The 140,474-nt window shown below is 41.4% G+C and overlaps 1 protein-coding gene and 1 pseudogene across 4 annotated transcripts; one reads left to right on the top strand and one right to left on the bottom strand.

Annotated features, from left to right (window-relative positions):
- Positions 1–43,009: 43,009 nt before the first annotated feature.
- NRCAM (neuronal cell adhesion molecule) lies at positions 43,010–131,902 on the top strand. Of its 4 annotated transcripts, XM_024742257.1 has the most exons (28): positions 43,010–43,118; positions 45,320–45,337; positions 48,184–48,289; positions 50,179–50,375; positions 58,269–58,391; positions 63,051–63,221; positions 63,740–63,796; positions 65,607–65,718; positions 67,760–67,944; positions 70,076–70,207; positions 80,395–80,538; positions 81,709–81,820; positions 83,153–83,319; positions 83,723–83,870; positions 85,230–85,354; positions 85,798–85,827; positions 87,579–87,680; positions 94,069–94,266; positions 94,364–94,434; positions 95,431–95,656; positions 96,052–96,167; positions 97,506–97,710; positions 103,332–103,454; positions 104,716–104,892; positions 105,893–105,928; positions 118,040–118,171; positions 119,345–119,423; positions 129,497–131,902. In XM_024742257.1, the coding sequence occupies exons 1-28, from the start codon at positions 43,010–43,012 to the stop codon at positions 129,732–129,734; spliced, it is 3,639 nt and encodes a 1,212-aa protein (XP_024598025.1). In that variant the 3' UTR covers positions 129,735–131,902. The 4 variants fall into 4 exon arrangements, with proteins under 4 accessions (XP_024598025.1, XP_024598027.1, XP_024598026.1 ...); XM_024742259.1 differs by lacking the exon at positions 63,740–63,796; XM_024742258.1 differs by lacking the exons at positions 63,740–63,796; positions 105,893–105,928.
- On the bottom strand, positions 76,123–76,241 carry LOC112397936 (uncharacterized; annotated as a pseudogene).
- Positions 131,903–140,474: the final 8,572 nt, after the last annotated feature.

Raw genomic sequence — 140,474 nt, 5'->3', positions numbered from 1 at the left:
TGATCAGCTCAAGCACAATTCTGTGATTGACTGACGGTGAGGTAACAGAGTGATTCACAGGGGTCAGCATTATCAATCCTCAGGCTCCAGCCGGTCTGGGGAGGCTACAGGCTTATGGCCATCATGTAGTCAACTTCTTCTACTTGGTGGGGGGTTTTAAGTATCTGCAAAACAACTCAAGGATATGGCTCCTCGAGATGTTATCTGTGGCCCTTGAGGAGGAAATAAAGGTCCTTGACTTTGTTTTATGGCTAAACGATTATTCATTCGTCTTGCCTGACTGTTTTCCTTTGTTTCTGCATGCTCTCACTTCTCTGATTACATTTACTCTTTAGAATTCAGGGAAGGCCTAGGAAGCTAAAGCTTTTCTACAAACAAAAGGCAGGGGCCACGGAGGTGGAGGTGTCGCTCCCCAGGAAGGCCCTGCAGGGTCCTGCCACATTTCGTTCCAAGCAGGCTGATCTGCACCACCTCCCATCATGCCTCCACCCCAGACAGAAATGGAGAAAAGTCATTACAAGCAATAACAGAGACCCAAGATCTGAATCATAACCCTTTCCTCCCAAAGAAGGCAAGTTATACCTGCCTCCGAGTCAGTAGTGATGGCCCATATGGTTAGTTACGTGGTGTCTTTTTTGGTGAAGGAAAACACTCTCCCAGCTGTTCTTGGAAAGAGTAATGGAGAACTCCCCCCAGCTCCAGCTAATGGCTATTTTACCCTGAGAAGCGGTGGTAGCAGTGTGGACAGGTTCTAGTGTAATTTAAACGGCTCACCAACCTGATAAAGGCTTCATGTCTCCAATAAATTATACTCTTAAGCAAAGATAAGGGAATACAATAAATGTTTGAATCCAGGTAAAGTGAGACAAAAGTAAACATTTCTTATTGAATCTAAACTCATTGGCATATAGAGACACATTTCTATTAGTTTATTTATGGTTCTCAAAATACTATACTGATGTACATTTTCCATGTGCCATTGAGTAACCATTGCTAATACATGCATCTTAAGGTGAGAAAAATGTACTTAGTAAAGGTTTTGAATTAAAAATACCTCTTTTATGTGGCTACAGAAATTTCCTATTTAGGATTTCTGAAGATTTAAAAACCGTGTACTGGAACCTCACTAAATAAGTTGTGCTTAAAAATAATAAAAATGACAGCTCTGGTTGTCTAGATACCACAGTGGAGTGGAAAGAGTGTGGGTCGTGGAGGGACATAGACCTGACTTTGAATTGCAGTCCTGCCACTGAATGGCTGTTTGTAAAAAGGGAGTAATGCCTACTTCACAGGATTTGGGAGGATTAAATAAAATAAAGCACATAAAGTCTTTAGAAGAACGTTTGATATATACTCATCACTTAAGAAGTGCTTTCTCTTCCACCTCCTTTCTTTTGTTTTTTTCCTCCATTTCCTGCTCCTCTTTTTCTTTCTTTCCTTTTTCCTCCACTTCTCCCTCCTCCTCGGCCCCCTCCTCCTTTACTCTTCTTGTTTTATCCCTATTGCTTTTGTCTCAGTGAGTACTGTCCTGCTCAGAGGAACTACCTCATTGAATCTCTAGCATCCTTTTCACCTACTGAGGTTGAATTTGATCTCTGAAATGGTCCAGTGTCATTCAGAACCGACATTGTACCTGTGGGTAAGGCTGGTGAGCGTTGCTCTAAAGCAGTGGTCTGTAACTACTGCTGCTGCAAATCCAGCCCTCTGTCTGTTTTGTATGGCCTGCGTGTTTAAAGGCGTTTTTACATTTTTAAATGTTTGGAGAAGATCAAAAGAAGGATGAAATTTCATGACATGTGAAAATTACATGAAATTCAAATTTCAGGGTCCATGAGAAATAACATTTTGTTGGCTCTCAGCCACCCCCATTTGTTGAGTATCATCTGTAGCTGCTTTTACACAGTTAGGCCAGGGTTGAGTTGTTGCAACAGAGAGGGTGTGGCCACAAAACCTAAAATATTTATCTGACCCCTTTACAGAAGAAGTTTGCAGACCCCTGTTCTAAAGGAACAGAACAGGTGTGGATTTTAATTTGGTTCTGAAGCCAGTTCTGAAAGGGGAGCTTCGTGGGAGGAGCCGCTGTAGCAGGATTAGAATGAGTATCGAGCTTCCTAAGGTGGCTGTGTGGAGAGCATTCCGGGAGATGGATGATGGAGTTTCTGGTAGAATTCCTACACACACAGACAAAAATCCATCTCTCTGCTCTTCTCACGATACCACTAACTCCTGACAAAATTTAGTGAGTGATGACCATATACAAAGGAGTTTGGTTATCAGCTCCCCTGATCTTTCAGACAGTTTTATCTGTGAAGCATCCAGGGCGCTGGTCTGGGGGAGACCAGGACAATAAGGTTTCACTCAAACAATCTCTATGAACAGTTTAGACCTGCATTTCAGAAGATATCTAATAACAATGTAAACTCCTCCCCTTCTCCCAATTACTCTGTTATCCCTGGGAAATCCGTTGTCTTTTCTGAGCAAGCTGAGAATCCATTGTATCTCTTTTGGAGAAGAACTGACCAGATCAAATATCCACCTTGAAACCCATTATAAAGCCTGTTTTAGAAACAGATTGAAAGTGATCACATATTCCTTGATAGTCCCCCCTGATGGAGTCAGTCCTGGCATTTGTGAATAACTGCCTATTGGTTTTCAATTCAATGCAAACAGCTCTTCCTGGGAGGATTAGTGATAGAGTGTGTTGCTTTAAAGGAACAAATGACCTGACTAGGAAGGGGTGGGATGTGGGTGGTGTTCTGCAGCCATGTGGAAGGCACCATGTAACCTGGTCTCCAGTGACTGAACCGAGGCAGGAGACAGAGGAACAGAGCCATTAGGTGGACTTAAAGCTCGGATGGTCAAGCCAGACAAGCCCACGAATTTAATAGGTTAATGAACACCATCTGTCAGTTGCATCGGCACTCCTGACTCTTCCTAGGAGCACCTATTTCTCTCTTCTCTCAAAGTCTCACCCCAGCCGCCTGTTCACATCGCTGCTTCAGCCACTCATTGAACAGATGAATGAGCCCTTCTACCACACGACCCTGATTAGCCACTCACTTATTCAGCTGAGTGCTAATTATGTGCCAGGCGCCGTGCTGAGTGCGTGAGACACAAAGCAGAAAAAGAAGTGTTTCCTGCCCTCCCCTGGGAGGTGCTAACAGGCTCCCAATGGAGACAGACTTGGAAACGAGTGTCATGGAGTCCGGTGGCCTTCTAATAGATGCCCGTCTGTGCAAGTGAAAAGCTTCTGCTGGGGACAGACCAGGAAACTAACCGTTGCAGTTCCGTATAAACCATGAGTTGGCTGAGCTAGTGTGGGATCCTAAGGGCTATATGTGCTAAGTGGAGAGTCTGAACATGACTCTGAGGTCCCCAGGCACCTGGGCAGGGGAGTCACGTGACCAGGATTTTGGAATGATGCTCTGGAAGCCATGTGGGGAACGGATTGGAGGGTCCTGACGCCAGAGGCAGGAAGCGACATTAGAGCTCTTCGGGTACCCGGGCAGGTGGTACCACCTAGAGAAGGTGAAAATTAGAGAGAGGCGGGAGAGAGATTGAGCTGAACCTGATGACTTCTTAAGGCGGTGGGGGAAAGGAGAGAGAAGAGCAGATGGCATCCAGCATCCAGCAATCAGCTTGGAGTCCAAGCACATGAAGATCATTCAAACACTGCACTTTTGTAGGATGAGAAGGGTGGAGGAGAATTCTGGGACAAGAGATCTTTAAGAAACGTGGTAGAATTTGGGGAATGAGAGACATATATAGGATGAATGGAGGAAGAGAAGTCTAAAGGGGGCTGGGAAAGCTAGAAAGTGAAGGACCCTGTGGATGCCGAGGCAGGGGAGCACAGAAAGGGGAGCGGTGAGTGGACAACAGCGCCACACACTGCGGAAAGGTCAAGTGAGACCATGGTAGAAACTGTCATTCCAGATACCAAGGACTTCAAGCTTAGACCTGCAGGATCCTCCCAGAAGTGGCCCCAACCTCCTTTTCCAAATGCATTGCCTTTTTTTCTTTTTACCTCTGCCAAATCGAGCTATTCTGTTTCCTGTGTGTAGCCCTCAGTTTCCACTTCCTGCTCCTTTTCCTTCCTGGAGGGAATGCTGTAAAGTCCACATCAAATACCACCTTGCATTTTGACTGAACTGGCATTGATCTCTCGCTTCTCTCTGCAATCCCAGCACTTTATCTGTACCTCTCTGGGTCACTAGTCACCTTCTCCCAAATTGTATTCGCGTAATACCTAGGGTTTCAAGTATTGGTCATATTAAAGACACGTAATCGTCTTTTACTGATGATTTAAAGAATGCTAACGCCAACCTCCTCCACCACTAAAGTTTAGCTCTTAACGGAAATGTAATGATTTGTAATATGAAATTATGAAAGCTGACTTCCTTAGAATATTCTCCCGTTCTGTGTTCATTTTCCACAGACAATTTTAAATTTGATTACAAAAGACCAGTCTATACTTAGAGAGTCGAGAACAGATGAGCATTTTAGAACACTGGTTCTCAAACTTGGCTGCACGGGTGGAATCACATGGGGAGTTTTTAAGACACTGACTCTGTTGCCAGATTCCACCCCCAGAGCTTCTGCCGTAATTGGTTAGGAGTGTGGCCTGGGCATTGGGAGGCTTCAGATCATCTCAGGTGGCTCCAATGAGCAGCGGAGTTCGAGAACCACTGTTTTTCACACTGATTTGCGTTGAAGATCGCATCTGTTCCTGGGGATGACCTATTGTTCCTACATTGGAATCTGTGTAGTTACGAAGCAGAAATTTGTCTTTACCTGTAATATATTCTCTCCCTCTCTTTCTTCTCCACTCCAAGGGAACAATCTTCAAAGGTTTTGACTGACAGAGCTGTTATCTCTGGCAGAAGAAATATACCCGTCTCTTTCCTAAATGTCCTGCTTTGGCCAGTTACCAACAAACAACAAAACCTTGAGTATAGAAAAATTTCCATGTGTGACTTGATAGAAATACATTTGATTTCATACTGAAGTTTGGAGATGCAGTAATGCCATTCATGGTATGAAGGCCCCAGAGTAGCTTTGTTCTTAATAAGTTCCAGCTAAACAAAAATTCCTAACGAAAATAGGTTGGTTACTATCTAGGTAACCAACTATCTGATTTTTTCTAGTAATCATGTCTCCAGAAATAAATGTATAAAAAAGGTTTCTTTCTTTAAAGAGAAAGGAAAGAGAATAAGAGAGAAGCACGCAGGTATCAATCCGTTCATCCCAGACATTAGTAAGGTCCTCTGGCTTGTGCTCCATGGAACAAATTACTTCCTTCTCTGTTAAAACTCTTAATTTTGGTCATTTCCTTAGAAACAGTATAGTAATATCTTTTGTTCTTGTTATACTACTGAGTTGGTACATATCCACTCTTTAGAAAAAGCTAGGTGTACTCAAAAGTACTAAGTAAATCATCACACAGGGCTGCTTGTTATTTAAGATACTTATTATCTAACAGTTCTGTCGAAGAAGCAGGACTGCAGTGACATCACAACTTTGGTTTTTCCCACGGTGGCCCTGGTACTCCCTGCTCTGTAGGGCCAGTTCTCCAGCTCCTGGAAGAAATCTCCAGATTTGTCCCCTTACTGGTGTTTCATTGCACAGGGAGATCAGCTCGGTGCTTTGTGACCGCCTGGAGGGGTGGGATAGGGAGGGAGACGCAAGAGGGAAGAGATATGGGAACATATGTATATGTATAACTGATTCACTTTGTTATAAAGCAGGAACTAACACAGCATTGTAAAGCCATTATACTCCAATAAAGATGTAAAAAAAAAAAAACAAAAAAAAACAAGTGTCTTCCAGACACTTGAATCCCTGAAACTCTCAGTTCTGTCATTATCATGTCAAGGTTAGTTTATTCATCAAAACTGCCAACTTTATCAAAGCAATAGCTGGTGTGGGCAGAGCAGCCCTCAAGCTGGGCAGCCACTCCCGACTGATCTTTCGCAAGTGCCCTAGAGATACCCTCTCTCTCACCTCACTTTTGCCACAGGGGCTCTTTCACCTGCATTTTCTGATGGGCAGATAATAAGCCCTCCCTTAGCCCCTGGGCAGCCAGCTGGAACCCCCAGCATCCTTCTAAATCCTTGCCGAGATCCAATTCAAATATCTCTTACCCCAGAATCTTTTCTTATTCATAATCCCAAGATAACTGGCTTTTCTCTGAACTCTCATGGCATGCTGTGCCATTCCTGGACCACTGATTTATTTATGGTACAGTCTCCAGTCTTATCTCGCCTGCTATACTCACAGCTCTGTAAGAACTCTCATTGTTCTTTTTTTTTTATTGCTCACGATGTACAGGATAAAAAAATGGTGAAAATATTTTTTAAAAATCAAGGCATTTATAAAATGTGTAGTTATGTTAATATCCCATGTACTGTATACATAAACGCATTGTCATTGAAGACAGGGAAATTGCTCAAGTGTTTGTTTGATTTTGTTGATTTCATCAGGTTAAGGGGAAAATGTAGATTGGTGTTTTTATAGTTTTTCACATATTTTTAAATGGAAATACGCAGTCACTTAAAGCAGTTTATCAAAAATAATTTAAGTAGTTCCATGAAGTTATTATCATATCTATTGTGTTATACCAAAGAGCAGGCAGCAAATTACTTATTCCCTTCAGCAAGGAACCCATTTCTAAAGACTGTTGGGATTTTAGAAGGACACGTTTTTTATCATTTAATTTTTAAGTATATTTAATTCTTCCATTTTAAGAGCTTTTAGCATAATAGGCCCATTGCTTCCCTGTCTTCCCAAGGAAGCTAATTCATTATTTTATTATCTTTGTTTGACCTAGAGTTAGCAGACAGACCACACTAAAACACAGCTTATTAAATATTTCAGAAATCATATTAAGGTGGCATTTGTGTCTTCTCTATAATAGGGGCTAGCTGTATCACTAGATCCTTTATTTCATTACATAAAATACATAGACATTGTTATCGCCATCAATAAAAAAAAAAAAAAAAAAAAAAAAAAAAAAAAAAAGGGTAAGGGTCAAACTATTTCCAGGAGCACCATAGGGACTAAGTGTAGGAGTTCTAGATTAACCTCTTCGTGATTTTTGAGACAGTTCAATAGAAAAGATTACATTGAGACACAGAGTTGTGTGCATTCATTATTGTTCTGTGAGAGAGCTCTTTTCCAACTCTTACCATTCTGAGATTTCAATTCGTCTTTTTATCTATTTATTATTTCTTTTCCATTATGGTTTATCAGAGGATATTGAATATAGTTCCCTGTGCTGTACAGTGGGACCTTGTTGTTTATCCATTCTATATATGCTAGTTTGCATCTGCTGATCCCAGCCTCCCACTCCATCCCTCCCCCACCTCCCCTCTCCCTTGGCAACCACAAGTCTGTTCTCTATGTCTGTGAGCCTATGTTTCGTAGATAGGTTCATTTGTGCATGTTTTAGATTCCACATATAAGTGGTATCTTACGGTATTTGTCTTTCTCTTTCTGACTTACTTTGCTTAGTATGATAATCTCTAGGTCCATCTGTGTTGCTGCAAATGGCATTACTTCATTCTTTTTAATGGCCGAGTAATGTTCCGTTGTATATATGTGCCACATCTTCTTTATCCATTCCTCTGTCGATGGACATTTAGGTTGTTTCCATGTCTTGGCTATTGCAAACAGTGCTGCTGTGAGCACAGGGGTGCACGTATCTTTTTAAATTATAGTTTTGTCAGGATATATGCCCAGGAGTGGGATTGCTGGATCATATGACAACTCTTCAATAGTTCTTTTTAAAAGGAAGTCGCATTTCTCTAATGATTAGTGATGTTGACAGATGAATGGATAAAGAAGACGTGGTACATATATACAATGGAATATTACTCAGCCATAAAAAGAAACGAAATTGAGTTATTTGTAGTGAGGCGGATGGACCTAGAGTCTGTCATACAGAGTGAAGTAAGTCAGAAAGAGAAAAACAAATGCCGTATGCTAACACCTATATATGGAATCTAAAAAATAGGGTTCTGAAGCACCTAGGGGCAGGACAGGAATAAAGATGCAGACATAGAGAATGGACTTGAGGACACGGGGAGGGGGAAGGGTAAGCTGGGACGAAGTGAGAGAGTGGCATGGACATATATACACTACCAGATGTAAAATAGATAGCTAGTGGGAAGCAGCCACATAGCACAGGGAGATCAGCTGGGTGCTTTGCGACCACCTAGAGGGGTGAGATAGGGAGGGTGGGAGGCAGACGCAAGAGGGAGGAGACATGGGGATATATGTATATGTATAGCTGATGCACTTTGGTAAAAAGAAGGAAGTTGCGGCACAACTGAATAGGATGGGCTGACAGGATACACTCAGGTGGTGGCTCATGGGCATCCCACTAATTCTTCTCGGCAAAAAAGAGAGGCTTTTACACCACACACTAAATGTCTCATTTCTCCCCCACGTCTGAAGTCCTGGCCTCTTCCTGCCTTTTGCAGACTGGCCTTCATTCCGGTGAAAGGAGCCAGAACTGCTGTAGTAGCTTCAGGCTCCAACAGGAAGAATCAGTTTATTTGGGGGTTACCAAAGGAAGGATGACGCTTGACTCTACTGCAGTGGAGAGGATGCCAGCCCGCACATAGCCCAGAGGGTGCCATTGACGTCTTTTCATTCTGGTCTTAATTTTATCGTATTTACTATTAAGTCGCATAGATATAAAAATTACCTGACGACACCTAAGACTTTTGTTTTTGATAGTAAGTGTTGGCGCTCTCGCTCCTGAAGCCGACAGAGCATGCAGGATCACGTGAACTGCCCGTGTTCTCTTCCGCATCGGGGCTCAAATGACCTGACTTTAAAACACCCTCTGCCCATACTGATCCTGCTGCTAAATTACAAATAAAACTCATCTCCTTTAGGAAGCATAAAAATGGTGGTGCATCAGTCTCCCTGTAGGGGAGGACACAAATCTCCCACACCCCAAATTCCCGGAAAAATATTTTATATATTTACATACATATACACAGATGTATTTTATATTTGAAGAATATAAGTGTTTCAAAGCATATGAAACAAACTGCAACAATTGTGAAACCTAAGCCAGTTTGATGTGTGAGCATGGAAAACTTTCATATTTTTTCATGAAGATAGGAACTAAAAACAAAGAAAAGAAAATTGATTAAAAACTATGATCACGAGGAAAATCCATTGCCACACCCAAATAGTGTGTCCAACTTTTTAAGCCATACTATACTTATGCCAGGAAGCCCACCCAGAAGAACACCAAATATCTAATCTCTTTACCTTACATTCTTTATTCAGATGGTTATTTCCCTGTAGTCGGTATAATGGAAAGCACAGCACACAGCCGTTATAAGCCCACACTCTCTTTCATGGCCTCTGCCTCTTACTCACCGTATGACCTTGGCAAGATAACTGCCACGCTCTGAGCCTCAGTTTCTTCATCTGTTGAACTGAGAATGCAATTTCATGATTCCTTTTCTGGAATCTTGGGGCCAGATGAGTTTTAGAATTCAGGATTGGTAAAGGATATTTATTTTAGAAAGATAACAGTGCATATACAAGTGTTACATAAAAGCGCCAGCAGCGTCTGGAGCAGCATTCTATAATCAAACATTAGTAATTCTGCAGTAAAACGTGCACAGTCACGCTTATGGGATGAAGCGTATAAGCATGTCAGATTTGTTACTAGAACTTGGCGTTTTTCAGAACTTTTGGGTAAATGAACCTGCGCCAGCCCCTACTTTGAGGATGTCTTTGTTCAGGAACTAACAATTGCTCCAATAATGGTAGCTGTTGTTTTGATTTCAATCAATGGCAGATAATGTAGACTTCATCTCTTATACAAATTGGAATGTGAATAAAGGAATCCTATTCAACATACCCCTCTGATTCCCATTGGAGTTTTTTAAAAGGCCACCACCATACGGTGATGAACTTCCCTCTTCAAGATGATATTCACAAGAGGGCAGCAGTGCCTTCTCAAGTAATTTTAGACCCTCATATGTTACTCTGCTCAGAGATGATGGATAATTTAGAATTACAGATTCAGAGCAGTAAATGAGTTTTCCATTACCTACAGTTAAAATTAGTACCAAGAAATTTTTAGCTTTCTCTCTTTTTTTTTTTTTTTGCCTTAATTCTTACTTGAGGGGATAAAAATCAATCACTTTACTAGTTCAGCTACTGTCTGAATGCTCTAAAGGGATTGATGGGGTGTGTGCTAAATTTTGCTTGCTAGCTTATGCTGGATGGGACCTGAGTCCAGGAGTTTTCAGCTCACTGGTGTGCCAGGGTCCGTGTGAGGTGTCTCACAAGCAGTTTTATCCGTAATAAAGTACCAGAATTTGTAAATCACTTAAAAAATAAATGGGTGATTATTTCAGGGTACCCGCAGATAATATCCCTCTCACTTTCTTAGGTTCTAATATACTTTCTTAAATAGAAGAGAAAGGGAGGGAGTTGTGCAGGAGTGTGTCTTGAATGATTAAGTATGTGTTTTATGTTACATTTGAAAGAGTAATTTTTTTAAAATTTCTTTTCTTGAAGTACGGTTGATTTACAATATTGTGTTCATTTCTGCTGTACAGCAGAGTGACTCAGTTATACATATATATATTATTTTTCATATTCTTTTCCATCGTGGTTTATCACAGGATATTGAGTGTAGATCCCTGTGCTATACAGTAGAAACTTATTGATTGTCCCTTCTATATATAATAGATCGCATCTGCTAATTCCAAACTCCCAATCCTTCCCTCCCCCACCCCCCTCTCCCCCTTGGCAACCACAGGTCAGTTCTCTATGTCTGTGAGTCTGTTTCTGTTTCTGTATCATATCTTAGATTCCACATATAAGTGATATCATACGGTATTTGTCTTTCTCTTTCTGACTTACTTCACTTAGTGTTTATATAATAGTCTCAGGGTCCATCCATGTTGCTGCAGACGACATTATTTCATTCTTTTTTATGGCTGAGTAATATTCCAATGTGTGTATGTATGTGTGTGTATATATATATATACACCACATCTTTAACCATTCATCTGTCGATGGACGTTTAGGTTGTTTCCATGTCTTGGCTAGTGTAAATAGCGCTGCTATGTACATTGGGGTGCATGTAGTTTTTTGCATTATAGTTTTGCCTGGATACATGCCCAGGAGTGAGATTGCTGGATCATATGGCAACTCTATTTTTAGTTTTTTGAGGAACCTCCATACTGTTTTCCATAGTGGCTGTGCCAGTTTACATTCCCACCAACAGTGTGGAAGGGTTCCCTTTGAAAGAGTAACTTTAAAAAATTCTTACTGCCAATTGCTTCATCTTTTTGTGGTAAAATAGACATAGCATTACATTTACCATTTTAACCTTTTTTAAGTGTATAGTTTTGTGGCATAAGTACCTTCACGTTGTGGTACAGTCACCGTCACCATCCATCACCAGAACTTTTGCAGCTTTCCCAGCTGAAACTCTGTGCGCCTCAAACACTTAGCTCCCCATTCCCCACTCTCTCCAGCTCCTAGAAACCACCATTCTACTTTCTGTCTCTAAGAATTTGACTCTTCTCAGTACCTCACGTGAGTGGAATTGTGCAGCATTTGTTCTTTCGTGACTGGCGTACTTCACTTAGCAGAATGTCTTCAAGATGCAGCCACTTTGTAGCGTCTGTCAGGATTTCCTTCCTTTTTTTTTTTTTCCTTCCTTTTTAAGACTGAATAATTCTCCATGGTATGTATATATATACCCATGTTGTTTATCCATTCATCCATCGATGGACACTTGCTTTACTTCCCCTTCTGGCTGTTGTGAGTGGTGTCTGGGCATGGGTGGAGATAATTGTCTTGAACTAGTATATTTATTACCTGTGTGTTCAGAGATGCTCATATCATCTTTAAAATATGCCTGTTAAAATGCTAACTTGGCTATTTAAAATCTCAGTATCAGAAATTCGGCATAAATGGCAATTTTAAATTTAAGATTTAACTGTGAAACCCTGATATTTAACCTGTTGCCTACCTGTGAATTATCAAGGTGCCAACCTCTGTATGAATAGGGCTTTGGAAAGGGGGTGCTTGGGCTTTTCTAACTAAGGACCAAACAAGAGCATCACCAGATAGTTTTCTCATGTCAGGGCCTGAAGTCCAGTTCTAACCTCAGAATCTAGGACGTACTAGAAAGGAAAATGGTTGGTTTTCCTGTTGAATTATTTTTGAGTCTCAGAGTGTCGTTCTTCTTATCTTGCTGCCTTTTCCCATATGACAGTCCCTCAAGTAACCACCAAATCGTCTCCTTCCAAAATGGGAATAATGAAGATTTACAAAATAGGGAAGACTGTTATTTGCCAAGCTCGTGATACGTTGTGAAAGTAAGAGAGGCTGTGTCTGCTAAAACGTTTTGAATCCTGACAAACACAGAGTGAAGAACCAATGTCTCTTTCAGTTGTAAAATCAGAGAATGCAGCAAGTAGAGTATGGTTGATTGCTATGCTGGGAAACTTGCTAAGATTTCTAGCACATTCAAACCCTTTTATATGGCTACAAAATTTTATTTATTCCTTCCTAATCCTAAAGTGCTGTGGTGATAAAGGCTGGATCTTGTAGCTATGGGATGAAATAGCATCAGGGTCATATTTTCAATTTTGGTACAAATTCGAATTTGCTTTCAGCCCAGTTTCTTTTATCTTTCGCTCAATTTCTTTTATGATTTGGGCATATAGGCCTTTGATTATTTACCTAATGAAGTGTATTATTACTCATTACACTTTTGTCTAGCTTTGCATTCATTATCCTTTCAGATACGTAACTGTGTCATGTTTGAGTGTATAACCTGTAGGAGGCATGTCCCATCCTTCTTATGGCATCCAGACCACCTCCCCCATCACACACTCCTACCCTCCCCATCAGATCCCTCCTTCAGCCTGTCTGGAATAAAACAGTGACCCAAGACAGACAAGCCCCTGCTCTCAGAGAGTTTACCGCCTTCTAAAGGGCAGAGGGACATTAGCAAAATAAGCACACTACATTCGTACAATTACAAACTGAAATCAGAGCTGTGAAGAAAAGAGAGATGTTTCAAAAGGAGGTTGTAGACCATAGTCATTATAAACACAGACTCTAAAGCAAAGCCATGGCCGGTCCATATTGGAGGCTGAAGCAAAAAGGAGAAAATCAGTAATACTGTCTTGTCTTTATTTAAACTTTTGATATTTCTTCAAATGGGTGTTTTGCATTAATTAGTTTTTCAACTACTGCTTTAAGATATGATTTATCTTGATTACTGAGTTTTTTGGTGCCCCCTGAAATTTTGTACCTAAGGCCAGTGCCTTACCTCACCCTCGTCCTTCACAGCCCTGCTCTAAAGCCAAACTACCTGAGTTCAAGTCCTGGTTTTTCCACTTACTGGCTGTGTGACATTGGGCAAGTTGCTTATACTGTGTGCCTTAGTTTCCTCATCTGTAAATGGGGATAATAACAGTACTTCATAGGGTCATTAGGAGGATTAAAATAAGTTAATATTTGTAAAGCAATAGAGCAGTTCCTGGCACAAAGTGTATTTAAGAAGTGTAGTAGGGGGGCCTCCCTGGTGGCGCAGTGGTTGAGAGTCCGCCTGCCGATGCAGGAGACGCGGGTTCGTGCCCCGGTCTGGGAAGATCCCACATGCCATGCAGCGGCTGGGCCCCGTGAGCCATGGCTCAGGCGCCTCCAGAGCCTGTGCTCCGCAACGGGAGAGGCCACAACAGTGAGAGGCCCGCGTACCGACAAAAAAAAAAAAAAAAAAAAAAAAAAGTGTAGTAAAAGAAGATGCCTCTAGACTGTTTCAGATACTGAACGAGTGATGATGAACTGGATCCCATATGTCTGCGTTCACCAGGCAGGTTCCCCCTGCCACCCCCATTTTTGCTAAATTTACTCATACGCTCAGGACAGTCTCATAGCTAATGTGGTTATATGTTTTAAAAATGAAGGACTTACTCATTGCATTTCCTCTTTGCCCCTCTTATTATTTTTTACTCTAAAATAAGCAGGGAGATGGTGGGAATTCTGGTCCACCATCACCCACAGGCAACTGCCTCTTTTGGACCCTTTCAGAGACATGGAACACTTCCTGGACTTGTGTTTTTTTCTCCCACTGAGGCAATTTCAGCCATCTCTGCATGATTGCAGTGTTGGTTTATGGGCTGCTGACAAGCCCAACGTTCGATTCTTACCCTTGCTTACTCACAAATTTTTTGGGTAGTCTTTGCAGAGCACTGCACGCAGATAAACAAGCCCCATTTATAAATAAACACAAATAAAAGGGGGGCGGGTGATTGGGAGGGAAGGACTGGGAGTTTGGGATTAGCAGATGCAAACTAGTGTATATAGGATGGATAAAGAACAGGTCCTACTGTACAGCACAGGGAACTATATTCAATATCCTGTGATAAACCATAATGGAAAAGAATATGAAAAAGAATATATATATATGTATAACTGAATCACTCTGCTGTACATCAGGAATTAACACAACATTGTAAATCAACCCTACTTCAATAAAATTTAAATAGATAAACAGACCAGCCTCTTTTTTTAAAATTATTATTATTTTAAAATTTTTCTGTGATGTCCATCTGTTTGTATCATCTTTAATTTCTTTCATCAGTGTCTTATAATTTTCTGCATACAGGTCTTTTGTCTCCTTAGGTAGGTTTATTCCTAGATATTTTATTCTTTTTGTTGCAGTGGTAAATGGGAGTGTTTTCTTAATTTCACTCTCGTATTTTTCATCATTAATGTATAGGAATGCCAGAGATTTCTGTGCATTAATTTTGTATCCTGCTACTTTACCAAATTCATTGATTAGCTCTACTAGTTTTCTAGTAGCATCTTTAGGATCCTCTATGTATAGTATCATGACATCTGCAAACAGTGACAGCTTTACTCTTCCAATTTGGATTGCTTTTATTTCTTTTTCTTCTCTGATTGCTGTGGCTAAAATGGCACTAAAAATAAATGCTAGCAGAAAGCCATGAGTTTCCCCAAAGACAGGAGAAGAAGCAGTAGATTTAGCCACAACAATCCACTGCTTCTTTCCATGTCTTTGGGGAAACTCATGGCTTTCTGCTAGCATTTATTTTTAGTGCCGTTTTACATTCCACTCATGGTGATTCTACAAAGACTAATGTGCTTCTTTTTTTATTCATGCAAAAGCACTTTTTTGAAGACAGTATCATCCCCTTTTCTTTTATGGCAAGGCTGTTGTGTTTATACTTTAGTAGTACAAAAAGTAAATGGAAAAAAATTCCTAATTTAAAAAGTGGAGAAACGTAGTGTAAATTAATTTTACTTCTTCAAAATATTAATGTGAAAGTGGCTATATATAGTTTTAATTTTTAAAAAATTCTGATGTGCACTAATTTATTCCATAAGACTGGGGGCAACTATAAGCAGGAATTTAATGATCTGTACAGATTTCTGGCTAACTAGGTTATATTTTTGCTACAGTAGATTCTGTATAATAACTGCCCTAAGGAAAATAATGTTATACCATTGATGAAACGAACTTTATCTCATAGTGAATAAATGGGTTCTTTCCTATTTTACTCTCAAGCTTTTAATTAACAGTTTCTAGCTAGAGGGCCACTGGAATGGAATTAATATTCCCCATTGATGAGCTCTATTCATAATCTGTCTCAGATTATATGTAAAGCTCTTTCTGTCACATATATAAAGAACCCAAATAAGCTAAACTTTAAATGCATTGTTCCAACTGAAATAATAAAGCATTAAAAATGAAAATGTTTCCCTTTAAGGATATATGTTTAGTGGTCCCACTTATTAAAATGTAGTTAAACTTAGAGTATTTGTAATGAAACCCTCAATAATTAAAAAAACTTTTTTTTAATTGAACATTGTTTTACAATGTTGTGTTAGTTTCTGGTGTAGGGCAAAGTGATTCAGTTATATATATATGCACACACACACATATATGTATATATTCTTTTTCATATTCTTTTCCATTGGTTTTTTACAGGATATTGAATCTAGTTCCCTGTGCTATACAGTAGGTCCTTATTGTTTATTTTATATACAGTATTTTGTGTCTGCTAATCCCAGACACCTAATTTCTCCCTCCCCCACCCCCTTTCCCTTTTGGTAACAGTAAATTTGTTTTCTATGTCTGTGAATCTGTTTTTGTAAATAAGTTCATTTATATTATATTTTAGATTCCACATATAACTGGTATCATATGGTATTTGACCTAAATAACCTTTTATGATTATTTAAAGAATACCTTTGGGCTTCCCTGGTGGCGCAGTGGTTGAGAGTCCGCCTGCCGATGCAGGGGACACGGGTTCGTGCCCCGGTCCGGGAAGATCCCACATGCCGCGGAGCGGCTAGGCCCGTGAGCCATGGCCGCTGAGCCTGCACGACCGTAACCTGCGTCCACAACGGGAGAGGCCACAACAGTGAGAGGCCCGCGTACCGCAAAAAAAAAAAAGAATACCTTTATACGAACAAATGTAATAAAAAGTCCTTATTTACATCTACATTCTCTTTGGAAGCTGTGGGATTCTCAGGCCCCAGGGCCAGTAGCCTTGACTGAAAGCGTGTGGTTGCCAGTTGGAAGAGAACTGCTGTGGCTATACAGTGTGCCTCTCTGCCACAGCAAAATTAAAGGATTGCTGGGAGAAAATTCTCCATAGGTCTCTTGCACATCTTGGAAGCAGAGGCACTGGTTACCCTTTGTTCCAGACTCTCTTTTCTGGTGATGTTTGTATATGAACCCCCTGAAGAGACAGAGAAAGTGTTTTCCTTTAGAGCAAAGAGCAGGCTCGCTTACAGCCCATTATAAAAGATTCAGGTTCCCTAAGCTCGGAGTTCCTCTCCTGTAATGAACCTGCTGAGTGTACAAGTGTCACCTGGCCCCGTACATATCACCCTGTAGTAACTGGATCCTTGGGAGCCAGGGCAAGAAATGCCGATACCCTGGATACTCTGGCTGTTACAATTGCTGAACCTAATAAAGTCTTGGTTTTTGACCCAGGAGTCTCGTGTCCTTTATGGGCATCTCAGAACTGTAACAGGCTAACTTGTTAGCTTGTGAATGAGGGAAAATCTCAGCTCCTTTGCACTTATTGGCAGGAATGTCCGTTCAAAAACAGATAAAGATAATCACCAATTTTTTTCTCTGTACGGGATCCCAAGGGGATGATGGTGGGTTTAGGGATAACACGGCCTGGAGTACAGTGTATGAATATGCATGGGATGACAGGACATCAATTCTCAATATATAAGGTGGTGTGAGTTGCAGACAATAATTGGTATTTCTCAACAGGTGAAGGAGGTTGCCTTTTCATGAAGACTTTGTGCACCCAGGGACAAAGAGGTTGCTGGATGATTTGGAATTTTTCTCTTTTGGCTCAGATTCGCAAGAAAAACATTATCTAAATGTATGTAGAGCAATGACTGATTTAGCACGTGCAATGACGGGCTTACTATTAGAGATGGTGGATAATCGTAATAATCCTGTAACAGCTCATTTTAACCATCATACCCAAGCCTTACCATTTCACAGCACCCAAGTCTACATCTATGAGTGATATGGTAGCAGCACTTCTTTGTGTCTACCTCCCTAGCATGGACACACCTTTAAGAAATGGACCTACCCAAAACTATAATTTGAAAAGATACATGCACCCCTGTGTTCATAACGGCATTATTCACAATAGCCAAGACATGGAGACAACCTAAATGTCCATCGACAGATGAATAGGTAAAGAAGATGTGGTGTATATATATATATAATGGAATATTACTCAGCCATAAAAAAGAATGAAATAATGCCATTTGCAGCAACATGGATGGACCTAGAGATGATCATACTAAGTGAAGTAAGTCAGACAGAGAAAGACAAATAGCATATGATATCACTTATATGTGGGATCTAAAATGTGACACAAATGAACTTATCTATGAAACAGAAAAAGACTCACAGAGAACGAGTTGTGGTTGCCAAAGGGGAGGGAGTAGGGGAGGGAAGGATTGGGAGTTTGGGATTAGCAGATGCAAACGATTATATATATATTATTATATATACTATTATTATATAGAAGATGGATAAACAACAAGGTACTACTGTATAGCACAGGGAACTATATTCAATATCCTGTAATAAACCTAGTAGAAAATAGTATGAAAAAGAATATATATATGTATGACCAAATCATTTTGCTGTACAGCAGAAATTAACACAACATTGTAAATCAACTATACTTCAATAAAATAAATTTTTAAAATAAAAAAAAAAAGAAATGGTCCTACCAGACTAGGAGGAAACGTCTTATACTTCACGCCAAATGGTTAAGTTGAGGCCATGCCATCCTGAATAGGGGAGCCAGTGTGCAGCCTTTCTGTGACCTGTTATTTCACCAGAAAGAACACTGCAGGATTTTTATATGCCATTCCCTAGGTGAAGGCCCAAGTGGTCAATTTCTGTGTGTTTTGGCATAACACATGATGGAAGAGATAAAAGGACTTCACCTAAGAGAGATATTAATAATAAATATATACAGGGACTTCCCTGGTGGCACAGTGGTTAAGAATCCACCTGCCGATGTAAGGGACACGGGTTTGATCCCTGGTCCAGGAAGATCCCACATGCCGTGGAGCACCTAAGCCCGTGAGCCACAACTACTGAGCCCACAAGCTGCAACTACTGAAGCCCAGGCGCTAGAGGGCCCGAGTGCCACAACTATTGAGCCTGCGTGCTGCAGCTACTGAAGCCTTCACACCTAGAGCCCATGCTCCACAAGAGAAGACACCGCAAATGAGAAGCCTGCGCCCCGCAACAAAGAGTAGCCCCTGCTCGCCGCAACTAGGGAAAGCCCGCACACAGCAACAAAGACCCAACGCAGTCAAAAAAATTAAAATAAATAAGTTAATTAACTAATAAATTTTTTAAAATATACTGGAGTCTTCATGATTTTCTTCTTCACAAGCAGCTAAAGAGATTTTTCTTTGTTGAGATTGGCCAACATGAGGTTGACCAACTTGTGCTGCCCCTCCCCCCATCCATGCCCATGGCGGCCATAGCAGATCAGTCCTGGCCTTGTAACGCCAGATTGCAGCCTCTGACTCCTCCCACAGTCCACCATGAGGCCATTGCCAGTTGATTCAGGATGGCCTAGGAGTCTAAACCTATTTGCTCCCTCTCTGTAAACGTTTATGATGGTTCCTTAGGTTTGAGAATCATTAAGCCCCATTGAAAACAACAATGTGAGGAAACTTTATAACGAACACTCTGGCACTTCTTATACATAAGAGAATAGACTTGTGGTTGCCAAGTACAATGTTGTGTTAGTTTCAGGTGTACAGCACAGTGATTCAGTTTCCATATATGTATGTATGTGTGTGTACACACACACACACACACACACATATGCATATACAGAGAGAGAGAGAATATATATATTCTTTTTCAGATTATTTTCCCTTATAGGTTATTACAAAATACTGAGTATAGTTTCCTGAGCTATACAATAGGTCCTTGTTGTTTATCTATTTTATATATAGTAGTGTGTATATGTTAATCCCAACCTCTTAATTTATCCCTCCCTTCTACCTTTCCCCTTTGGTCACCATAAGTTTGTTTTCTAAGTCTGTGAGTCTGTTTCTGTTTTGTAAATTAGATTCCACCTATAGTGATGTCGTGATATTTGTCTTTCTCTGTCTGACTTGCCTCACTTACTATGATCAACTCTAGGTCCATCCATGTTGCTGCAAATAGCATTAAGTAAATATTGGCTATTATTATACAAAAGGAACAGTTTAAAACCTGACCATTTTGAACATGAGGAATTTCAGGAAGGAAGCCAAATTCTGCTGTGTAATTTGGAAAGTGTAAAACAGAGGTCATTTGTGAACCTGTTTCCTAAGAGGTGATGGGGAGCGATTAGGGGACTCCATCTAGTTGCTAAACCAGGTCAAACTGGGGCTAGGTCTCCACCAAGCTGTGCCGTGGAATCATCCATGTCTCACGGAGGGACAGTGAGATCCAGCTACAAGGTGACCTGCCCTCACCACTGCATCAAGGGTGAGGGCACTGGTGAGACCTTCCACCAGGTTCAGGGCTATTCCATTAGCCTGTATCCCAAAGCTCCAAGGTTTCCTGCAGGATCCAGGAGAACTGGGGAAAGGAACAGGGTTCTACAGGTGATAAGGGAAGGGACTGTTGGGAGTGTGCCCTGAGCATTGTCACATAGGTTTACCTTCTATACACAGCTGAATCCCCTGGAGCCCTGGGTGGGCCTTGGCTACAGCCCATTCAGGTCTGAGCATCTTTCAGGAGGTGGGGCTGAGATGAGCAGTCGGTGGTCGGAGGTTACACAGGTGCCACCGTGGCCCCTGGGAGCACCTGATGGAGCTTCCAGCCTGGATATCTCAGCACTTCTTGAGCAAATGTAAGGTCAACATTCATTACCTGTCTGGTACTGTTCCTTATACTGTTTGCTTTTGGAGGGAGGAGAGGTGTTGAGTTCGCTGCTTTTTCATGATGCCTTGCCTGGGGACAGAGAATAACTCTTTCTTTCCCTAAAGACCCTTAGAATTAGAAAGCTAGAGGCTGAATGAGGGCTTAATCCAATGAATCAGACTGGAAACAGACTCTGATTTCTGATTAAACATGACAACCCAGGGAAAGAGAATTGTGTGTGTTTGTTACAGGAACAGAGAAATGGTCTTTATTTTTAGCCCTAACTCTGGAGACAGTAAGAAGCAATGGGTTACCAAGGAGACTAATAAAGATGGCTCCTGTCTGAACAACTGGTACCAGTTACAGTGAAGCCCTGTATCGTTCAGTGTGGAGCGTGGATATGTCTCTGAAACATCAGTTTGTGACAGCGGTTGGACCATTTTTGGAAAGACCATTTCAAGTAAAGGTAGAATCATTCTGGTTTGGGTGACAGCTAGTGACCTGAAGTTCATTGTGATTTCCCCGAGTCCTAGTTGTGTGTGATCTTTTTAATTAAACCAAAAAAACCCAAAAAAAACCCAAAACAAAAAAAACACATAATTTAGTTTGTGTAGAATTTCGGCATAATTAGAAATAAAATAATGCAGCATCAAATATATCTTCCTAGGTAAATGAAAAGAGAGCTTTACACAGGAAGTAGAAAAGAAGATGCTAGGCCATATCATATTTTCACAGACATAGCATTAAACTTAGTGGTAACATCAGGGTATGTTTTGGAAACAGCACGTGATGCAATGTGGAGAGACTGCACAGGGGAACGCCTGAGTGTATTGTAAGGCGAATAATGTTCAGGAGCTCTTTAGGCTGCCAGGCCGCTATGAAGCCTGGCTCAGGTCACTTTCAGCTGCCTAACATGTGTTCCTGGTGGATGGCATCCACCCAACACGAGGATGAGCGTTTCTGATTAAGTCATCCTGTAGGTCTGCGAGCCCAGCTCTGCGGAGTGAGTCATCCGTGGAGATGAATGACTTCTCATGTCCTAAGTGGTTTCCGTGTGACAGTTGTGCTCGTGGCGGGGGTAAGGGCTTCAGAGAAACACCCCCTGATTTGAGGCAATTACCCAGCGAGGTGCATGGCTGGGAAACGCCAGCACCTGCCAGATGGTGCTAGCAGGAAGCGGGAGCCGGGCGGTGCCTGCTGGGGAAGCTCAGAGTCAGGGCAACGGACTGCTATTGGCTCCACGGCCACTTTGCACCTGTTAGGAAAGGGGCCAGACCGCTGTGTCGTTCACACGCAGAGGATTTCTTTCTTTGTCACCTTTGGAGTTAGTGTTATTCTCATCCTCACACTTGGGGAGAAAGGACATCAATTCTCATTCCCACCAAAAAAAAAAAAAAAGAGGCAAAGAAAGTCATGAAATTCTTTTCTGTGAAGACGGTGAATAAACAGAGTGAAATGAGGCAAAACAGACAAAATAATATGATTTGATTATTCCTCCTGGAGTCTGGAGTCAGGAAATTTGGGGGTCGCTGCCCCAGGGCATCAAGGTGCTCCCCGAGGGGGCCATAGAAAAGAGCCAATTGCCCTGAGCGCCTTGGAAGATGAGTTGTTTCGGGGTCCCCATGGGCTGTGTTATGTTCACCTTCCTTCCAGTGTGTGCCCCCAAGTCAAGCTGGGAGCCAAGCTTGAGAAGCTGAAGATGTCGGAGAAATGCGTCTTCAGCTGTGCCTTGGAGAAGGAATTTGCACCAAGGGAGTTCGCAGTTATGTTTCCAGTGAGAGAAAGGAGAATCAAGAGCTAAGCCACGGGGCTTCACGGTGAAAGAATGTGACCCAGAGAAAGAGCAAAGGGAAAACAGTTCTAGGCAATGAAGCAGAAATATTTCCACCCCATGCGGGTCAGGATAAGCCACTCCCTGAGGTGATGGAGGACAAGCAAACGCAGAGTCTCCGGGAGACATGACCCAGCAAAAGAGTGAAGCTGCGCATCTAGAGATGTGTGTCTTGTATAAAGCTCGTCCTGTAGGTCTTCAGGGAATAAATAGGGAAGAAAAAGGATGCCCAAGACTTGTAGTCATAAGGAATTGTCCACTGTGAGCTGCCATAGGAAGATTATGGGCTTTGAACCCACAGGACTGGGTTCAAATCCTAGTTTGAACTCTCACTGTGAGATCACGGATGAGTCATTTGGCCTCTCTGAACCTGTTCCCTCACTGCATAAAGAGGATAATGTGAACGCTGAAACAAGGCAGGCCGTAGCAGTGCCCAGGGCAGAGGTGTTCCTGTTTCCCCTGTTGGCCTTTGGAATAGGAGACACAAAGGAGCCCTAGAGTAGGGGTGGTGGGGACCCCAAGGGGCCAGTTGTCCTCCTGGAGCACGAATCTAGGGTGTGAGGCTTTGTACCTCCAATCTAAGGCCACCACCCACTTGTCTTAGCCTAGGGTCCCCTAGAAGCTGAGGCAGAGACCAAAACTTGTTTGTTTGGAAATGTCGTCTCAGGGAGTAGAAATGCAGAAGAGGGGAGGTGAAGCAGAGAAATGGGAAAAGCCAACACAAGGATGCATGATTATATTGACTGTTGGACCCCCCAGGGACCTGTGAGGGGGTTTACAAGATGCCCGTCAGAACTGGCCGCTGGGGGATGAAAGGGGGATGCGTTTACTCACCGGCTGCAGATTCCCATTGCTCAGAGGGGCGGCCCACAGCACTAAGTCTCTGGCCCTGCTGGGTCATGCGTCTTGAATGCAGGGTGGATTCCTGGGACTGTTGAGCCAGAGATGCCCAAGGCAGGCAGCAGGGGGTCCCTTACGAGGGACAGGGTGAGGCCGCTGTCCAGGTGCACCTGTGCAGAGCTGCTCCAGGCCTGCAGGGAAAGTAGACCCCAAACAGCTGGGGCTGAAATTTGAGGAGCCATTGAGAGGGTTTCAGAGCCCTGCAGAAGATGGGTGAATATACCCACTCTCACAGGAATGTCTTTTTTGTCCTTCTACCTAGAAAGAAGGGGCATGAATAAATAAACAAACAAAAAAGCCCGCCCGCCCTTGGGCCTTTCAGCTCTATGAGTCCCAAAGATAAAAACCAAAACTTACTGAAAATGACTTGGTTAGTAAAATGTGAATGAACAGAGCAAATCAGAGCAGTGGCATTTATCGTGTAGACAAGATACGAAGCAGAAGAGAGCTACAGCCAGTGTGTACTTAGAGAACAGCAGACCCAGCGTAGGCAGTTGTGATCAACCCAGAAAGCAGAGGCATCGGTGTTTGGGCTACAAGGAAAAGCTGGTGAGAAGCGAAGTTTGTTGATCCTTAGTACCATGACCATGAGCTGGGCCTTAAGTGGTTTTTGTAATGATATAGGAAATCTTATTCAAGATGAAACTTTGGAAGGGATGCCAGAATGGTTTTCTTAGTCTGAGATTTAGAACCAAAAGAGGACATGGGGTGTCTTTCAAAGAGACTTAGCTCCAGGCAAAATTGTAAAGTAGATCAGGTTGGTTTGTTTTCAGCCCTTCTCTGCTGAAGGGCTAACACCCCGACACCCACTTGGCCTGCATCACATTCACTCTTTGGGAACCTAGCATCCTCACTGGACTCTCAGATGCCTCTACACTGTCTCGCAGGCTCAGCGGCCATGGCTCACGGGCCCAGCCGCTCCGTGGCATGTGGGATCTTCCCAGACGGGGGAACGAACCTGCGTCCCCTGCATCGGCAGGCGGACTCTCAACCACTGCGCCACCAGGGAAGCCCAACCAGTCAGTTTTTAATTGTTGCTTACCATGGAGCAAGAACCTTGCCAGGAGGAATCAAGTGTGACAACACCCCACATTGTAAGTCTTCCCCGATGTCATTCTCTGGTACCCAAGTCCTGCCCGTGATGGCTAGACCATTTGCAAGATTAACTTATACACATCGTGCCAGACATCTTTCATGCTCCCCTTCAGAGCCTCTCAGCCTCTCCATCCCTTGTTCCAGCTCTGCGTGGCCTCTGAGCAACTTGACACCAGGCTACGTCTCATCTCCCACCCAAGGTTCCTGTGTCAGTACCACTGCAGGACCCACTAGGTGTCCATGCCTGGGAACGCACAACCCAGAACGCTGGGGGCGAACCTTTGGGTGGAGCCTGGGGTAACTTCCTCCTTTCCCCACTCCGTCCTAGGGCAGGTTCTGAACTGCAGTTTATACGGCTTCTTGGAGGTGTGGTCTGTGAATTGAAAGCAAGTCATGCTCTGCGGCTCAGTAAACTCCACACTGCCTCTCCTTCCTTCTCAGCATCTCTCCCCTTGGATCTCATTCCTCTCCAAGAGTGTATTCCCCGATAAAAGAAAAGCTCATTCACTCCTTCCACAAATATTTGTAAGGTACATACTATGTGCCAGACACTGCCTAAGGCACTGTGAATACAGAGATATTTTATACACGGTACTTATCTGCCATCAGGTATTTTCCCAGGAGCCATATCATTTAATTCCCTTTCTTGGAGGCCAAGAAATCCTGGCCACATGGCCTAGAGCTGGGCTTGCCTGTATGGGTTAGGAACGCAGAGGGGCCAGAAAGAAATGTCATCCCACAAAAGAACAACAGAGAGGCAAAGGAGGGAGGGAAGCAAGCCAGAGCCCATCTGGGGAGACACACGTGGGAAGAGGCAAGAGGTCAGAAGTCAAGGAGGTCAGGAACTGAATTAAGAAGGATAGGACTGGATTGAGAAGTGGAGTAGGGGGGCAAAACAAGTCAAAACCATTCAGGACTGTCTCCGGAAAGCAGGGATATCAGGAGTTCCTTCCTTGTGGGTCTGGGGCCTCCAGAAAACGAACCCATTTAGCAAACTCTTACTGATGGGGCGGTAGTTCAGAAAGCTCACAGCTCACAGAGAAAAACAAGTAATTGACAATCAAAACATGAAGCCGGGGCTTCCCTGGTGGCGCAGTGGTTGGGAGTCCGCCTGCCGATGCAGGGGACGCGGGTTCGTGCCCCGGTCCGGGAAGATCCCACATGCCGCGGAGCGGCTGGGCCCGTGAGCCATGGCCGCTGAGCCTGCGCGTCCGGAGCCTGTGCTCCGCAATGGGAGAGGCCACAACAGTGAGAGGCCCGTGTACCGCAAAAAAAAAAACCAAAACATGAAGCCATGAATACTCTTGAAAACGTACGCATGGGTTCTTTGGGAAAAGGTTAGCAGAGACGTTTTCCTCTAGAGCTGCTCTGTCCAACAGAACTGTCTGTGATGATGAAAATGTTCTCTTCTGCTCTAGGCAGCCACAGGTAGCTGTGGGTCAGTTGAAATGCGGTTAGTGTGACTGAGGAATTGACTTTTTAATTGGAGCTCATTTTAATTAATTTAAATCTAAGTAGCCTCATGTGGTCAGTGGCTACTGTTGAGGGTTAGGGTTTAGGATTAGGGGTTAGAGTTAGGGTTTGGGTTTAAGGTTAGGGTTTAGGGTTAGGGATAGCACAGTTCAAGAAGATGGCATCTTTACTGAGTGTCCAGGGGAGAGGAGGTGTTATCTAGGCCAGGAGGAGGGTAGGTATCAAGTAGAGAGTGGGAAAAGTGTTCCAGCCAGAAGGAACAGTCAGGGCAAAGCATGGAGATCAGTGTGTCTGTTCGTTAGCTTGTGATAGAACAAGGGGCAAGAAAGGGGGCTAGAAAGGGACGCATGGGCTGTGTGTGACAGGCCTTGTCACGTTGACGAAGTCCCCTTTTACTCAGGGTGTGTTAAGCTCTGCGTATGTTGCTGTGAAAATTCCACATTCATCTCACGTATCCTCTCTGCAGCCCTGGAGCCAACTGACTTCATTTTACAGGGAGGAAGCTAAGGCACAGAGTTGATTTACCATAACCAATGCAACGTAGCTTCTAAGTGGCAAAGTCAGGGTTGAAGGAGGGTCTGACTCATAGCCCATCTTCTTTCCGCTTTATCACTTTTCCCCACTCGGTTTTTGTTTTTCAGATTCTTTTCCCTTATAGTTTATTATAAGATACTGAATATAGTTCCCTGTGCTCTACAGTAGGACCTTGGGGTTTATCTCTTTTATATGTAGTAGCTTGTATCTGCTAATCCCAAACTCCTAATTTATCTCTCCTTCCCCCCTTCCCGCTTTGGTAACCATGAGTTTGTTTTCTATGTCTGTGAGTCTGTTTCTGTTTTGTAAATAAGTTCATTTGTGTCATATTTTAGATTCCACATATAAGTGATATCATGGTATTTGTCTTTCTCTTTCTGACTTACTTCATGTAGAATGATAGTCTCTAAGTCCATCCATGTTGCTGCAACTGGCATTATTTTATTCTTTTTGTGGCTGAGTAATATTCTATTGTATATGTATATGACGTCTTCTTTATCCATTCATCTGTCGATGGACATTTAGGTTGTTTCTATGTCTTGTCTATTGTGAACAGTGCTGCTATGAACATAGGAGTGCATGTATCTTTTTGAATTATAGTTTTGTCTGGATATATGCCCAGGAGTGGGATTGCTGGATCATATGACAACTCTATTTTCAGTTTTTTGAGGAACCTCCATACTGTTTTCCATAGTGGCTGCACTAATTTATATTCCCACCAACAGTGTAGGAAAGTTTCCTTTTCTCCACACCCTCTCCAGCATTGATTATTTGTAGACTTTTTAATTATGACCATTCTGACCAATGTGAGGAAACAATAAAGAATTTACTGTATAGCACAAGGAACTATATTCAATATCTTGTAATAACCTATAATGGAAAAGAATCTGAAAAAGAATGTGTATATCTGAATCACTTTGCTGTACACCTGAAACTAACACAATATGGTAAATCAACTATACTTCAATTTTAAAAAGAAAAGAAATCAATTCATTATATGATATAAAAACACAATAATAGTATTACGTCCTTTCTTATAGTTGCGAAAATAAAACTCTAGGATGATAAATTTTTAAAAAGAAATAGATATATTTAACTTATACTGGAACTAGAATGAGTATTATATGTGAGAGCACGTACCAGGGGAAATAAAGCCATGAGTGTGTCCTCTGAAGTGTATCTTGATTTGCAAAACACGGGGTATTCAAGTTATTTTTCTTTTTTATAGCTTTATTGAGGTAGAGTTTACATACCACCAAATTTACCCATTTTAAGTGTAGTTTGATGAGTTTTAGTAAGTTTATACCGTTATGCTAGCTTCACTCAAATCTGGTTTTAGAACACTACCATCACCCCAAAATTCCTTCCTGCCTGTTTCCAGTCGATCTCATTTCCCACCCCCAGCAGGCACTAATCTAGTTCTGATTTTATAGTTTTATCAGGTGAATGGAATCATAGAGTCTTTTATGTCTGGTTTCTTTCACTTAGCATAATTTTGAGCTTTTACCCATGTTGCTGCACACATCAGTAGTTCATTCTTTGTTACTGCAGAATAGTTTTCCATTATATGACTATCCCTCATTTTGTTTATCTTTTCACCAATTGATGGACATTTGGATTATTTCCTATTTTTGTTTATTATCAAAAATGCTGCTGGGACCTTTGCATACAAGTCTTTTTGACGACATATGTTTTCATTACTCTTATGTGAATACCTAGGAGTGGAATTGCCGGGTTTATAACAAGTATGTTTTAACTTTTAAGAAATTGACAAACTCTTCCCAAGTGGTTACCTTTTTTACATTTTCAGAGCAACGTAGGAGAATTCCAGTTTCTGCACATGCTCACCAACACTTGCTATGATCAGTCTTTTTAAAAATAGCTATTCAAATGGGTGTGCTGGTATCTAAGTTGCATTTCCCTAATGATAAATTATACTGAACATCTTTTCATGTGTTATTAGCCATTTGTACATTTTCTTTGGGAAAGTATCTATCCAAATCTTTTGCCTATTTTTTTTTTATTGTTTGTCTTACTTTTGAGTTGTAAGAGTTTTTCTATATGTTGTGCATACAAGTCCTTTATTAGTTTTATGATTTGTAAATATTTTTCTCCTAGTCTGTGGTTTATTTTCGCATTTCCTTATTGGTGTCTTTTGGAGCACACGTTTTTAATTTTGATAATGTTCAATCTATCATTTTTTATCTATCATTTTTTTCCTTTTACGGATTATACTTTTAGTATCATATCTAAGAAATCTAATCCAAGGTCACAAAGCTGTTCTCTTATTTGTATTAAAATTATTGAATTTCATTCCTTTATAAAGTATCAAGAATCATCTGGGGACTTCCCCTGGCAGTCCAGTGGTTAAGACTCTGCGCTTCGCCTGCAGGGGGCTCGGGTTCAATCCCTGGTAGGGAAACTAAGTTCCCCGCGCAACTTGGCCAAAAATTAAAAAAAAAAAGAACCATCTGGATACCACAACAGTGCCTTGGCCGTCTCTGTTTGTTAGTTTTATGCCTTAGTGGTTGGGCTGATGATAGGGATCAAGAGGCCAGGTATACTGTTGTCATTTTAAATAATTATAACTTGGCCCCCGAAGCCTTATGTTTTCCACTCTGCTGAGCACAGCCCTCAAAAGGCTCCTTCCTGCCCGTTTGCCATCCATCTCCTCTGACCACCCCAGCGTCAGGCAGCCATTGAGCTGGACATAACTGATTCTCAGATTATTGAGTTAAACTTAATTGAATCCTCTAAAATTTCCTGCACATTTTATTCTTTGCATGAGAAGATGGCACTCTTTTTTTAAACATTTATTTTATTGAATTTATTTTATTTTATTTACAATGTTGTGTTCGTTTCTGGTGTACAGCAGAGTGATTCAGTTATACATATATATATATTTCATATTCTTTACCGTTATGGTTCATTACAGGACAATGAACATAGTCCCCTGTGATGTACAGTAGGACCTTGTTTATCCATTCTGTATATGATAGTTTGCATCTACTAATCCCAAACTTGCAATCCATCCCTACCCCATCCACCTCCTTGGCAACCACAGGTCTGTTCTGCATGTCTCTGGGTCTGTTTCTGTTTCATGAATAAGTTCATTTGTGTCACGTTTTACATTCCACATGTAAGTGATATCGTATGATATTTGTCTTTCTCTTTCTGACTTACTTCACTTAGTATGATCATTTCTGGGTCCATCCATGTTGCTGCAAATGGCATTATTTCATTCTTTTTTATGGCCGAGTAGTATTCCATTGTGTGTGTGTGTGTGTGTGTGTGTGTGTGTGTATATATATATATATATATACACACCACATCTTCTTTATCCATTCATCTGTCAGTGGACATTTAGGTTGTTTCTGTGTCTTTGCTATTGTGAATAGTGCTACTGTGGATATAGAGGTGCATGTATTTTTTCTGAATTAGAGTTTCCGTCTTTTCCAGATATATGCCCAGGAGTGGGATTGCAGGATCATATGCAAGCTCTATTTTTAGTTTTTTGAGGAACCTCCATACTGTTTTCCATAGTGGCGATACCAGCTTACATTCCCACCAACAGCATAGAAGGTTCCCTTCTCTGCCTGGAGCATTCTTGTTATTCTTCCAAGGCAGAGTTCAGCTCTTCATACTGAAGTCTTTCTTCTTCCCTCTTGAGCAGAATTGGTTGCATCCTGCTTCCTGCTGCTAGTGAAGAACATACCACGTTGTTTTACATTTGGTTACGTTCTCCTAAAGCAACCTTCCCTCTCCCAAGCCCGGATCTGAGCACATCAACGACATGAATTATGTCGAATTTGCTTTTGAATTGCCCCCCGCCCAGAGTATCTGAAACTTAATAGGTATGCAATGAATTTTTTTCTTTTTTCTTAAATTGTATTAAAACAGACATAAGATAGAAGGTACCATCTTAACCATTTGTAAATGTACAGTTCAGTGGAATTAAGTGCATTCACATTGTTATGCAACCATTATCACCATCCATCTCCAGAACTTTTTTCATCTTGCACAACTGAACCTCCGTGCCCATTAAACAATCACTCCCCGTTCCCCTCTTCCCCCACCCTTTAGCATACTCAGCAATGCATACAGGATCACTTGTCTCCATTCAAACCCTCCCTCTCAATGGAAACCAAAAATACACCTTTCAAACATGGCTATTGTTTTCTGGTTCTTATTTGTCTGTCGGACAGCTTAATCCAGTTTGCCAAGTCTGTACATAAGAACTAGGTCTCTTGAACTAGTTAAATGTAGGGACAGAGAAAAAAATGCGAATATATATGTCCTGCGCTTCTAACCAACTTGGATAAAACTCAGAAGTTACCCCGGAGCTGCTATTGAGTACTGACAGATCTGCTGGAGCAATTTCTAGAAGGGTAGTTAGGCCTTCTGAAAACAAAAACAAAATCTTTTTTTCCTCTACAAAACTTAGCAGAGATGTTGGAGGCCAACAATTAAAGTTTTGTACTCCAGCAAAGGCCTAGAACACCCTTTTCAGAAATTCTTGAAGTAGACAGAAACCTAAACTTTGAAAGCGTTCCTCAGACAGGCTAATTGGACATATTTAAGGTGCTGCCCTTGGCCTAGTGAGGTTGGGCAAGGTGGGGGGCCGATGTTTACCAACTTAATCCTGAGCCCGCTGAGCCGGCAGGGAGAGAAAGGACTTTTAAGTTTCTTCTGCCCATGACTGGGTAGCCCCTACACTCACACCCAATACCCAATGAAAGCCATATCCAGCTATTCTCTTCTGCTCTGGGAATGTCTCTGGGGTCCCTTGGTCTCCAGCCTTATTCTTGGTGGTCTCCCTTGGTATCCTGTCTGTTACCTCTTTCCTGATTTCATCCTTTACCCAGCCCTTTCACTCCTACAGTCTGTCGGCCGCTCTGCCAGCCTTTTGAACTCCCTTCTCCAAAAGATGTTCAGCTTGGCTCCCCTGGACACAGGGATCCAGCCAGTGACGCCCAGACCCAGAAGCCACTGCCCAGCATCAGCCGAGGGCCCCCAAGCCCACTCCTCTCTGAGAAAGCACTGGGCACAGACGTACCTTACCTGCTTCCGTCCTACTGCCCTTTGTTTGAGAGAGTACTCATTTCTGCATTCCTGCCTTGCCTACCTTTATCAGATCCAATAACCAGCAGCCTTGTGGAATCTGACGCTTAGCTCTCTTTTTTTCCCTGTTTTTTTTTTTTTCCTTCTGCTGTGGTATCTCAGTGGCTGTACTGCTGGTGGCTACTTTATTAGATTCCACTTACATTATAGCAGGTGCAGCTCTCGTAATTCCGAGTAGGGCTGAAAGAGACCTTAGAGGTAGTCAAAGCATGAGCCCTTGAAGAGGGGCTTCTGTGTAAATATTTTCCTTAAAATAGTCATGATTCCTTACATGTGCTTAAAACTTTTATTTTTCATAGGTATTTTTCTGACCACCTTCTTTATGAATTACCACAATTTCCAAGCAAAAAAGTGACGATAATAATAATGTAACTTGGAAATTTCTAACAGCTGCAGCATTTCTTCTTTCACTGCTATGTCTTCGTCCTCCTGTCTCAATTTTTCTTCTTACTTCCCAACTCTTTCTGGAAAGCCACAAATATTTGTCTTTAGGAACTCAGTTGACCCACAAAAATTTTGTTCATGAATTACTCAACTGAAGAGCTGCAAAGAGGCTGTAATTCTAGGTTTAATGTTCCTATTAACCAACTTTGATGAAAACCAGAGGCTTTTCTCTTCTGATTCTTCCAGGGAGCTGGAAACTTGGACCAAGAATGCTTTCCTCTGGTTGATGCTTCTAACCCGCTCTTTGAGTTGTTATTTCTTGCATATCATAGCAATGAAATTCCATATTTCTTCTATGAAGTCCCTTTAGGGAGTGATAGAAATAGAATATGACCTTTTTATAGAAAAGGTGGTTCCTGAGAAGGCACACAAACAGAATATTCTAGAGCTTTGACTGTTGGCTTGATTGAATCTCACATTGCAGAGAACAGTGTTTCTAACATGAGCGCTTTTGTGTGCTTTGCTTCTGTGGAGAATATGGACTCCTGAGGAGCTAATATTTAACTTCCTGGAGACTGAATTCTATTCTAAATGCCAGGAGGAAGATATGCTCTTTGAAGTAAATCTGACAAATTCTCTTCGAAGCAAATGATCACTTCCTGATTTTTTTTATAAATGCAGATTTTCACGTAGCCTGTTTAAAGAAAATTAAATGTTCCAGGAATTAAATATGAATTACTCCCCTGTTTGGCTGGTAAATCCTTTGTAGTAGAAAATGCATATCAGCAAGTGACTGGGATTTGTTCTTTATATAAAATAGCCTCTAGCCGGAATGAAGGATTTCCAGCTATTTAGTTTATGATAATACACCTTCCCCAGCACTGATAACAAGTGGAAAACACAATTCTTCATGTCATGTCAGACTCCATTTCTCATTTTCACAGTCCCGTTGTGATTATACAGAGCCTGGATACCTTAGCAAAATGCATCTTGAAATGTTACTGTGAAGATTATAGTCATTTGTGACGTGGCAGGAGGGACAGCCTTTGGATTTGATCAATCTGGGCATTCTGCCTGCTCGCCCCCATGCCCAGGCCCATGTCTGGGGGAAACCCAAGTTACAGGAAAGAGTGGTTCAGAAATGCAGCTGAACGGAAGGCAGAGGAGATGGTTGCAGCCAGCCAGCACCCACACAGCCCTTGCACACCACCATCATCCCGCCCCCTGGCTGATCACTGAGAGGAAACAGTACAATGGCCCTCCTGTAGCATGTGACTTCTGAAACTCTTTCCAGAAAGGCACCTTCAGATTTACTGTGAACCAAGCATGCCCTCTGTGGCAGAGATAGTGGTGCCCCAGAGATATTCACAGGCACTGGACATTTCCCAGAATCCCTTGTGGTTGGAGTCATTGACTCCCTCCGGTCCATGGGTGGTGAGCAAAAGATGTGACGTCACCTCTGGGTGGCAGCAGTTAAGAGCAGGAGAACACGGGGACTCTGGAAGCCACGTATTGAGATGGCAGCCTCACAAAATGGTGGAGCCTCCGTCAGCCTAGAGCAGAGCCTCTTGCCCACCCACACTGGACATTTGCAAGAGTGACGTATATAAACTGTACTGTGCTGAGACCTCGGGGTTGATTTCTGCCAGCGGTTTAGGCTAATTCTCTCTCCAGCTCTTTCTTCTCCCCATCCCCCCAACTCAGACCATTGAGATCTTGACCCCTGCCATGCATCTCCACTCTGAATGGCTCATACCATTTCGCAAGAATAACAGTTTGTAAATGCTGGCTTCTTATCTTTGACATATGACATAATGTTTTTAGAGTGACTAGCCTGCCAGGGCATTCCAGAATGCTGTTATCTACTATTAACTGGCTGCCATGTTGCCATGTGTTGTTTACTTGACAAGTAGGTAAGGTAGAGCCCATGGAGAATATTAATATCCTGCATGGCCTTTTCTGCTGGAGGTTTTAATAAAGTGTTTCTGATCCTTGCATCTTTTCGGTGATATTTATAGAAATCTCCATTTACAAGAAGATAAGTAGAGCCAGAGCTTGTTTCGGTGACTTGACAAATGTTTCTGAATATATAACGATCGAGGCTCATATTCAGAATTAAATTTCCATTTCTCAGACTTCACCTTTAGAGCAGTTCCCTACTTTCCATTTTTAAAAATTGGAACTTTGTTTCTGTTTCGTAATCTGAAGGAAATCACCTGGGAAGCGGACCTTGTGATAAAGTAAGAGACCTGTCTCTAAGGCCTGCCTTTCCCCTTCTCCTTCCCTTTTTCTTCAACTCCCTGTTTAGTAGGTGAGTGCGTAGGTGCAAGTAGAAGCCAAGATTGAGTAGTGGCAAATCCTGGTCTGATTCATGAAGATGGGAAGGTAGAGCTACACAGGGCTCCCTCTCACCCTGTCCTCTAGCTTAGTTTTTGCTTTTCTGCGTTAGAAATAGATTGATATAATCCCTAAGACTCTAAATTAGACATGATCCACAATTATTTCAGTGTAAAAAGTTTTCTTGGATGTCAGTAGTAACTATTTTCTGTTTATTGAGTACAAGTTTTGTATGAGAAATATAACTTAAGTCTGTGTCCTTTGGCTGGACCAACATATATACAAGGAAGTATATCTAGGAAGAAACAAAGTGATAGATCATTTTAGAGGGAAAACCGACATCACCAGACTATTCATTTAGGATTGCTGTGGTTCCAGCCATGATCTTGTAAGAAGATCTGTACATCTAAATCATCAGAACTTTTTTTTTGCGGGGGGGGTAGGAGTTTATTAATTAATTAATTTATTTTTGCTGTGTTGGGTCTTCGTTTCTGTGCGAGGGCTTTCCTAGTTGTGGCAAGTGGGGGCCACTCTTCATCGTGGTGCACGGGCCTCTCACTATCGCGGCCTCTCTTGTTGCGGAGCACAGGCTCCAGACGCGCAGGCTCAGTAGTTGTGGCTCACGGGCATAGTTGCTCCGCGGCATGTGGGATCCTCCCAGACCAGGGCTCGAACCCCGTGTCCCCTGCATTAGCAGGCAGATTGTCAACTACTGTGCCACCAGGGAAGCCCCATCAGAACTCTTAAAATGGGCAAATTAGCATCTTTCTGGTTGCAAGAAATAGCCGATCTGAGTTTATCTTAATTAATTGTTTCAGGTATCTGTGGCTACATAACAAATCACCTCCAAATTTTGTGGCTTGAAACAATTGATTATTTTTTGTAATTCTGAGGGTTTGTTAGCCCTCAGATGACTGGCATCTGGTTTTTCTGTTCTCAGATGGTTCTTCCGTCACGTATAGTTCAACAAGTCACTTACTCAGCTGATTTTAGCTGGGAGCTCAGTAGGGCCCAAAAAGTCCAAGATGATCTTTCATCTCCCCGAGGTCTCTTTCTACTCTTTCCTCTCACCGTACATAGTCTAGCTAAGCTTCCCAGAGGGAACATAACAAGAGGAAAGCCCAGTGTGCAAACGCTCATCACACCTCTGCTCGCATAATCCTTGCTAAAATCCCATTGGCCAAAGCATGTCCCATGGCCAAGCCCGGAGTCATAGTGAGAAGGGACTACACAAAGGGACACGTGCTGGAGGAGTGCTTCCTGTGGACCACAGTCTACCTACCATGTTAGCGAAGGCTCATTTTAGAGTTCACATGCTGGAAAAAAGACAGGAAGCCCTTTCAACCGCAAGCACTATTCTGGCGGCCCTCATAGAGAATTGGAACGTTGTTTGGGATGCCAAGAGTTTGAGAGACCTGGTGATCACAGTGCAAATGGAGCAAGTCCTTGTCATCACCTGCCAGGCATTCCACCAATGCCGTGGGCACTCGGTGACTGTCTGCTTCTCCTGACCCTGTTCCTGCCCACTGCCGCATTCTGCTCGGGACACCTCCCATGCCCTGCTTACTCATGGTTTCTCATGCTGCCTTGCCTCTGTGTCATCTTTGGCCTTTGTTCCTGTTCCAAACTGTTGACTCATTCTCTCTTTCCGCCTCATATTCACGCTCCCCACGAGAAAGGAATTTACTACCACTTCGCTGGTCACTCTCCAGCCCTCTAAAATAGCCAAGTCATCTCACAGGCTCTACATGGCCTTTGGTCAGACACCCACGCCTGATTCTTCTAGCCCCGGTCAGGACGATGGCGTCAGTGCAGAAAGACAGACTGTGAACATGGCAAGCGCTGAGGGAATAGTCTCCTCTCTGATCTGTTTAGCTAATTGTGATTGGATTCAGAAGTGGGGGTGAGGAAGGCTTCCTTTGAGAGGCCCTAGTCCCTTTCTCTCTTACTCCTCTCCCAGCCTTCCTTTTCTCTTCAGCTCTCTCACCCCTGAAGCCGATCCTGACAGCTGTCATCAGATAATTGGCTGGACAAGTGTGGGACAGGTGCCACCCTTGGTCATGGTCGCCATTAGCCTCACCCATATGCACTTTTCATTAAGCATGCTTTATCCTTTGTTTCGGATCTCTCAGTTAATCATCCTTTACTGTTTCCTTTCTTGTAATTGCTGTGTTAAATTAAGGAGGTGTGAAAAAGCCGTATCCAAATAATCTCGTGTGTTGCAAATAACTAGATTTTATTGAAAGACTTGGCTGTTTTTGATGATCTAACTTCAATGGCAAAAGGGCTTTAAAATTGTTTTCTATATCCAAGCGGTCCTTAAAATACTGTGTAATGTGTGTTTTTAGACCTCTTCATGCATGAAATATCCCTAGAATAATTCACAAAACTTGGTGTTAGTAGCCCTTGCAGGGGAGAAACTGGGTTGTTGTACTGCCGCCTTTGAATTATATGGTCTTTTGTACCTTATGAATGTTGTACCATGTGCATGTATATTGCCTACTTTCTTTGAGGCATTTTAAATATTTTTAGCTTTAGTTTTTAGTTTTAAAATTTTTTGTGGTTCCCTTTTTGCTTTAAATTGATGAATAGTTGATTTACAATGTTTCAGGTATACAGCAAAGTGATTCAGATAAATATAGATGTATATTCTTTTTCAGATTCTTTTCCATTATACGTTATTATAAGATATTGAATATAGTTCCCTATGCTATACAGTAGGTCCTTATTAGTTATCTATTTTATATATAGTTGTGTTTACCTGTCAATCACAAATTCCCAATTTATCCCTCCTCCCCTTTCCCCTTTGGTAGCCGTAAGTTTGTTTTCTATGTCTGTGAGTCATTTTCTGTTTTGTAAATAAGTCCATTTGTACCATTTTTTTAAGATTCCACAGAGAAGTGATATCATATGATATTTGTCTGTTTCTGTCTGACTTACTTCACTTAGTATGATAATCTCTAGTCCATCCATGTTGCTGCAAATGGCATAATTTCATTCTTTTTTATGGCTGAGTAATATTCCCTTGTGTATATGTACCACATCTTCTTTATCCATTAGTCTTTCAGTGGACATTTAGGTTGCTTCAATGTCTTGGCTACTGTGAATAGTTCTGCTGTGAACATTGGGGTACATGTATCTTTTCGAATTACAGTTTTTGTCTTTTCCAAATACATGCCCAGGAGTAGGATTGCTGGATCATATGATGACTCTATTTTTATTGTTTTAAGAAACCTCCGTATTGTTCTCCATAACTACATTGCCTGCTTTTAAAATTAACTTTCTGAAAGTGTGTCTTGCCTACAGTGTCCTAGCTTGTGGTTCCTTTCAAAGGCCAGGGTCAACATGTGGTACAGTTCCAGCAGGCCCTGTTCACATGCCATCCAGTGTGAAGGGGCCCCTGAAGTTGTCTCTGGGCCACACGGGGAAGGTCTTCTGTAGATATTCACAAACCATTAGCACTTTGTTTTTTAACATCAGTGACTAAACTTGGTAATTCTGTTTGCTTATTGGCTAAATGCAAAATAAGAGGATATGAGAAGAGGGGCAATGTGACAGGCTGAAAGCTCTAGAACTTTTCAGAAGAACTGGAGCTCTGGGTCTGTCATTTCACATACCTTATGTGTGTCCTTAAGGAAATGACTTTACCATCCTGCATCTCAGGTTCCTTACCAGTAAACTGGGAAATGAAATAGAGTTTCCCTTTCGGGGTTATTGGCAAGATGAGATAAATTAATACATGGAACAAACTCAGTGATTCCTGGCACATAGAGGGTCTCAGTGAATAATGGCCACCATGATTGGTTTTTTCCTCATCTGTTTAATGGGTATAATACCTGCTTTCCTATTTTCTGTGATTTTTATGAATACCAAGTAACATAATCAGTTAGAGTGCTCTGAGGAATGGCGATTTGAGCTATTATCAAGATGTATTCTGTCATCTATTACTTGGTTAAAAAACATCTATTAATTATTCACCTTTCCTTCAGTACTATTCCAGGTTCTAGCTACCAGATTCCTTGTAGAATCTCTTATCATGGGACATCCCTCTGGTCTGGGAGGGAATTAGAAACGTGTTCCTCTGCTTCACAAAGTTTGCCTTGTTATTTGAAGAGATCGTTACAATCTCTAGAGTCACATAATCCCAAACTCCTTTTTTCTAAGGCGCATTCCTGGTGGAGTGGAGTTGTGTAGATTTGTGTGACTTTGTTCATGTGTTAATTATACGAAGTGTTTGTCCATTTCTCTCTAATCTTCCTTCCATAGTCGTAGACTCAAAACCAGTGATTGACCAGCACAAGCACGGGCTAGGAATGGGCATTACTGTGCTTATTCCTTTTGGTAAACGTTTAACAAAATATAAAAAGTAACCATCCCAATACTACTCAGCCGTAAAAAAGAGTGAAATAATGCCATTTGCAGCAACATGGATGGACCCAGAGACTGTCATACTGAGAGAAGTTAGTCAGACAGAGAAAGACAAATATATAATATCACTTATATGTGGAATCTAAAATATGACACAAATGAACTTATTTACAAAACAGAGACAGATTCATAGACATAGAGAACAGACTTGCGGTTACCAAAGGGGAAAGGGGTTGGGGGAGGGATAAATTAGGAGTTTGGGATTAGCAGATACAAACTACTATGTATAAAATAGATAAATAACAGGGTCCTACTCTATAGCACAGGGAACTATATTTAACGTCCTGTAATAAACCATAATGGAAAAGAATATATATATACACACATACATGTATATTGATATATAACAATCAGTTTGCTGTACGTCAGAAACTAACACAACATTGTAAATCAACTATACCTCAATTAAAAAAACAAGTAACCATCCCGAGTTGATTGCTGAAAAACGCCTTTCACAGTCAAGATGATGCCACTTCCAGTTAGCTATCCACTCAGTGAGGCCAGCCGCTGAGGGCTCACCAGAGCGATAATTAGTGTGCCAAAGGGCATCCAGTCACATAAGCATCTTTGTTTACTGGCTTAGAGAGTAGATTATGTTACACTGTGCAATCAGCATTGAACCACCCATGTTGGGAAGCTGAAAAGTACAGACAGGCTAGAATGAGGTGGTAAGTAATGCACGGCCTTCTGGTTCTAGTGGAGAGCTGCTATTTTTTTTTTTCAAATAATTTCAGTTTTCACTTGAGAAAAACAAAGATTTTCTTTGCTTTCTTAATGACAGGACTTCTTAAGCAACAAGAGAGCTATGTTTCTTGGGCTTAATATGAATCCTTTGTCAAAACCTTAGGTTTTTCTTTTAAAATATATGGTAAAAATGTGAGGCAACGTGTGCTGTATGGTTTAATATGAATTTTAGGCAAAAGAAGTAAGGAAATCTTGAATTGCGTTTCTTTCCTAATGATAGAAAGTTTAATGAAAGAGGGAGATTTTTTTTCCTTCGGTTAAGAGATTCTGTAGGTAATACATGAAAAGTTGCTTTGAACGGAGTGAAATGAAGTGAAATAGTAAAAGGCTTTCCTGTTTATCATTACTCCGGGTTGTTTTAACAATATATGTGGTTTTAAATATCAAGATGATTTATATTGTGAAGATGAACCTATCATTTGCCTCATTCAAGCATGCTTTAAATTGTCTGTGGCAAATATTTTTTGAAAATGATAAGCTATATTGTGCTAACATGCCCTCTAGCCTTGACTAAACAAGTCGCTGCTCTTTCAAATGGGGGTTTCATTCATGTTAATGTAATTGCATTAACCATTTAGTTTTAGTTCACGATTCTCATGTAAGAGAGAATGACCATCCTTTTTCCAAGGTAAAGTAAACGACAGGTGGGCTCCTGGCAGGGCAGGGTGCTGACATCGGTACTCCGAGGGCAGAAGCAGTGGTTTTTCTTTGTGAGACTTGCAAAGCCCATCACTCTTCAAGAGAGAAAGCTCAGTTTTCTGTAGCTGTATTTGATTTTCACTGTGACTGAGTGCCGGGGACCTGATGCTGTCCTTGGGTGTTGGGTTATTCACCTGTGATGGCATTCATAGGAGAAGTCGGTGATTTTCCATGGGCAGCATTTGGAGGGTGGGCTGGGCCATTGCTTTGTCCTCCCCAAACAGAATCTACACTGGAGATGATTTTGTGGCTGTTGGTTTAAATGAACTTACAGCTTCTGAAGAGAGACCACATCTTCATTCCCTGTAGTTCACGAGCTCCTCTCACTGTGAAGATTTACTCATGTCTCTTTAAGTAAGTGTTGTTTCAGTTTCTCTTAAGATTTTTTCTTTATATAACACTGTGATTTAATGTGGAATATTTTCTTCCATCTATATTCTGAAAAGGCAAGGCAGGTTGAATGATACTTTCTTTTAGACGACGTTGTGTCATTGTCTTCTCTGTCCTGAAGGATGAGTAGTTAAGGCATCCAAGCAAAATAAGTAATGAATGAAGAACTTGGAAATTGTATGTAGTTGCTTACGATCTTATGGGCATTACAATTTCTTAGTACATCTTTTAGAAAGTGTTTTAGTTCTCTGGCATCTCTTCAGAAAGCTAGGCACTTAAATTGAATAAACTCAGTTAGCTTGACACACAAATCAGAAAGGTATGCTTTTTGTTTTCTTGGTGCTTGGTTCTGTCGTTTTCTCTCAGTATGTGTAGTATGTACCATTGACTTGTTTTAGTGCCATTTGTGCCGTTTATGTTAATTTTCCTTGAAGCTTATGTGTAAATTCACAATTAGCGTTTCAACCAAAAAAAAATCATGAGAGACCTAAGTAAATTCGATTAAATGGTATAGATCTGCTTTGCACGCACAGAAAGACGGTCTGGTTTATATTTTGGTTAGAAATGGTTGGGCGAGCTTTTCTACCGGCCTCTCGATGTTTAATGCTCATGATTGTTTATATATTATAATATGGGAAGACAAATTTCCTGGATCTTAAATGAAACCACACAGTATGGATGTTTCATTCACAAAATAATATTTATATATGTATAATGTCTGTGTTTAGAATATTTTTTTGTATTTGTTTAGCAAGAAATGTCCAACTATAATTATAATCCGGTTCAAATCAGAGCTCAGCTGCTAGCAAAACACATGTTGTCAGCATTGTTTCATTTTTCTTTTATACATTTAAGGTCTCTTCCATACACAGACATGATATGCCAACTGATTTGACCATATTGACAAGAGTTTGGTTTTTAAACCAAGTAGTATAAATATAAACATAGCCACAGGCAGACTGTGGTCAGAGTGCCTATCTGAATACAACCTCACCTTTCCCCTTTCCCCCCTTCACTTTTTTTCTACCAATATTTATTTACTCCCTACCACGTGCCAGGCACGGTGATGAGCTCTGGGGACACAATGGGGAACAGGAAAGATGTTGTCCCTACCCTTCGAGGCTTTCAGTTCAGTGGGAAAGATGGACATTTTAAAAATACACGATTACACCAGTAATTAAGCCATAAGAACAATCTTAGTTTATAATAATGACACCCCTACCTTCGCAAGAGAGCCATTGGTCACTGACACTTCTCTTTATTGATGAGAAGGTGTGATTAAACCCGTCATTCCAGGTAGAGGTCTGTTGTAGGACAGAGGTCTGTATTCTGTGTGCTCATGTTCTCTTGGTACTTTCATGTGCAAGGCATACTATCTTAGGTGATAGGAGAGGAATACAAAGATGGGAGAGGCTCAACCTTTGCCTGAAGGAGTAGGAGAGAGAGTATGCATACCCCAAAAAAAGTCTATCACTGTATCTACCTGTATACTATATGTGATGAATAAAACGTAATTTCAGAGATTCTCAGAGAGTGAAATGCCTTCTAGTTTGAGTGATCAGCTCATGTTGGATTGGCCAAAAAGTTCGTTCAGGTTTTTCCATAAGATGTTACAAACGAACTTTTTGGCCAACCCAATAAACGCTCTATAAAGAAACCCATTGGACATTGTTGAGGAAATAGGGTGGAGAGGGCATTCCAGGTAAAAGGAATAGAATAAACCGAGGCAAGAAGTCAGGACAATTCAAAGCGTACTGAAGGATTGACCCAAGAAAGCAAAGCAGAATCAGACAATCAGGCAAAAAAGAATACTTACATGACAATAGAGGGAAATGAGGTTGGTAGGATAAATTGAGACCAGGTCATTCAAGTTTTTGTATTACTTATTTAAGGATCTATTGAACTTTAATTGGGTAGGTCCCATGGGGCTACTCCCAGTATTTAACCAAAGACCCTTAGGAGAAATAATCAACACTGTTTAGGAGGGTAACTGCAGTGAGGAAGACCTGGAACTCAGAGCCCAGGCATAGCTGTTGCCACGGTCTAGGTAGGAGATGGAGAAGGCCAGAATTCTTGGTGGTTCAACCGGTAAATCAGTGTTTGGGGTTTGAAGCAAATTGGCAACCATGCCCTGAACTTTCCCAGCGGTAATCTCTAGAAAGGAGAAGCCATTAGGCCTCCCCTTCAAAGGCACACCTTCTAACCGATTTATAAGCCAAGTTTTCCTGATCTATTAGGAACATGGTAGCCTCTAGTATAAAGCAGATATTTAAAACGGGAAAACCAGAAGGGTGGCAAAGTTGACAGATTTTGCTTGACAGCCCTACAAATATTTCTGACCTAATTTTAGCTGATTTATGAATAAATGAGTCTCTCAGTCTTCAGAGTGAAATATTTAAAAGTTAGAGTTCCATTTAGAGTTCATGTATAATACAGAACTGATTTTCTGTGCTGCCAACTTCCTCTCTTCATTTCCTCCTTTTTTCAAAAGTGCGCTATAATTCTTCTCCTATCCTTTTTCAGTTTCCTGCATGAGACTTATTTAAACGTTGCACACACATCTTTTGTGAAAGAAGAAAAGGAAATTCAGCTCGTGGGGCTCAGCGGGAGTTCAGCTAATGCAGCTTAAAATAATGATGCCGAAAAAGAAGCACTTATCTGCAGGCAGAGCACCCCTGATACTCTTCCTGTGCCAGATGATTAGTGCCCTGGAAGTCCCTCTTGATCGTAAGTATTAACGTTGGAAAGCTCTTAGGCCCGGGAGTCAGACCCTCCCCGGCATTTACCATCCCTCTGAACCATGTGGATGGAGGAGATGTCCGTGTGATCCTGAAAAGTGAAATCAAAACTAATCTGGCTTTTACCTTCAGCACCCTGTGTCTATAAAGAATCAGACCCTAGAAATGGCCATTGAATTGCAGACATATTGTCCCTTCCCTGTCATTATCTTTCCCTCCCCTCAGGTGCTTTTGGTGTACCATGGAGGGGCTGACCAGAGAAGGAGTGAATTGTGAGCTACCCTGATCCTCCTAGCAGGCAACTCTTTATAGAAGCAGTCCCGCAAGAAAACTATAGGAATCGCTTTAAAATGATCACAGAGACACCCCCCCACACCCCGTTTATCCTGTCCCCACATCTCCACCTTCTTTCTTCATATGCTGAGGGTGACAAGATCATCTCTCAGCCAACCCCACGCCCCTCTGTATCCCCAAACTACCCACGGCTCGTTTCTCCGCATTCAGACAAGGCAAAATTCACCTTTGAGTTTTGGATCTTAAATATGAGTTTAGAGCTAGGAAATATATCTTATCGAAAGCCTAGTGAGAGGTCTTTGTTTTTAAAATGGTGATAAAAAACCCAGATGTCAATGTTGAGAATGAAACAAGTCTTCGGCAAAATTACTATTTAAAATGGAGCAAGTAACAGCTACTATAGGAGCCCACCCTTTCCTGAATAAAGTACTGTATATACTGCACTCTCCCTGGGCTGGGTGGCCTGTTTGTAAGAAATAAAGATAATGCTAGGAGCCAACGGGTCACTTTTCCTGCAAGGGAAAGCAGAATTTGAAATCTGGACGATTACTGTACTTCAGAATTGGTTTATTCTTCATCCCTAATCAGCGTGACCTCTTTAAATCCATTAGCTTCTTGAATAGAACATCTGTTTGGCGAGCTTTCCAAGGTACAAGGAAGGTACACTTTCCCCGGGGCGATTCTATTGTTGGGATGTCAGTTGTTTTTTTTTTTTTTTTTTGCCTATGAGGGAGACAATTAAGTGTCCAGTGGGGAGTGCCAGTGGGGAGACAATTAAGAAGAGATGTGATTGGCCCCATACTTTGTTGACTCCCTTTTCTGTGCATCTTTAGTCTAAAGTGTAAGAAAATGCAACATTCTCCTTCTTTTCAAAAGATATTCATTCAGTGACCTTAATTTCAGTTAAAAAAAAAAAAAAAGATATGACTGGTTAAGCCCATTGGAGTTGGAATGCCTAAGTAAGCATTTGCCCTAATGGATGTGTAGAAGAAAGAGCATTTGAGAGAAATGCTTTTGTTCTCTCTTCTGTTAAATATGTTCCCCTTTAATCTGACTGCTCAGTCTTACAATCAGAGGGAAACAGTCACCTAAGGCTAACTCAATTATCGCTGCTAATGGAGAACAGCAGAACCATGATGAAAAGAAAGTCACAGGCAACCCAGGTGCTCCTGCATTAACCTTTGCAAGTGGTAATGACAGGCAGCACAGCAGAATCATGTGAACTGCATGCTAATGTCATTTCTTCCCTGCCCCTCTTCCTTATCCCCCCTTTCCATGAGCCGCTCCTTGGGGCGGGTACTAGCAAACCCTGGGTGACTGAGGAATTCTGAAGCAGAAACATGCTAACAGTCTGAAAAGTGCAATTACCTACTTGGCGATTAACCGTAGAAATCTAAAAACCTCAGATCAGTGTTGGATTTGGCTTGGATGGAGCGCTGTCATTGTAGCAATGTCCCATTGTTAGGTATTTTAACCATGTGCATAGTGATGTCTGGGGTAATAGGATCAGACACAACACAGTATGTGACAACTCAGATTAATTGTAGATTTCAGCTGTTTTTCAAATTGAATGTAATTACTTGTCCAGCACAACACGTAGGGAATGGAATTAGCCATTCCTATTCCTGGCAGAATCATTTTTTGGCCTACAGCATCCCTTTTGTTCTTCCATATATGGATGTAGAAAGGTCTGCTTCAGGAATAAACAAAACCTTTAATGGGAGTCTCTTTCTCTTGCTACTTCACAACCTCCGCCTTTGCTCTACTGGTTTTTTAGGTCAAATAAAATAGGCAAATGCCCCTTTTATCTTCAGGGTGCTAACGTTCTTATTACTAACACCTGGTTTTCTTTAATCTTGTTTGCCCACTCACCTGCTGATATTGCTGGGGAAAAAGCAAAACTTCTTGAAGACTGTAAGTGTCTTTCCGTCATTACCAGGCAGTGTGAAAATTTGACTGTGTCTTTGTTTTTGAATGAATGCTGTGAATTAAAACGCACGATTTTGTTTTCGTGACTAACGTCTTTTTAAGCGTGTGTGTTTACTGTGGCTAATCATTGCATTTAAATTCCAAGAAGCAGGTTTAATCTATTCCTTGCATGAATTCTGAAGGCTCAGGTATTACTGTCTTTCTTTTACCAGTATTCTGGGCTACTAACTTCTGAGCTTTGTTCACATCTGATGTAACTCAGTGAGAAAATTCGCAAAATTTGAAGAGAATGTCTGGTTCTAAACGCTGTTAAAGGCTTGCTGGAATAAAAACATGTCTTTGGGTATATATAGGAGGTGGGTGCATGAAAATGCTTCACCCGAGTTCGCTGTCAAACTTCTTCAACCTGTAGGACTGGGTAGACTGGTGTTTCTAAGTGTCATCAGTATAATGGCCTAGAGAATTTGAGAATTGTTTTGATGTGTGCAAAAGACAGCACCCCCATTCACATCATCTCTGAGTGGCGTGCTCTAATCTATAACTGCTGCCTCTGACAGTAGGGCAACGTCTGTCATCTACCTAAAAAAGTCGTTCTCAGGCATTTGAAAAATTCTTTGATATTAGATTAGCCAGGAAAATTATATAAAACCACCTTTTCCCCTTACTACTTCAAAGCCCTTGTTAGTTGCCAGTTGACCTAAGCACGCTTCAAAGAGGTACATCTAGGTGGTAAACTCTTAGCAGTTATGCGTGGCAACTAAGCCAGCTCTGTTACAGACACATGAATAGAAGTTCTGGGTCTGCAACCATTACCCTTGCACCTCTGTCACTTACAGAAAAGCACAAAGAATTGGACTGAGTCACTCCTAAAAATCCCCCTACGCCCACCAGTCCCTGAGTGGGAAATTCTAGGCTTCTTTCCATCATCCCAAACTCTCTACTCCCAAAGCCTGAAGGATCACTCCAAAGTGAAGCTGGTCTAATTAAAAATGTTTATAGCTAACATCACTGAACCATTATAGGACTGGAATGTACTAAGAATTTTACACAAATTATTTTATTTAATTTTCCCAGCAACCCCAAGAGGTAGATACTACTTTTAAACCCTGTTCTTCCTCTATGGAAACGAGGGCTTACAGAAGTTAAGAAACGTGCTTGAAGTCTCACAGCTGGTAAGAAATAGACTCGTTCTTAACCGCTAGCCCAAACTGTTAACCAGCTTTGGTAACTGCCGGCTAGAAGAATGAGTGTCCTGTGAACAGTGCTAGAGGCTGGGAAGAGCAGCTGGCTAAGGAGGACGAGGAAGGGATGGATCTTGCTAAAGGAGTTGAAATTGACGCTGTGCAGTATCCCGCAGTTAATAGGTGCACAATAAACGATGGCAGTTATGAGTTTCATTTTTTATCTGTATTTTAGGTGTTATTTGGATGTTTAGTAAGAGACGTCTGGTGAACAGCCCCGAGACTGCAGACAAAGCAAGAGGAGAGATCCATGTTTACAGATTTATAAGGCATTGAACATGGAAATGATCAATTTAGGCCTGGCAACAATTCACCACAGGAAAGAAAGACAAAAGCTGAGGACGATTATTAAGCTTTGGGAAATACTTGATTGACAGGTGGAAGAAGTTTCACAAAGGAAGCACAGAGCATAGGTGGAGAGGAAAGGGACGATCCAGAATATGAAAAATGATCCAGATAAGTCTGTACATGTTAAAGATGTCCTGTACATTGTAAGATGTTTAGCAGCATCCCTGGCCTCTACCCAACAGATGCCAGGACCACCCCCATCCCAGTGGTGACAACCAAAATGGACTCTGGATGTGGCCAGATGTCCCCCAAGGGCTGGGGACAAATGGCCCCTGGTTGAGAACCACTGGTCTGTGTAAACAGCTCTCCTTCGAGTTGTGCAAGGCAGTGGCTTCCACCAGGAGAGTTCGCTTCTCTCCTGTGCTTTGTGCCTTCCTAGTCGAGCTATTTTGCTGCTCTGAGCAACAAAAGAAGTTGAAATGGATGATTTCTCCAGTCCCTTCCTGTTCTACACTCTGTGATTCTGATTTCACAAGAAGGAAGACGTGGTAATCTTAGAGTGACCTGAACATCAAATGTCCACGTACCAGCTTTTTTCAGATTCAGTTGCTCCAGATCAGAACAGTTTCTCCCTACAATTTGATAATCAACGATCAGATAACACTTTGAAGAGTGAAATGAGAATATTGTTTCCTAAAACAGAGAGCTTCCCAATTCAATTTCTCTTCTAAAGAAGTTTGTTTTATCTTTGCTCCTAGTAGCCACCTACCTCCTGGCTCTAATAAGACATGTCAAGTCTCTAATTTTAACCATCTTTTTCACGTTAGCTTCTCAAATATATTCGTTACCAATGTATTAATTTACACGAGCCCAGTAATGAACTACAAGTCAGTAACTCTTTCCCAAGAAAGATGCAAATTTACCTCATAACTTAAATTTCATTGAAAGGCATCATTTGAATCAAAGCTATCAGAGAAATTTCTCATTGTTACATCAGAAATGAAACTATCTTAATATAAGCTTATATTGGTAATTATTTTCCCATACTTTCAGAGTGGGGAAATGGGCTTTATGAGCACATACAAAGTTACCAAAAGGGAGTTATGCCTTGACTCCAAAATTTTAGGAGTCTTTTAGCTAGCTGAAAATCTGCTGAGGGGGTGTGTCACCACAGTGGAAATTACTAAAAACATTTGGAGCATATTTAGTCTAGGGTAAGTGATTTTGATATAGAAAAAAGTGATTGCTATTATGATATTAAATGATTTATTTCTTTACATTGTTCTTCTTTCTACCATTAAGTGGTACAACCTCCAACCATTACTCAACAGTCTCCAAAAGATTACATTATTGACCCACGGGAGAATATTGTAATCCAGTGTGAGGCCAAAGGGAAACCTCCTCCAAGGTGGGTGTGCTTTGTGCTGTTATAATACTGATAATAAGCATTGATAACTCATGTTGAAGTTAATTTCAGGTCCTGCATATTATTAAAGTATCATTTGTAGGTTCATTGTTTTGTCTCTCTGCTTAATTAAATTCTGTTGGTTCTTCTTAAAAACCCAGGTGGTTGCATTTCCATACTGATACCTTTCTGTGATATGCTAAAAAATTGTGGGAAGATGTGGAAAGAGCCTTCTGATGGCTTTATGACATGGGCAAATTCCTTCTCTATGGGCCTCAGTTTACAGATAAATGTAAAATAAAGAAGTTGAACTTGACAACTTCGAAGATCTCTCCTAGCTCTCTACAAGTCTATAAAATAGCCCCGAGTGGTTTTCCAAACATGGCAGTGTTCAGCACTCAGGATTCTCCATATGCACCTTGGCATGCACACTGCACAGCCTTTTAGAGTTGGGGGAGACATTAGACATTATCTGGTCCAACCAGTGTATCTTATAGATGGGGAACTGATGCCCAGTAATGCTAGGTTAACCTATCCAAGGTCCCACAGCTCCTTAGTGGGTGATCTGTAGTATATGGAAATTCTGGAGAGTTAGATCATTATTTTTGAGAGATAATGTGTATTTTTTTAAGTTATAAAGAAGGGAAATTTTCTCAATATTTTATTGCCAAGTTTGTCTATGACGAGCCTTATTAATCTATCACAGACTGGCACCGGAGAAAAAAATTACCAAAGTATACCAAAAACTTCCATTCAAGTATGGCTTCAAAACAATCTCTTCTGTCATATTATTAGAAACCCTTGAGCACTCAGGCCCTAATGTGATGTCCTTTGATGACACCCCTTTTAGTTTAACATTTAATTAGTACCTCCTGTAACTGTTAGGCAGGAGTTCTCCATCTCAGCTCTGTTGATATTTTGGGCTGGGCAACTTTTTTGCTGTGGAGACAAGAGCTCTCCTGTGCATTGTGGGATACTTTGCAGCATCCCTGGCCTCTACCTACAATAAGCCAGCAGCAGCCAACACCCCTGTCCCCTACCCCAGGAGTTGTGACAACTCCTGCTATAAGGATAAGCAGTGGGAAGGGAAATCCAGGAGGGCTTGGAAATCATGGGAAAGTTTAGAGATTCATGCTTTTGTTAAGAGCATGGCCATTGTTGATTTGTGACCAGTTATCAAGTATTTGATTACTTGGGCACTGGGACTTTTATATAAGGCAGTCTTTTACATAAATAAAACTGAAAAAGAAGACTTTCAGTTGACGATTTGAAATACTTCCTAAGAAATTTACAAAAATCATCTCTAGAATTAAAAATTTTCAAAATATATTTGATATACAATGATCACATTTAATAACCGACACTTAAAACACCATTGAACTCATGTTGCCTCTCCTCCCAACTCATACTTTGCATTTTGGTAACTTGACACTGGTCTGATCACTTTTAAACACACACATATGTTAGTACTTGTGAAGGCCTTTCTTCTTACACTTCAGCCCAGAGCAAATCTTTATAGGCAGGTTATCAATTCTATGAACAATGGAGTTTACAATTAAAATGCTAATAAAGCTCTAAGAGAGTGTGCCTCGGAGACCTACTTCCTATGTTTTCTTTGAAAGATGACAGGCAGTTTGTATGCATGATTTCTTTATTGAGTCAGATTTTGGTTAGTTCTAATGAAGACATGTACCTTGGTATGTATGGCTGGCACTTTTTTCTAAGTCATAATTCAATGAAACATTTTAGGTGTGGAGCCTATTGTTGTTTTACTGAATACTAAAATCTAATCGTTATTTAGAAATCCATAAAATTGCTAGGAATTTGTTAGAGAGGAAATAATCCTGTTTTTCTGGGCTGTAAACAAGCTTAATCCTTTATGCGTTGGGCAGTTTCTCCTGGACCCGAAATGGGACTCATTTCGACATAGATAAAGACCCTCTTGTCACCATGAAGTCTGGCTCGGGAACCCTCACAGTCAAGATCATGAGCGAGGGGAAAGCAGAGACCTATGAAGGAGTTTATCAGTGTACAGCCAGGAACGAACGCGGGGCTGCAATTTCTAATAACATTGTCATCCGTCCATCCAGTAAGTCGGACCTGTTCACCAAACAGGACCCTTTTTAAAGTATAGCTCCAACCCCAGCATCTGTTACACCATCTGAATGCCATTACAAGAAAGCAATGGCATTGATTCCAATACTCTGAAAATCATCACCCCTTTCCACTTGACCTCAATTCCTCAGCGTAATGCTTTGCCAATCCAATGTGTCTTTTGTACAAGTCCAGAATAAAACACCAGGGGTAAGAAAAGTGTATTTTTCCTCAAATTGATCTAATCATTAATTTCTCATGAATCTAAGCATACTCCGAACAGCCAGATGGAAATAAATTAGGTATGAAATGGGTAATTGAGGTCTAAGTGTTATTTCTTTAAATGTTTTTTTAATTGAAGTATGGTTGATATACAATATTATAAAAGTTACAGGTGTACAATTTTTAAATGTTATACTCCATTCATAGATATTGTAAAATATTGGCTATATCCCCCATGTTGTACAATATATCCCTGTAGCTTATTATTTTTTAACATCTTTATTGGAGTATAATTGCTTTACAATGGTCTGTTAGTTTCTGCTTTGTAACAAACTGAATCAACTATACATATACATATATCCCCATATCTCCTCCCTCTTGCGTGTCCGTCCCACCCTCCTTATCCCACCCCTCTAGGTGGTGACAAAGCACCGAGCTGATCTCCCTGTGCTATGCGACTGCTTCCCACTAGCTATCTATTATACATTTGGTAGTGTATATATGTCCGTATATACACTACACTACCACTCTCTCACTTCATCCCAGCTTACCCTTCCCCCTCCCCGTGTCCTCAAGTCCATTCTCTAGTAGGTCTGCATCTCTATTCCCATCTTGCCCCTAGGTTCTTCATGACCTTTTTTTTTTTTTTAGATTCCATATATATGTGTCAGCATACGGTATTTGTTTTTCTCTTTCTGACTTACTTCACTCTGTAGGACAGACTCTAGGTCCATCCACCTCACTACAAATAACTCAATTTCATTTCCATTTATGACTGAGTAATATTCCATTGTATATATGTGCCACATCTTCTTTACCCATTCATCTGTCGATGGACACTTAGGTTGCTTCCGTGTCCTGGCTATTGTAAATAGTGCTGCACTGAACGTTATGGTACATGACTCTTTTTGAATTATGGTTTTCTCAGGGTATATACCCCGTAGTGGGATTGCTGGGTCATATGGTAGTTCTATTTTTAGTTTTTTAAGGAACCTCAATACCGTTCTCCATAGTGGCTGTATCAATTTACATTCCCACCAACAGTGCAAGAGGGTTCCCTTTTCTGCACACCCTCTCCAGCATTTGTTGTTTGTAGATATTTTGATGATACCCATTCTGACTGGTGTAAGGTGATACCTCATTATAGTTTTGATTTACATATCTCTAATGATTAGTGATGTTGAGCATCCTTTCATGTGTTTGTTGGCAATCTGTTTATCTTCTTTGGAGAAATGTCTACTTAGGTCTTCTGGCCATTTTTTAAAAATTTATTTATTATTTACTTATTATTTATTTTTGGCTGTGTTGGGTCTTCGTTTCTGTGCGAGGGCTTTCTCCAGTTGCGGCGAGCGGGGACCACTCCTCATCGCGATGCGCGGGCCTCTCACTATCGCGGCCTCTCTTGTTGCGGAGCACAGGCTCCAGATGCACAGGCTCAGTAGTTGTGGCTCACGGGCCCAGTTGCTCTGCGGCATGTGGTATCTTCCGAGACCAGGGCTCCAACCCGTGTCCCCTGCATTGGCAGGCAGATTCTCAACCACTGCGCCACCAGGGAAGCCCTTCTGGCCATTTTTAGATTGGGTTGTTTGTTTTTTTAATACGGAGCTGCATAAATTTTGGAGATTAATCCTTTGTCAGTTGCTTCATTTGCAAATATTTTCTCCCATTCTGAGGGTTGTCTTTTCATCTTGTTTATGATTTCCTTTGCTGTGCAAAAGCTTTTAAGTTTCATTAGGTCCCATTTGTTTCTTTTTGTTTTTATTTCCATTTCTCTAGGAGGTGGGTCAAAAAGGATCTTGCTGTGATTTATGTCATAGAGTGTTCTGCCTATGTTTTCCTCTAAGAGTTTGATAGTGTCTGGCCTTACATTTAGGTCTGTAATCCATTTTGATTTTATTTTTATTTATGGTGTTAGGGAGTGTTCTAATTTCATTCTTTTACATGTAGCTGTACAGTTTTCCAGGACCACTTATTGAAGAGGCTGTCTTTTCTCCATTGTATATTCTTGCCTCCTTTATCAAAAATGAGGTGACCATATGTCCATGGCTTTATCTCTGGGCTTTGTGTCCTGTTCCATTGATCTATATTTCTGTTTTTGTGCCAGTACCATACTGTTTGGATTACTGTAGCTTTGTAGTATAGTCTGAAGTCAGGTAGCCTGATTCCACCAGCTCCATTTTTCTTTCTCAAATTGCTTTGGCTATTCGGGGTCTTTCCATACAAATTGTGAGATTTTTTTTTTTTGTTCTAGTTCTGTGGAAAATGCCATTGGTAGTTTGATAGGGATTGCACTGAATCTGTAGATTGCTTTGGGTAGTAGAGTCATTTTCATAATATTGATTCTTCCAATCCAAGGACATGGTCTATCTCTCCATCTGTTTGTGTCATCTTTGATTTCTTTCATCAGTGTCTTATAGTTTTCTGAGTATAGGTCTTTTACCTCCTTAGGTAGGTTTATTCCTAGGTATTTTATTCTTTTTGTTGCAGTGGTAAATGGGAGTGTTTCCTTAATTTCTCTTTCAGATTTTTCATCATTAGTTTGTAGGAATGCAAGAGATTTCTGTATGTTAACTTCGTATCCAGCTACTTTACCAAATTCATTGATTAGCTCTAGTAGTTTTCTGGTAGCCTCTTTAGAATTCTCTGTGTATAGAATCATGTCATCTACAAACAGTGACAGCTTTACTTCTTCTTTTCTGATCTGGATTCCTTTTATTTCTTTTTCTTCTCTGATTGTTGTGGCTAAAAGTTCCAAAACGTTGAATAATAGTGGTGAGAGCGGACAAAATTGTCTTGTTCCTGATCTTAGAGGAAATGGTTTCAGTTTTTCATCATTGAGAATGATGCTGGCTGTGGGTTTGTCGTATATGGCCTTTATTATGTTGAGGTAAGTTCCCTCTATGCCTACTTACTGGAGGGTTTTTTATAATACACGGGTGATGAAATTTGTCAAAAGCTTTTTCTGCATCTATTGAGATGATCATATGGGTTTTCTCCTTCAATTTGTTAATATGGTTTATTACATTGATTTGCATATATTGAAGAATCCTTGCATTCCTGGGATAAACTCCACTTGACCATGGTGTATGATCCTTTTAATGTGCTGTTGGATTCTGTTTGCTAGTATTTTGTTGAGGATCTTTGCATCTATGTTCATCAGTGATATTGGCCTTTAGTTTTCTTTTTTTGTAGTTTCTTTTCTGGCTTTGGTATCAGGGTGATGGTGGCCTCGTAGAATGAGTTTGGGAGTGTTCCTCCCTCTGCTATATTTTGGAGGAGTTTGAGAAGGATAGGTGTTAGCTCTTCTCTAAATGTTTGATAGTATTCGCCTGTGAAGCCATCTGGTCCTGGGCTTTTGTTTGTTAGAAGATTTTTAATCACAGTGTCAATTTCAGTGCGTGTGATTCCTCTGTTTATATTTTCTGTTTCTTCCTGGTTCAGTCCTGGAAGGTTGTGCTTTTCTAAGAATTTGTCCATTTCTTCCAGGTTGTCCATTTTATTGGCATAGAGTTGTTTATAGTAATCTCTCATGATCTTTTGTATTTCTGCAGTGTCAGTTGTTACTTCTCCTTTTTCATTTCTAATTCTATTGATTTGAGTCTTCTCCCTTTTTTTCTTGATGAGTCTGGCTAATGGTTTATCAATTTTGTTTATCTTCTCAAACAACCAGCTTTTAGTTTTATTGATCTTTGCTATCATTTCCTTCATTTCTTTTTCATTTATTTCTGATCTGACCTTTATGATTTCTTTCCTTCTGCTAACTTTGGGGTATTTTTGTTCTTCTTTCTCTAATTGCTTTAGGTGTAAGGTTAGGTTGTTTATTTGAGATGCTTCTTGTTTCTTGAGGTAGGATTGTATTGCTCTAAACTTCCCTCTTAGAACTGCGTTTGCTGCATCCCATAGATTTTGGGTTGTCATGTTTTCATTGTCATTTGTTTCTGGGTATTTTTCGATTTCCTCTTTGATTTCTTCAGTGATCTCTTGGTTATTAAGTAGTGTATTGTTTAGCCTCCATGTGTTCGTATTTTTTACAGATTTTTTTTCCTGTAGTTGATATCTAGTCTCATAGCATTGTGGTCAGAAAAGGTAGTTGGTATGATTTCAATTTTCTTAAATTTACCAAGACTTGATTTGTGACTTAAGATATGATCTATCCTGGAGAATGTTCCATGACCACTTGAGAAGAAAGTGCATTCTGTTGTTTTTGGATGGAATGTCCTATAAATATCAATTAAGTCCATCTTGTTTAATGTATCATTTAAAGCTTGTGTTTCCTTATTTATTTTCATTTTGGATGATCTGTCCAAGGTGAAAGTGGGTTGTTAAAGTCCCCTACTATGATTGTATTACTGTCCATTTCCCCTTTTATGGCTGTTAGCATTTCCCTTATGTATTGAGGTGCTCCTTTGTTGGGTACATAAATATTTACAATTGTTGCATCTTCTTGGATTGATCCCATGATCATTATGTAGTGTCATTCTTTGTCTCTTGTAATAGTCTTTATTTTTAAGTCTAGTTTGTCTGATACAAGAATTGCTGCTCCAGCTTCCTTTTGATTTCCATTTGCCTGGAATATCTTTTTCCATCCCCTCACTTTCAGTCTGTATGTGTCCCTAGGTCTGAAGTGGGTCTCTTGTAGACAGCATATATGTGGGTCTTGTTTTTGTATCCATTCAGCTAGTCTGTGTCTTTTGGTTGGAGCATTTAATCCATTTACATTTAAGGTAATTATCGATATGTATGTTCCTATTACCATTTTGCTAATTGTTTGGGGTTTGTTATTGTAGGTCTCTTCCTTCTCTTGTTTTTCCTGCCTAGAGAAGTTCCTTTAGCATTTGTTGTAAAGCTGGTTTGGTGGCGCTGAATTCTCTCAGCTTTTGCTTGTCTGTAAAGTTTTAATTTCTCCATCGAATCTGAATGAGATCCTTGCTGGGTAGGGTAATCTTGGTTGTAGTTTTTTCCCTTCCATCACTTTAAATATGTCTTGCCACTCCCTTCTGGCTTAAAGAGTTTCTGCTGAAAGATCAGCTGTTAACCTTATCGGGCTTCCCTTGTATGTTATTAGTTGTTTTTCCCTTGCTGCTTTTAATATTTTTTCTTTGTATTTAATTTTTGAGAGTTTGATTAACATGTGCCTTGGCGTGTTTCTTCTTGGATTTATCCTGTATGGGACTCTGCACTTCCTAGACCTGATTGACTATTTCCTTTCCCATATTAGGGAAGTTTTCAACTTTAATCTCTTCAAATATTTTCTCAGTCCCTTTCTTTTTCTCTTCTTCTTCTTGGACCCCTATAATTCGAATGTTGCTGGGTTTAATGTTGTCCCAGAGGTCTCTAAGACTGTCCTCAATTCTTATCATTCTTTTCCCTTTATTTTGCTCTGCAGTGGTTATTTCCACTATTTTATCTTGCAGGTCACTTATCTGTTCTTCTGCCTCAGTTTTTCTGCTATTGAACCCATCTAGAGAATTTTTAGTTTCATTTATTGTGTTGTTCATCATTGTTTGTTGCTCTTTAGTTTTTGTAGGTCCTCGTTAAACATTTCTTGTATTTTCTCTATTCTGTTTCCAAGATTTTGGATCATCTTTACTGTCATTACTCTGAATTCTTTTTCAGGTTGACTGCCTATTTCCTCTTCATTTGTTTGGTCTGGTTGGTTTCTATCTTGCTTCTTCATCTGCTGTGTGTTTCTGTCTTCTCATTTTGCTTAACTTAGTGTATTTGGGGTCTCCTTTTCACGGGCTGCAGGTTCGTAGTTCCTGTTGTTTTTGGTGTCTGCCCCCAGTGGCTAAGGTTGTTTCAGTGGGTTGTGTGGGCTTCCTGGTGGAGGGGACTAGTGCCGGTGTTCTGGTGGATGAGGCTGGATATTGTCTTTCTGTCGGGCACGACTGCATCCAGTGGTGTGTTTTAGGGTGTCTGTGACCTTATGATTTTAGGCAGCCTCTCTCCTAATGGGTGGGGTTGTATTCCGGTCTTGCTAGTTGTTTGGCATAGGGTGTCCAGCACTGTAGCTTGCCAGTTGTTGAGTGAAGCTGGGTGTTGGTGTTGAGATGGAGAGCTCCGGGAGAGCTTTCGCCATTTGATATTACGTGGAGCCGGGAAGTCTCTGGTGGACTAATGTCCTGAACTCGGCTCTCCCACCTCAGAGGCACAGGCCTGACACCCTGCTGGAGCACCAAGATCCTGTCAGCCACACAGCTTCTCCGGAGAGTCTCTGAAGACCCAGTGGGCTCAGGAGGCAGCTAGCGGCCCCTGCGATGTCCTCCACGAGGTCTCCCTTGTCTCCAGCATCTGCTGGACCCTGAAGTAAGCGGTGACTAGAGAACGGGCAGACTGAGAGCCCCGGCAGCTGGCTGGGCCTGGGTGACTGCATGGAGGCTGCCACAGGAGACAAGTGGGGGCCTGTGGGCATGTGTGGCCTGGGCCACCGCCAAGGTCTCCTACGGCAGCAACCGCGAGATGGATGGCACGGAAGCCACACTGGGGCCTATCCTTGTAGCTTATTTTATACATAAGAGTTTGTAGTTCGTAACTCCCTACCCCTATACTGCCCCTCCCCCTATCCCTCTCCCCACTGGTAACTACTGGTATCTGTGAGTCTGCTTCTTTTTTGTTATATTCACTAGTTTGTTGTATTTTTTAGATTCCACATATAAGTGATATCGTACAGTATTTGTCTTTCTCTGTACAGAGACTTATTTCACTTATCATATGCCCTCCAAGTCCATCCATGTTGCTGCAAATGGCAAAATTTCATTCTTTTTTATGGCTGGGTAATGTTTTCCATTGTATGTATGTACCACATCTTCTTTATCCATGCATCTGCCCGATGGACACTTAGGTTGTTGTTTCTATGTCTTGGCTATTGTAAATAATGCTGCTATGAACATTGGGATGCATGTATTTCTTTAAACATTTTTATTTCAAAATTTCACTGGAAATAGGGTGACCTCACTATCTTGATATTATTTTGGCTCTTTTTGCAATAGTCAGTACCCACATGCTCTCAACAACCCAAGAGCATGTATTTAAAGAACAGCTACCATTTGAAGTTCTTGTCATTTTTTAAAACGTTTATTATGTGTATAATATGTGTGCATTATAGAATAAATCAATTACAAATGAACAAAAAAGAAAGTTCAGAATTACTCACAAATCCTTTCATTCAAGGAAATTACTATTCTTTCTATTTTTACCTAGGCAGATATGTATGTACGTGTCAAAAACAAGCTCGTCCTGAAAGACTATTTTATAACCGTTTCTGCCTTATCTAGATATCATGTATATTTTATATTAATCTTATAAATAAGTATACAATGTCTAACACTGTATGATATTCAAAGGTGTACACGTACAGTTATTTGTTTAACAAATCTTTTGCCATAGAAATGTTTTTCATTCTTTCATGAAGGGCACGCTTGTAGAAAAATTAGTTTGTATCTTCTTAAGGATTTATTTAATATAAATTCTTAGACATGGAATTGCTGACTCAGAATTTATACTACTAATGTCATTTTTTAACACTGTATTAAAAATTTTTTTTGTCGTTAATGTATATAAATTTCGAGTTACTATTTCTCCAAAAGTTTGGTTTATATTTCTTTCTAGTGCTCTTTTTATTTTCCAATGCAAAAATAACTTAGAAGTTATTGTTTTATTTCATTAGGGTCACCGTTGTGGACCAAAGAAAAACTTGAACGAATAACACTTAGAAATGGCCAGTCTTTGGTACTGCCCTGCAGACCCCCAGTTGGGTTACCACCACCTATAATATTCTGGATGGATAACTGTAAGTTTTAAAAATAAGAACTTTCTTTCTTCAAGAGTCTTATGATTATTGGCTGTCCCAATCAATTATTACCTCTTGTGATTCATAAGATGTTTATAAAATGTCTTAGAGATTCTCAGGAAAATAAATCACATATCCTTTCATTCAGTCACTTTATTTTATTGAGCACCTACTGTGTACCAGGCACCTCTCTAAATAAACCAAACAAAGGTCCTGCTGTCACTGAATTTATATTCTATGCAATGGGAATAAAAGCGGGGAGAGAAGGAAGCAGAGAATAAATGCATTTAGAAAATATGTGTCAGTTGGCAGTAAGTGCTGTGAAGAAAAATAAGCAGAGTTTTGAGCAGAAACTTACAGGAGTGAAAGAGAAACAGGCCCTTAAATATCTGGGTGGAAAGAGAAAAACCAGTTTAAGCCCCAAGGGCAGGAGCATCCCTGGCGTGTGTAAAATCAGCAGGGCGGCCAGTGTGCTCGGGCTGACTGACCCAAGGGCGACAGTGAGAGAAAAGGTCAAGAAAGTCCAGGAGCTCCGGGGTGAAGGGCTTTGGCTTTTGCTTTCAGTGAAGTAGGGAGACATTGAAGGAGTGGCTTCACCTGAATCAAAACAAATAGTAAGAACCTCACTTTGGTTCATGTGTGGAGAACAGAGAGGACGAAAGGGAGAGAAGGGCGTTCTGTTAGGAGCCCAGTGCTGTGATCTGGGCAAGAGTTGACGGGGACTTGGACTTGGGTAGTGGCAGTCAAGTAAGTAAGAAATGGTCAGATTCCAGGGACTTCCCTGGTGGTCCAGTGGTTAAGATTGCACGCTTCCAACGCAGGGGGCGTGAGTTTGACCTCTGGTCAGGGAACGAAGATCCCACGTGCCACGAGGCCGAAAAAAAAAAAAGAAAGGAAGGAAGGGAGGCAGGGAGGGAGGAAGGAAGAAATGGTCAGATTCCAGATATAATTTGAAGGTAGATCCTCCAGGATTTATTGGGGTCAGGGTGGAGGCATGAGAGAGAGGAATCAAAGGTAACCCCAAAGTCTAATCAAAGGTAACCCCAAAGTCTAAGACTGAACAACTAGTAAAATGGAATGGCCATTTCCTGAAACACCAGAAGCCCATCAAGGGAAGGAAATCAAGCTGTTCAGGATGTGTTATGTCTCTTCTTTCAGTTTCGTTCTTTTATCCCCAACAACAGCTAATTTTCTTTTAATTTAATTTTTTACTTTATATTGGGGTACAGTTGATTCACAGTGCTGTGTTAGTTTCAGGTGTACAGCAAAGTGAATCAGTTATACACATACATATATCCATTCTTTTTCAGATTCTTTTCCCATATAGGTTATTACAGAGTATTGAGCACAGTTCCCTGCACCATACAGTAGATGCTTATTGATTATCTATTTTATATATAGTAGTAACAACAGCTAATATTGATTGGGCATTTACTAAGTGCCTGTCCCTTTGCTAAAGACTTTACGTAAGTTATCTCATCCATTTTCTACAGCAGTCCCAGGAAGCATCTCGGATGACTCTTACCACTTTTTTTTTTACTCGTGTCCCCTGCATCGGCAGGTGGACTCTCAACCACTGTGCCACCAGGGAAGCCTAGACTCTTACCACTTTTTAAATGAGAAAACCGAGGCACAGAGAATTGAAGTCATTCATTAGGCAGTTTAACATCTGTTCACCCCATCCCTATCCTTAGGGAATTGTTTGTTGCTCTGCTCTCCCATCCTTCCACACCTCCCCTTAGCATGTTACGTTGGAGACCAGGAACCAGGGTTTGGGATGTGAGAGGCTTGTGAGGCATCCTTGTGGAGGTTCTGCCGGGAGACTAGGAACCAGGGTTTGGGATGAGAGGCTTGTGAGGCATCCTTGTGGAGGTTCTGCCGGGAGACTAGGAACCAGGGTTTGGGATGTGAGAGGCTTGTGAGGCATCCTTGTGGCGGTTCTGCCGGGAGACTAGGAACCAGGGTTTGGGATGAGAGGCTTGTGAGGCATCCTTGTGGAGGTTCTGCCGGGAGACTAGGAACCAGGGTTTGGGATGTGAGAGGCTTGTGAGGCATCCTTGTGGAGGTCTCCAGCAGGAATCAGAGCTACAGCTACATGAATCCAAGGAAGATTCAGGGCTCTTGCTGACAATGTGTGAATGTTAGTGCTGTAGAGATGCTCTGTAGAGCCGGGGACTGGAGGGGAGGACGAAGGGAGGGAGTGCAGGTGGTGAAGAGCAAAGCCTGGGGACTGAGACCAGGAGCCTCCAGGGGCCAGGAACTTAGGGAGCAAAGGAAAGTAGATGAGAAGAAGCAGTCACTTAGGTAAGAAGAAAACAAAAAGAGAGGGTGTCCCCGGGACGAGGGGAAGAAAAAGTGTCAGGAAGACAGAATATCAGCCGGTTCAAATACTGCGGAGAGATCAATTTCCAATCTGACTGAGAAATGAGTATTACATTTGGCAACACGGTGGTCGCTGTTGACCTTGACAAGGATCCTTTGGGTAGAATGGTGGGAATGGTTGCAAAATATGTGTAGGGAATACATTCTGTTCTCAGTGACATGACTTCCTTTGAAATCACCAGCTGTGCACATTACTGAAGATAAAGTTCAGCTCTCACATTTCATTTCCAGTTTTGACTGTTCTGTATCAAAGCACTCAGAGAAAGTATCACAAAGAAATGGAAAATCAATATATAAATGAATAAATGGGCGAAGATATTTTTCCTATGATCACGTAACAGCTTTTACAGATTTTGAAAGAATAAGTAACAAATCAAATGGAAATGAGTGGGTTATGTGGTCGAGGATAACAGTATCCAAATGTACTGCCAAAATGAGACCCAGTATTTGGTTATTGGTTCTTACTCAGAATTGATGACTTTTCCGCTTAATAGAGAGGCATATACATGTAGAGTCTCAGAATCTTCTAAATATGTAACTTATTTTTTTCACATTGCGCTGCTGGCCATGTCATTTACATACATTTTAGGCTGTAGGCAAAGCATCTGGACCTTTCAAGTGAAATTTCATCTGGATATGAGAAAAAATTCAGATCTGTGTAGCATTCTTCTGGCAAGATGACCTTATCACGGTATTCCTATCTGCATACATTTTTGTCCCCAGCGTAATGCCAAGGAACTCCTTGGGCGAAGTGCCACCATCCTCATAAAATGGCATTCCCTTTCATTTGATCTCCCAACACCGGTCCATAATAAAATACAGCAGGAGAAATGGAAGAGAATAAGTGTGTCCCTATCTGTAGCTCTTTGTATTCATGAAATAAATGTACATTCTTTTTCGGGGTTATTTTTTAAAACAACCCTTTCCCTGGTTCATGGCTTCAAACCATGAATTTACAACCGCCAACCAAACCCCCATCTTGACCTAGAACTTGACTAACATGGCTGACCAGCATCCTTTCAAGGTCTGGCTCCACATTTCCCTACCTTTTCCTGCCCAAGGGAGCGGCAGGCTTTTCCCCATGTTTTTGCATTTCATGACATTTTAGATAGGGCACCTGCTGCTGTAGGAGCATATCTGCTTGACTCAGACTCGAGAAATCCTCTGGGAGACATGACACCTGGCCCCAGGCAACTAGGAGGTACAATTTTTCCTGGTTCTCTCAATTCAGAGCTGAAGAGCTCTCCCAGTGAACTGAGTCAGATGCTTCCTGAGTCCTGCTAGCTAGCCAAGTGTCAGTTCACACATAGATCATTGGTCCCATCTCCCTGAGTTCCTCATCGCCTTAGAAAATCCCCCCTCCACGCCTGAGGCTAGACTGTTCCTTGGGCCTGAGGAGAAGTCAGTTGTTAAATGTGAAACTGGAAAAGTCAGAATGCTGATGGTTATTCATTTCATTTTGGAGCTTCTGTGAGGGGCCAGGTGCATTTTTAGGGCTACAACAGTAGACAAAGCAGATGACGGTCTCCGTCCTTCTGGAACTTAAATTCTAGTGCGGGGAGACGGGCTATAAGCCATATACATGACAGGTAAAGTACATTGTCTGTTAGAAGGTGATAGGTAACACAGAAAAGAAAAAGTAGAGGAGGTGAGGGAGGTTGGGTGTGGGGGGCCTCTAAGCGGCACGTCTGCAGCATTACACCCTGTTGTTAATTGCCTGTTTGCTGCCTGATTCTCCAGTTAGATCCCAAGCTCAGGGCAGGGAACCGGGTCCACCTGACACCTTGCCCAGGCCCTAGTTCATCACAGTTAGGTGCTGTCACAGTATAAGGTGTCTGTCTGTGTATGTACTGCAATAGATGCAACCCGTGTTAACACCCTTACAAGCTTCCGTAATGCACTTTCTGAGATACGTGTGTATCTGTGATTAACAATTAGGGATTAACTTAAACGTTAGGAAAAGTCATGCAAACTCTTTCTTTAAAACATTTTTTGGTTTCTGCTTGCTTCATGAAACCCTTCACTGGACAACTCTAATCTCACCTCTACCCCGACTCCAGAGAAATGAGGGTCTGGCAGGTACAATTGGAGTTTTAATACATGTCTTTTTTTTTTTTTTTACAGTTATTTGCTTTTACTCAAAGATCTTTATAGAGAAAAAAAAACATTCAAGTGAAGTTCACAGAACTAGTTATTAGTAGATACATTTATCTCACTAATTTGGCAAGTGGCTACTTTGTGATGGAATGATCTAGATGTCTCTCCGCCTTTCTCCAGCCTTTCAAAGACTTCCACAGAGTGAGAGAGTTTCCCAGGGTCTGAATGGAGACCTTTATTTTTCCAATGTGCTCCCAGAGGATACCCGGGAAGACTACATCTGTTACGCACGATTTAATCACACTCAAACCATACAGCAGAAGCAACCTATTTCTGTGAAGGTGATTGCAGGTAAGAGTTCAGTTTCCAGAAACTCTCTTGCCACGATGTTTACAAATGTGTGCAAATGTATGAATTACTAAATCCTACTAGCTTTGAAGTAAACAGGTTCACTGATCAGGAAAGTACCTGTGAATAGTCGCTAAAGCGTTGGCATATGTATCAATATTATAAGGAGCTTGCCTACCTTAAATACTGTATTTTACAGTTTTTGCTGTCATACCATTACTGTTGCCATGGTAACTTCCTGAATCTACTTAGTGTTCTGAGCATTTGTGAGTGCTTTATGCTCCACGATGCCTTTAATTGGGAGTCCTGCTGCTTCAGTTATATATTCACATGTTACTGGTTGGGGGGTGGCTGAGTGAATTAATGAAATAGTTCTATACAATGTAAAGCACTGTTTTTACTTGGTAGGGATGGTACTCGGTCAGCATAGGTATATATGTTTGCTTTTGTTGCCCAATACTTTTTTTACAATCCCCTGCCCCCTACTTTTTGCATTCTTCATAATATTCTGTTTATTTCAGTGGATGAATTGAATGACACTATAGCTGCTAATTTGAGTGACACTGAGTTTTATGGTGGTGAGTTATGGTGATTGTAACTAATATGTCTCCTTCATTGTAGAATTTAGTTCACTAACTTCACCTCCATGGCTGTTTAACCTTATTTCTTTATGAAATTCCTAGTTCCATGTTTAATACCACTAAAATCAATGTATGTTTCATATGAAGTTTAGCTCTGAGCTTTCAAACATGTCACTAAAACGTGTTCCATGTTGTATGTATAATAATGAAAGTTACTATAACTGTTTTCATGTAAAGAACCATTCTACAAGATTTGGAAAAAAATCTTTCATGTATGTTCAGAATTACATTTTTCATTTTTTTGTCTGGCTCATAAGCTTTTCTCATGAATTAAATAAGAGTTGGCAAGGTGCGTTAACCTGCTAAAATACTAACGTCAAAGTCTTAGTAAACTTTTTGCAATTAATATGAAGTGGATTTTGATAGTAAATCATCGTATTTCCATCTGTTTTCACATGACCTTATCAACGTCATATAATTAGCAATAGTATTTCTCTTAGTTTTGTTTAAAATCGAGTGACTGTCTTCAGTGGAAGTAATCTTTTTAAAAATAGAGGATTTAACTTCATTCTTTTAAAAAGAAAAGAATTTGATTTCCTTAACGGAAATATGGCTCTCAGATATAGAGTCTATACCTGAAAATTATGGGTTCTGGATATGGGGTCCTCTTAATTATCTATAAGGCAGAATTTCTGCTGTATTAATTTTTTACCTTTGAGATATGAAGTAAAAAACATTAAGGTACTATCAATGACCAGAGTAAACAGATCACAACTCCTGCCTTATTTTATTTTATCTTACCTTATTTCATTTTATCTTATTTTATTTTATGTTAAAATCCTCCTGAAAGATATGGGTCTCAAAATCATGCCCAAAGTGATTTCAGAGCGGTAAAATCTAAGGAAAACTCTAATTTATCTCCAGTAATACCTTCTCTGGTGTTCAGTCTTTTCTTCTGAGAAATGAGAAGAATTCATATGTTACCTTTTCAGTTTTTATGAGCATCAAGTAGATAATACATTAAAGTGTTGAACACCGTAAAGGGCTCTTAGAACCTCAAGACGGTATGATTTCGACTTTAAGTTTTTCTGAGAGGCCATCAGGAGATAAGGCCACATTTAGGCAAGGACTACATAAAACATGAAGGTAGTCTGTAGGTATCTTCCTGAGATTTCTGACTTGAGCCCTTCTTTACGTTTTTGTCGAGGAAACCCATTTCAGTTGCTTTAAGTCCACCCTTAATTTATGGCACACGATTTGCCATACCTCTGCAGTCACTTTCTAGTTGTGTTTTGTTTTGTTTTCCATAAACTTTGCAGTTTTGATATGTTAGCTGTCCATCACGATTTATCTTCACGATTGGTCAATGGAATTGACTATAATGTTGTCCCTAGGGTAAAGCAAAATCCCCCTTCCATCATCTTATCTTCCAGACAGCTCATTTTCCATTTGACGTTTGCACTCATCTTAAGAGATGGATAGTTTGATAACATGATTTTCCTCTCTGTGTCCACATTTTGAAAATTTGCCAACTCACCAGAAATTCATAGGACCCTAACCCAAATTAGGGAAATGTACAAGAGGAAAAAAGTTCTTATTATTAGTGCTTGTGGTGCAACCAAAATACTTTCTGCTTCCGGCTGAGTGAGTGATGGCTATTTGCAAGGCAAAGAGTGTGTCTGTTTACCAAATTTCACAATCAAATGCTAAATGGATTTGCAAAGGGATTAGATTCTTAGACAGTGAACTGGGCTTCTAGAGATCCGTGTTCATAACTCTGAATGCATATTGATTTTCTTGTTTGCAGCTAAATCACATAGAGAGAGGCCACCAACATTTTTAACTCCAGAAGGCAATGCAAGCCGCAAAGAGGAATTACGAGGAAATGTCCTTTCACTTGAGTGCATTGCAGAAGGGCTGTGAGTTAACTCTGTCTGTCTTGATGTCCACTTCTTATGTAAACATAGTAGATTGGTAGAGAGGCGTTAATATCATAACAAGAGTCGTTGTCTTATGTTGATTCCATTAAGCATCAAGAAAAATGTGATAATTCCTTCCAAAACAGGCCATATAAATTTCATTTTATTAAAATATTTTGTTAATAGTGTTCCTTTTGAGATAAGTATCAGTAATCACCTTCTCACTGCTCTGGTTATGTAATTCAGGTTATTATTTTGCTACTGTTGTCTAATAAAGCATCTCAAAAATTAGCAGCTTAAAACCAATAGCTGTTTATCACTGATCGTTTGTCTGCAGGTCTGCAGGGCAGTTGTGCTGTAACAGGCTAGATCTGACTGATTTCAGTTGACCCTGTTTGTGCATCTGCTGGGCGGCTCGACTCTGGGTTCACAGCTCTGGGTCTGCTGGCTATGAGCAGGGCAACGGAGCTCTTGACCATGAGCTTCTCACATCCGTCTAGCAATCTCGCCCTGGCTTGTTCTCCTAATAGCAGAGGCAAACATGGCCTCACAGGACCTAACCTCCTACCTGGCACACTGTCCCAACCCCTGCTTCCTAGTGACCAGTCACCAGCCCAGCTTCTTTGCAGATGTCTCATCTGTGCAGACCTCAAAACTGACGCCACCCCCAGAACGCATGTGCCCTTGACAGGAGTCCCATATTAGGAAAACGTTCAAGGCAAGCTTCTCTATGTAGTTCCCTCTTGTGCCGGACACAGAGCAAGTACTACTGATAAGGCACATTTGCTGAAAACATTGATTGGAATCTCGGAAACATGTTGTGATCACGTGTTATGGTCTGTGCTGTCCTTGGCCTGGTGACTCAAAGTCCACATTCCTTCCTAGAATCCCAGAATTGGCCTCCAGGAATAATTTTACCTCCGGAGGCACATGGAGGCCTCTGCTGGCCGTGTCAGGAAATCACACTACTCACAATTCAGTTCCTCAAATACATCTGTTCAATTATTTTTATTCAACCAAACAAATGAAAACAATTCTACAGTCCGTTAATCCCACTTGCATTTCTAATGATAAATACATTGTGATCTTCCTGAGGGCGTGGACCATTCTGTTTTTTATCTTTATCTTCCCAACGCACAACTCAGTGCTTGGTCTATAATTTAGTCTCAGTAAATGTATCGAATGGATTTTTATTTCACCCTCGTGAAAACCTTCTCAAGTCACCAGATCAGAACAAGCATCATTAAGCACATGAAGGCAACAGAGAAACCTGAGGCCCAGAAGGGTCAGAGATCCAAGATCAGAGAGCAATTTAGGGATAAGGTTGGGATTTTGAAGCAGACCTTTTAGCTCTAAGCCTATGTCTGGCTTTTCATCTGCCTCTATAGTTCATGATTTAATAAGAGACATAGGTGAGAAATGGTGTGAGTAACATACCATTCACAATCGTGTAAATGCACGATTCCTCTAATCACTTCATTCAGATCATCAGTTAGCCTGTTATAAGACAGGGAGGTGCTTCCATCTGATGTGGAAATGTGTGAAAAGTTCATGGGCACAAATATGTCTATCAGCTCTTTCTCTGGCATTTTTAACTCTAGCCGATAAAAAAATGATAACTCGGTGTCATTAATTTCATGGGCATTCTTTTGATTGACATAGTCCCTTCATGCAGAATTTTCCAAGAGTGCCTCTAGTCCCTTCATGCAGAATTTTCCAAGAGTGCCTCACTGATCAGAACTTTGAAGAAAATACTTAGGTCCCTTCAGTCAAGTAAGTCTTGCTGCCATTCTCACCAGATCCCTGAAGTCCAAGTTCACAGTGTGCCATAAATTAGGACAGTCCTGCTTGTGTGAAAATGGTAACTTACAGACTGAAATGTAAGGTTTTGAGCATGACTCAGAAAAGTGTGGTGCCAGGTAAGATCTCTGTATATTCCTCACGATCTTTATGTTTGTGACAAGCTCGCATGAAAATCACCCTCAAAAGCAGCTAGGTGAACTTCTTTTCTTGTAATGTTATTGTTTATTCATCTTATCAGGCCTACCCCAGTTATTTACTGGATAAAAGAAGATGGATCACTCCCCATCAACCGGACATTTTATAGGAACTTTAAGAAAACTCTGCAGATTGTCCAGGTTACAGAAGCAGACTCTGGGAATTACCAGTGTATAGCCAAAAATGCACTAGGAGCCATCCATCATACCATTTCTGTCACAGTTAAAGGTATATCGTTGTCTAAAATACATGGCTCTTGCCTCCATTGAGAATCCCTGAGTCTTCAATCAAAATGTCTTTGATTATATTCAATAATAACGTAATTTATATCAACATACAAGGCACCTTGAATCTCTTCTCATTGCTTTTATAGTGCATCTAAATCAGGTTAAAAATTCACTCCCTCGGATCTTCCTTGCAGAGGATTCCAATTAGTAAGTGTAGAAAGAATGAAGGAAATAGGAAATCACAGTTAGAATCCCACAGTTATAACTGCTGTAGGCAAGAGCTAGCGATGAATGCTAAAATTACGGGATGGAACTTTAAGGAGAAACAGGATATTTGCATAGCCTCAAAGTGTTTCTTCTCCCCTCACCCCCCAAAACTTAATTACTGAGGCAGGTTTAATATATGTCCACAAATTCTTTACTCCTCGTGCCTAAAGGAGATGGAGCTTAATTGTCCTCCCCTTGAGTGAGGGCTGGACTTGCTTGCTTCTAACGAATAGAACATGGAAAGCAGGAAAATAATAACTTTACAGTGGAGAAACCTGGCAGACATCACTCTAACCAAGTGATCAAGGTTAATATAACCACTAATAAGCCATGTCAATATCATGTACTCCCAGATATGATGGACGTCTACAACAGCGGTTACCAGTGGGGAGAGGCAGTAAAAGGATAGAGGGTTAAGAGGTACAAACTATGATGTTTAAAATAAGCTACAAGGATCTATTGTACAACACGGGAGATATAGCCAATATTTGATAATAACTGTAAATGGAGTATGACCTTTTTTTTATGAAAAGAAGTAATTAGATGATACTGATGGCGGTGGTTGGATGGTGATTATAATCTAAAAATTCAGGAGTTCTTCACTCAGAAATCACTAAATTTGACCTTAGATGGAAGAGCTTTTGTTCACTTAAAACCTTCCCATTGATCTGTAGGAGAATTCAGTAGTCACTGGTAGAAACATTCTCTAGGAATGAGTGCATGTTGAAAATGTTTCACAAAATATTTTAGTTACAGATAAGAAGTAGATAACATACCTTAGGAGAAATACAAAGATTAATCAATTTAGTAAGCTTGATTTATCCCTGAAAGAATTCAGTTGACTAGTTCTCCTTTGTAAGTCTGGAAGGATGTTCAAGGAAGAAACTCTTCATGAAAAAAAAGAGATGATGGAGAACTTACAGTGTTGGGCTAGTAATTAACATTGATATGTAACACTTATGACTAACACTGACATATATTCACTTTTCTCCATTTCTGTCCTGATAATGCTGAAAAGAGGATGTTCCTTATTACAAAAAACAACCAAAAAGCTCTTGATTGTTTAGAGAGAGAAAAAAAAAAAAGATGTTCTACAAAATAACTGACTAGTTGTCTTTAAAAGTCTCAGGTTCATGAAAAACAAGGAAAGAGCAAGAAACTTCCAGATCGGAGGAAACTAAGAAGATGTGACAATTAAACGCAATGTGGTGTCCAGGACGGGGTCCTGAGACAGAAATAAGACATTAGGGGAAAAATTGGGGAAATCCTCATACAGTGTGTAGTTGAGCTGATGGTATCCAATGTTAATTTCTTGTTTTGGTATCTGTTCCATGGTTTTGTAAGAGAAAGCTGATGAAGGGCTTATAAGAACACGCTATGCTAACTTGGCAGCTTTCCAAAAATGCCAAGCTTTAAAAACTGCTTCCCAATTTTATAATTGTATGTATTCTACAGGGCTCAGATTTATAATTGTGTGTATTCTACAGGGCTCAGATTTATAATTGTATGTATTCTACAGGGCTCAGATTTTAAATTCACGTTTCTTAGCCCTATCTGTACCTGTAAATTCCTCTACAACGTTAGAGAAATCTGTTACCTCTTCGATGTCTGATTAACGTAATGTAAAACAAGATGACGATATTTGAATCAAAAGGCTCTAGAAATAATACATAGATGTCACTGAGTCTTCTTAAACATTCTTCTGAAAATCTGAAGTGTTCTTTGAAGCATAAATCTATTCACTCTAAAAAAAATGAAACTAACAAATGTTTTGCAAAATACTTATTTTTATTAAGATAGTTCAGTTTGCTAGAATAACTTATTTGATTCAATTTTTTGTGGGTTTTTTCCCTTTCCTCACAAAGCGGCTCCATACTGGATCATAGCACCTCAAAATCTTGTGCTGTCCCCAGGAGAGGATGGAACCCTGATCTGCAGAGCTAATGGCAACCCCAAACCCAGAATTAGCTGGTTATTCAATGGAGTCCCGATAGAAAGTAAGTTTCCTTGAGTGGCTTCAATTGCAGTATATTTTCAGAGCGTAGTGACATCTCCACAGGGTACAAGTGGTGATAAAATAACTTGGCTTAAGGAAGGAAGCCATATATAAGTTAAACAGAGGCACGAAATTACCTTTAGATTTTAATTTTACTACCTTAAGATATAATTTATCATGACCGAATCGTTTATGCTATTATTTTCTTTTTTGGCTGCGTTGGGTCTTCATTGCTGCGCGCAGCCTTTCTCTAGTTGTGGCAAGCGGCGGCTTCTCTTTGTTATGAGGCACGGGCTCTAGGCATGTGGGCTTCAGTAGTTGTGGCACGTGGGCTAAGTAGTTGTGGCGCACAGGCTTAGTTGCTCTGCGGCATATGGGATCTTCCCGGACCAGGGCTCAAACCCGTGTCCCCTGCATTGGCAGGCGGATTCTTAACCACTGCGCCACCAGGGAAGTCCCATTTATGCTATGAACATAACGGTATGTGCTTGTTGGAACTTGGCAGTATTTCCTCTGGCTTTTACATGGATCATGGGAAGAATGACAGGGTGAGAAATAAACATCACTGAAAAGTTCAGATCATCTTCTTTGTTCAAAATGTCAAGTGATTTGTGGAAACATCACAGGAGTCGGAGGGGATGGGTGGGGAGGCTAGGAATAGAGACAGTGGATATGACAAGAATAAGAAATACAACTGTCTTAATTTAAAGAGGTTTTCATTCTTAAGTAGAGCCCAGATGTTCCCACGTTCTCCAGTCTTGAAAGGTCACCATCCCATTTAATACCCAAAGAAGAACACATCCTCTGACCCCAGTCCTCCGCTGGGTGCTCCATCTTTGACCAGTTTTCCCTCCCTCCGTATTGCTGAGATCATCCTTGAGCGATACCTATATGGTCCTAGCTGCCAAGTGTCACCTCTTCTGCCACCTTCCCTGGACCACTCCAGCTGTCTCTCAGCCAGCTTGTCCAGGCTGCCCCCCTGCTGCCAGGAACGGTTCCCCAAAGTGTGACCACAGGCTTTCCATCAATCTTCTAAATCACAACAAAGACCAGTTTTACAAAACTTGGTTAAAGGCTTGAGCATAATATAAGGGAATTATAGCAAAGAAAACTTAAAACGGATAATGCGTCTTCCTGCTCCCGGATTCCTAGGCCCGTGGCCATTCACAGGGAGCCTACTGCCTTTCCTTTTTCTTGACCCTGCTTACCACCAGCTGCTACTGAGAGGTGAATTTTTGGACATTTTCCCCTTCTTGAAGTTCAGACCGTCTCTTAGACCCAGAGAGAGAGAGAGAGAGAGAGAGAGAGAGAGAGAGAGAGAGAGAACCTTATGACGCAGAGCAGCTTAGCTCCACATTTTGCCTCCAAGCCAGAATCAAAAATTGGTTCCACTCTTACATACCCACAAGGTCCATTAAACTGGCTTTCCTGCAAGTCTTCACCCTAAGATGGACCTGAAAGCTGCTGGCAGATTTTAAATGAGACACGTCCCTTCTTCTCACCATCAAGGTCTTACCACTGCAGGTCTAGAGGGGGTGAGAGACCCGTTTCCATGAGTGTTTATTAGGAGTTCGTGTCACACAACACAGTCCTTATCGGATCCTCAGAAACAGACAGCCTGTGTTTACTGTAAAAGGAAGTGTGTTCCCGGGATAACACCGACACTAAGGAGGCCAGCAAATCGGGTTTGGCTATTTCCATTCCCAATTTTAACTAGGATGAGGATCACGAAAAACTGCAGAGGGTATTTTGGGGCTGTGCATTGGGAAGCTGTTGCCACTCTCAGAGACAAATAGGTGAAAACTGAGAAAAAGTGGAAGAAAGCCCAGAACTGAAAAATAAGTTTTTTGGTAGAGTATCTGATTTTCTTAGGAATGTGTTCAGAATGGCAATAAAGGCTGGAGCGTGCTCAGCACGTTGGCACTGTGTTTTGCATCTCAGAGGCTCTGTGCCAATTTATGGAAGGTTAAATGTGCCCCTGAGGTCAGGGAAACTGACAGGTGGGAGGGGACATCCATCATTTCTGAGCAGGAAAGCCAGGGAGCCAGGGAACGTTGGAAAGATAAATCCTCAAGCTCCACAGCCAGCATGCAATCATAAGCAGGGGAAAATGGAGATGTAGGTGGGTCAGTGACACAAGGACGAGGGGAGATAAAATAAGGAAGCTGATCTTTCCTCCTGATTGGCTCAGCTTGTGAGCCTTCCAGACTGGGCACAGGTGGTGCCTCTCAGGGAACCCTGTAACTGCAGCTGTAATGAGTTTTGAACTTCTAGGTGTAAAATAAGATTCAAGGGTGTAATGTTCAGCACAGGTACTATAGCCAGTATTTTATAACTTTATATGGAATATCGAATCACCGTGTTCTACACCTGAAACTAATATCATATTGTAAGTCAACTAGACTTTAAAAAGTCAGCTTTGAAATTATACTCATAGACACTCCCCTTTAAATGAAATATCGGGGGGGAGGACCAAAAGTGAAAAGCCTACATTTTGGGGGCGGGGGGGGTGCAGGACAGCGGTCCCTGGAGACAAGTGGAAGCTGTCTGCTGTAACCCCGAATCATCTGATTGGGTCCAGAACAAAATCTTTCAAATCAGGTTCCAAATCAGTTCGTTTCTTCCATCCCCAAAGTATGTGTTAAGTCCACGCTGGAAGGAAAACAGGAGGCTCAGCAGAGTAAGATCAGAGTTCCACGGTGCCTACAGATCCAGGGCCCCTTGGCCTCTGGCGTGCCTCACAGCAGTCATTCTGGTGGACGAGCAACAAGAGAAACACCGTGCGGCCTGGCAGCAAAGCCAGGGGCCGTGGCCGCCAGGCTGCCCCACAGTGCTGGGAGCAGGTGCTGTGTATTTATACCGAGGTGATGAGAAGTGTCCCTGGAAGGTGTCTTTCTCCACATCTGGTAGCCAAGCTAAAAGTGCATGGATTACTGTTTGGAATCTCAGAACTGAAAGGTGACATTGGGCTTGAGGCGCCTGGCGGGGACCCTCACAGCTGTCTGCACGATGGTACCGCAGGGCCACCGCTGTTACCCATCCCCACCCTCAGCCACTATAGTCCACCTACAGCTTCTGATGAATGACTTCTTGGCTAGACACTGTCTTTTTTTTTTTAATTTTTAATGAAAAATTTTTGTAATGTTTAATATAAAAAAGTTTTAAATTGTATTCAAGTATAGTTGATTTACCATGTTGTGGTAATTTCTTTTTTTAAAAATATTTTTTACTTTTGGCTGCGCTGGGTCTTCGTTGCTGCGCGCGGGCTTTCTCTAGTTGCGGCAAGCGGGGGCTACTCTTCGTTGCGGTGCGCAGGCTTCTCATTGCGGCGGCTTCTCTTGTTGTGGAGCACCGGCTCTAGGCACGTGGGCTTCAGTAGCTGTGGTGCGTGGGCTCAGTAGTTGTGGCTCGTGGGCTCTGAGTGCAGGCTCAATAGTTGTGGTGCATGGGCTTAGTTGCTCCGTGGCATGTGGGATCTTCTTGGACCAGGGCTCAAACCCATGTCCTCTGCATTGGCAGGCAGATTCTTAACCACTGCGCCACCAGGGAAGTCTCTTTGTTGTGTTAATTTCTGTTGTACAGCAAAGTGATTCAGTTGTACATATACATTCTTTCTCATATTCTTTTCCATTATGGTTTATCATAGGATGTTGAATATAGTTCCCTTTGTTATACAGCAGGACCTTGTTGTCTATCCATTCACTATATAATAGTTTGCATCTGCTAATCACAAACTCCCAATCCCTCCCTCCCGCACACCTCCGTCTCCCTTGGCAACCACAAGTCTGTTTTCTATGTCTGTGAGTCTGTTTCATAGATAAGTTCATTTGTAGATACTAAGTCTTAAACAGCTACGTTCCAAGTGAACGCTACCTGTCCCACCCTGTGTGTACCTCTCCTGATCCAGGAAAAGGAGTAAATGAAGAAGAAAACTGTTCCCAAGTAGGTAGAATTCGAAGAGCCTCGTGCTTCTCCCCTGTCCACCCTGCCCATGAATTCGGATGCCTCTGAACAGAACTGCCTTTGAGGTTTGGGTACCATTCTGGAAACGAGACTGGGGCTTGTTTTTCATCTGCAGTTTGCTGAGTTTGCAGCCCACAGATGCATTCAGCAATGACAGGGCAAGGAGGAAGGATGGCAGAGAGGCAGGGGTAGCAGGAAAGAGCAAAATTTACCATAGTATATAGTGGCACAGAATTGGCATGGTGAGGATTCAAGGGGAGACTAGAGTAGACCCCAGAAGTTAGCTGGGAGCATGGGCTGGCTTGCTGACACTGTCTACTTAAGCGGCTGCGGAAACCTTGGGTGGACCAGTTGCCAAGGGGCAGGAACAGGGAATAGCTGTGCTTCTGCCGTATCATCGTGCAGCATCCCCACCAGGTGCCTGACATCACCGCCAGCTTCAACACAACAGAGACATTATCAGGGCACCACAGTACCAGATACACAGCCTCCCCACGCCTGACTTGTGGGCAATCACCTAAGGACATTGCCACTCTCTCCTCCCACCTCTGCGGGCTCTGGCTGCCAAGAGCGCATAAGGACTGTAAAAGGAGAAGCTAGATCAGGAGGGGGAGGGGTCAGACTTGGGTTCTGTTAGCAAAATACAGTGGTTTTTTTCCATATGTATTTTATTTATTTATTTTGGCTGTGCTGGGCCTTAGTTGCGGCATGCGGGATCTTTTTGTTTTTTTTAAATCTTCATTAACTAGATTCACACCAAACCTCCAGATTCCTTGCATGCGGTAGCACATTCTCAGATCTTCAAAATTCAGTTTTTTTTCAGTAGTTGATGGTTCTTTTTATTTATTTATTTATTTATTAACATCTTTATTGGAGTATAATTGCTTTACCATGGTGTGTTAGTTTCTGCTTTATAACAAAGTGAATCAGTTATACATATACACATATTCCCATATCTCTTCCCTCCTGCATCTCCCTCCCTCCTACCCTCCCTGTCTCACCCCTCTAGGTGGTCACAAACCACCGAGCTGATCTCCCTGTGCTATGCGGCTGCTTCCCACTAGCTATCCACTTTACACTTGGTAGTGTGTATATGTCCGTGCCACTCTCTCACCTTGTCACAGCCTCCCCCTCCCCCTCCCCCTCCCCATATCCTCAAGTCCATGCTCTAGTAGGTCTGTGTCTTTAGTTATGGCATGCATGCGAGGTCTAGTTCCCTGAACAGGGATTGAAACCCGGCCCCCTGCATTGGGAGTGCAGAGTCTACCCACTGGACCACCAGGGAAGTGCCAGCAAAATACAGTGTTACTGATTTGTGACTGTGTGTTTCAGACCTGGCACCTACTGTTTTACACAGCCGGAAGAATTCATTCAAAAAGAGCCTGGGACCTAATCTCAGTATCTTCCAAAGCTCTGTCTCTCCAGGACTGGCCAGGTTACTTTTAACTTTCCTTGAAGCATTCACCGGCCATGGCTTACGGGCCCAGCCACTCCGCGGCGTGTGGGATCTTCCCGGACCAGGGCAGGAACCCGCTCCACAACAAGAGAAGCCACCGCAGTGAGAAGCCCCGTGCTGCAACGAAGAGTAGCCCCCGCTCGCCGCAACTAGAGAAAGCCTGTGCACAGCAACCAAGACCTGATGTAGCCAAAAATAAATAAATTAATTAATAATTTTTTTTTAAAGGAAAGGGCTCAGTGACATCGCTTATAAGGGATAGAATGCCTAGATGGAGAAGAAAAGTCATCTCTTCCCCAGAGATTTGTTCTGCATTATGCTCAGACGTTCAGATTTCAGGAGATGTTTATAAAGGAGACTAACTCAGAAAATCTGAGCAGTAATTGTGCATTGAACAAACCATTAAGTCTGTAGTTTCTCATCTCCGAGGTGCATATACTACTATCTACTTAATATGTTTCACAAATTTATTTTTATTTTATTTTATTTTATTTTTATGTCTACAGCACCCAATATTCCCAGGCAGTCTCTCATCCAAGTACTAACCAGGCCTGACCTTGCTTAGCTTCCGAGATCAGGCGAGATTCGGTGCATTCAGGGTAGCATGGCCGTAGACCACAAGGCTCTTTTTAAAATCAAATTATGCAATAGATATAAAAAATATTTTAAAACTTGATAATACTCTTTACATGTAAGGTGGCGCTCACTGTTACTGTTCTCACTTTCTAAATGTTGGAAGCAATCATGGTTTTGGCCAGCTGTGTCAGGAGAGGTAGAATAAAAGAAACCATTGTTGGGAGACTATCACCCCAGTTCTGAACCTTACCTTTGGGGCTTTAAGTTGTATGGTGGTAATTCTATGCTCTTCAGTTTCTTTCCCCAGTGTGCATTTATGGCAATAGAAGTTGAATATTCCCAGAATTAGTTCTTATTCCTTTGGGTAATTTGGGTTTGGATCCTGGAGAGTTACTCCCACCCAGTAGCCAGGACACAGAGTCCAAAGTCTTCAAGTCTCTCTGCACTAGCAATTGGATTCTTTGTGCAATACCCATTGAGCTTCCATATGTCACTGTGAGAGTTCCTGGGTTTGCTTGTGTTTCTTTAGTAAGCGCTTAAGGAGAATGGAGACCAAACCCCCATGGAGAAGTATCTGCTTTTCCACTCTTATTACTCTCACCTTCAGGGTTTATTTAAATTCTAAATACCTCACCAAAAATAAATATTTGGAGGCTGCACCATTTAGCAGAAATAAGGCAGATACACTCAGATGCCTCTCAAGCAAAGAGTAACATTGGAAAGAATTGATAGCAAAAAAAAAAAAAAAAAAATGCAACCGTGGGCTACATAAAATCTCTTTTAAATGGTGTATATTGTGCTTGATGAATCCCTACTAGGGGAAGATCGTCCTACTGGCTTTGTGAATTGAACTAGTCTTCCGTGTTCATGGTGAGGTAACTTTTTATTGTGGTTAAAAAAACACATAACAGGTCCTACTGTGTAGCACAGGGAACTATATCCAATCTCCTCGGATAAACGATAATGGAATGTAAAATAGCTAGTGGGAAGCAGCCGCATAGCACAGGGAGATCGGCTTGGTGCTTTGTGATGACTTAGGGGGTGGGATAGGGAGGGTGGGAGGGAGGCTCGAGAGGGAGGGGATACGGGGACATATGTATGCATATGGCTGATTCACTTTGGTGTACAACAGAAACTAACACACACACAAAAACAGATTATTGAAAAAAGAATGTCTGTATGTGTAAAGCTGAGTCACTTTGCTGTACAGCAGAGACTGGCGCGACGCTGTTAGTCAACTCTACTTCAGTGTAATCACGCATAACAGAAAATTTACCATCGTAACCATTTTGAAGCATATAGTTCAGTAGTGTTATAGTACATTCACACTATTATGAAATAGATCTCCAGAACTTTGTCATCTTGCAAAACTAGAACTCTATACCCATTAAACACATGGTGATATAATTTTTTTGTTTGTTTGTTTGCTTTGTTTTGTTTTTTTTGTGGTACACGGTCCTCTCACTGCTGTGGCCTCTCCCATTGCGGAGCACAGGCTCCAGACGCGCAGGCTCAGCAGCCATGGCTCACGGGCCCAGCTGCTCCGCGGCATGTGGGATCTTCCCGGACCGGGGCACAAACCCGTGTCCCCTGCATCGGCAGGCGCACTCTCAACCACTGTGCCACAAGGGAAGCCCTGGTGATGTTATTTTTAAGAGCTTAGTATATTCAAGGAATTCGGAGGGACTCCTGGCCCTCCACTGCCTGCTGGGTCCACAGAGGTGCAGTCAGAATGGACATGCGTGGGCAGTGGGAGGCCCAGCACTGAGTGCTCAACTACTGGGTCCAAAAGTGCTAAGAATAATTGACAGAGAAAGGGATTCCCAAAATGCTGCTCTGTGCCAGCACGCCTTGCTGAGATAGCGGAAAGACATTGCTGAGAGTATGTGTCAGAAAGGCCCCCGATGGTCCTAGACTTGGGATGTGGGACAAGGAACACGGGCTGCCCTGAGGGATGCTGCATTCTCAGGGTACCTGGCTGCCGGCTGCAGCACTAGTCCACTTCCTAGGCTAGTGTGGCCTGTCAGTCCTCTGCTGTCATTTACCGAGGAAATCTATTCTCTGTCAAAGGAATTGCAACTTGTATTTTTCTTCTGGTTAGAAAGAACATGTTCCTTAAGGCCATTTTGAAATCATTAGAGTCATAAACAGCGGATGTGAGCTAAAATGCCAACTCAAAGCATCTTGGCTCACCTATCACTAGTTGAACTAGTTGGAGCATCTAAGATGATTTCCTAAATTAGCTACTGATTGTGGTCAGTGTCAGGCATACAACTACATACAGAACTGTGTCATTAGTAAATTTGTGTGATTTTTAAGCCAGTAAGTTTAGAGTAACTTGTTCAGCATCAGAAACTAATGCAGTACAAGTAGGCATGATACTTTGAATATGTGTGATAAAACAAGGATAAATACCTATAGTTTGATTTATTTTTATTATTTATTTTCATTAATAAACCACAGACGAACCTGCTATTTGAAGCTTTTTAAAGTGATAAAGGAGTCTAAAGGCAGTGATAAATATGTCTTAGGTGCCCATCCTTTTCCTGCCATCAAAGAGGAAAAATGGGGACTTCTCTGGCAGTCCACTGCTTAAGACTTCGCCAATGCAGGGGGTGTGGGTTCGATCCCTGGTCGGGGGAGCTAAGATCCCACGTGCCTTGTGGCTGAAAAACCAAGACATAAAAAAAAAAAAAAAAAAAAGCAATATTGTAACAAATTCAATAAAGACTTTAAAAATAGTCCACATCAAAAAAATCTTTTAAAAAAAAAAAAAAGAGGAAAAAGCGTGTTTAGAATGAAAGTAAAGGCTATTAAGTGGTTCCGGGTGCAAGAGCAGTTTAAAAGGAATGGTGCTGTTATTTATTTTTTTAATTTACTTTACTGAAGTATAGTTGATTTACCATGTTGCCTTAGTTTCTGCTGTACGGCAAAGTGATTCAGTTTTACATATATACATTCTTTTTCATATTCTTTTCCATTATGGTTTATCACAGGATACTGAATATATGGGTGCTGTTATTTAGATTTGATTTTGATCAGCCTGCTGAGACAGACACCTACTACCCCTTTCAGTGTACTTTTTTTTTTTTAATTTATTTTTGCAGCATTGGGTCTTCATTGCTGCACGCAGGCTTTCTCTAGTTGCAGTGAGCGGGGGCTACTCTTTTTTGTGGTGCGCAGGCTTCTCGTTGCGGTGGCCTCTCCTGTTGCGGAGTACGGGCTCTAGGCACATGGGCTTCAGTAGTTGTGGCTCACGGACTCTAGAGCACAGGCTCAGTAGTTGTGGCGCACGGGCTTAGTCGCTCCGCAGCATGTGGGATCTTCCCGGAACGGGGCTCGAACCCGTGTCCCCGCATTGGCAGGCGGATTCCCAACCATGGCGCCACCAGGGAAGTCCTTAGTTTACTTTTAAAACCATGTAATGTCACAGCCTAAGATTTAGTGTTCACAAAAAGGAAACTATGTCCAATAGCACAGCACTTCCAAATTGTTGGGCATGCCTTGGCCTGAATTCTCATATATTATATTACCAACCTGTTCCATTCTGCTTCAGTAAGGATCAGTCCTGGTCTTAACATTTTTTTAAGTATTTGAGAGATTTAGCTGAAACGGCTGCCTTTAAGGGAAATCTCACTTAATTTATTTCTACTTCAGCCTCAGGAATTGTCAAAACAAGAAAATACATACTTTCACATTTGATTATTAGCCCTATATTTGCTTACATATTTATTTATTTATCAATCTGTTTCAATAAGAGACTCTTAACAGACACAGGTTTGGATGATCTAAAGGTTCTCTATTTTTGGAGTAGATTTTGCTGTCTCCTCTTGATAATTAATTTGCCTTCTCAAAAATAACCATAACTTCTTTGTGAACAAGGTAATGTTCTTCTGAATTTGTATTTTAGTTTACACCTAACGTGTTGCTTTTTTTCCCTGAGGCTCTCAAGATAATATTGAAAAGAATCAATCCATTTAAAACTAAATGGTTATCAAGCATATACCCATGATGATAAGTGATAACTACATTATAGGAAGGAAAACTGTGGTTTCTGCTTGGGTTGTTGGTCTTCTCTTTCTTACTGCATATACCCAGATCCGTCTTCCACTTCCTGTAAATTAGAGTTCAAGCTTTACATCTTTTAAGCAAAGAGGAATGAATATATACTTTTTATTTTTACACCCAAACAGTTGCCCCTGATGACCCCAGCAGGAAAATAGATGGCGATACCATTATTTTTTCAAACGTTCAAGAAAGATCAAGTGCGGTGTATCAGTGTAATGCCTCTAACGAATATGGATATTTACTGGCAAACGCGTTTGTAAACGTCCTGGGTAAGCTCTCCCTTTGTTAAAGACATGGCACGTTAAATTAATGACCGCTGTTGTTTTTCATTCATTCAGCAAAAATATATTAAGCATCTACTAGGCAGTGGCACAGAACTTGGAGCTGTAAGGGATATACAGAGATGGATAAGATACAAACCTTGCCCTAAAGGAAATTACAGTCTGGCCTTAACTTTCTTTCATAACATGGTTTTGACAATGGCAAATTCCTCATTGTAGAGGTAATCAAAGAGGCTGCTCTGTTCATAGATGGTTACATTGTGTCCAACCCGTCAAAAGGAAAACAGCGTAGGTCTGCTGTTCCTAACTGAATGTGGTTGCTTGTTCCATCCTTAGAAACTGACAAGTTGAATGACAGTTTCATGACTCTGATTTTTGAAAGCAAGTCATTCGTCATAATGTTCGGCTGTGACCTAAGTCACGAGGTACATTTATTTATCAATTCATAGCAATATGTTTAGAAAACGGTGACATAAACATATTCTGAAAGGGTCGGGTTTATGTCAACATTGTATTTCTCATACGGGACAAAACTACTAAAATACCAAATTTGTTAAGAATTTATGTGAGAATTGTTTTCATGATGCCGGGGAATTATCTTTCACCTCTGTAAGTGGAGTAGGTTCCCTTTCAAACAAAATTAGGGTCAGGAAGCCAACCAATATGTGGTATTTTTTCCTTTGTGCTTGAAATGAAGGTCAGTAAATCACAGGAAGAGCTGAGCCCTTAAGATGTTGATGGAGGGACAGGAAGCAATTTTGATTCTGGTGCTGTTTTGAGTCATCAACATTCTGCTTTTTTTCTGCCGGCTTGGATGTTCGCCACCACACCCCCACACCCACCTCGGTTATTACCCCAAGGTTCTGATGGGCCGGTCATCCAACAAAAATGTATTTGGCCATTATTTTTTGTGCCAGACACTGTGCTGGGTTATGGGGAGGAAACAATAAAAAGTCCCATTCCCTGCCTGCAAGGAACTCACAGTGTAGTTGGAGAGATAGATAAAGAAATCAGTTATTAAAATACTGTGCTAAGGGGAGAGATACATTGGCTGTGCCTTAACATGAATTCTAATGGCCTGAAAAAAAATACAATAAAATACAGGTGGGCCTAAGTGTTTATTTTAATATTTACTTTACCTTTCTAAAACGTTTTTAGCTGAGCCACCACGAATCCTTACGTCTGCAGACACACTCTATCAAGTCATTGCAAACAGGCCGGCTTTACTAGACTGTGCCTTCTTTGGGTCTCCTCTACCTACCATCGAGTGGTAAGTAGTGGCCATATCTGTTTATCATATTTACATTTGCCAAAGCCTTCAAATTTCTCAATATGTGGGGTTTTAGTCAGAGGATAGGAAAAAGGCAGGGCAGAAGCCATCCTATTAATTATTAAATGTGTTCACAGATATTTATTAACGACTCACTCTGTGGTAAATACTGTCACATGGATGATCTCTTTGGCAGCACGCTTTGTCCATCCCAAAGGGATATGTAAATGTTTTTGAAAAAAATTAAGGTGGCTGTATTTTGTAGTGCTGCGGACATCAATCACCCGGGACGTCATGAATGGCGGCTAGAGGGACAGGTTGGGGGACATTCCTTGATAATAAAATATCATTTGGGGCGGACGCAGGGTCCATAAGATTAAAAAACAGAATTGCTATTACCAGTGTTCCTCTCCCACTGAGTGTCCTGGCTTGGATCCAGCCAAGCGCCCCTGTATCCTTTCACTCCCTCTTCCGACCATCCCTTTTCACGTACCACTCGTGGTGCAAGTCCTGCCACCCTCCCAGCTTGCTGTTTTAGCATGAGCTGAAAGAGACAAGGCCAGGGGAGACAGCAGCTCAGAAAGAATGAGTGAAAGAAAATTGGAACCATTCATTTATGGATTGTCTATCAGGTGCCAGACACTATGTGGGGCTCTACTTCCTGGTGTGAGATCAAAGCCAGGTGTAGGATGAAAGCCCAAACACGGATGCTTGTGCAGAAAATTTCCTAGCAAAGGAGATGGATTAACGCTTAGTTTCACATGGCTTTTCATCCGTCCTCACTTCTCCCGTCTGACACTAACCTGAAAGCTCAATGTGGACATACTTTACATGCATACTTTCTTTTTCTCCTTCCCTGAATATTTTCCTATTTATACTCCCAGAAGTACAACCCTTGTAACCTTGAAGTCAAAATCTCTTTAGAATTGTAAAGGTGTAGATGGAGTTACAAAGACATCACCGTAGGGGGAAAGGTCAAAAAGAGCAGTATTCACTGTGTCTATTTTATTACTTATTAGAGATAAAATAGGTTAATAATGTGTTTATTAAGTTATGAATCTCTTATAATGAAAATTACAAATTAAGTGTTTTGTATTGTCATCCTAATTCTTCAAGCACCATTTATCGCTGAATTCTCCAGTTTGACATCTGTCTTTGCATTAACCCCCCTGATTTACAAGCATGCAATATGCTTGTGCAGCTTCCAGACGCCTCTGACCTTGATACTGTAATGCAGATCGTGTGGTGTGTTGGACCTTGAACAGGGCATTTATTGTCTGACTTCAAATTATAATATTTGTATTCCTGTTTGTGATCATTTTCATAATGAAGGTTTAAAGGCGCTAAAGGGAGTGCCCTTCGTGAAGATATCTATGTTTTACATGAAAATGGAACTTTGGAAATTCCTGTGGCGCAGAAGGACAGTACGGGAACTTATACATGTGTTGCAAGGAATAAGTTAGGAATGGCGAAGAATGACATTCACTTAGAGATCAAAGGTGAGGCAGAGGTGACATTTTTTCAGTATTATGAGACTTTGAGCAAATTCTCCAGCTTTTTTTTTAAAAAAATTTACTTTATTGAAGTATAGTTGATTTACATTGTTGTGTTAATTTCTGCTGTACAGCAAAGTGACTCAGTTATACATATATGCATTCTTTTTCATATTCTTTTCCATTATGGTTTATCACAGGATATAGAATATACTTCCCTGTGCTGTACAGTAGGACCTTGTTGTTTATCCATTCTATATGTAATAGTTTGCATCTGCTAACCCCAAACTCCCAATCCTTCCCTCCCCCACCCTCCTAACCCCTTGGCAACCACAAGTCTGTTCTCTATGTCTTGATTCTGTTAAATTCTCCAGCTTTGGCAATGGATAACGGTAACTTTCCATTTCAGATCCAACGAGGATCATTAAGCAGCCTGAATATGCAGTTGTGCAAAGAGGGAGCACGGTGTCCTTTGAATGCATAGTGAAGCACGATCACACTTTAATCCCCACCGTCATGTGGCTAAAGGACCACAGGGAGCTGCCCAGTGACGGAAGGTATTTGAAGACAATTTCTTTCCTTTCTCTTCCTTCTCTCTTTCAGCTGCTCTTGAACGAAAGGTTTATTGTACAGTAACTTAATGGTTATGTTTTTAAAGTTTCTGAAGTCTGCTCTCTCTCCAAAGTAGATATACATTTTCTCTTCGTGCTATAGAATATTTGGACCTAAAAAGGTATCAAGTTATAGAAATATGACCCTGACAATGTTTGTCTGTCTTTGTGTTGGTCTCCTGCGTAATTTAGGATGTGAAAAACCTTTCAGGTCTTGAACAACATCCATTGTTTTCTAACTTGTACGGTGCACTCTCGACAGATGTTTTCGTTCCCATTTTACAAATAAGCAGAAACACGATCTCTTTAATCATCAGAGAGAGCCTGAATCTTCGTCAGTATTTTACAGGACGCTAGTTTTTATTTGGATGGGGAGTTCTCATTTTACCTAAAGCGAGTAGAAGGAGGAGAAGAAAAAAAAACAGGTAAAGAATTTGAAAGAGCCTGAGCACATTGCATTCCTTTAGCTTGGTATGAAAGAAAGGTCATGCGCATTTTCCAGGTGAGGCTCTCGATTTGACAAAGTACACAGAGTCAAAGATGAGAATTCTAGCTGATGCAGAGGGGCACAGGCATCACCCCGACGGGAAGGAGTGTTGTCTGCTGGTTTCTGTGGCTTCTTTCAACTGTGCCCAAATGGTGCCCTGTTGCTTGTAAGTGGCCCTTAAAAGAACTATGTGGGAATTTGGGATTAACGATACACACTACTGTATATAAAGTAAACAACAAGGGCCTACTGTATAGCACAGGGAACTATATTCAATGGCCAGTAATAACCTATAATGGAAAAGAATCTGAAAAAGAGTATTTTATATATATATATAACTGAATCACTTTGCTGTATACCTGAAACATTGTAAATCAACTATAGTTCAATTAAAAAAATAATAATTAATATCAAATTATTTTAAAATACACACTTTGTTAGAAATTGAGCCAGACGAGTGGTAGCAGCAGAAGCCTAGGAAAGCCCTCTGTTCCGGGTAACTGGAGCTGCCCCCAGCTCAGCTCTAGATGCCCCTGGTCTTAAGGAAGCTCCTGTAACTCCAGAGGCGTGGTTGAAAGCCATCAGACTAAATGACGTGACATCATTTCTAACCCAAGCTTCTCACTCATTCAAAATGTTTGCCAACTTTACTCATTGTCAAAGTGGCATGTATTGTATAGGATTTTAGCTCTAATGTGCTGCAAATCTTTATCATCTTTCCCTTTTACCAAGTTCACAGTTGCTTTCATGCCAGTAAAACCGTCACTGGGTGTGGTGGGATGTCCATTCCAGCCGCTTTGAGCATGCGATAATTACAGGTTCACTGTTGACAAGGACCGTTTGGTGGTCGCTGATGTCAATGATGATGATGGTGGGACCTACACATGTGTGGCCAACACAACTCTGGACAACGTTTCGGCCAGTGCTGTGCTCAGCGTTGTCGGTAAGAGCTAGAACACATACAGCACAACTGGCTGCCCTGTTTTAGGTTGAAAGGAAAAATTGTCAGTAGTAACTGTTTGCTTGTTACAGTTTTAGCATTTTATAGGTGAGTTAAATACGCACATCTTTCTTCTTTGAAAGATGCCTTTGAGGCAGTAATTTCAGTATAAATGTACTCTGTAGCAACACTGCAATTAACCAGTGGTTAAGCACATTAGTGATATTTTTATGAGAAAACTGGGGGGAAATGATCTACCTTTATTTAAAATCGAAGGGGTTTTCCCCCTATGTTGTTACTGCATGTTTATCGATGCTGTGTCTCACAGCTAAGCATAAGGCTCAGTTTTATAATCTTAATCATGCTCACTCTTTGTCTTCTTGTGCTATATTATTCTGTCCACTACTAATTTTGATTAAACTCCTTTATATTACTGTCCTTTCTAGCTCCCACTCCAACTCCAGCTCCCATTTACGGTAAACTAATATGAGTCCTTTTCTCTGTTTTCTTTCAAACAATTTCACACGTACAGAAGAAGTCCATTACTTTCTCTTCTGTATCATGTCATTGTGTTTCTTTAAGGAAAAGGGCTCTGTCAGGTGTTCTGCCGTGTTGTCCATTTACTGCTATAAATCATCTCTTCGTTATGATTCTGGAACTTTTCACTGAATATATTGCCACTCGCTTCCAAGTATTTCATGTGTTATTGCAAAGTCATTTCATTTGCTAAAAGTCCCTCTTTGACAGCATTTCCTTGTAAAGTAGCATAGTGCTTTTTCAAAAGCTGTCGTCCATATTTTACAGACTGAAAAAGCAATTTCAAATATCATTCCACAACTTAGGTTTTCATTTCAATCGATTAAAAGTTGTTGTGGAGCTTCCCTGGTGGAGCAGTGGTTGAGAGTCCGCCTGCCGATGCAGGGGACACGGGTTCCTGCCCCGGTCCGGGAAGATCCCACATGCCACGGAGCGGCTGGGCCCGTGAGCCATGGCCACTGAGCCTGCGCTTCTGGAGCCTGTGCTCCGCAACGGGAGAGGCCACAACAGTGAGAGGCCCGCATACCGCAAAAAAATAAGTTGTTCTGGAAAACTAAATGTTGTTTGGGGATTCCATTTTCAAGAAATTTACATAGGAAAACAATGGATGCTTAGTACGACATTTGACCTTTCTATCAAAGAAAACCACCAACTCACTGTGTTCACAGAAGATAAATCACTAAAGAAAGATGAAAAGGAGGACACTTTCACGTAGCATGATTTTTCTGAGTCGGGAAGTTAAATCAATTTTTTTCCCGAAATCTTTTTAATTAAAGAACCCTCATGTTTATTCAACATATAAATACAAAAATTAATTTTGTGGTGAAAACTCAGCTGGATGTTACATAGTATTATGAATTACGCTGTAGAAGACCTTTCCTTTGTAGACATTTACTGCTTCTTTACTGGTAGGAAAGAAGTGCTTATATTTTTCTATGGCCTCTGGTTCCCCCAAGAACCAGAGTTACTGCCAAGAGCAAGGTCAGGAAAAGACCCAGGGGGAACATTAACTCTCTAGATCTCAGAAGCACCATTAGAAGAGGCAGACATGCTCCTCAGACACCTTCGTCCCAACAGGCATCTGTACCCTGGTGTCCTCTGAGACTAAACACACCTCCCCGTATGCCTGACTGACTTGTACTGAGCATCCACATAGGGTTGCATGCCGAGGGCTACCTGCATAGCATCAATTTTAGAATTCCCTTAAAAATATAAATATTCTTCAGGTGCCCCCAGATCTGTAATTCAGCATGTTTCAGAAAGAACACTTGCATCTTCTTTTAATAGTATGTACATCTGCCTGTATTTGTTTTTCAGCATTTCCCATTCTCTGTTTCCCATTTATTAGAAATTCAGCTTCCGTATTATTTTTCCTGTTTGTGCTCCTCTATGTTTATGAGAAGACATGCACTGAGAGTGCTGGAGAACCATACATGTCCTCCCCTGGCTTTGGTGACAAGGGATTTAGTTTCATTTCAAAGAGAAGCAAGCAGAGCTCATTGAGGGCTTCTCTTGGGTGTGCGTGTGTGTTCCCAGCAGCCTCAGCTGTTTTCGTTTCCTTTCAGTTGCATGCTCACTGGCCATTACGTGTGCTGTGTCTTTAAAAGTCCCCTCCGACAATAGTATCATGAGTAATGGAGAACCTCCTAAGGTCGGGTGGTTAACTATGATGTGTGTGTTTGGTCTACAGATGTCCCAAATCCTCCCTTTGACTTAGAATTGACGGATCAACTAGACAGGAGTGTTCAGCTGTCATGGACCCCAGGCGATGACAACAATAGCCCTATTACAAGTATGTGGTGTCATTTGCTTTTTCACTGATAAACTTAATGATTATTTTCAAAGCACTGTATCCCATGTAATTGAAATTCCTTGCAAAAGATATTTGCTGGCATTCTCTGCTTCATTGCTAATAGAATCAAAACAGTTATTTATGTTCTGTTATTCAGAGCTGGAGTTATTCCTGGTTTCGACTTCTGGTTTGGGACACTAATTAATTGCTGAAGATGTTAATTAAGCAAATACACTATCATTTTGCATTTAAGATCCATAAGAATCACCTTCAATTTCTACCACAGTAGGAAGATGTATTGCAAGTTATTCATTTTGCCCATTAATATAGGAGAAAACAATAGAACGACCAGTCTAGCTATTAGGAAATTGAGACTTGGTGAGTAAAGTGACTTTTCAAACCCACAGTTGTTAACAGAACTGGGGGTAGACATCAGGTCTCTTTCTTTCCATTAGCCCTGGCTATAAAGTGGTACAGTCACCAGTGTCACCTCCTCACCTTGATGACATCAGCTTAGAGAATAAAATCAGGTGAGGGACCATGCTATAAAGGTACTGGAAGAGCTTAGTAAAATTAGACTATAGATAAGCTTATAAGTTTTAAAACCAAAAAGGTACTTAAGAGAGTAGACACAAGTCTGTAATATATTACTACCTTCAGGTGTATACGGCAGGAAGACTAAATTCCTTTCCAGTGATGACCTAAGATACTGCTGAAGTGATGTGCGTATTGATTTGTTGCACCTGCTGGTAAAGCAGACTAGATCCAATGAAATTAAACAAAAGCGTCCTCCCTATCTTGTGTTATTTGGTGGTGTTCCTTTCTCAGTGGAGTTTTTGGTCCTTGATGAGAACATGTATTCATTCATGCTGAATCTTCCAGTTAATTCAGTACATTAGCCAGATTTAGCCGGTGAGGATGCTTGGAGACTCTTTTTACCCATGTTAAAATGATACCATTAGATTTCAAGGCATTTCTACTCTTTCGTTCGTTCATTCATTCAACAGACATTTATTGAGGACCTATTATGTACCAGGCATTCTTCTAAAACAAAACAGTCAAAAATCTCTGCCCATATGAAGTTTATATTTTAATTGAGGACACAAATAAGATAAAATTAATACGTGTTATGTTATTGTGTATAATGTCATTATATATATGTATATATGTGTGTGTGTGTGTGTATATATATATATATATATATATCTACACACACACACGCATACATACACGCACACGCACACACACTACTCAGATCTCCTTTTAAGAGAGAACCCACTACAAGGAATGTCAACGACAGGCTCCATCTGCTGCCCCCTCCCTAGGGATCAGCTGCAGCATTCCCATGAGGCCCCTCTCTTCCTGAGCTAGTCCAGGGACTGAGCACAGCAAGGGTCCTAGATTCAGCCATGCCTCCTGCAGAACTTCACTCTGGGGCTCCTTACTGACCTGGCTGAATCTATCTGTATTGGAGTCTGAGGCTTTTTCCACACATACCTCCTTCCCCTCTCCTTTCTCAGACGTCAGACCTGCATTATGGTCTGAAGATCTTCCCTGCCGTCTCCGGCTTTCTCTCTCTTTTATCTTCCATGGACTCTTTCCCAAATAAATCTCCTACACATTTAGTTCTATCTCTGCATCTGCTTCCAAGAGGAGTCAAACACACATATATCTGTACACATGGTTATGTGTGTGTCCATGTTTAGGCCATGCAAAGAACAAAGCAGGAGAAGGAGAGTAAAAAATATGAGGGTCAGGGGTATAATTACAAACAGGGTGGTCAGGAAAGGCTGCCTTAAGAAGGTAACATTCATATGCAAAACAGTATGGAGGTTCCTTAAAAAACTGAAAATAGAGTTACCAGATGATCCAGCAATCCCACCCCTGGGCACATATCCAGGAAAAATGAAAGCTCTAATTCAAAAAGATACATGCATCTCAAAGTTCACAGTGGCACTGTTTACAATAGCCGAGACACAGACGCAACCTAAGTGTCCATCAACACATGAATGGATAAAGAAGATGTGGTACATATATATACAGTGGAATACTGCTCAGCCATAAATAGAATGAAATCATGCCATTTGCAGCAACGTGGATGGACCTAGAAAGTATCATACTAAGTGAAGTAAGATGGAGAAAGACAAATATCATATGATATCCCTTATATGTGGAATCTAATAAATAGTGCAAATGAACTAATTTATAAAATAAAAATAGACTCATAGACATAGAAAACAAACTTATGGTTACCACAGGGGAAGGGGAGGAGGAATAAATTAGGAATTTGGGATTAACAGATGTGCACTACCAAACAAGGATTTACTGTATAGCACAGGGAGCTATATTCAATATATTGTAATAAACTATAAAGGAAAAGAATGAGGGAAAAGAATATAGTTATATACATTTATTTATGTATAACCAAATCTCTTTGCTATACGCCTGAAACTAACACAATACTGTGAATCAACTATACTCCAGTTAAAAAAATAATAAATTTTTAAAAAGAAGGTAACATTTGAGTATGTCAATAAAGACATGAGGAGAGAGGTAGTGAACGCACTATGCAGTTAACTGAAGGAAGACCTTTCCAGGGAGAGCAAGAAAAACAGCAAAGCCCCTGAGACAGGAGCATGTCTCTCGGAAGCCACTGTGGCTGGCTGGAGTGAAATGAACAAGAAGAAATGAAGTAGGAGAGAAGGTCAAAGAGGCAAAGAGTTGGTGGGTGGAGTGGGATGTGCACTGTGCAGGGCCTTGTAGGCCCTTGTAGGGGTTGGGAAGGAATTGGAGGGATTTAAGTAGAGCAGCGGTCCCCAGTCTTTTTGGCACCAGGGACTAGCTTCGTGGAAGCGTTTTTCCACGGAGGGGGAGAGCGGGGATGGTTCAGGCGGTAATGTGAGCCATGGTTCGGGCAGTAATGCAAGCGACGGTTCAGGTGGTAATGCAAGCAATGGGGAGCGGCAGAGGAAGCTTCACTTGCTCGCCTAACAAGCCGAACAAGCCATGGACCAGTATCGGCCCACAGCCCGGGGGTTGGGGACCCCTGAAGTAGAGCAATGGATCACACTGGCTATGCTATTGAAAATGGTCTAGAGAGGAACAAGAGGGAGAGTGGGGAGACCCGGCAGGACTACAGTTCTCAAACCATGCATTGAAATACCATACGGAACGTCAGCAAACCTCAGAGGTGCCTCCGGATATTAAGTTTTTGATTTTTAAATTTTGGGTTTTATTTTTTTAATTTAATTTTATTTTTTGGCTGAGTTGGGTCTTCGTTGCTACGCACAGGCTTTCTCTAGTTCTGGTGAGCAGGGGCTACTCTTCCTTGTGGTGCGCAGGCTTCTCATTGCGGTGGCTTCTCTTGTTGTGGAGCACGGGCTCTAGGCATGCAGGCTTCAGTAGTTGTGGAACATGGGCTCAGTAGTTGTGGCACACGGGCTTAGTTGCTCCACGGCATGCGGGATCTTCCTGGCCCAGGGCTCAAACCCGTGTCCCCTGCGTTGGCAGGCGGATTCTTAACCGCTGAGCCACCAGGGAAGCCCCAAAATTTTGGTTTTTAAAAAACACAGTGACATCTCTCAGACACCCCATGAAATACTAGCTGGAGGCAGTTCACAGTTTCAGTATTGATAGTGCTACATCACACTGGGACAGTGTCATATCTCCGCAAAGCCTTTGTGGTGATAAAAAGCGAGTACCATGTGAAAATAAGTGTGAAACAGGCAATGAGGACAGTGGCATCAAATCTGTTTACAAGGTTGGACAAGTTATGCGGTGCCCAGTAGATTTTAAGGCATAAACACTTATTAGATTATATAGACCTAACTCCTTAATACACAGAGATGTTAGGTATTTCTTTTGACCTAAGGGAGCCGTGAAAAAAATTACTGAGACACTAAGCACACCATGAACTAAGAAAGTTTGGGAACTTGTGAGCTAGGAGGTTATGCAGTAATTCTCACAAGAGATCTTGGTGACCTGGAATAGGCTTATAGGGATGGAGGAGCTGAGAAATGGTAAGCTGAGATTTTGAATATATTTTAAAGGTACAGCCAACAGGTCTATTGAGAGTAAGAGAAGGAGAAAGCCAAGAAGGACTTCAAGGTTTTGACCTGAGTTGTCCCTACCAGTTGGGGTGAAGAGCAAAATGAGTCTTGGTCACATCCAATTTGAGATGCTGTACTAGACAAACAAGTGGAATTCTTGAGTAGGCAGTTAAGTATCCAAGTCTGCAGTTCCGGGGAGAGATAGGGGCTGAAGATATAAATGTGAAGGTCATCAGTTTATGAAACTGGAGATCACCAGCAAATTAACATAGATTAGAAGGAGAACTCTAAGTGCTGAGCTTCCGAGCATTGCAACACATATTTCTAGTTCATCTTTGTATCTTTAATTCATATCATGGTGCATGGCATGTAGTAGGCAATTAATGAATACCTAAGTACCTATTTTTTGCATTTCTTTTTTTTTATTGAAGTATAGTTGATTTACAATGTTGTGTTAGTTTCAGGTTTACAGCAAAGTGATTCAGTTATACATATATTTTTTTGACATTCTTCTTCTTTATAGGTTATTACAAAATATTGAGCATAGTTCCCTGTGCTATACAGTAGGTCCTTGTTGGTTATCTCTTTTATATATAGTAGTGTGTATATGTTAATCCCAAGCTCCTCATTTATCCCTCCCCCTACCTTTCCCCTCTGGTAACCGCGAGTTTGTTTTCTATGTCTGTGGGTCTATTTCGGTGTTTTTGTTGTTGTTGTTGTTTTGCGGTACGCGGGCCTCTCACTGTTGTGGCCTCTCCCGTTGCGGAGCACAGGCTCCGGACGCGCAGGCTCAGCGGCCATGGCTCACGGGCCCAGCCGCTCTGCGGCATGTGGGATCTTCCCGGACCGGGGCACGAACCCGTGTCCCCTGCATCGGCAGGCGGACTCTCAACCACTGCGCCACCAGGGAAGCCCTCTATTTCTGTTTTGTATATAAGTTCATTTGTATCATTTTCTTTTAGATTCCACGTATATGCAATATCGTATGATATTTGTCTTTCTCTGCCTGGCTTAATTCACTTAATATGATCATCTCTAGTCCATCCATGTTGCTGCAGGTGGCATTATTTCATTCTTTTTATGGCTGAGTAACATTCCATTGTATGTATGTGTAACATCCCTTTGTATGTATGTGTAACATCCCTTTGTATGTATGTGCAACACCTTTATCCATTCATCTGTCGATGGACATTTAGGTTGCTTCCATGTCTTGGCTTATTGTACATAGTGCTACAATGAACATTGGGGTGCATACATCGTTTCAAATAAACACTTATTTTTTACAAGGGTAAAACATGTACACACCACAAAATTTTAAGAGAGACAAGAGGGTAGGTATGCACTGGAAAGTAAGTCTTCCTCCCACCCCTGATTCTCAACTCCTCCGGTGACACCAGTGTTACAGTGTGTATCCTCCAAGAGGTAACACATGTACTTTCAAGCGCATGTGTATGTGTATATGTTATAGTAAATCTTTTGATTTTTATACAACTGTAGTATCCAGCACACACTGGATTATGTTCTAAACCCTACTTGGTTTCACTTAACAATATATTTTAGAAATCATTCTGTTTCAGTACATGTGGAGCAGCCCTATTCATTTTTTACAGCTGCAGAATATTCCATTGTGTGGATGCATCATAATTTATTTAATCAGTGTCCTATTGATGAACATTTAGGTTCATCAGTGTCCTATTGATGAACAATTGTTTGCAATTAGGTTGTTTCAGTTGCAAACAATGCTGCCATGTGGATTCTTTTTTCATGCGCCTTCGAACATATTTAGGAGCACATTTATTCAAAATAAATTGCTGGAAGCACAGTTTCTGAGTCAAAGGGTCTCTGAGTTATCTAAATATCTAAATACCGTTAGATGTTCTAAATTGTCCTCTATAGAAGTTGTACCAATTTACACTTCCCACAAAGTATGAGAACGATTGTTTCCCTGTGTCATAGTTCGCAAAGTGTGTTAAACATTTGATTTTGCCAGTCTCTTTGGTGGGAGAAGGTATCTCTCTGTATTTCACGTAACATCTGTTATGAAAAAATCAGTCATCTTTTCGTGTGTTTAAACTTTCCTAGGAATATGTGGGCCACTTCTAAACAATTTTAAGGAGCTAAACTCAGCATGCTAGAGAAAGCATACTCTTATTGGATTTGCTTAAGTGTTGAGGACACTAGGCTTCTGAAATCAAAATATTCTAGTGAATTTTTCTTGAAAGTGAGATAATTCATGTTCAGCTGCTCTTGTTAGATTGTCCTGTTCGTCATCCTCGCAACCTACCATTGGGTGACTGAATTCCTGTCTTGGATTTGTTGTGTGTGTGTGCTGTGGCCAGAATTCATCATTGAATATGAAGATGCAATGCATGAGCCGGGGCTGTGGCATCACCAAACTGAAGTCCCTGGAGCTCAGACCACAGCCCAGCTGAAGTTGTCGCCCTATGTCAACTATTCCTTCCGAGTGATGGCAGTAAACAGCCTGGGAAGGAGCTTGCCCAGCGAGGCATCTGAGCAGTATTTGACTAAAGCTGCAGGTAAAGCACGACTTCTGTGATCTGAAATAAAATAGAAGGGTTTTCCACTGTTTGCCAGAGACCAAAGTTTACGAGTATGTGGCTGTTTAACTTCTAGAACCAGATAAAAATCCCACGGCTGTGGAAGGGCTGGGATCAGAGCCGGATAATTTGGTGATTACGTGGAAGGTGAGCTATGTCTGAAATACTCAGCTATATTTTAGAGTGGAAAGAAAAGTTGTTTTTAAATAACACCTGTATTAAAATCCCCTTTCACACATTTTTGGGAATATATACATATATCATATATTTATTAATCGTGTGGTAGGTAAAAGCTTGATCCTTGGAGCCAAAATGAATGGTACAAATCCCAGCTTTGCCACTCAGTAACTGTGTGACCTTAAGGCATTTCTTTAACCTCTCTACTGTGTATCTGTGTGATGGGAATAACAGTGAACCAACCTCATAAGATTAAAGGAGTTAATGCGCTTATAACGCACTTAGAACGGTGCCTATCACATAGAATGTGCTCAATAAATTCTAGCTTGTGTTGTCACCATCGTAGAGAACCATCTAGAAGACAGGTACCAGTAGTCAACTTCTACTTTTTTCTTTTTGGCCTGTCTCTATTTTCTGGACTTGGAAAATTAATATATATTTACTTGTGTGATTTTAAAACTTATTTTAGATAGATCCATACATCCATACTTAGATACATACATGTTTGTATATACTTAGATACGTACATGTGTGTAGAAACAGGATAGAATGACAAGCCAATCTCTTTTTTTTTAAAGAAAGAAGTAGTTCACAATTTCAGTCTCCAAGTAAAATAGACAGTGAGGTGCTGTCACACAACCAGGAACACATAAAGGAAGCTATATACCTGGAAAGGTTTATGTCACCTACCCATGACTGTGGAGCCAGAATCTGAGAGGCCTAGGTGGGTTTTACTACTTCAAGATAGAAATTAACCACCTTTGAAATGTTGATCCCAAACAAGCTATGGATCTCATCACAGGTGAAAAAAACGGACAAAAGGTCCCTGGAGAAAATTGTTCATAGCTTGTACTTTAGTGGCGCAGTGCTCACCGTCTTAAGTCTGGGAATTGAATTTGCCGTTCCAGTAAGAGATGGCACCGCTGATCTGTTTTATAAGCTCTGATGGTCTGGCTTTTCTTGTAGCCCTTGAATGGTTTCGAATCTAATGGGCCAGGCCTTCAGTACAAAGTTAGCTGGCGCCAGAAGGATGGTGATGACGAATGGACGTCTATGGTTGTGGCCGATGTATCCAAATACATTGTCTCGGGCACCCCGACCTTTGTCCCATACCTGATCAAAGTTCAGGCCCTGAACGACGCGGGCTTTGCTCCAGAGCCAGCTGTGGTCCTGGGACATTCTGGAGAAGACCGTAAGTGCCTGATGCTACTTCATTTCTATTTTTCCCCAGCAAAACAGACTTACCAAAGTGCAAGTCAAGGCCATGTCCAGAAGTGCTGAGATTGGGAGGGAGGATGGGAGGCAGCCATGGTTTTCGCTCAACATTTCGGCATCTAAACAGCCTGCTACATAGAAAATAGGTTCAGCGTGTTAAAAGTTATTACATTTTAAAAAGATATGTTGTTCTCACAAAGTCAAATGAACAGAGCTCAATAAAAAAACAAAACCATCTATTCTCCATCCTTGATAATACACAGAATCAGGCTGGGGCATGTTTCAAGCCAAAATTAGGAGATGGTGACATTTTCTGCATGAAATTCAAAATGACATTGATACATCTACCCCCCCTTTCTCATCTTTCCCTAGTCCCAATGGTGGCTCCCGGGAATGTGCACGTAAACGTGGTAAACAGCACCTTAGCCGAGGTGCACTGGGACCCGGTACCTCTGAAAAGTATCCGAGGACACCTGCAGGGCTATCGGGCAAGTGAAAGAGACCTTTCGTGTTCTTTTCTCAGAAACAGTCCGTCGGCCAATGCCAGAGGCCCTTTGCTTGGCCGGAGGAGGCCTTGAGAGTTCATCAGGTGTACTGCCTCAGGAAGCCTACCTCTGAAGCATCCGCGCTAGAGCTGGATCGAAATCTCACTGCACACAAAGGGAGAAAAAAATTCTTTCTCCATTTTTCCCACAGATAGTCTGCATTCTGCCAACTCAACAGTTACCGCATGCACGAAATGGGGACAACTAATGTTCAAAAAACTAGGATGTAATGAAATGCACCTAGCTTTAAAACCACGCTGACTGTGGTTTTAAAGGAACAAAACTATGTGTTGAACAAACAGAACTATCCAGAAAACAATGTAGACTTTTGTTTTAAATAGTTTATAGTTCAAGATCATAGAGTTCCAACTCAGTCATTCTTATAAACATCAGTTATCTGTGTTCTTGGGAAGCACAGAAAGACCGATTCATAGTTTTGATTGAGAGGTGGTCAAAGAACTTTCACACCTACCAAGGCAGTCAAGGCTTTGCTTGGTCAAACCCTGACCTCTAGAGGTCGGATTTTGCACTGCATCATGTTCAACTTTGGGTTTTTGGTTTTTCTTCCTCTAAGATTGCCAGATTCTGTATTTATGTTGATTTCTCTTGAAGGTGCCTTTAAACTCCTAAGATGACTTTAAGAGGACTTAGTAAACAATAGTTCTGGATTTCTATCCAAAGTTAATCAACACTTTATCTCTTCAAAATCTGTGTCTCCAATTTCATACCAAAAAATAAGTATTTTTAATTAAGTGATGCAGTTTGGCATAGTGAGAAAGCCCTAAACTTGAAGTGGAGGGTCTTCTTACCTCTTGATAGCCCCGGGGCGCTTCTGTACTGTAGGAATAGTAATAATTAAAGCTTCGTTGTGGTTTTTAGTATTAAACTAAATGATACATTGTACATGAAGTTGTATTAACTCTGGAAAAGTACATAAATATTGGGCAGTAATTTTTACCATTAGAATATTTTACACAAGTAAAGGACACTTAAATCCTTCTGTATGGGTCTCATGCTGTTTCATTTCTTTGGTTTATTTCACTTAGACTTCTCCAACAACATAGCATAACCGAGCTTCATCACAATTTCTTAATTTCCCTCATTACCTATGCCTTCTACTCACTTGCCTCAGAATCGATATCTGTCAGTTGTTCCACTGGTCTAAAATGTACCAAGGGAACTTTCTGGGGAAAAAAAATAATAATAAAACTTTAATTTTGTGAGCATGAGGATTCTGTTGGCTCCCTTGTCCATCCCTGACTTTTACTCTTGCTGTTTCAGATTTACTACTGGAAGGCACAGAGTTCATCAACCAGAAACAGACGCCATATTGAGAAAAAGATCCTCACCTTCCAGGGCAGCAAGACTCATGGCATGTTGCCTGGGCTGGAGCCCTTTAGCCACTACACACTGAATGTCCGCGTGGTCAATGGGAAAGGGGAGGGCCCAGCCAGCCCCGACAGGGTCTTCAATACCCCGGAAGGAGGTAGGGTAGGCGTGTCACTGAGATCCTAGCAGCGTGTGGTGCATCCTGAGAGACTTTGCGTGACTGATGGGCCCCCAAAGAAAGTATGTTCTGGAAGCCAAATGTGATCTTCCCACAGATGAACACAGCACACACAGAGCTTACAGAGTGTCAGCTCATCTAGGGCCTGAGGGTGTGGGGAAGGCTTCAGAGGATTCCCTAAAACCCCCTTTCACTTCACTTAAAATTTTTCTCCACAGTTAATCACACGGTCAAAAACCTTGCTAATTTTTTTTAAATTTTTAAAAATTTTTATACAACTTTTTGTTTTTTGGCTGAGCTGCATGGCTTGCAGAATCTTAGTTCCCCGACCAGGGATTGAACCTGGGCCCTGACAGTGAAAACACCAAGTCCTAACCATTGGACCACCAGGGAATTCCCTATTTTTATACAATTTTTAAATGTTACTTTCCATTTCCAGTTATTACAAAATATTGGTTATATTCCCCATGTAGTAAAATACATCCTTGAGCCTGTCTTTTTTTTTTTTACATCTTTATTGGAGTATAATTACTTTACAATGGTATGCCAGTTTCTGCTTTATAACAAAGTGAATCAGTTATATATATACATATGTTCCCATATCTCTTCCCTCTTGGTGTTTCCCTCTCTCCTGCCCTCCCTATCCCACCCCTCTAGTTTCATTAGGTCCCATTTGTTTATTTTTGTTTTTATTTCCATTTCTATCTAGTCTCATAGTGCTGTGGTCGGAAAAGATACTTGATACAATTTCAGTTTTCTTAAATTTACCAAGGCTTGATTTGTGACCCAAGAAAGATATGATCTATCCTGGAGAATGTTCCATGAGCACGTGAGAAAAATGTATATTCTGTTGTGTTTGGATGGGTCACGGCTCAGAATAAAAGGGAGAAAAAGTAGAAAGAAAGAAAGAGAGAGAGAGAAAGGGAGAAAGGAAGGAAGGAAGGAAGAAAGAAAAGAAAGAGGAAAGAGGATAAAATAAAGTAAGATAAAATAAAATAAAGTTATTAAAATAAAAAATAGGGCTTCCCTGGTGGCGCAGTGGTTGAGAGTCTGCCTGCCAATGCAGGGGACACGGGTTCGTGCCCCGGTCCAGGAAGATCCCACATGCCACGGAGCGGCTGGGCCCGTGAACCATGGCCGCTGAGCCTGCACGTCCAGAGCCTGTGCTCTGCAACGGGAGAGACCACGACAGTGAGAAGCCCGCGTACCGCAAAAAATAATAATAATTTTTATTATTATTAAGAAAAAACATTTTTTAAGGAAAAAAAGAAATGGACGGATAGAACCCTAGGACAAATGGTGAAAGCAAAGCTATACAGACAAAATCTCACAAAGAAGCATACACATACACACAAAAGGAGAAAAAGGGGAAAAAATCATAAATCTTGCTCTCAAAGTCCACCTCCTCAATTTGGGATGATTCGTTGTTTATTCATGTATTCCACAGATGCAGGGTACATCAAGTTGATTGTGGAGCTTTAATCCGCTGCTTCTGAGGCTGCTGGGAGAGATTTCCCTTTCTCTTCTTTGTTCGTACAGCTCCCGGGGTTCAGCTTTGCATTGGGCCCCGCCTCTGCGTGTAGGTCGCCGGAGGGCGTCTGTTCTTCACTCAGACAGGACGGGGTTAAAGGAGCTGCTGATTCGGGGGCTCCAGCTCACTCAGGCCGGGGGAGGGAGGGGCACGGAGTGCAGGGCGAGCCTGCGGCGGCAGAGGCCGGCGTGACGTTGCACGAGCCTGAGGCGTGCCGTTCGTTCTCCTGGGGAAGTTGTCCCTGGATCCCGGGACCCTGGCAATGGCGGGCTGCACAGGCTCCCTGGAAGGGGGATGTGGGTAGTGACCTGTGCTCGCACACAGGCTTCTTGGTGGCGGCAGCAGCAGCCTTAGCGTCTTATGCCGGTCTCTGGGGTCCGCGCTTTTAGCCGCGTCTCGCGCCCGTCTCTGGAGCTCCTTTAAACAGCGCTCTTAATCCCCACTCCTCGTGCACCAGGAAACAAAGAGGGAAGAAAAAGTCTCTTGCCTCTTTGGCAGGGCCAGACTTTTCCCCGGACTCCCTCCCGGCTAGCCGCGGCGCACTAATCCCCTGCAGGCTGTGTTCCCGCCGCCAACCCCAGTCCCCTCCCTGCGCTCCAACCGAAGCCCGGGCCTCAGCTCCCAGCCCCACCCGCCCGAGCAGACAAGCCTCTCAGGCTGGTGAGTGCAGGTTGGCACCGATCCTCTGTGCGGGAATCTGTCCGCTTTGCCCTCCGCACCCATGTTGCTGTGCTCTCCTTCGCGGCTCCAAAGCTTCCCCACTCCGCCATCCGCAGTCTCCGCCCGCGAAGGGGCTTCCTGCTGTGTGGAAGCCTTTCCTCTTTCCCGGCTCCTTCCCACTGGTGCCGGTCCCGTCCCTATCCTTTTGTCTCTGTTTATTCTTTTTTCTTTTGCCCTACCCAGGTACGTGGGGGGGTTTCTTGCCTTTTGGGAGGTCTGAGGTCTTCTGCCAGCATTCAGTAGGTGTTCAGTAGGAGTTGTTCCATGTGTAGATGTATTTCTGGTGTATCTGTGGGGAGGAAGGTGATCTCCGTGTCTTACTCTTCTGCCATCTTCCCGATTCCCCCTTGCGCCTGTCTTACCCCCAATAGTCTGTACCTCCCACTCCCTCCCACTGGTAACCATTAGTTCATTCTCTGCATTTGTGAATCTGCTTCTTTTATGTTGTATTCACTACTTCATTGTATTTTTTAGATTCCACATATAAGCGCTATCATACAGTATTTATCTTTCGCTGTCTGGCTTATTTTACTTAGCGTAATACTCTCCAAGTCTATCCATGTTGCTACAAATGGCAAAATTCCATTCTTTTTTATGGCTGAGTAGTATTCCATGGTGTGTGTGTGTGTGTGTGTGTGTGTGTGTGTGTATGTATATGTATATATATCTGTACCACAGCTTTTTTATCCATTCATCTGTCGATGGACACTTAGGTTGTAGAACTTTGCTAATTTGATGCTGACTTGGGTCATAAACTTTCTGACCTGAAGCAAGTTGTACAATTTCTCTAAACCTCAGTTACCTCAGCCAGAAAGCGTGAGAACTAGATGTGATCACCTAAGAAAAATATCTAGAAAGGAAAAGAATCCTCTAGGTTGTAGTTTACTTCTTTCTCAGTGCACCTTTACAGTTCATGCTAGCATGGAACTGAGTTAGAAGGTTGGCTGTCTTGACAGAATGTGTTGGGAAGGGAAGGGAAGAGTCATTGCAAGTGTGGGCCATGCAAGGGGAGGAAGAAGGGAGAACCAAACACAGCTGATGCAGGAGCGGGGGCTGGAGGGGTCGGGACACGGCCACCTGGGAGCCTAGTGGATGAGGAGAGGGCCATGTAGTAAGAAAGGCACCAGCATGGCCTTTGCTTATCTTGAATTTTGCCTCAAGCCAGTATTGAAAATGATCCAGATAGCTTCTGTGGATTGCTTAGGTCTTTTTTTTTTTTTTTTTTTTGGGTACGCGGGCCTCTCACTGTTGTGACCTCTCCCATTGCGGAGCACAGGCTCCGGACGCACAGGCCCAGCGGCCATGGCTCACGGGCCCAGCTGCTCCGCGGCATGTGGAATCTTCCTGGACCGGGGCATGAACCCGTGTCCCCTGCATCGGCAGGCGGACTCTCAACCACTGCGCCACCAGGGAAGCCCTGGTCTTTTTCTTTTAAATAAACATTTTGGTTACAATTTTATTTTAGAGGACAATTCTTTTTTTATTAAAGTATAGTTGCTGTACGATATTATGTAAGTTACAGGTGTACAGTCTTTTTTGTGACTGGGTAGTATTCCGTTGCAGATATGTACCATATCTTCTTTATCCATTCATCTATTGATGAACGCTTAGGTTGCTTCCATGCTTGGGCTATTGTAAATAATGCTGCTGTGAACGTTGGGGCGCATGTATCTTTTTGAATTAGTGTTTTTGTTTTTTCCGGATATATACCCAGGTGTGGTTAAAAGCAGGTCACAGACAAACCCTGTCCTTCCTCCTGGTTGAAGGGCTCATGGTGTTGGCAGCTACCCAACAGCCTCTGAGAATCGTCTGTGTCCACCTCCCATCTCATTACAATGGCTTGTCCTCAGCCTCGTTGCTCCTTGGAGGCTTAGGGCTCCTTCCACTAGAGGCTTTCGCTAGTGAGACCCTACACTGGCCCTTTCGATGGCTCAGGGGAAGGTGCCATAGAAAAGAGAACCAGGGGATTAAAGAACAGACAAGAGAAGAGTAGTCTGTCCAAAGACACAAAGGTAAGAAACAGCATGGCTCCTTCAGGGAACGGTAAGTCAGGCAGCCGAGAACGGTGAGAAAAGGGAGGAAGGTCAATTAGGGAGGACCAGAATGATGGATGGTCTTAAATGCTATGGATATTAACCCTCAAGCCAGAAGCTCTTAACCTGAGGATCGTAGTCTCTTCAGGTGTCAATGAATGGGCTTAAGGAGCTCCATGAACCCCCTAATATTATATACAAGGTGCATATATTTTTCTGGGGAGAGTTTGTGGCTGTCATCAGATTCTCAAAGGGGTGATTTGCAGAAGCTTAGAGCTATGGGCCAGGACTGTTCTAGGCAAAGACCACCGAGGGTCTGAAGGGAGGCAGTGGCAGAGAGGCGAGGAGGGAATGGATACAGTTGAGGTTAGCAGGGTGGGTGTGGCAGGATTTAGTGTCCCAGGAGATGGTGGAAATGAGACAGAGGGGGAAATTCAGCTCGACTGCCTGGTTTCTGGCTAGAGGGACAGGAGGGTTTAGGGAACATGGTAAGTTGGGTAGAGAAGGTCACGATTGTGAGGGAGGGCTACCATCATCCGTCATGCTCTGAGGAAGTGAACAAAAGACCAGGCATGTTTCCACTGGTAATTTGCCAGCCTCTGCCACGGACAACATGACACCCTGCACTCCTTCCCCAGAGCCAGGGGTGTGCCAGCACCCGGGCTGTTGTCCATCACTACGAGCTGCTGGGCATCTCTCAGCTCTCCGGATAAGAGCTCCTCTGCGCTTGGGGCGGGGGCTGGCTCAGGCCCAGAGCCCGGCAGGCAGGGTGTTCTGACTGTTTGGAGACACCTGATTTGTTGGAGAAAACAGTCTTTAATAGCCCAGAAAGAACATAGCTGCTTCTACTCAACGGTCTGGTTAGAATAGTTCCACTCATCCACTAGTTCGCTTTTATTAAGACCCCATTCACGAAACAAACAAGTAACATCTCTTATAAAACCACTGATTTGGGTCCATATAAAGGCAAAGCCCTTATGTATTTGGAGAGGATGGTTTTAATGAATCTAAACGGAAATGGTGAGGAAAAGCGCAACAGGTTTCTATTAACGTATTTTCAGCTGAATCAGGAACAAAAATGAGTTACAGAGGACAAGAATCTTGGGGAGTTCCCCGGCAGTCCAGTGGTTAGGGCTCCACACTTCTGCAGGGGGCACGGGTTCGAACCCGGGTCAGGGATCTAAGATCCCGCATGCCGTCTGGTGCAGCCAAAAGAAAAAATCTTGATGAGTTGTGTGGACCTGGTGAAATATGTCGCTTTAATACAGTTTGAAACATTCAGAAACCTTTGTGTTGACTGTATGTCTCATTTGAAGTCCCCAGCGCTCCATCCTCTTTGAAGATTGTTAATCCAACGCTAGATTCTCTCACTTTGGAATGGGAGCCACCAAGCCACCCGAATGGCGTTTTGACAGAGTACACCTTAAAATATCAGCCAAGTAAGTTACGGGGAGAAGGAAACGGAAATATGGTTTACGAAGGAAAAAGACTGTTATCTTAAAATACAAACGGGATATTTCTTTACAGATGTAGAATATATACATATACCTTCAAGTGTCATTCTAGAAGGAACTTCAAATCATACTTTTTAAAGAAAAGTGACATGTGCTTTTGAAAATTAAATAACGTGTAGAATAACACAGACCTTGAGCACGGGGTTTAGGTGCGTGCTGTCATTATGTATGTAGGCGTCATGTATCGTATAACCAGCAAATGGTAGGAAGAGGGGTTTCTTTGGCACAAGGCCTCTGAAGATGAGATTTAGGGTTATTTAACAACCCATGACTCCACCTGCAAAAACAAAGACATGAGAAATGCTATTGTGATTCAACCAGAAAATTCTCCCAGCTTAGAAGCCCATGGAAAATGTATTTCCCCTTGTTACACCATATTATAGGATTTTTTTTTATGGTTTATCCCATAGTTGATTTTTTAATATTTAAAACATATGCAAAAACAAAATTAAATATCTACGTGTATATATATTTACATATATACATACATATATTAATGTATGTATTTGTATTAGAATCGCAGTGTGGACCTTGAGATTATCTTTTTAAAAAAGTTTTATTGGAGTATAGTTGATTTATAATGCTGTGTTAGTTTCAGGTGTACAGAAAAGTGAATCAGTTATACATATACATATATCCACTCTCTTTTTAGATTCTTTTCCCATGTGGGCCATTACAGAGTGTTGAATAATGTTCCCTGTGCTATACAGTAGGCCCTTATTAGTTATCTATTTTATACGTAATAGTGTGTGTATGTCAATCCCAGTCCCCCAATTATAGGACTATGTAAGGTTATCAATTATGTCGGACAATGAGTGAGTAGGATTACAAAAGTCAGTGTAGTCCAGGTTTAACATTTTTGGTTGACACATTTATTTACGATAGTATTCCTACAGCAATGAATGGGGAATGTCCTGTTCTTTTTTTTAATGGAGGTAACATTGGTTTATAAAATTATGAAAGTTTCATGTGTACAACACTGTATTTTGACTTCCATATACACTACAGCGTGCCTACCACTAAATGTTTAGTTTCCATCCAGTTGACCCCTTTACCCATTTCAACCTCCCCCCATTCCCCTTCCCTTCTGGTGACCATTGTTCCGTCCTCTGTATCAGTGTGTTTGTTTTCGTTTGGTTTGTTCATTTATTTTATTACTTTATTTTGTTTATATTCTTATTGATAGTTAACAGCACCCATGAATTAGGCCCTCTGGTGGATTTGAAAATTCCTGCCAACAAGACCCGCTGGACTTTAAAAAATTTAAATTTCAGCACTCGGTATAAATTTTATTTCTATGCACAAACAGCAGCAGGATCAGGAAATCAAATAACAGAGGAAGCAATAACAACTGTGGATGAAGGTAAGATGGGTATGTATAAAATCCATATAACTAGACATATCATGAGACAAAAATCTTTAAGTTTATGCTTTTTCTTTCCTTCTTACCATGGAAGTATCCATGTTACCGAATTAATACAAACACTTATTTGTAACCTCTCCTTCTGATACATATATATAAGCAGCTATTTAATTCATACTGGAATAATGATTTGATGTTTGTTTTTTAAGTCCCTATGAAATTTTTAAACTTATATTAAAATATTGAGGTGAGAGTGGGAAATTACAGTATTTTGCCACACTTAAATTCAAAGTTCACGGCAATGTTTTTTCCTATCTACAGCTTTACATATATACACACACATATGTGTAATACACACACGCACACACAGACATGCATACCTATACACAAATAAATATATGTAACTGTGGTTCTGATCTTGATTCACCAGAAAATAATTTGCTAGTCTACATACTGATTTAGGTTTTCTAGCAAGGAAATCAAAACTGTTATCAAATAAAGCATTTACTTTGTGTTTGAGCATGGGACTTCATAGTTTGCTATGCCATCTGGTACAGAAAGCAAAAGAGCCCCATTAAAGTGTTTAGAAAAAGAATGAACACTTCCTTGAATACTTTTAAAAATGATTTTGAAAAACTTGAGATTCGATGAAAATGATCAAAAGCATTGTAAAAGATTTTGCATGTCTCTAAATTGTAGAATTGCTTAAGGATCGTTTATTTGATTATCTTCCATAGCATAAGAAATTGACATTTTTACCCCAAAATTGGTTTGAAACCTCCTAAGCCTTCTTACATAATAGGCAAGTATGAATAAAGCACTTTAAGTAATGTGGGGATTTGATTACTGGTAAGTTTGGGAACAAAAACGTACCTTTGTCCCCTGTACCTGATGTGGTACACTCCATTCTTCTTGCATGCTTTAGCATTTTAAGAAGTGTTTTTATGTAGCTTTACATGCTAACTATATAGTGTCCTATTTCTGTTTCCCTTCATGAAAGCTGGTATTCTCCCACCTGATGTAGGTGCAGGCAAAGGTAAAATCATTCAACTGCATGACTTTCTACATGTGTGAAATTTGCCATGTTAACTGTGGGGAAGTGCAGCATGGGTTAAAAGAGAAAATATTTAAAATACGCTTTGAAGCACCAAAAGGAAGATGAGATCCTGCAAGATCTTGACTTTAAAATTCATGTCTAGTCCTTTTTACAAGGAGAAAGCCACGCATTGAATTCACCTTTTCTCAAGACTTATCCCAGGTCCAAATCCTAATCTTGGCTTTTAATGCTATGACCGTGGCTAGACCAGACAGGACCCAAACTGTACCTTTGCCACAGACCCTCATGATGGCCATGCCGTCTGTGAAGGGTTCAGAAATGTTAGTCCTGTGATAAAAACAGCCAGTCAGAAATCAGACCCACCGAGCTTCCTGTTCTAATCTGATTTACCTGTACTCCTCCTAGACACAGTGCACACGTTGCTGGCATCACACTACACTGTCCACCTGGAATTTCAGCTTAGCCGCACTCCAGCTGCCCTGGGACTGAAAGCCTCCCCAGTGGGATCCCCTCTGACCAAGTGTTCAGGCAGCCCGCATGCTCTACTCAGCTGTGTCAGTCCATTTCTGTCTTCGCCAGACTGCTTAAGTCTCCTCCTGGGGAAGAGCCGACAGTCACAGTGAATTACTCTTATTCTCCTTTATTGCTCACAGCTCTCTGGATGAGGAAGATTGCTTGGGAGAATGGTGCTGGAATGAAGTGTAGTATTTCTTCCACCCAGAGATCCCCCAGTCTTTGACTCTTGGCTATTGGTAGATTTGTCAGCTTTTTAGGGAGCAGTGGAGGCCGCCCTGCCTCACATGGCACTGTTCTCATATAGAGCACCCCTGGCCAGGGATTTTCTTGGGCTTTGTACAAATTGGAATGAAGAATTGGAAAGTCGACCAAAAGAAATAAGTGCTTTGCCCTAAGTTGTTCAAACCTTGGGAGCTTAGGCCTGGTCATATCTTCTCTTTTCGTACAAATCTTATATTCGGAGTCTTGGTAAATTTTAAAATGTGGATCAGGTAGATTTGGGAATGATTGAATAAGAACTGTAACCGTTTTCAATCATCTTAATAATGTTTTATAGGTGTTTTTACCCTTGAAAGAACAAAGTTGTAAACATTCAAAATGTTCGCAAGATCGTGGAAGGATGGAACCTCTCTTTTATAAGTGTGCTTCTTTCTGGGGATGATTAGATATCCATTAAAATCGGTGGTGGTTTTACAATAACTTACTGCTAGGTTCCCCTTAGACCCTTTCATGGAAGCGTTCCAGAGAAAGCGTGGCCTCTTTCCCTGCGCAGTGGCCGTGTCACTGGGGCTCAGCCTAGAGGCAGTAGCCGATTTCTTGAGCTGCATCGGGGCGGTTTGTGTTTTCCGTTGACTTGTCATACTGGAAGAGGACGTGCATGCCCCTGGGAAAAAACATCACCCGCTGATTTTAACGAATTCAGACTAACTAAAAGAAATGTCAGTTAATATAGTTGAGGTTTTACCGTTTGATGTTACTAAATTGAATTGTGAATTACTTCTGATTATAGAGACAAGCAAAAAGAGAGTCTCCGAAGGTTCTTAAAGCCCCCAGTGTTGAAATCTGGTGGGACTCAGATAAAAAGAGAAATGGTGTTTCAATTTTTTTTTTAAAGTTAAATCTAACCTTCTTTTCTATATTGTTTCATTTCATAGTGCATCAGTAAGTAAACATTACTTACATAAAATGATAATATTTTACCATGATGAGACTTTAAACTGCTTGGGAATAATTTGTTTCCCTGGTTTCCCTTCCTTAAAAATATTTCTTTTTTCAATCTAGGAATGAATTCTGTCCTCTTCTCTGTTTTCCTTCTTCGTGTAGCGTTTAGGGACTCTCTGGGAGACAAGAAAGATAAAAGTTCTCCACAATTCTTCCCAATTTTAGTATTTTTAATATACCTTTTATATATGTTTTTTTAAATCTTTTATATTTTAATTTGAAGCAACGTGAAAGAGAATAAGTAAGAGATGAACCATTGAGAGAAAAGAGGTGTGATATCCTTGGCTATAGAAGCATCAGCCTCTAGGGATTTTCATTCACTTCTGAAGAGAGGAAAAGAGATAGCTTGGAGTTTACATTTTTAAATTTTCTTACAGATTTTAAGAGAGGTGAATGAAACCCAAGTTTCCAAATATACAATTACATTGTGTACATTTTGTATACAATTACAAAATGATTATCTAAACCGTGAAGTAGAAGCCGGGAGAGTCCAGTTAGCTGTTTTATGCCAGGCTAACCCTTTTCCTTACCGTTATCCTCAGTTTGAGCGTGGAAATAGGTACTCGAAATCTTCAGGAGTCACTTCCTTTGGTCTGTGTCTTTGTTTGGTCAAAACTCTCAATATCGGTGTAAGAAACAGTAGATGTTTGGCTTCTTTTGTTCAATTTCTTTGTCCCTTTAAATAACTTCAGGGTCTGGGGTTCTAGGAAACAGACCTGTGAAGGCATCTTTAGAAATGAACTGAAAACACGCAGATAATGGATTTGACTTACGGTCCCAGTATTGCTGATGGATGGACACTGCTTTATCTGTGGATTATTATCTGCTTTCTCACCTTGGGACCAGTCATCAGGACACTTTTGTGAGGTGACTAGTTGGGGCACAGGAATAGGGAGAAACTAACTGGAAAGTCAGGAACTGAACCTGGCTCTTGACCTAATTAGCAGCCGACTGTGGTCGAACAGGACAGAGCAGAGGAGGGCACTGAGGCGCTGGTGACGAATCCTCTCTGTGGTCAGACTCTCACTGCATCATTGTACCAGAGCCCACTGCACAGCTACCCCTTAGGTCAAGAAACAAGGCCAGTGAGTAAAACTCAAGTTTAAAGTTCACAACTTTATTTGGCCTGAACCAAACCAAACCAAACAAACAAACAAAACAAAAATCTCCAACTATATAGGTTCAGTCAATCAACAGCTCGTGTCTATCCGGCCCATAAAAGCCATCAGCCTTTTTAAGGCACTGTGTGTTGGCACAGTAAGGCAGACTCTGCCTTTGATGTGCTTACAGTCTGGCAGGTAAGACAACACATAAAAAAAGAGTGAAAAGAGATGGAATTTGAACAAAATGTTACATGAGCTTAGAGGAGTGAGCCGTTTATTTTGCCAAACAGGATCAGGAAAAGCTTCCCAAAGAAAGTAATATAGAACTTGAAGGACGGATAGAGTTTTGGCAGATGAGTCAGGGGGGTGGGGTGTATAAATTCTTAGGAGAGGGAATAAGCCAAGGCATGGGGTTTAAAAATCCACAGGATGTTTGGGTTATATCCAGCGGTCCACCTGCGGGCAGAGGTAAGCCATCCACGTTTGAAACAGGGAAGTGACAGGATCAGAGATGTAGTTTTGGAAGCTAAAACGTAGGTAACCACACTGGTGGGCTGTACAAAGAAAGACTTAGAGTAGGAAGAGAGATTAGATACAGATTTAAGAAAGCCTAGAGGAGAAATGACACTAGCACATCCAAGGAAACATTGCCTGGCATGTCATAGGTGCTCAATGAGTTCAGTAAGTGCACGAGTGGGTATTAAAAGCAAGGAGGGTTAGAATTCTCCATGATAAAAGGGGCCAAACCACATAACCTTAGGAAATTGCGCTGTCTTCTCTGGGTGTCTTTAAAAATAAGCTGATTGCTCTTCTGTTGGAAGGTATGGTTCTGCCTTGAACATCTTCCATAATTACCCCAAGACTAAATTCCTCAGTTTCATGATTCCAAAAATGTTTAAAGAAAAGTAATGTTTTGCCTGGGTTCTTTGCCACTAATGTTTTACACACATGTTCATTAGTACTGTTGTAAATACGTCTCTGTTGATTGATCATATTCCTATCATTATTCCTTTAAGAGGAGAACCTCAGACAACTGAAGTCAGTTAGGAATGTGATTAGCTACGTCTTCTTGGTTTTTTTGTTTGTTTTGGTTTTTGTTTTTGCGGTACGCGGGCCTATCACTCTTGTGGCCTTTCCCGTTGCGGAGCACAGGCTCCGGATGCGCAGGCTCAGTGGCCATGGCCCACGGGCCCAGCCGCTCCGCAGCATGTGGGATCCTCCCGGACCGGGGCACGAACCCATGTCCCCTGCATCGGCAGGCGGACTTTCAACCACTGAGCCACAGGGAAGCCCCATTTTTTTTTTTTTGCAGCTTCCCTTCCAGTGTGCCCTAACTATCCACCTTCTCCAGAGTAGGTGCTCCTCACATGGGGTCCCTGAGCTCCCTAGAGGCAGATTCTTAAAGAAATGTGTGACTCAAAATAAGTCAGAAGCTGGTATTCTAAGGAGCATCTTTTTCTCACCCAACACAAATTCCTTAAAGACCTGCACTGAGATGATAAATAGCATGGAAAGGCAGCCACTAGTATGGGGTTTTACCTTGCAGTCTCCCATGTTCTGTGCCCTCTGCCCCCGGCATTGTTTGGCAGCTCCCCTGGCGCCGTACGTCAGCAAATGGAGACTCTGATGTTCCCTGTGACTGTCTCTCATGGGCAACAGTTGACACTGTTCAGGACCCACATCACAGAACTCATACATTTTAATTCAACGGAACTCATTATTTCTGATTACTAATTTATTTCCTAATGCTGTGGTTTAAGAAATGAAAACCCTTTCTGTACTGAAAGTGAAGTAAGAGGGAACCCTGAATTTCAACAGTCAGTTCTAATTTCATTTCACTGGAACAATTTCAGAGTACTTATTTTACATGTTGTGTGTGTACGGTTTTGCAGTTTGATTGTCTGTCTGTCTGTTTTATTTTTCTATTGTATATTTATTTCAAGGAGTAAACCCCAGGATCAGCAGACTTACTACTGCCACTGCTGAGACCTCAGCCAATGTCAGTTGGGAATATGAGGGACCAGAGCATGTGAACGTTTCTGTTGAATATGTTGTAGCTGGCAGTAAGAAATGACTTTGTTACCCGGTTTTCAATTTGGGGGCTGCATTTGAGGAGATTGAGAACATTTTCAGGATGTACTGTGGATCATCTTGAAAAATAACCTGACCCAAATAAATGGATCAGATGTGTCTGGAAAAATCAGAGCGAACCATCAACCTATATATTTTATACGTAACTAGGAATCTCTTTGGTTCATGTTATTAAATACAAGGGACATAGTAAGTTCCATTGCATATGTTATTTTCAGGTTGTGGTACCTAAAACTGTTCTTTACCCACGACTCGTAAACAAGAGTAATAATGAATAATTATATTCCAGTGTTTAATGGATTCCCAAGTCAGGCGCTCTACTACATCCTCGCCACATCTACTAGGAGATGGTGCAGCTTTAGTTTTCAGCAGTTCATGAGAACCCAGTGCCCCCTCCTTAATGAAGTGTGCTCTGCACGTAATGAGCTGGGTGGCCAGTGAATGTTTGTGACAAAATATTGAATATAGTCCAACTTTCTGTTTAGGCCTTTATCATGCAAATAAATATTAAAAAAAACAAAAAAACTATGGGTTTAGAAAAACCAATACTTGGGAAAGGTTGAATCTATAACTTGGATAAATTTTAAGGTATTTAAGTTTACCGAAAGATTCATCTTGTGAACCTTAAAAAACAATCCTTTCCATAGTTCGATCCAGCTATTTAATGTATAACAGTTCTTTTTAGAAATATCATTAGAGAAACTCAATAATTTCACAAGGCAAGGTTCAGATCAAGAAGCTTCCTTTGTATCAAAAAGATTTAACTCAATGGGAGTACATGCAATTAAAATGCAATCTGATATCCAGTCGATTTTTCTTTGAGGACGTTTTCATGTAGTCCTTCATTTTCACTGATTTATTTGACATGACTCAACGTATAATCATCGAAAATGATAAACTGAAGCACCCTAGATTTTGTCTTTAGCTTTTAAAGTGTATTTTCCTTTCTGGAAGCATTAAGTCACTTCTGTTCCCTTAAAATATTCAAATGTGTTGTTTTGCAATATTTCCATAGGCAAAGAAGAATGGAGGAAAGAAACTGTAACTGGTTCTCGGAGCTTCTTTGGGTTATAGGGTCTAATGCCAGGAACAGCATACCAAATTCAAGTTGGTGCTGACGGGGACTCTGGCTTTGTAGGTTCAGAGGGTATGTTTGAGACAGGCCCAGGTGAGGCACACACCACGCCCGTTCTGGCTCCCAGTCAGAGGTGAAGCCACCCACCGCTCCAGCTGGAGGCGGGAGTGCTGGTGGAGCTGTGTTTTGGGTAGGGATGTCAACTGTGCGGCCCAGTTGGGTGGGGAGTTGGGTTCTTAATTGTCTTTGGCTCTTTATATCAAATGAATTCCAGAATTGAGGACGTCATCTTCTAATCACACGATTGCCAAAACCATTACAAAAGCAGAGGGAAATACGCTTCTTAACCTACATGATTTGGGTGATTCAATTTTTCACATCATTTACATGTCTAAACTTTCCCTCAGAGTTAGGACGGAATTTTTGAAACGCTTTAGAGCTGAAATAACTCATTGATAAAGTCACAATTTTTTTTATGCCAGAATGGACTGTAATCCAGCAGAACCCTGCAGTTTGGGTTAGACAACTGATGCAAAGAACGTTAAACTGGTATAGAGCAAGAAATTGTTCAATGCGTGTATTTCATTATCGTACCATATTTGACTGCCTGTATATATTTTAGTTATGTGAACATTATCACAATACACAAGGACATTACAGTCTCTAAAATAAAGAAAAAAGTTTCTAAAATAAAGAAAAATGTTCTTGTAAGATGCAAGAGTATTCCTATTTACTCATAAGATGGAAAACAATCCACACTTGCTTCAATTTTAAGAAGGGTTGTGTAGTGTGTGTCCATTTTGTGATTCATAAAACCATGTTATCTTCAGTCACTTCATGCATTCTTGGGGGCATGTTGAATTTCCTGTAGAACCTTTAGGCAAAAATGTATTTTTTTGTGTCTTTCCTTACCCAAGCATTATGATTTTTAATATCATTTCTTCTAATTTAGAAAAGATACAAACATGAGTGGTTTTTTAAAACAGAAAGAAACCAAAGGTAATAGTCAATAACTTATTAAATAAAGGTAATATTAAAATACCTTATAAAAATATTCATGTGCTAAAATGATGCTTAAGGAAAAAAATTTTTTTCCTTTTTTTTTGATTTTCATATCCACTTGCGTACAGAGGTCTAGGAAAATACTGTTTTAAACTTAAAAGAGGAATATCCATTCACAGCTAGTGTGATGAGGTGTTTGTTATTATCGAGAGATTTTAATTTCAAAATACTAAAAACTCAAGTAGATATTCTGCCCATATTTACAGCTAGAATGCTAATAATAACAGCCCTAGCATTTATTCAGAGCTAATCTGTACTAGGTGAATGGTTTTCTTGGCTTTTCTCATTTGGTCCTTACAACAATCCTTTGAAGGAGACAGTGTTGTTACCCACTCACACCTCACGTCAACGACCAGTAATGAGAGGTAGAGGGCCTACCCTGTCACCCAGCTAGAACGCAGAGAGCTCAGCCTTTCGACACTGAGGAGAGGCTCTCACTACACCCCCTGTTCAGGGCCACAGAGGCCCACATCCCAAGGGGAACAGGTTGTCTCAAAAATGACCACTCTGTTCAGCACTTGGGTTATCTTCCCAGCACCCTTCATGGCCCCAGTGTACTCCCCACCTTGCAGATCTAGCTAGAATTGGATTCCACCCACAAAATCAAGTTGTGGCATATTTTTTTGGTCCTCTTCTAGCACAGAGGGCAAACCCTTTAGAAAAACATTTTGTCTTCCGTGTTACTATACCTAAAGTAACAGCTGCAGCTGGCAAGTTCAAGATGAACAACCATCATGGGTGGGCCATTCTTGTGTGCCAGCGAAGGAGAAATAGGACGAGGCCACAACCACTTCTTGTCACCTTTGACTTGAGAGAATAAATATCCATTAAACCCTAGTGACTTTAGTTAACATATTACCTCCAGGAGCAAGTACTGTTAATCCAACTTCCTTGTGCTTCCGGTTTCCATGTCTGTCCTGTAAGGATGAACTCCAGGGCGACAGTACTGTCTTCTGCTGCTCTCGCTTTTCGCTCCTCCAGCTGGGTTTTGAGGTGTGAATGCCAGTACTTGGCGTGGAAACATACCATCCTGGCTGATTTTTTAACTCTGCGTGAATGAGCTCCTTCTCTCTCTGAGTTCTGTGTATTTCAGGAACCTAGACTGGACTTTCATCTGTGCTTATTTTATGAATCTTCTTAGCATGACACCGTCTCTGCCTTTGACAGTCTGGATTTTTAAGGTCTATTTCTTAATTTCTTTTCCTATGGCACACACTGGAAAACAAAGAAGACTAGAGGCGGTGTCCTGGTGTCGTGCTTCTCACCCACACTTTTGTTAAGACCCCACCTCCTCTTCTTGCTTTCTCCCCTCCTTCCCTCAATCATTGTGTCTCTTCTCTCCTTTCACAAAAGATTTAGAGCAGATTTGCTTTCACTGGGCCCAACAGTTGGGGTGTTTTTTTTAGTGGATTGTGTTTTTTTGGTCAACTGCCTCCAAATTTTGGCCAAGGTCATTGTTTTCCCTTTCTAAACATTTCTAACTACTTTAACAGGACACTTTTATACATAATGGGTTCTTCAAAATAACCATTTATCTCACTCTTTTTCTTCCATGTTTTTAAATTTTTTTTTTAGTTTTTATTTTATATTGGGGTATAGTTGTTTAACAATGTTGTGCTAGTTTCAGGTGTACAGCAAAGTGATTCAATTATACATATATTCATTCTTTTTTAGATTCTTTTCCCATTTAGGTTATCCCAGAATATTGAGCGGAGTTCCCTGTGCTATACAGTAGGCCCTTGTTGGTTATCTATTTTAAATATAGTAGTGGGTGTATGTCAATCCCAATCTCCCAATTTATCCCTCTCCCCACCTTTCCCCTTCGGTAACCTGAACTTTGTTTTCTAAGTCTGTGAGTCTGTTGTCTTCTGTGTTCTGTTATTCTGAGTACTCAAGGACGTTTTCCTCAGAGACCTACTCCCACACCGCACAGGTTAAACATGAGACAACGAGCAATGTGATGGAGGAGATTGTTGTTAAGACTAACTTCTAGGAAACAAAATCAATTTCATGCCCCTGGCTGCTTTTCTCTTTTCGGATTCTTTATATTTGTCTATTTGTTTAATGTGTTGCTCTGTGGCTTATTCAAGTAATACATGAATTAATTTTACTGTAAAATTTTTTTTTTTTTTTTTTTTTGCGGTACACGGGCCTCTTACTGCTGTGGCCTCTCCCGTTGCGGAGCACAGTCTCCGGACGCGCAGGCTCAGCGGCCATGGCTCACGGGCCCAGCCGCTCCGCGGCATGTGGGATCTTCCCGGACCGGGGCACGAACCCGTGTCCTCTGCATCGGCAGGCGGACCCCCAACCACTGAGCCACGAGGGAAGCCCTGTAAAAGTTTTAAATAAAGGGATAATCATCTGTCACTTTCCTACCCAATCCTACTGTATTACCCACCCATCGAAACTCAGATTCAAGAAGAGAAAGCCTCACGGGCTTCATTACGTATGTGTGTGTGTGTGAGATGCACAGTGGTGGCCATGACTTGGGTTTGTATATGTATCTCTAGTTAAGATGATTTTGGAATGTCCTGGGAACACTTGGAGCCTCTTATAGTCATTCTGGGCTTCAGATCCCTTTTCATATGGATGGGAAATCAATAGAAGCTATTTTCACTTACATAATTTTTGTATCATATCAACTTCCGGTGCGTGTGTGTGTGTGTATGTATATGTGTGTGACCATGCATACACGTGCACCTCTTAACATACTGTGTCTGCCCAGTCTTAAATAAATGGGATAGTGACATATTTGAAACTTTTTTCTTTAGACATAGGGGCAAAAATTCAAAGTCAACTTGGATGTTCCTTTATCAGCTGTCAAGAAACATTTCTACTTTGTGCATAGTTGCATAGCTGCAGACTGCCAGCCGGCAGTTCAATTTTGACAGTTACCATGTCTATAAAGACAGTGTCTATGCTAATACTTGAGGATCTTATTGCCATTTGCCCTTAGCAGTTGCATTCAATTAGATGAAAAATGTAAATGTAGATACTATTTATTAAAGGGCTGTAAATCATTAAGCATATTAAAAACAAGGACTCTGTAGCTTCAATCAAATGCTCCATAGACTTAACACCAGTTGATTTTTGGTTCAGTTTCAAAGAAAATGTACATATCAGAGACCACGTGTGAATTGACAGAACTGTGTTGCCAAAGAGTGTGTACTGATGGACTTTTAAAATATTTCAAAGGTAGAAAGTCCCTACAACATTTTATTCTCTGTAAAGACTTCTGCAGAGTTGATGCCTGGACATCAGTGCATTATAGCAGTAGCGCATAATGGCTGGTACCATGTTCTTTGGAGTCTGCAGTCTTGGGTGAAGCTCCAACTCTCAGGCAAGGTCTTCACCTGTTCTGAGCATGGGTTTATTCCTCATGCCTACCTCACAGGATTTTTGTGAAGACTGAATGAGATTTTGCCCTCATCACAGTGCCTAGTATAAGTTTCAAAATGCTAGCTCTCGTTATCGTTGTTTTCATCTTCATCCCGTTGATGGTTATGGTACGTGTATGGTAGGGGAGCCCTGCCCATCCTCATGTTTCAGTTGTAGCGAATGATGATACAACTCAAAACCCCGATAACCAATGAGACACAAGGGGCTATTGGGGAAAGGCTACTGGCAATTTGATTTATGTTCCAGAGAATGTATTTCCACTTCTAATTTTATTTCTTCAACACACATCCACATATTTTTCACATTTCTCTTCACACTTGATTTTAAGCATTTCATTTTTCTCCCTATCCTTTGGGTGGAGAAAAAAGGCAAAATGCAATGAGGTGCTATTTTTGCAGCATAGAGCAGAAACTGGGATAGGTGTCGCCATGCTTCTTTCTGCATCCAGCAATCACATACATCTAACCCAACCATGTTAAATGGATTCAGAAGAAATTGAATCAAAAAAGAATGATATAGGCATTCTTCTGAATTAAAAAAAAAGAAAACCTTTTACCTTGATTATGGTCAAAAGAGAAAAAAATCAAGACCTTTTTAAAAAAGATTCATACCAGTGTTTTCAACAAATTCTCATGGGCTTGTCTGAATAGCCATTGATGCTGCACTTTGTCCCATTTGATTGACACTTTTGAATAATGCTGGTAATGCTAATTATTCTGTGTTTTTCTTAGGAGATTTGCATACTATGATTGGTTGAATAAGGGGCTTCACATTATTTGACTCAAAACAGAATAGAGGAAGACTTAAAGTACATGTATACATGTGAATGAGTATTTTCTTTCTAAACTGGCCACTTATTCCGATAATGATACCACTGATCAAGATATATCTCAGAGTCTTTTGATTGGATTCTGAACGATATTGAATATTGCTTACTGATCCTTTGAGGGTAAATAGGATTTTTCAGAAATTTCCCCAGATCTTTCAGAACCAACTCTTATAAATGAGATGAAAAACAAATCTAAGTAATATTTTGGGTGCAAGTCGAGACGTTATAGAAAATAATAAGGTTGGTTATCTTATGTGGACAGGTTTCATGTGTGGAAAGTTTCCTTTTTAAACAGAAGGTTTCCAACACATTTGGAAAAGTTGCAGCATCATTGCAATGATATTTTAGCCTCCCAGAGTGGTTCCTTTGAAAGAAAAATACTCAATTAGATGTATACATTCTGTTCTGTTTAAAATGGTTTTCTATTCTTATCATTGTACTTAATGTACAATTTATCCCAAAAACAATAATTTAAATTGGTTTGGGACTGTGTTTCTGTTGAAAATATACAGTGAAAATAACTATGAAAACAGTGCTCAGCAGAGTTTGTTAGCATTGAATGGTGTTAGCAGTCGGATTTCTCTATTTGAATTGTTTTAATTATTGAAGATTTTTCAGAGTTAAGTATTTATGTAACTCCTGATTGATAACTGACAGATTCCAAGGCGGGGCCACATGTAAAATATAGAAAAGCTTATGTACTATGGCAGGTTTTTTTTTTACTACAAGTGACTACAACAATTATCACCGCTCCCTTAACCCATTCACACTGACGCCATTGATTTGTTTTCCAGCGATGGCAAGCCGGCAGGTGGATATAGCGACCCAGGGCTGGTTCATTGGTCTAATGTGTGCTGTCGCTCTCCTGATCTTAATTTTGCTGATTGTTTGCTTCATCAGAAGAAACAAAGGTGGTAAATATCCAGGTAAGAAAGAAAGACTGAAATTGCCGTATAATGCTGTATGATGATCCATTAAACTAAAAAGAAATCATGAGAGTAATCACAGAGATTGCAATAAGTGTATCCTCCCAAGAGACATACGTTTGGACTTTCTGTTCAAACAATTTTTGATCCCTTTGTATGTAATGGAAGACTCAACCTTGCCAAGGATCAGAAGACACTTGGGGGAGCAGATGAATCAGTCCTCTGACGGTCTTAGTGACTCTGCTTCCTTAGGCTTTACATGAGTCATAGGTGCTGAAATAGCACCTAAAACCAACAGGCAGAGGGAGAAGGTACCTCAAGTTTTCCAGAGGAAGTGATGCATGAACTGGATCTTGATATCATGATGTGTACTGTTGCTTTCCCTATATGGTTAATGTTTTGTTCAATTTAGTGGATCCAGTGAATTTCTGTTTTCTTTACCTGGCCATTTTCCCCTCCAGTGGCAGAGAAAAAATCTACAAAAAATTAGATTTACAAAAACAATTTGTAACCATGAATATAGTTAATAGATAGATTGGTAAAATAGAGGGAAATCTTAGAAGCTTCAGACTTATTCCTTTAGCAGGTGAGTAAGAGACTTGTGCCAAAATGCGCTTTTTTTTTTTTCTGCGGTACGCGGGCCTCTCACTGTTGCGGCCTCTCCCGTTGCAGAGCACAGGCTCCGGACGCGCAGGCTCAGCGGCCATGGCTCACGGGCCCAGCCGCTCCGCGGCATGTGGGATCTTCCCGGACCGGGACACGAACCCATGTCCCCTGCATCGGCAGGCGGACTCTCAACCACTGCGCCACCAGGGAAGCCCCCAAAATGCTTTTTATATGAAGTCAACTTTGTATGTTAATTAGTTGTTCATTCTACAAATTTACCTCCAAGAGACTAGAACATCAAAATATATGCATAGGGGGTTCCCTGGTTGCATAGTGGTTAGGATTCCGGGCTTTCACTGCCGTGGCCCAGGTTCGATCCCTGGTCAGGGAACTAAGATCTGCAAGCCACATGGCAAGTAAATAAATAAATAGCCACAAGATACATCTGGTTGTATAACTCTATGGTGTATAGAATTATTTCCCACTGCCATATATCTCATAGAGTGCACGTTGAATAAGGAAAGACAGGATCAATAGGTAATAATGTCATTTTGGAATTTTTTTTAGTTAAAGAAAAGGAAGATGCCCACGCGGATCCTGAAATTCAACCTATGAAGGAAGATGACGGCACTTTTGGAGAATACAGGTGAGCCCCTGCTTCTCAGCCACCCTTCATCCTCCCTGCCTTGAACAGACACCACACTCAGTCTCCTTAGAATGGGATTCAGCCAGGAATGCACTCTGCCTGGGATTTCCTATTTATCTCAAAAATTAGTTTAGAAACACTTGCATGTCTAAATGTTTACACACCCCGCACAGTTAAAATAATCTCACTTTCATTAAAAAATAAATTTCCATCTTAGTGGTAGGTTTGGAGATGGAATATCTTCCACTCTGTCCTATTTTCCAGAGACCCTTGCTGTAACTGATGAACATAGAAAAGCTGGTGTGTGATAATAAGAGTTCAAACAGCAATAAAGACCCTACACACCTGCATTGTAAAGCAAACAAACTATCCTTGTCATTCTCTAAGCAGTGCTTTTGTAAAATTTATGTCACTTTTTCATCTTGGATTTGAAGCCTTTTTTCCAAAACAGGTACCTGTACTCCCTCCTATTAATCATGAAATGATGACCAGGTTGTTTTAGAAGCCGTTAATTATTAAGAAATATCACAGCCCTGGAGGCAGTGTATTAACTCACAGGATTTTGCTAAAACATTCCTGGCTTGGCTGTGTCTTTAAGGACAAATTTAATGTAACCTGTGTGCTAAATACTTTTTTTAAAAAAAAAAAGGAAGAAAGAAACTGTTTAAACAAAGATATTCTTGCCTAGGGGTTATAGGTCTTTTTAAAGAGAGATAAGTGGTTACTTTAGATATGTTCAAAAACAAAAACAAAAGATATATTTATTCATTTAAAAGATTGGGATTTTGGTGTTCCAAAAGAATACATCTATTAATCAATGCCTTTGCACAGTGTTCTTTCTTTCTATAAGCCTCTTGTTTATATAAAGTATAATCTTTTAAATATGCGCTGAGCCGGTACTGAGGCTTTTGTTCACATCCATTATTCAGTGATCAACTTGTAAAATAAACCCTAATGATATTCATTATATCCAAAGAAATACATAATCAAAACAAGAGCAGAAATGAATGAAATTGATGACAGATGCAAGAGTTTATTAATAATGTTAGCTGCTGGTACTTTGAAAAGATGATAAAAATTTTTTGCTGGAAGAAAAGGCTTTTAGGTGAAATAAAATATGTCACTATTGTGATTGCCACATGACATTTACAAATAACATATGTGTCTTAATTTTCACCTGTCTCTAGAGCTCATCTTTGGTGTTTCCATGTCAATATCACAAGGGGCAAAATAATGCCAAGGATAAGAAATATGAGAACTGGTTGAGAAAAGCTGTGTATTTTTTTACAAAATTAGATTCACGCTAGTCTCCACGCAGATACAAGTGTTTTTCCTATATATCTTGGCACCTCAGCTTTCATTCTGATCCCCTTTTCAGAGGAGATGACTGTGATTTTTAAAACTCTTCAGAATTCTGTATCTTAGGATACAGAAAAACATCTAGTGAGGGTTGTCTTGATGTCAGATGTTGACTCTGAGACTGAAAGGGTATGAAAACCTCATCAGCATCCCCACCTGTCCACCCACAAGGTTTTATAGCGCATTAAAGCAGCCTGCAGATGGCCACAGCCTAGGGTTGCCAGGCCTTAGGTTGGGTGAGTTGAAACCTTTGCTGATTTCATTCACTCTTCTACACATTTCTCCTGTAAAGCAGGGGAGCTCATAATTACTAAATAACTTGTTATTTTTAGTGTTCCTGTGACTAGAATTCTACCCAGGATATGCACACCACTCCCTCATTTGTAGTGCTAAAGCTGGATCTTTAATATAACCTGAAAATATCACATATTTGCATGAACTGAAAACAAACCATTGCACTCCATACAGAAACATGGTGATGGGTTTCTGTTCTGCATTATCATGCCCAAGTGAATCTGGCAATGTACTGCTTACTCCGTGCGTCTCAAATGTCAGCTTGCTCTTAGAGTGATGTGAAACCGTGATATGATGTGATATGACTTTCTCAGAGTCCCTCTGCTGCCTACTCCATTAAAACGTGATTGAAATTGAAGTTGAATGTGAACTCATCTGGAATCAAGAGACTTAGTTTTACTGTCAACTCAGCCACTACCCTTGATTTCTTTAGATATGGCGTTTAATCTGTCTCATTTTTTTCATCTATAAAACGATAGAGTTGTTGAAGTACGAGATGATCTCCAAAGAGTTCTAGCTCTATGATTTCTGTGCTCCTTTGCAAACTATCTGCTAATGAGTTTTAATGTGATTTGGGGTTTCAGAGCAGTACACAGCAAATATTTTGTTACTGGCCTCATCATTACTGTGTTTACATTTATTTGGTCATATTTATTTGGTGTTAATTCATATGTGAGATGTTTGTGAAGCATTTTCATATGGCTGTCTTTAGCTTATGCCTTGAGTTTCTCAGAAGAGAAAGATTTTTCCTTAGGCTTACTGAGGACACACACATTGGTTCGTGTGTGAAGAAAAAAAAAAAACATGTTATTCCATTGATCTGGGAGTTGCCAAAGGAAATAAGGTTCTGACGGGTGTCTTAAACCTGAAACACAACTCAGTGACTTTTTTTCACCGAAGCTGAAAATTCATAAGGACAGTGTCACAAGTGAAATCACTTCTGAAAACACCCAGCCACCCTTTGCTACAGAGGTGGCTTCGTCCTGTGACTTCCTGACATGACCTCAGAATTTTTTCCCTTTGGTTTCTTTTCTACTGAAAAAACGAAAAGACCTTTCATTTCATAGATGTCATAATGAATGAAAATGGTTCCAACTGTTTATTACAGAATTTTTTTTAATAATACATTTAAATGTCACTCTTCTCCCTCAATCACAAGAGTCCCTTCTCTGCTTTGTACCTTCTAGAAATTTTGAGTTCTGTATTATTTATTGATTCTTACTCTTTTTCATTCTGGAAATAAATTAATATGCTGATCACACAGACACACAAAATCAGGGCTATTGCCTAAATGCAAATGAATTCTGTGGATGATTTGCTTGTTCTCAGGCTTGAAGATGAAACCATTTCTACATGGTTGGCTCTGAGCCAGCAGGTATTTCATAGTGCAAGGAAGGATGGAACGTCAGTGGCCAAATCTGATGTTTTTTTCCTGTGCTCTAATCTTGTACCCTCACTCCAACACCCACCCCCAAGCAGTCACCCTCTGCTGGAAGCCTGCAGCTTTCTTTGTTTGTTTCTTTAATTATACAGAGAGTAGGATCTGCACCCTTACTAGCATATAGAAAAATCAGAGAAACAATGCAACCAACCGTGTAATATTTTTTATTCTTCAGATCCATTCCTTTAAAAACCAGAATGAACATAGGTCATAAGCCATATGACCATGGTACTTGAATTCATACCATAAATGGAGGCTCTTGGCATGGGAAGCTTGTCACATGCACTTGACCCTGCTGCAAGCATGTTAACCCGTGCTCGTAAGGCCTGGATGATGTGAAGATGTGTTGCATTTGTTGGATACTTCAGATTTATTCTGCTCACAGACATAAACTGATATGTGAGCAGTATAAATAATGACGGACTTTTACAGGGAGTGTTTGGGTCGTCAGTGTCAAAAAAAAAAACCCTGCGGTATGGTTTGGCCATGGTAAGATGGTGACTACAGGAAAATCAGACCCAATGATCACAGATGTATCCATCGTTGCCGCATTTTCCTCAGCAGACATTCAATGGATGCGTTCTGTGTGCCCAATCCTGAACAAAGTGAACTCCCTAAAATTCCTTCTTTAGGGGAAGGGGAAGGAAAGAGTATGTTCCGATGCTTTGTCCCGCATCATAAAATTGATGAGGGCTTCCCTGGTGGCGCAGTGGTTGAGAGTCCGCCTGCCGATGCAGGGGGCGTTAACAAAACAAAGGGACTGGGTGAGAAAAAAAAAAAAAAAAAAAAAAATTGATGAAGAAGAAATGAAAAACATGTTAAAGTTAGAATTTTGAAGAATTTCCAAAATGCCCACAGTCTCTTTTATTGTTATTTTACAATGAATTCATTCAACCAGTATTTATTGAGTGCCTACTGTATGCTAGGCTATGGGGATACTAAAACCAATAGAATGTTATCTCACTAGTTTATAGTCTAGTGAGGGATGCAGGGAGGTGAAAGAACAATCTGAGCGTAGTGTGAAGAGTGCTATGAAAGGGAAGGGATACTGCTGAGGCACCAAGGGGACAGGGGCAGGAAGCCAAAGCCAAGCGCATGGCCTTGAAGGAGGTGGTACAAGAAATCTTCCCAGAGGCAGTAATGCAGGAGCTGAGTTTTGAACATTCCTTTCATGGCACAACTTATAGCAATGAATAAAGATAATCGTGGATGTAAGTATCAAAAAATATATATTTTATGGCTGTATATACTATTTTATGACTGTTTTATTACTTATTTTGAAATTCGTTCAATCTTTGACATTCTAGGCTAAGAACATCTGACACCTCCTGTCCTTAAAAAATTCTTATAAAAATGTAGATTAATTTTTTTAAGCTTTGAATACTGTATAGCTAAATAGGGATGTGACTATTCAATCATCTTCTGTAACTTCTAAATTCCTCTCATTTGGGAAACTATCCTTTCACACTTAAACTTGACCAAGCAACTTCCCTTGGCACAATGTCAAAAGTAGTTGACTTACTCTTTCATTTGAAAATTCTCTTTCATTTGAAAATTCACCTTTGAGTTGAAAAGAGGCAAGCACTCACCCAGAGCTTCAGCAGACACTTGTCACTGCTCATCACAAGTCTGGAAAGTTCTAAGTGTGTGTGTTATACAGCGATTTCTTAGAAAAAACATCTCTCTGAGGTGGGGTCTGGAGTAGAGAGAAGAGGTGTGATGGCAGGTGGTGATTTGTTAGGTACAAATCACGTGCCAGGCACTGTGCCGGTGCCTCATATACATTTTCCTCATTTAACCAGATTGTAATTCCTGAAGTAGGACATTACATCACACCACTTTCTAAAAAGTCTTAAAAAGATCTTGAGATGCCTTTGAACAGCTTTTTCTGGAAAGACTCTGTTTGTGGGTAGAGCATCCCTTTTCTTTACTTCTCTTCTTTCAAGCACAGCCCATGTTGCTGTAGATTCTCATCCACTATGGCCATTAAGCTGGAAAGGATGTTTCCAGGGAGCCCCTTCCCTGGCCATTATTCATGACTGGTGTGATTGTGTGTATAAATATCCAAATGAATCTGCAGGAAAAGATTAGAATTCATAAGAGAGTTTAGTAATGTTGCCTGACACAGAATTAACATAAAAGTCAATTATATTTCTTTGTACCAGCAAACGATTGGAAAATAGGATTTTGAAAATGATTCCAGTTATGATGACATGAAAATTTGATGTAGGAATAAAGCCAAAAAAAGATCTCCTTGTATTCTATTCCACTGATCAGTTTGTCTACCTTTGCCCCAAAACTACACTGTCTTAATACAGTAGCTTTGAGTGAGTCTTGATAGCTGGTAGGTCAAGTCCTCCAACTTTGTGATTCTTCCTACAGATGTTTTTAGATATTCTTGGCCCTTTTCACGTACATATACATCTTAGAATCAGCTTGCCAAGATCCACATAAAAACCTACTGTGTTTTTATTGGAAATAAATTGAATCTAAAGAGCAATATAAAGAAAGTTAACATATTTACCATGGGTCTTCCTGTCCACAGTTATGGTGTATCCCTCCATTTTATTTACCTCTTATTTAATAGCTCTGAACACGAGTTTCATTTTCATGGGGGTCTTACACATATTTTTGTTCTATTTGTTCTTATCTGCTTCATATTTTTACGGTAGCCAAAATGGAATTATTTTTAAAATTTCATTTTCCAATTGTTTGCAAGTACTTAAATAAAATTTACTTTTATGCTAATATGGTATTAAGCAATATTACTAAACTCTCTTTTTATTCTGATGTTTGCCTGTAGGTTCTTTTGGATTTTTTACATATACAATCATATCGTTTATGAATAATGACAGTTCTTTTCTTCTTAATACACGTCTTCTATTTGCTTAGTACTTCCAGTGCAGTTTTTGTTTGTTTTTGGGTGGCTGCATTGGGTCTTCGTTGCTGCACGCCAGCTTGCTCTAGTTTCAGCGAGCGGGGGCTACTCTTCATCGCAGTGCGCGGGCTTCTCATTGCGGTGGCTTCTCTTATTGTGGGGCACAGACTTTAGGCATGTGGGCTTCAGTAGTTGCAGCACACGGGCTCAGTAGTTGTGACTTGTGGGCTCTAGAGCACAGGCTCAGTAGTTGTGGCACACGGGCCTAGTTGCTCCATGGCATGTGGGATCTTCCTGGACCAGGGCTTGAACCCGTGTCCCCTGCATTGGCAGGCGGATTCTTAACCACTGCACCACCAGGGAAGTCCCTCCAATGCAGTTTTGGTTAGAAGTCCTAATTATTTTTTCTGATGTCAAACAGAAAACTTTCAACATTCACCATCAAGGATGACATTAACTCAAAGTTTCTTATAGACACACTTAATCAGATTAATGAAGATACTTCTGTTCCCAGTGTATGAAAGTTTTTTTGTGAATGTGTGTTGGATTTTACCATATACCTTTTTTCTAAATCTACTGAGATGATCATAAAATATTTTTCTTTTCTTCTGCTAAAATGGTGAATTATATGGATTGGTGTTTAAATGCTAAAACAAGCCTGCATTCCTGGAATGCAACCCAACCTGGTCACAATATATTATCTTTTTAGCAGATTGCTAAATTCTATTTGCTCATGATTTCTTTGGGATTTTTTCATCATTTGTGTTCATAAATGACATGGGCATGTAATTTTACTTTCTCAGAGTGTTCTTGTTGGTTTTAGATATCAGTGTTATACTAGACTCACAAAATGATTAAAGGAGTGGTTCCTCTGATGTGTCAAACTTGAACATGTCCAAAGCTGAACCACTGATCTTCCAGCCAAAACACGCTGCGCTCCTGAGTAAGCGTAATTCCATCCTTCCTGCTACTCAAACCACCATCAGAAAATCCTGTTGGTGCCACCTTCAAAATATGTCTATAATGACCACTTTGTACCACTCCCAGTGTTCCACTCTGGCCCAAGTCATAGCCCTCTCACTCCTGGATTATTGCTGTAATTCCCCCAGCCCCCTAGAGCAGGGATTGGCAAACTTTTTCTGTAAAAGGCCCTATAGTAAGTATTTTCGACTTTACAGGGCACACAGTTTCTGCTGCAACTCTACAATTCTGCTGCAGTGCAGAAGCAGCCAGAGACAATACATAATAAATGGGCACGGCCCAATTTTGCTGTAGTTTACCAACTCCTCCCTCTAGGGTAGGCTATTCGTAACACTGATGACAGTAATCCTTTTTTTTTCCTATAAATTTACTTTATTTATTTGTTTTTGGCTGCGTTATGTCTTCGTTGCTGTGCACGGGCTCTCTCTAGTTGCGGTAAGCGGGGGCTACTCTTCGTTGCGGTTCATGGGCTTCTCGTTGTGGTGGCTTCTCTTGTTGTGGTGGCTTCTCTTGTTGTGGAGCACGGGCTCTAGGCGTGCGGGTTTCAGTAGTTGTGGCTCGCAGGCTCTAGAGCGCAGGCTCAGTAGTTGTGGCGCATGGGCTTAGTTGCTCCGTGGCATGTGGGATCTCCAGACCAGGGCTCAAACCCGTGTCCCCTGCATTGGCAGGCGGATTCTTAACCACTGCGCCCCTCCCCCCCAACAGTAATCCTTTAAAAATGTAAATCAGATCATGTCAGTCATCCATTGAAAACTCTCCAGTGACTTCCCATCTCATCCAGAGTTAAAGACAGAATCCTTACAATGTCCTACAAGGCTCTGATCTAGCTCTATTACCTCTTTTACTTTCATCTCTCTCTCTCCCTCCCTCTCCCCCGCTCTTCTCCCCACCTCCCTCTGAGCTCCTTTGCCATTTCTAGAACAGGCTTGCCCCACCTCAGGGTATTTGCACTGCTGTTACTCCTGTCGTAATGGCTCTCCCTCCAGCTATCCACCTGGCTAACTCAACCCTTTTAAGTCTTTGATCAGATGTCACTTCTTAACAGGGCCTTTTTTGGACATCCTATTTGAATGTCAGTCTTACATCCCCTCCCCTGACACCTTCCATCCTCTTTACTCAGCCCTATATTTTCCATAGCACTAATCACCTTCTGACACACTCTATAACTAATTTTTTAAATATGTTGATTGTCTGTATTTTCCCCTACTAGAAGTAAGCTCAATGAAGTCAGGGCTTTAGTCTGTTTTGTTTCCTGCTCTATCCCGAACGACTAGAACATTATGTCTTAGAGTAGGCACTCAGTAAACATTTATTCGATGTATGATGGATGGATGGATGAATCAAGGAAATGCCATAGACTAGAATTTCCTGGAGTGTACACCTTGGAACACTAGTTCTACAAAGCAGAATAATACTAATAGTTGGAATCCAGGTGACAAAATTCTGCTCACTATTGAACTGCTCAGTAGAATTAAGTGTCTCACCAAGTCATGGGCAGTATTTCACAGGAAGTATTCGAGCACAGCCTAGAAGCTAATGATTAAGTTCCAAATATGTGCAGGTTATTCTTACAGTGGGTTGGAGACTGGGTGCTATGTTCCCTACAGTGCCCCAAACACGGGCCACCCCAAGACTCTGTGATACGTCCCCAGCTGTTTATTAAAACGATAATATCATTTATTTAATTTGTGACAAGCACTTGTGTATTGCTAAAACAGGTAATTTTCAAGAGCGTATGCCAATGTCATGTGAAGCCAGTATTATTTTCAGTCTTGAAATTTTCTCCTTGGTGAAAAACTGGAGACCCTAGTAGAAATTATTGGCCAAAGAGCCAGAATGTTTGTGCATCATGAAATATTTGTATCTTGGCTAAAAAAAAAAAAAAAAAAGTTACTCTTCAAAGAAGAGGGAGCAGTTAAATCCTAACACAAATTCCTAGGTGAGATACTGCAGCTCATGGGACCTGTCTTTTACATGAAATCTTTTTATTTTTTACTAATGTTGTTTATGTTTCCCATTTTTGCCTTGGATTTTTGCTCTTTGAAAGAATACAAGAGATGTCGTAGCCTTTTTTTCCTTTTTTTTTTTTAAACCAAATGTTACTCGTTAGGGACTAAGTATGCATACCTAGTTACTTGACCATGTGAGTGAATGTCCTTAAACATAGTGATTACTCTGCTACTTGCAGATATTGTGCTTAGGGGTTCAAAAGAGACATAAGCAAATATAGAGAGAGACCCCTACACATTTTTATAAAATTACACTCCTCAGATTCCACACTGCGGAGAAGGGAGTAGTAAGGTAAAAGTGAGGGCAGGAAATCTTGGCTTTTGCATTTGCACGCATACTCTTCAGAATATATTGACATGCCATTAATAGTACAGATGTAGTGCTCTGAAGTTAAAGCACGTCTCTTTCCAAATTAATAAATCTTTACCCATTAACTAAAATTCTTACAGAAAAAAAAAAATACTGTATACGGTCAGTGTGAGGATTTTGCTTTCCTTCTTAGGCTATTTTCACTTGTTTCTTCTGCATCCTTTTAATGGAATGTGTAGGTCTCTTGAAAGGTAAGGTTCAAGTTTACAAGTCTGGCCTGCACTCAGTAACAAAAAGATTTGAGATGCAGGATTTTGCTTCTTGCTCAGAAAAACAAAAATCCATACTTCACACTTAACCAAAATCATTCTCCATTCATACCCAAGGAATCAGAGATATTATGCAGTTTAACGTACCAACTTCTCAACTTGTCATAAGCTTTTACCCCCTTTCAAATTCTATGAAAGTAGTGATGATTTTCAGCTTTTCTCGATTCTTCCTTTTGTAATGCTTGTGATGATTTCTGAATTGCTTCCGAATCAGTAGCCAGAAATCTGTCATTGATACTGACATGCACCCTACAAAGCCATCCACCTACCGGAGACTTCATGATTAAACCGTTTTTGCACTTGCCTTTCATTCCAACCGTGTCCCGGTCTTTGGAGACCACCTGACGATTAGATTGGGCTAGAGGAGCTCAGGGCTCCAAATGCTTTCTCATCATTTGCACGCATGATCTTTGGGAACCAAGCCTTTTCCCTAAATGCCAGCCTTGACGAAAATGTTTTCTCTTTTTTCCAGTGATGCAGAAGACCACAAGCCTTTAAAAAAAGGCAGTCGAACACCTTCAGACAGGACTGTGAAAAAGGAAGATAGCGATGACAGCCTAGTTGACTATGGAGAGGGGGTGAATGGCCAGTTCAATGAGGACGGCTCCTTTATTGGACAGTACAGTGGTAAGAAAGAGAAAGAACCAGCCGAAGGAAACGAAAGCTCAGAGGCACCGTCTCCCGTCAACGCCATGAATTCCTTTGTTTAATCTGTGAGCTCTTTGCCAATATCCCACTTTTCTCAAATGTTTATCTTAAGTATTTGTCGGTCCGCCTTCTCATACTCTGAACATTGAGGCAGGAAGTCTGTGTTCTGCTGTGTGTTCACATGATGAGAACCATCAAAGCAAGAACCTAACTCAGTCAAATGATACCTTAATGTGAACTGCAGTGCAAAGTGCATACTTTTTCATTCAACATAGGTTATCTTGATTTCCTGAGAACTGATAAAAAGTAACACAGTGTCATCAACAGATCATGTTCTTCCCTCTTCGGGATACAGTTCACTAGGATGCATGAGAAATGCTACACCTTTAAAGAATATACCCGTGTATGTTATTCAAACATGGGTTGGTACTTTGTTTATACTCTCCTCCGCTGAACCCCTAAATATGAATTCCGTTTTCATTGTCGAGTGTTACTGTAGTATTCTCTAGAACTTCAGTGTCTTTGTGGACATTGTCGTGAAATTGGTGACTCTGTGTCTAGCTGTCATTAGTCTTTTGGGGAGACTGTTAGGCACAGTGTGTACAGTCTCTACTTGCTAAATGCGTTCATTATGACAGGTGCATTTGCTCACGCTTATGAGACTCTCTTACCTGCTCTTTGATCCTGTTACTCCACAGACTTCTTAATCGTCCAGGTATTACAGTGGCACAGTGTTCTACCTTTTACGTCCTCTCTCCTTTCAGTGCTTTTTAGGCATAAACAATGCGTATTGCAATGCATCTTGGCATTTGTGGCAGACCGAGAGAATACCAAACAGATCACTCCCATTCAGTGTCAAAAGTTATTCCAGAAAGCACAGGGCAAGACACATGCAGTGCCTTCAGACGATAAGCATTCCACAACGTACCGCCTTCTGTATCATTCGGTACAGTCGACTCGGAGTCCTAGATTACTATCATTGTCTAAAAGTAACTTTGAAAAAGCATAGTTCATGAAAACTGCAACGCTGAAAAAAAGAAAAGGAACTGTGAAAATAAAATTAGGAAGATAGTTTATTTTAAGGGGCATGATTTCCCCCATAGGTATAAAAAGAAAAGCTTTATCACCAACTGGAGCAAGTGATGATTTTGTGGTCTTTTATGGGTCCTATTAATACAAGTCACATTCAGTAAGAAAGATGTCAACTTGGTAGGTAGAAAATTTTTTTAAAAACAAGCTATTCCAAAACTAACAGGATACAACAGCACACCAACAGGAATATATTTTCCTCTAAGTCTCTATGTATGTGGCAGCTTTTGAAACTCTGCAGCGTTAAACAACGTGTATACAAATTGCATGGATGCCTTGCAGAATCTACGAAGTCTGACAAGTGCTGACAAGGCCAACAGTCAAAGGGATTACACCTCCAGTTTCAAAAAGAAGCATATATATTCTATCATAGTCATAAATAATATCTATCAAATGGTTTCCTTCCAGATATGAAAATCTATAACAACCTATGGTTGAAGGAATGCTCAGTTTCATTTGCCAATAAATTGGTTTCTCATAACTTGCATCAAGTTTAATTTTAAGTAAAGCTTTTTATATGTAGATATTTTGTTGAATCTGTAAATACACTTAAAGTGTAGATGCTCTATGCCTATAGGTGTTACGTACAAATAAACGGGCCAACGATGTTTATGTTGTACTGATAAGATGTTAGCTAATTAATATAGTGCATGGGATTGGAAAGCATTTAATTAAATGCCTTTTGGGTTTTTATTTTCCCTTTTTGCTGTGAAACTGAAAGAGTGAACTGTTGTCCACATTGACAGCAGGTTTCTAGAAGAAATCTTCAGAGCTTTGCCTAAGCACAGTTTGAAGTAATCCCAGGTAAAGATGGCCCTACCTAGTTTCATATCTCCGATATGCACTTTTCACAGATCAACCTTTCTAGTGGAAATCCAGAAAGACAAAACAGGCTGCCTTGGCATCCGAGAGCACAAAGATAAGTTACTTAAAATTTGCCAGTGTGTGCGGGGACAAGAAAAGTACGGTGTTTCCTCTTCCATAATGGTAGATGCTAAATTTGTGCATGAAGGGGTCGTTTCTGTACTTGTGCAACAGAGTTTGTATTAAAAATTAAATGTGGTTTTAAAAGTCCCTCTCTCTTTTGTAATATATCATGTTCCTAGTGGAGTGTGAATGTCCAAGTAATGGTATAGGTAACGGTATAGGCAGATGTGACTGGATTTCCGTCAAAAGAGTGACTATTAGGGCTTCCCTGGTGGTGCAGTGGTTGAGAGTCCACCTGCCGATGCAGGGGACGCGGGTTTGTGCCCCGGTCCGGGAGGATCTCACATGCCGCGGGGTGGCTGGGCCCGTGAGCCATGGCCTGTGCTCCGCAACAGGAGAGGCCACAACAGTGAGAGGCCCGCGTACCGCAAAGAAAAAAATAAAAGTGACTATTAAACAGTCGTGATCTCTTTGTGATTTTTAACTTCTTCAAACCTAGATTTCCTAATGTTTTATTTATTTTATTTTTCTATTGGCCGTGCTGCGCGGCTTGCGGAATCTTAGTTCCCCGACCAGGGATCGAACCCGGGCCCCTGGCAGTGGAAGTGCAGAGTCCTAACCACTGGACAGCCAGGGAAGTCCCTCCTAATGTTTTAAAATAGAGCAAATTTTGCTTTTTGCTTTTAAAAGGCAGAGGAAATTAAATGCAAAACTGGACGCGATATAAAAGAGAGCTAATAAAAGAAGGGCATATCAAACATTGTAATGCAAAGGCGAAGTAGATATTACCAGCCTTTAGAGAAAGAGTCTGAGAAGTCCGGTGCTGCTTCCTTTCCTGAAGCCTGACCTCTGCAGGCCTGTTCCCTGGTGCCTTTGGTCACCCTCTCTTCTGCCCTCCTGGACCTCCACTGTCCCCAGCCACGGCAACTGGATTCCCTAACCTCTCCTCCTTGATGACACAGTTTGGGCGTTGACGAGTATCACTCCCGGGTGTGTCATCCACCCGCTTCTCAACAGCCCAATTCTTCTCGTGTCTCACACCTGTCCAGCTCTGCAAACAGCCAAGACCTGGCTTGTTCCTCTGTTCCTCCACCTGCCCTTGGTCCCCTGGTCCCAGCTTTCCATCCACAAGACCTTCCGCTGGCACAGAGCTCCCTCTCGCTATACAGTTACTTGGATAACAACATGATATATATACATCATCATAAGATGCTAATAGACCCTATGTAGACCTTGTTATTAGTCTTTTTACCGTGGAGAGCATTCACTTCTGACAGCAAGTCAGGGTCTCCAGTCTACACCGTGGGCCAGATTCACAATCTACATCCTCAGGCCACGTCATCAGTCACAGCTCGGTTTAGCAACGGGGGCTGGCCAGTTGTAAAGCCTGACGACAAAAAGCATTGGTCTGTTGATGCCTTCTTGTTCAGGTGATTTATAATGGCCCTGGTTTCCTTTTTTTTTCCATAAATTTCAAATTTTATTGAGGACCTACGATGTGAAAATTCTCCAAAAAAATGTAATTGATATTTCTGTATTTTAAAGCATAATGATTAATTTTACTTTCATAATTTAAGTAATTTTAGCAAACTCTTATCATTAAGTTCCTTAAGATCTGTATTTATACAGTTGACTTTGCAGGGTGAAGAAGAAATTAGACAACTGATATAACCCAGTGTAACCTCGTTTACTTTTAGTGTCTGATAAAATAATTGGAAGTAGCTCGTGGAGGCAAAGGAAAGAAATGCAAAGAACTGAGAAGTCTCACCTGAACTGAACAAATCTCTCCTGCTCATGAGATTTTTCTACAAATTACCACCAGAGGGCTCCCGTACTTTATTCAATGCAAAAGAAACTGCAGGAAAACGAAGCCTCTGGAGAAACAAGGCCAACCACCTTTGATAGACTGGGTCTGATCATGCAGAAAATGATTGCCTGCTGTAACCCGGGAAAATGCAGTTAGCAGCTTCCTCTGACGAGTTCACGACCTCCAGGGAGTACGTCTGTGTCACCTTGAGCCTTGTTAATCTCCTCCCTCGTATTGATTGTGGCTGGGTGGCTGACAGCCCATCAGCAGGGGCAGAAAGAGGAGTAGTGGGCCTCCTGGATCCCCCTAGATACCCCCTCGCCTGCCAGGTGGTGGGGCTGAAGGAGGGGCCGGTCCCGAAAGTGGTCCCCCGTTTCTCCCGATCGTGCCATCTTGTCTGCCACCAGTGGTTGCTGTCCTGTGGTTGGTTAGCACAAGAAGCACAGTTTAAGCACAGACAGCTTTTCTTTTTCACTTTAGAAAAAGCAGCAGAGGGAAAGAATACTCGCAGAGGATTTATATTAAAGAAACAAACAGTTCCCAGGTTGAGGTAGAAAGAGACCAGCGTTTACCTTCCAGCTCTGCCATCAACCAGCTGTGGAACTGTGTACAAGTGGGCCCCCATCTCCCACCTCTCCAGGCCTCCGTTTCTTCAACTTTAAAATGACGGAAAGCAGATGACTTCTAACATCCCTTTCTGCTTAAATCCTGTGATTCTCAGTCATCGCCGCCGCCAAAAAAAAAAAAAAAAAAAAAAAAAAAAAAAAAATGTTTGAGCACCTACGACCACCAGGCATTTTGCCGACTGTGGAGGGTACAGATGAGCAAAACCAGATGTGGTTCCTGCTCTCACGGTGCCTGGAGTCTGGTGTGAGAAGACAGACATTAATCAGATAACCACCTGAATGACTGTGTAATTAATTCCACCAAGATAAGCGCTGCAAGGGGAAGGAACGTCGGTCCATGAGAGCAAGTTATGTTCAGAGCGGTGGGAGGCTTCCCTGAGGAGCTGCGAGCTGGGGGACAGTAGGACCCAGGGGAGATGTCAGGACAAAGCGGCTGCCCAGCAGAGGCCCGTGTGCCCAGAGCAGATGCAGGGGCCAGAGATCCTGGGCACCAAAGGATAGGTTTTTGTATTTATTCAAGGGGCAGTGGAAAGAGGAGAGTAATTGAAGGAGTTGAAGTAAAGCGTTACATGACCAGATCTGTTTGGGGAGGAGGCGGAATTCATAGGATTTAGTGCACACAATGGGCTGGGAAAAGAGCCAGAGAGGTTGATAAAAGCCACTGGGAAGCTTCACAGTAGTTTAGATAAGAGATGATAGAGGTTGGATCCAGATCATATCACTGGAGATGGAGAGAAGCGGGTGGATTCTAAAGATATTTAGGAAGGAAATTGATGAGAGTGATAGATCAGATAAGGGAGGTTGATGGAAAGGGAGAGATCAAAGATGGCACTTAGATTTCTGACTTGTCTAACCTGACGTGAGGGTCACTTAGCTGGGAACATGAAGAGAGAACCAGATCTGGGGTAAGTTATGAGTTCAGGTTAATAAATGAGCAGTTTGAAAAGCCTCCGAGACATCCAAGTGGAAGTCACTAGTAGCAATTGGATATGTGGGCTTGGTGCTCAAAAGAAACTTCTAAGGTGATGAATAGTGATTGAAGCCAAGAGGCACACGATGAGATTGCCTAGGGAGAAAATATAGACAAGAGGGCTGAGGATTACCTCCTATTAAGAAACTCCCTTAGGGAGTGGATAGCAAGAGGCAGATGGACCTGTAAAGGAGACCAGTAAACAGAAGCCAGAGAAGCTGGGAAGAAATAAGGAGAGTGCGTTGTCTTGGAAGCCAGTGAGCGAGACCACTTCAAGAGCAGGGAGTGGTTTACAGTGTCACTTGTTGCCAAAAAGTCAAGCAAAATGAGAATCAGAAGATTTTTGGGTTTGAAGATACGGAGGTCATCTGAGACCTTAGGAAAAGCCGTTGGGTGGAGTGTAGTGACAGACTGAAGACAGCTGAGGAGTGAGTACAAGGTGAGCAAGTGGAGACTGAGATTTGCCATCACCCACGTGGACAACCCATCCAGCCCCGGGCTCGCTCCTTCACGTCTGTGCCTCCATAATGATAAAATCTAAGCCTCCCGCTCTCTGCCCACAACCTCCCCTCCAACCCACTGTCCCCTTAAGCTTATTCCTTTTCTTTTTTTTCCCCCTCCCCTCCCCTGTCTCGCCCCTCCTCCTTGCCTCTCCCCACTGGGAACCACTACTCTGTGAGTCTTTCTTTTTATTTAAGTAAGTTTGTTGTATTTTTTTCTCCATCCCTTTTCCAGCATGGATTTTATGGTTCATTATTTCTGAAACACTCCTGCTTTACCCCAAAGCCCTTTGCCCTGTGGAGGTATCGCGTCCCTAAGGATCGATCTACTGTCTGCTTTCTCCCGCCTGCCCCTAGGAGCTGAGAAACAGAATAGAGGTCGGTGTCGTTATAAAATCATAAAACTTTCAAATGGTTCTACTCTCCGCACAGCCTTGCTTATCTTTCTCAGGTGAACTTATATTCTCACGCTCAGCAATGGCTCTTTCAAACCTTCTCTACTCTCCTCAAACATTCAGCCCTAACCCCTCTCCCCACGCAGCCTCGCAACACATCAGACTCTACAAAATGACCTTATATCACAATTCACTACAGAAAGAAAAGAAAATAGAGATGGGAATTCCCTCATCTTCCTGCTAGCAAACCACAATGCCTGCTGCAATACGCCTCCCGTTAAAATAGGGGATCAGTCCTTCTTCCTGCATCTGGGAACTTCTCCTCCTTGGTGGATTCTTACCTATCTTATCCCTTCTGCTCAACTGGACTGTCTATTGACATTTAAACACCAAGTCTCTCCCTTTGAAAACTAACAGACCGTCAAAACCTGATTCCCCTCCCCATTCACTCCCTTCCATTATCATTTTCTCTCCTCCGCTTCATGGTCAAAAAGGTTGAAAAAGTTGAACTAGTCCCAGGGCAAGTAAATGATGATCATCACAAAAGCTACTATTTGCCAGGCAGTGTATTCCTTTTCTTTCTGTAGCCATCAGATCTCTCCAGTCTCATTCGGTGTGTCCTAGAGACTGTCTTGCTTCAGCTGTAACTCTTCAGCAATTATCTCAGTGAATGACTCAGCAAACTTTTTTAAATCAACAAACTTTGTGCGTGTGTGTGCGCATGCGCACGCAGACTCAGCCTGCATATTGGACTCACCTGGGAGCTTTAAAAGTCCTTATGCCTGCCCACCAACCCCCATCGTGTCTCTGTTCTAATTGTCTGAGAGGTAGCTTGGCATCAGGGGTTTTCAAAACTCCCCAGATGATTCAAATGTGCAGCCAAGACTGAAACCAGCGTGGAGAAACAACACCTTTCCACGCACTTGTGTGTGAGCTTAAAATATTTAATGAACAGCGTTTTGAATATATTTCTTCATACAGGTTGATCTCAAATTCTCTCGTATTCCTCCCATGAAAAACAATATATGTAGGGAAAATGGACCCCGCATTGCTGGTGGGATTATAAAGTGGTTCAACCACTTTGAAAAAGTTTGGCCATTTCTTAAAATGTTACATATAAACTTACCTTACGACGCAGAAATTCCACTCCTGGTATATACGGAAAAGAAATGAAAAAATCGTCCACGCAGAGACTTGTATGCAACAGTTCACAGCGTTCATCATAATAGCCAAAGAATAACCCAGACGTCCATGAACTGATGAATGCATAAACACAGTGTGGTCTATCTCTGCAATTAAGCAGTAAATCCATACAATTAAATGGAATACTATTTGGTACTTTTTTAAAGTACTAATACCTGCAACAACACAGAGGACCCTCCGTAACGTTATGCTAAATTAAGAAGCCAGACACAAAAGACTTCATACTATGTGATTCCATTTACTGAAATGTCCGAAAAAGCAAAACTGCAAAGAAAGTAGATTAATGTTTGTCTGGGAATGGGAACGGGGATTACTGTAAATTGGCAGGAGGGATTTTACTGGAGTGATGGACATGTTCTAAAACTGGATCAGTGTTGATGGTGTCACAATTTGATAAACTTACTAAAAATTCTTGAATTGTATATACTTAAAACAAGTGAATTTGTGGTAAGTTATACCTCAATAAAGCTGTGAAGATAAACCATCCCTAGGCTGACGTGTATCTGAGAGTGATCAGGTCTGTGTATAAATGAGGCTTGCGATGAGCACAGAACCCCCTTATAGGTCACTTCCCCTCCCTGTCCTCCTGTTTTTTTCTAGGAGACCCCACAAGATCAGTGGTTCTCAAAGTGTGGTCCCTGGAACAGCAGCGTCAGCATTACTGGGTAGAAATGCAAATTCTTGACCCACCCCAAGTCTACTGAGTCAGAAGTTCTGGGAGTGCAGATCATCTGTGCTTTAGCAAGCACTCTGGGTGATTCTAATGCTTCCTAACGTGTGGAAAACACAGCACTCAACCTACGTGCCAGCCTCTCTCCTCTCCCACCTGTAGGTATAGGAGTGATTTACCTCCTGAGATTCAAAGAAGAAACTAGGCTCTTTTCATAATAGCAAAAAACTTGAAATAACCGAAATGTCTATCATCGAGTAATAAACACATTCTGTTATATCATACCAAAATTCATAGCAGTGAAATACTAATCCACGATAAAGAGGAATAAACTACTGATACAGGTAACTCATTCTGCTGCAAGAAGCCAAACAAGTTTTATTTGTATGAAACACAGGAACAGACAAAACTAATCTACACTGATGGAAAGACTATCAGCGGTTACCTGGGGCCAGGAGTGGGGAGGGATTTACTACAAAGGGGCTGAGGAAGGTTTTAGGGATGATGGAAATGGTCTATATTTTGATTATGGAGGTGTTTACAGGGGTTTGTTTATTTGTCAGGACTCTATACTTAAAATGGGTATGTTTTATCGTATTGTAAAAAACTATAAAACAGAAACCTCAGACTGAATTGGGAGACCAGAAGGGGGAGCTCTCATGCCCTGTGCTGATAGCAGAGCCAAACAGGAAAAAGACTACTCTTCTTTCCTGGCAACGACTCAGCCAATGAGAAGCCAAGGCTCTTTGTTTACTCACACCCTCCCAACTCCTTCTATAAAAGCCAGCTGCTTCTCGTGTTGGGGAGCATTTGTTCGTGGCTCCTCATGGTTGTAGGTCTAGGAATGCAACTCTTTTCTGATCCCGAAGAAACCCATCTTTGCTGGGGAAGTAACTGCTAGTCTGTTCGTTTGGGGACAACAGAATGTAAGTTATATCAATATTGCTGTTTTTCTAAATTACTTTATTTCATTTTTCTACAGTTTTATTGAGCTTTGATGCAATATAACACTGGTTTTCAAAGAAAAAAGGAACTGGGCCTAAGTGACTCCTCTCTTGGTTCTCTCTTTTTCTCTGAATGGCCTGCCCAAGGAGGCAGTGAGGACGTGGAGGGCCTTTGCCTCTGCTCCCACCTCCATGTGGTAAATGCAGGGGTCAGGACCCAGCCTGCCTTCTAGAGTCTTCCAGAAGCCATCTCTCCCGCTCCACCCGGCCGTGGGGTGGACGGCTGTCTTGTCAGGCATCTGAGGATGTATGTCGGCTCTAATACACACCCAGACTTCACAAGGCCTGGGAGACAGTCCGCCTCTAATTCGCGTCTCTGTGTGGCAAGGCCACCTGTGAGGCATTTACAAAACCCTGGCTTGTTGACATCTTCAGCTCAGTGCTTCATGGCATCCCTCTTCTCTCTTATTTTTCTCTCCCAGGCTTTTCACTACCATCCTTCCTCCTTCCTGCTGTCTCTCATGTTTGCTCTCCTGGGCCTTAACAGCATCTGTTTCCTAGCTCTCAATTCTCCATCCAAATGAGGCAGCATTGACATCTTAGAATTAATCTGTTCAAAATTTAAGTCTTGAGTTGTTGTATGCGCTAACTCTTCCCTGCCCGATGCACCCAGTCTCAGTAACGAGCCTCACGTGGGCTCAATTAAGGCAAAACTCTCAGGAGTCATTGTTTTTTTCCTTCCCCACCCAGTAAACCCAAGAGCCAATTCACTACGTTTTTTTCCAAAATGTGTGTTGAATACACACAACCGCTCTTTATCTCTAGTCTCCCAACCATACTGCCTACCCTTCTTGCCCTTCTGCAAGCCAAACACCACACAATAGAGCAGGGTTGGCAAACCTTTTCTGTAAAGGACCGGATAGCAAACAGTTGAGGCTTTTGAGGCCACCAACTACTCGGCTTTGCAGGGAAATCAGCCACAGGTGTGGAAGATACATCAACAAGTGGGTGTGGCTGAGTCCCAACAAAACCTTATTTACAATATAGGTGTGTTTTGTACTGGTCTTAGGCTTTCAATAGCGATGCTATTGGCTAGAAATGCCCGAGGCAAGAGTTTGATCCCTTTCGGGGACCACTTACCTGAAAGTAATTTAAGGAGTGCCTCTTTAAGGAGGTCATTAAGACGCTCCACGAGGCCAGCTGCCTGCGGCTTTAACGTGGATGGAAGACGCGAAGAATATTGGGTTGGAGAGGCCGCTGTGGAGTCTCCTGAGAGGTAAAGCGGGTGCCCTGGTCTGAGTCAGTGATGTCTCTCCATCCAAAAGGAGCAGGAGTAAACATGAAAGGGATGACCTGTCTAAAAGAGGAATTCTGGGTACGGGTCGCCAAGGAGTCCCTTGTACGTATTGGTGATTGTGACACCCTATCTGGAAGCCCCAGCAGAAGGGGGCATTGGGCCAAGGAAATCAGTCTGCTAGCGGGAGTGTGGTCTGTCTCGCTGGGAGTATGTCCCCGTCTGGATGGCTTCTGTTGGGTTTGGGAGCAGAGAATGCACTTGTTTGTCCCCAGCTTGGTGGCTGCTGCTGGAGAGGGGAGTCCCCTCCCTTGAGGCCGAGTTGTTAAGGCACAGCTCCCCAGTGACCCAAAGTTGTGTGGCCCATTTCTCGAGTT

This window comes from Neophocaena asiaeorientalis, unplaced genomic scaffold (genome assembly GCF_003031525.2).
Source record: "Neophocaena asiaeorientalis asiaeorientalis breed wild unplaced genomic scaffold, Neophocaena_asiaeorientalis_V1.1 scaffold373, whole genome shotgun sequence".
Lineage (NCBI taxonomy): Eukaryota > Metazoa > Chordata > Mammalia > Artiodactyla > Phocoenidae > Neophocaena > Neophocaena asiaeorientalis.
Note: the sequence above shows the minus strand (reverse complement) of the source record. Positions and strands in the feature narration are given on the sequence as shown.

What these genes read in the sequence shown, in the direction of transcription:
- NRCAM (XM_024742257.1), top strand. Translation starts at nt 43,010, where the DNA reads ATGCAGCTTAAAATAATGATGCCGAAAAAGAAGCACTTATCTGCAGGC. An exon ending in TGACACTGAGTTTTATGGTG is followed by an intron (nt 63,797 to 65,606) that starts GTGAGTTATGGT and finishes TCTTGTTTGCAG; the next exon opens with CTAAATCACATAGAGAGAGG. An exon ending in CTTCAATACCCCGGAAGGAG is followed by an intron (nt 97,711 to 103,331) that starts GTAGGGTAGGCG and finishes TCTCATTTGAAG; the next exon opens with TCCCCAGCGCTCCATCCTCT.